Source organism: Anopheles merus, chromosome 2R (genome assembly GCF_017562075.2).
Source record: "Anopheles merus strain MAF chromosome 2R, AmerM5.1, whole genome shotgun sequence".
Classification (NCBI taxonomy): Eukaryota; Metazoa; Arthropoda; class Insecta; order Diptera; family Culicidae; genus Anopheles; species Anopheles merus.
The window spans coordinates 10,933,291-11,064,049 of record NC_054082.1 but is presented as its reverse complement, the minus strand read 5'-3'; the positions used below and the strand labels follow the sequence as shown (position 1 = coordinate 11,064,049).

At 47.2% G+C, this 130,759-nt stretch overlaps 9 protein-coding genes and 1 long non-coding RNA gene across 12 annotated transcripts in view; 6 read left to right on the top strand and 4 right to left on the bottom strand.

Moving 5' to 3' along the window:
- Positions 1–18,420, bottom strand: part of LOC121601014 (C-1-tetrahydrofolate synthase, cytoplasmic) — a 56,041-nt gene extending 37,621 nt beyond the window's left edge. Inside the window, exons 1-5 of one of the 2 annotated variants that reach the window (XM_041929826.1) lie at positions 16,611–18,420; positions 7,339–7,505; positions 5,651–5,777; positions 5,037–5,160; positions 564–745 (exon numbers count right to left, since the gene is read on the bottom strand). In XM_041929826.1, coding sequence (XP_041785760.1) covers positions 564–745; positions 5,037–5,160; positions 5,651–5,777; positions 7,339–7,505; positions 16,611–16,707 — 697 coding nt within the window. In that variant the 5' untranslated portion in view covers positions 16,708–18,420. The remainder of the gene's footprint in view (positions 1–563; positions 746–5,036; positions 5,161–5,650; positions 5,778–7,338; positions 7,506–16,610) is intronic. The other variant, XM_041929803.1, reaches the window with a different exon arrangement.
- A 37,413-nt stretch (positions 18,421–55,833) lies between these two features.
- Positions 55,834–61,796, top strand: LOC121601061 (alpha-tocopherol transfer protein-like). Its single transcript, XM_041929865.1, has 8 exons — positions 55,834–56,018; positions 60,160–60,269; positions 60,365–60,524; positions 60,608–60,689; positions 60,774–60,953; positions 61,056–61,166; positions 61,254–61,387; positions 61,458–61,796. The coding sequence occupies exons 2-8, from the start codon at positions 60,179–60,181 to the stop codon at positions 61,555–61,557; spliced, it is 858 nt and encodes a 285-aa protein (XP_041785799.1). The 5' UTR covers positions 55,834–56,018; positions 60,160–60,178; the 3' UTR covers positions 61,558–61,796.
- Positions 61,797–62,244: 448 nt separating this feature from the next.
- LOC121601008 (endoribonuclease Dcr-1) lies at positions 62,245–70,140 on the top strand. Its single transcript, XM_041929795.1, has 8 exons — positions 62,245–63,132; positions 63,215–64,715; positions 64,785–65,102; positions 65,171–65,410; positions 65,473–68,271; positions 68,339–69,535; positions 69,603–69,709; positions 69,795–70,140. Exons 1-8 carry the CDS (start codon positions 62,444–62,446, stop codon positions 69,967–69,969), a joined length of 7,026 nt encoding a protein of 2,341 aa, XP_041785729.1. The 5' UTR covers positions 62,245–62,443; the 3' UTR covers positions 69,970–70,140.
- Positions 70,141–70,255: 115 nt separating this feature from the next.
- Positions 70,256–70,838, top strand: LOC121601085. The gene has a single exon (XM_041929900.1). The coding sequence runs from the start codon at positions 70,554–70,556 to the stop codon at positions 70,731–70,733; it is 180 nt and encodes a 59-aa protein (XP_041785834.1). The 5' UTR covers positions 70,256–70,553; the 3' UTR covers positions 70,734–70,838.
- On the top strand, positions 70,836–79,664 carry LOC121589921 (the record flags this gene model as incomplete). The annotated part of the gene is given in 7 exon segments (XM_041909179.1): positions 70,836–70,901; positions 70,954–71,138; positions 72,463–72,566; positions 72,752–73,828; positions 74,397–74,429; positions 74,739–76,269; positions 77,929–79,664. Coding segments are annotated over 7 exon segments (4,254 nt in total), but the record flags the coding sequence as incomplete, so codon positions are not given.
- Positions 79,665–79,756: 92 nt separating this feature from the next.
- LOC121601054 (diphthine methyltransferase) lies at positions 79,757–81,395 on the top strand. The gene is made up of 3 exons (XM_041929856.1): positions 79,757–79,988; positions 80,148–80,780; positions 80,855–81,395. Exons 2-3 carry the CDS (start codon positions 80,198–80,200, stop codon positions 81,328–81,330), a joined length of 1,059 nt encoding a protein of 352 aa, XP_041785790.1. The 5' UTR covers positions 79,757–79,988; positions 80,148–80,197; the 3' UTR covers positions 81,331–81,395.
- A 226-nt stretch (positions 81,396–81,621) lies between these two features.
- LOC121591037 (zinc finger MYND domain-containing protein 11) lies at positions 81,622–85,247 on the top strand. Its single transcript, XM_041911370.1, has 7 exons — positions 81,622–82,054; positions 82,140–83,002; positions 83,080–83,305; positions 83,381–83,993; positions 84,074–84,368; positions 84,443–84,598; positions 84,670–85,247. Exons 1-7 carry the CDS (start codon positions 81,919–81,921, stop codon positions 84,805–84,807), a joined length of 2,427 nt encoding a protein of 808 aa, XP_041767304.1. The 5' UTR covers positions 81,622–81,918; the 3' UTR covers positions 84,808–85,247.
- LOC121591039 (pyridoxal phosphate phosphatase PHOSPHO2-like) lies at positions 85,236–87,246 on the bottom strand. The gene is made up of 3 exons (XM_041911372.1): positions 87,066–87,246; positions 85,550–86,985; positions 85,236–85,453 (listed from the first exon to the last, which is right to left on the bottom strand). The coding sequence occupies exon 2, from the start codon at positions 86,710–86,712 to the stop codon at positions 85,960–85,962; it is 753 nt and encodes a 250-aa protein (XP_041767306.1). The 5' UTR covers positions 86,713–86,985; positions 87,066–87,246; the 3' UTR covers positions 85,236–85,453; positions 85,550–85,959.
- Positions 87,247–89,592: 2,346 nt separating this feature from the next.
- Positions 89,593–93,446, bottom strand: LOC121591038 (serine protease snake-like). The gene is made up of 2 exons (XM_041911371.1): positions 92,339–93,446; positions 89,593–91,290 (listed from the first exon to the last, which is right to left on the bottom strand). Exons 1-2 carry the CDS (start codon positions 92,832–92,834, stop codon positions 90,938–90,940), a joined length of 849 nt encoding a protein of 282 aa, XP_041767305.1. The 5' UTR covers positions 92,835–93,446; the 3' UTR covers positions 89,593–90,937.
- A 21,701-nt stretch (positions 93,447–115,147) lies between these two features.
- Positions 115,148–127,705, bottom strand: LOC121591040. 2 transcript variants are annotated; one of them, XR_006004510.1, is made up of 3 exons: positions 126,507–127,705; positions 120,948–121,049; positions 115,148–115,979 (listed from the first exon to the last, which is right to left on the bottom strand). It is a non-coding gene; the product is annotated as an uncharacterized LOC121591040 (long non-coding RNA). The 2 variants fall into 2 exon arrangements; XR_006004509.1 differs by lacking the exon at positions 115,148–115,979 and having other exon boundaries at positions 120,826–121,049.
- Between the last annotated feature and the right edge of the window lie 3,054 nt (positions 127,706–130,759).

Here is a 130,759-nt window from a genome sequence, read left to right as displayed (position 1 = left end):
CTTACAATTTGAAAGCGAGAAGCAATCCTACCGAGCAACAACAACAGCAAAAAACTGGAACAGTGAACCCCAAAACGATACGCAGGTATTCAATGTATTTAAATTTATTCAACAATTACGATCCGTGGGTGGCCTTTTAAGAGCAGACATTTCACGCTCGCACCAACGTTGCCCGTTTTACCGTGCCGATGCGCGGGTGACAAACGTACCAGTGCGACCGAAACGAGGACTGGTCGTACCGAACCGGTAGTCTACGACCAGGCCTGCCCAGGCAGGGGGCCCGGTACGCATACCTTCGTTTGGGTCAATTTTAATTGTGCACCGCGGGAGATGCTGAAGCTGAATTGCTGAAGCGCGAGAGCGAGCGCACGCCGCGTAAGGTTGCAAATTGGAGCAGCTTAATTGGATGCCACACGCACAAAACCAACACCACCACCAACCACGGATGGAGGTCGCGCAGGGGAGGTCGCTGAGTTATGGCGCTGAGAGACGGGCGAAGAAATATGTTGTGTGAAGGATTGGAGGCAAGAGGCGTTACGGTTGTAACGTGTTTCGTAACGTACCTTCGCGCAGCGTTACAAAGTAGTACGACTCCTTGGACGGTGGGCTGTGGCCGAGCTTGTTGACGGCAATCACCCGGAAGCTGTAGACGGTGAACGGTTGCAGCCCTGTCACCTGGTGGGCCGCCTGGCTGCTTTTCGTGTGTATCGGTGGCTCCTGCTCCCAGTCACCATTTTCACCGATGCTGGAAAGAAACAAAGCGGTGGAAATTGATGGAAAAGGGAATCACGTGGATTTGTTATAAGAACAAAACTGAAAAAAGAGCATGACGAGTGGTGCGGAAGTCGAACAAAATAAAACCATCCCTAGAATTGAGCCATAATCTCTGCATTGTAAAGCTTCTGTGTATTTAATGAATACACACTATCATTCAGGAAAATGATAACTGATTTCGTTGCAGGATTTATTATTATTTCCTTATTAATCCGATTAAATCATTCAATAGAACTGGAGCTTTGGGGCGGTCCCGTGGTACAGTCGTCAACTCGAACGACTCAATACATTTCCGTCATATGGGTTCAAGCCCAGAATGGGCCGTTCCCTCGTAGCAAGGACTGACTATCCGGCTGCTTTGTACTGAATATAGTCTTGCAAACGTAGGACGTTTACACTAAACAGAAGAAGAACTGGAGCCAGCAAGATCGAATGTTAATAAATGTGTACAACGAAAATTAATAAATGTTGTAACGAATAAAAAAAATTAATTAAAACAATAACATTTAATCCTTCTTGAGTGTAGTGAGAAAATTGAGTGTAATAAAATCGGTCTTGCATAGGTCTGTCTACATTCTATTCGTGGTAGGGAAAAGGTTAGTTAGGATTGTCTTGCACCGTTATTCTTTTCTTATCAATATTATTTCCTCCTTAGATAGCACATCCACGGGGTTTTGCGCCTAATGTAATAGCTTTTCCCAGCTCTTCCCACACAGCGTTCAAAAAAGCATTAACAAAATTCGTTTTGTTTTCCCTTACGAAAGTACCTGCCACCATTTTTTTTTTTTGACATGAACAACTCCTCCTGCTCGCACAAAACAAACCCAATCGTCTGCGGTGCGTGCTCGAGAGCAAACGATTGCGGTTCAGCGACGCGGGAGGTGTGGCAAAAGTCATAAATTTCCACTCATCGGAGGAGTTTTAGCAGAAACAAAAATAGCTACCCTAACCAAAGCCCTCGCCACGTGCCCTCCCGGTGGGTTTAATTTGCTGCTGCAAGTTCTTTTCCAAGTTCTGGGCATTTTTGTTATTGTTGATCTCCGGTCGCTTTGATCTGTTTTCACTATCTTTGCAGATGTATCTTCGGTGCGTTTACAACCGTACTAGACCGCAAAGCCGCGTCGTTCTACTTAAAAGTTGTGCTCTGAATCGAAAGGGGAAATGAAGGGTGAACAAAGAAACAGAAAAAAGGACAGCTTCTGCTACTCGTTTAACCATGGACGTAAGCAAACATACGTCAAACAAACATGGTGGAGCAGCGTAACAGCAACAAAAAATGCTTGCGCCCCTCAAACACAATCACGCACGCAAAAAAAAAAAAGAAAGGCAAAAACATATTTCGTTGCCGCACCGGGGAAGCTGAGGTATTATGCGAAGATTAAAAATTTCACCTACCACCCGCAAACACACACACACACACACGCTCTCACCAACCACCGCAGCCTGGCGCAACCGCTGCATGTTTGCTGCGGTTTCCACGAGGGCTGCCTCAATTTTCCACTTTCTCCAGTGCGATAGAGATAACTTTTGTTACGACACCGGTTCTAACCGGTAGCGAAAGAAAGTGTACTTTGAGGTTTTCCGCCTCCCCCGCGCGGGAAAGCGTGCCAAAGAGACGGAGAGAAAAATGTTTGCTAATCCTCCCGGTTTTAAGACGAGCAGGGGAACATGTGTTCTCTGTCCCTGCGCGGGACAAAAACACCAGTGTATGCGGTGCGTATTGTGCGTGTGTTCTAGGCGGATCACATTTCGCAAAATTTGTGTTTGTCTTTTCCTTCCCTCGTTGAGCCAGGTGGAAAATAATAACGAAAGCTTCGGACAAAGTTTCCCTTCCCGCGCACCGACCGGGTGGGATGGTGCGAAAAACTTTCGCCCACCGCTCATATTCGCACGGCATGCAGATTTGCAGGAGCTTAGGAACAATCGGGTTTGCTATATTTATGTCTCGAGCAGGCGGGCTTATTGCTTTCTTTTTACAGTTTATCCGTACGCTCGCCGAATGCGAGTGAGACGAAGGACGCTTGCCAGGAGATTTGCGAAGAAATTTGTCTCGAAACTCACAACCACATCCAAAGTGCCATAATTTAAGCGGGAGTACTTTGTAATGCGCGTTTAACATTGCACTAATGGTAACGAGAATACATGAATTGTTCACTTTTAGTGTGAAGCAATTTGCCGGACTTGCGAGATTGTGTAATTTGTGCACGTTAAGCTTCATCCTGCTCACATGCAAAAAAAGATAATTTGATTGAAAAATTTAACAGAGCATTTTCAGTGGGATTTCCCATTCGGTCTCATGGTAGTAATTATGAGATTCGGCGAAGGCAACTCATACAATGTTTGCCCTCTTTTTCGATGAATCATATTTCGTTTTGCAAAGTTCGTGTGAAATATACACTCATCAATAGCGCTATACGCTGTTTATTTTGCCCAACAGCAGATGCCGAATTCGATTATACTTCAATAATGATATTGCAGTGAAATTAATAAGCATTGAAAGGTGAATCCTCACAACATGTGTGTCCGTACCTACTACTTGGTTTGTTTGATTTCCGATTACCATATCGTTTTGTGCGGAAATAATAAACGATGCTTTTTTACCATTATTACTTAAATTGAATAAATAATATTTGAATTGAACGATGTGCTTATGCGCATTATAATCATGACCATTCTCATTGATATTTTTGATGAATACTAGTTAAAAATATAATATCTTGATTAATATGCTCAACCATGCGTGACACTTATTTATTTAAGTAGCCAGACAAAGATTGTTGAATTTCTTTTAAGAACGGCCTGATTGACCGTATCATTTAACTAAAAAAATGAAAATAGTTTCATTTTAGAAAATATTTTATTCAGTTCAGTTTTAACAGCCTGGTTACTATTAAGACCCATTGCTATTCTAGATATCGTCTGTTCCAATTTTCAATATCCGTTAATATCAATATCAGTTCTGGTGTTGATCACCAACCCATACCGGTCCTGGGACTAATTCAGAACCCTTACCAGTCCTGAAACAGATCCTGTTCCCATACCGGTCCTAGAGCTGATCGTATAACGATTTCTGTATTGGTACTTATATGGAGCCCTGGGGCTCCAGAATAAGAACCTATCTCGATAGAACCGACACTGAACCCATCTCGATCCTGGGACTCGTCTCTACATTTTTAATTCAATAATTGTAACTGGATCAGTCTAAGTCAAGGAATCAATCTCAAGCCTGTCCCGGTGCAGTAGCCAGTTCTTTTCATATTTCGATCCAGTAAATGACTCCGCTGTTGTTTACCTTTACGTAGTAAAACTTAAATATGCTGCCTTTGACATGCATTCAAGGTAATATACGACAAGACTGACGTATCCAGAGCTATCTTTACTCTATATTACAACCTACTCTAGTAGTACAACTGGTCCCGAAAACATTTAGGTAGACCAACAAGTACATGGTTCGTATTAGACGCGGAAATCGTTAAACAAGCAATTGCCCGGAATCTCCAGCACACCGGATTATCGACAATCTACAGTAATAATTGCTTTCTGTTCCCCGTAATTCGCACACAACTCATGTACACATAAACTCAAGCAAACAAAATAAAATCTTCATTTATTGCAAAATGACTTGTCACACGATCGCAGTCCTCGTACACAGCATTGCTACTGCCAGCAATAGCTATCCATTTCAGTCCCATTTCCCCGTCAAGTGTTTACCTTTGGTTATTGATCTGGCCTCCCCCAAAAAACCCCAACCCATCCTTCTAACCGCAACGCCAAAGACAACTCTTTCTTCCGGCACCAGTGGGGCACTGTTGGGCAACCGGTACTTCAAATCTGCCGTACCCTTTTTCAACCCCTCGCCCCGCCCCGCGTTCGTCCGATCCAAAAGCCGCCTAAATCAATACCGAAAAGAAATTTATAGCCTTACCGGGGGCATCCTGGCGCCGGGAAAAAAAAAAATACCACAGACCGTCGCACCGAAGTTGCAACAGCGGAATCAATTTATCTTACACTTAACTCGTTGTTTGCGAAGGTATGTGCGGCAGCCGGTGGTTTTAGTGCCGGTGTTTTAAGAGGAAAAGGTTGTAAAATAAATATTCTAGCAGCAACCCCCACCCCGGAAGTGCTACCACGGGGTTTCCCGACGATGGTCTTGGTCTTGGCGGAAGGATGGGGCCAGGGAACCGGGGGCGAAAGTCGGTGTAAATCTAAACATAATGTCGGTGAAATCGAGGAAGGGCTTTCCTTTGGCCCGCTGTCCTTACCGTGTTTCGATGATGAAATTTGTAACCGGTGCATTTCGGGGGTCCTGCGAGTGGGCCCAGGATAAATCGACGGAACGTGACGTGAAGCTTACGACCAGCGGACGTCCGGGCGGGTCTGGCACATCTGGAGAGAGAGAGAGAGAGAGAGAAGCGTGACAGAAGGAAGGAAACATGTAGTAACCGAAGAACAAGAAACAGATCTTATGGACGTTGAGAAAACAGAGCTGCCCAGGTAGCTGCCGTTAACTGCTGCTGTTGTGGATGTTGCTGCCACACGACACAACGACAGATCCGCTTAGCTTTTGCAAGACCAGCTTGCAGGAAAATGATACATTCTCTTGTCAACCAGTGTGGCCAGAAGAATGCCAACAATCTCGTATCGCCCACCCATGCGAGCAGGTCGCGTGCCTGGGAGGAATGTTGAAGGGAATTTACTGCAGCAGCTTCCTTACAGCCGTACGTACAGCCCATTAGTGTTGGGTGAGAGGTGATTCGGTGGTGCACAACCACAACTCATGCACGGCACCCCCAAACCACGCGTAAGGTGTACATCCCATATTGTAACTCCACCAACCCTGCCCTCACCCCCCCCCCCACTCTATAAATGTGCTTACCTTGTACCAGCAAATCAACGATGGCTTCCGGGCTGTGCCGGTCGTTCAGCAGGCAGCTGTACTCGGCCGTATCGGACGCGATGGCAGGGTTAAGAATCAGGCTAAAATTATCACCCAGCAGTGTGAGCTGAAACGAGCGAAAGGGTAATAACAGAGAAGTCGTTGTAGTAATTAGTGCGCTGCGCAATGGGACTCGACCGCTTTGCGATGGGAACGGCTGTAACGCAGGTGACAAAAAAAGGAGCTCGTCAAAAAAGGGAACACCCTCGATGAGGGCGTGCAAGTGTGAGCTGAAAGGTGTCGATAAAGCTGACGATAATTACACTCACAACAGCATCATTACACACCCAGCACAGCATACACACAAACGAGGTAAGAGAGCAGTAGCTGTTATTTCTCGAAGAAAGTGCCGGATTGGAAAGGGAATACCAGGGAGCTGGGGGGTTAATGTGAAGCAAAATGATGAGTTACATCATTATTTCACCCGAAAGCGGATGTGTCGGCGGAGACTGTACGATCCCTCTTTTTCTATGTTGTTGCTTTCTTGCCGTAGCTCTTGCCGGGTTTTGCTGGGCGTAAATTGAGACAGAGGTCAGCAAACATGTCTGCCCATCGGGTCAGGATAGATGAGGATAGAAATTTCGCACCAGCACAGCTTAGACCTGCACGATGAATGAGGATGGTTGGTGACCTAAACGGACAGCTTATGGTTTGGAACGTTCGTAGCTATTAAAGCAGCACTAAGCTGTGGCGAATGAAGTGTATAGTGAAGGTGCCAGACCTGCGATCTGGACGCGGTTTGACCGTGTGTACACTGGTTTGGAGTGTAGACGATTGGACTAATTCTATTCATTAGGATATTTGCACGGCCAGTGACGCTGACGCACTAATTAATCTAATACGCACCATGCTGTACAGGGGAAAGTAAGATAGTACCGGCATGAATGAGCGCCACTGCTTCATCGCATTATGAGGCTGTGCTAAACAAAAGGTGATAAAAGAAGATTACCGTTGAATAGACCTCAATATAGAAACTCAGTGGATGAATATTGAGTGCTGCGTTGCTATGAAATGGTTGAATATTATTATAAGGCTGCGTTGTGAGATGAAGTAGATGCCCTGCCGTCTTGCTCCATTCTTGTTCTCTGTATTGCATTCTCTATACAAGTTGTGTTGTGCAAGTTGAGGAAAAGCCATGGAGGCGCCTAGTGCCTTTTAAAAAATGGAGACGCCTGGTACTGTTGGTGATCAGGTATGCTTTTTATGTTGCCAATAGTTTGTTTATTGTTTTATATTGCTTGTTGTTGCTGTTAATTATTTTATTTTTTTAAGCAAAAATTAATATAAGAATCCTAAAGAGCTGTTTAAAAAAATGTTTTGCACAAAGGATTAATTAATGAATGTATAAATTTTATTCAATAAAATGGAGAATAAATATTCTTTCGACAATCGTATTAGTCATTAACTTAAAAGCATTGATGTTACTACTCATATTTAAAAGAATCCCGATTCCAATCCGCCTTTACCGTCTCTCCATAATCAGCTTAAGGTGAGATGATCCATTTGATTTCAATTCCAATTCCTGCTGCATCGTTACACTTTAATCTACAGCTCATGCGTTCCGGCCACCGGCCATAGCCGAGCACTACCGACATAATAAACACGGTAAGCAGCTCCCGCACACTTACCCGCTGGTTGCTGACCAACGGCAAACCGTTGACGTACTCGGCGATGGTATGGGACGTGCGCCAAACCAGCGTCTCCACCAGCGAACGCTCGTTAACGCCCGGACAGTCAAGGGTAATGTTTTTGCCAGCGACCGCTACGTACTTGACCACGGGAATGTTTTCAATATCTGGAACGATAAGGGACAGAAATAGGGGCACGAAGAGTTATCCACTGTTTGCTTGCGCGTGTTTTACCGCGCCACAATAGCGGTACATGTGAGAAGGGGCGAAGGATCGGCACGACACAAAGCACGGAGATGAAAATGATGAAAAATGATGATGTCCATTACAGAAGCGTGGCACAGCGTTTGGCGAATCGTTTCTTTTTTTTGTTGTTGTTTCGTTTGCTGCTTCCCTGTATTTGCGCTTTGGCTGGTTTGCCTCTTACCCCGGCGTATGATTAATGGCCGTCCGGGTAAAGGCGTGTTGCACTTGACCTGTGGGATTTCTCTTTTTCATGTTTTCGTGACATCAAACATGCGTAAATTTAAAGCCGTGGCTTTCCACCGAACATCATTTAACGGTTCGAGCCGGACAGGGGAGAGCGGCAGAATGAAACGGCACAACGCACAGCAAGCGATGGTTCATCCCGGTACACGGATAACGGTGGGCCGGTCGCCGTGTGGGTTAGGATTTATTGGTTTCGAACAATTTATTTACAATTTAATAGGCCTTCAATGAACGTGGGGTACGCGTGGCAAGGATAAATGGAACAGGTTCAAAGTGGAATCACATTTTCAACAATATTTATTGGCAGCAGTTTTGTCGTGGCATTCAACGAAACCATTAACTGGACGTCCTGCTCGCCGTGAGCAATAGTTTTATCAAAAACGATCAGCCATCCACACGCATCATCCACGCGGCATATGGTTTTAATAACGCAAACTAACGGGAGAACAAACCTGCCTTCACTCAGCGCTATTTACATTCTACAGCTACATCCACAATATGTTGGGTTGGAATCGATTAAAAAGAACACCTCCTCGTCAGTAGCACCCGCTGGTGAATGGGTACCGTGCCGGAATGGGAATACCGCCGACGGGTTTCCTAAACAATATGTTACCCTTTTCCGAGAAGTTCGGATTCCATTCCACACGTCTGCCCCATCCCCATCCAGCAACTATTATTGTCGGCGAAACCGAACACATTCAGTAGAATCGCACCCATCCCAAGCGCACGACAGATGCGCTTACCGGAATCGTTTCCCAAAAGGAACCTTCCTTAATTTTGTAACACACTGTAAACATGTATCGGACCGAGACAAAGAAGGGAAGCATGTTTATCGGTGATATTAGTTTGTCGAGAAGTTTCTTTTTACGCCCAGCCCGCCCGCCCGTGTTTCCTTTGCCCTGGCGACCGGGAAACGTCGTCCAGAAACGCACCAGAAGATTGTGGATGGATCAAATCTGTCCCACTCAACCATAATCGGTCGGCTGACGATCCAACACAGCCCCGCGCAAAGACTGCCCCGGAAGTGGTGCAAAGTTTTGGTTTTCGGTTCTGCCACTCCTAGCCTCGGGCTGGGGTTTGTGGTAGGGCAGCGCCATGTACGGACGGCAGGAATCAGTAGCTTAATGACTGATAACTTTGGGGATTAATTGAAATAGTTTTTCTAACGGAAAGGCTATTCGAAGCTTACATGAGTTTGTGAGGGCTGTCGAGAAAGTTGGCCCAATATCGTGAATCGATTGATAAAGCTTCCAGCTTGACAGGTGGGAACAATGGCACCATGGTGTTGGCAGGACTTATGTATCAGCACTAAACGTAAGCAGAACGTTGCATATCATGTTGCAGCAAGCATGGGAATAGTTGCAAAAGTGAGCAAACATTCCTTCACACCCCTGTATGAAGGTAGCTCTGGAAGTAAGACAAAATTCAACAGAACAACAATACTGAAGATGGGATTACATTTCAACTTTAGATGAAAGCACATTCCTCGAAATCCATATCATATTGTCAGTGTTTGTCGCTACTGTGGCAGACATACAGACAACTCAACGAACTGTACACTTTTGCTGGCATCAAACACGTACAGGGTTTTGGATCGTTTGGAAAGAGGGTTCATGTTTACCTTCAAAATTGTACATGAAATCAAATCAACTTTTCCCACTGAGGGTGTCTATCAATGGGAAAACCCCTTTCATCTACCCATTGTGTGTGTGTGTTGGAATAAAACTTTACCTTTGATTTATCGATAGTATTATAATCGAAATTGAACGAATCAAATCAATGTCACAGGCAGACTGATCTGAGAATTTCCGAAATGATTGGAAAAAGTCTGATGGAAAAGATGCAAGGAAATGAATAATGGGTGTGTTAGGTCGAAATTGAGCTTAAAATTTAATGTTAAAGAAACATACCTACAAGAAGATGTGCAATTTTATATATTTTCCATCAAGAAGAAGGATAATATAGAGATGGCGGATTATTCAAATTAGTATTTTCTGTATAAAATACTAATAACTAACAATAATGGGACAATCATGCAATAACTTTTTTGGTACGACAAGTACAACTTGGGCATATGTAATCTCCACATCAAATGAGAAATTATAGCCCAATTTTACATCCTAAGCACCATCATAATGAATAGTACATTAATATTTTTCCCCTAACCTTATCCCTAAACACGCGGCATGATTTTAGCAATCCCTTCACGTACCCAATCACTCTAAGTACGAATTATCGTCTCGCCGGGAGCACCACCTACTTGTCGGTTCAACAGTGTCAAAAAACAAAATACGAAGAAAAAAACACGAAATCCCAACACTAAATCAGTGCAAACGTACGACCAAAGTTTGAACACACTCCGCACTACGATTAGGAAGTGGATCAGATAATTGTTTGATAAAACGAACCTCAACAGATCGACCTTTCCCCCTTGCGCTTCACTTTTCTTTTACTTTACCCAACGCACACGCACGCACACACATACAGAGATACAAGCACACCAAAACTTTGCCAGCGTCACAACCAAACAACCGCAACGGGAGCGAACTCTCGCGGGGGCTTGCTGGACGGGCCGCAAAACGCAGGACAAGTTTCGGGATAAGCTTCAATAACACAAACCCACTGGAGCGCGCGTACACACGCACACACACACACGCAGCAGTACCGTACGCGCGAATGCTTAGTCATTCGAAAACAGCGTTTTTGTGCCACAGCTGACTACACAAGATCCTCCCTACCCGGCACCCCTTCCAGCACCGAACAGGGCCGCACATTCGCGAAGCGTAAAAGCAAAAAGCGCGCGATGCTGCTGCTGCCTTTTCGGCTCGGTTGCGTCTGAAGTGGAAAGGTTTCGTTTAACCGGTTGATTGAGTTGCTCGCAAAACTTGTTTGAAGTGAAACTTATCTTTTCTGATCTCCCATCGGAACTCTTCTCTTACCTTCCCCCCTCCACCCCTTTCCGATTTTACCGGGTAACTTGCCCCGATCCCCCAGTCTCCTTTCTGCAGGTAGAGAAGTCTTTGTCCGTGGCTCGTAAGCCGCCGATGCTGCGGTACCGGTGTCCTTTTCTCGCGCTGGCCGCGTGCACGCGAAAATGCGAACACGCTGCACAGATTTCTTCCTCTGATCAGCAAGTCGCCCGGACGAGACCCGCGAGAGTGCTGCGCAGATCGGGTTGATGTTTTGTGTATTTTTCTTCTTCCTTTCCTCCTTCGCTCGTATACTTTTGAAGCGAACAAAACTTTCTCCTTTCGCCGTAGCGGGCCAGTTTTTATCAGTTTTTACGAATCATCTCACTGTGTGTGTGTATGTGTGTGTGTATGTGAAAAAAGAAAATGCAGACAGGCAGACACTTCGGGACGCTACCATTCGAGTGTTTGCCAGGGCAGGGCTAGGCAACTAAGACGTTCGATCTTAAGCGCAGTAGCTCAGAGCGCGCGTCTGGAACAGACAGCTGCCGCTGTCGTAGTTTGGCTTTCTTCGTACGCCTTACACGGGGCGAGCCAAAATCGGACGGTCGGATTGATTGGAGTGGGCCGGCAGTCGCGTGATCCCCAAGCGCCCCGCAGAGCCACGACCTGTCGAATGCAGAGCATCCACCGGCAAAACCGGCTGTGGCACATTTTATCACAAAATTGGAATGACACACGCGACGACAGCGAGCAAACCGAGCTGTGTGTGAAGGGGAGAAAGATAGACGGGGAACAAAACGGCTACTGCTGCAAGTGGAAATCTGTGCACAGCTCGTACGAACACCGTTACGTCAGTCTCCTTTCGGTATCAATCGGTTGTAGGATTATAAATGTATTTCTTCCACCCCGTTTCGGATGCTGGAGATGACGCTTGGGGCAAGCTGGTACCAGTTTTGTAAACGCTGTTCGCCTCTCCAAAAGAATGGGGGAGCTCAATGACGCTCAAATGAGTTGGGAAGGAACGTTAATAAAAAAACCCCTCAATGCTAGAAGTAGAGAGGAGTGACCGTGCCCAGACGTTCTTGATGCCGTCTGCTGCTGCTGATGCTGCTGATGCTGCTGCGTTCGCCTTGCTACTTCACCGTACGAATCGAACGAAACGATTTTGTAGAATCAAATTAACAAATCATAAGCAGAGCACGGCTGATAGCGGTGGATGGTCGGCGGCAAGTGCAAGGGTCGTTTCGGTTTAAGGATAATCTTGTTTGCCGAAAGGACCTCGGGCCAAATTAATTGGATTATTAAGAAGGTGCAAATGAGCGTCCTTGCTTTCCCGGAGTCGTAAGCCATTTGTCAATTACGTTGAGTCGGGTGGCGAAAGCCGCCGACCGAACACACGCCGAGCATTGACGTTGAGCGAAAACAGTTTCCCAGGGCAAATGGTGCCGTTGTGTTTGCTTGTTCGGGTATAAAGATCATTCTCCTCTTTTGTGCAGTAATGAAGCGTGCACAATGGTACAGTTTGGTGATGCTTTTTTTTGTTTGTTTTGCCTTCCCCGTGTCAGTGTCACACAAGTAAGCAAAATAATGAGTTGGTGAGCGTACGATATGTGTGTAGGTGTTTCTGTGTGTGGATATTGAATAATACTGATGCTGATTTGATTCTATGAATAAACATAGTTGATAGATAAGCGTGTAGGTTTTTCGCAACAACTGATCATTTCCTCGCGATGACATATGCAAGGGCAGTTCAATAATGCGTCTCATAAATAGATTAAGTTTTATTAAATAAAAAATAGTAAACAACTTATAAACAATGTTATAAAAGTAAACTAACAGCAAAAGTAACATATAAACGATACAATAATATAATAATTCAATAAAGTACAACATCAATATCCAGCCCTAGTCCTAGCGTACTATTTTAATTCTAGTTCAATTATTTAAAAAAGCATTTTGCTCAAAATGAACAGATTTATTAACTGCTGATGAGATGTTTTTCAAAAGCAATGATATATTTAAATTCCATCACAATAATTTTCAATAACTTATTTGCATGATCCGCATGATTTTTTACATGCCAAATAACAAATAATCAATTAATTTTACATCCTCTTTGATTCCTTTTGTAGACATTACCAATTATTTTTTAAATGTTTTGATTTTTATTTAACGATTTATTGACTGGTTCCCTAAATTTGTTGACTCTTTTAGTTTAAAATTCAGTATTGGAATGATGCCAAAAATGTCTGACACTATGTGTCTAATAAATTTGGAAAACGATCAATAAGTCATGTAACTGGTTTAAATAAATAGTACGGAACAGTCCATACATCGTTGCAAAAATATTCAAAAAACCTACAAAAATCGAATTAACAAAACCTAAAAAGCATCAAAAAGTGCAACAATTTTTTTTTAGTTTTTAATATCATGTGAAAGCAGAAATCGAACTATTTTTCGAGCAGGACGAAACTTAAAAACATTCTTAACAAATTCTTAAGAACATCCAGATATGTGTACACACGATCATGCAAACCAATAAAAGAGGTTTTCATGTTAACTCAAAACATTATAAAACATGGAATGTTGTGTTAACTGAATTTGTTTTTTTATTGTTGTGCGTAGAAAGTAATCGTCTGTCAAACTCATCAAAATAAAGCGCCCAACGCCCAACTGACATCGTCCACAACATCCCTCCTGAATGTTGGTTTTCATATTGGGAAGTAAAAGAAACATCATTGCAGCCTTTTCATCGCACAATTGCACTGTTCCCTTTAAATATCACAAACAAAAAGGGTACATTAATTATGGTCCCAAGCAAAGACAAAAACACCATGCTTTCCAACCACCTTTCAGCCACCGTTCACGACTGTGCGTCCTTTGCGGGATGCTGTGAATGAAACAATTGTCAGAAGACGCTCATTTCAACCTCAAAACGGTGGACGAACCCCAAACCGACAAACCGTTGTCGAGGTGCGCGCTCACACAAACACACACACCCGAAATTGTGTACCATAATTCAACCAAATACTTCACCATTCATCCTAATTCAGTTGTGATTTGTTTGCCCTGGGGGCCCTCGGCCCACTCCCCGCCGGCCGTCTGCTGGGAGAAAAGCGATTCCTACCCTTGCGGCGGCTGTCGCTTCCCGCCCGCAAGAAAGCGCGCACGAAGCGAACGGCATCAAAATGGGGCTTTTTCCGGCTCGATTGCGTGGGCATGGCCAACTACTCCACTCCCCGCCCCCGCCATTGAAGCCCACACTCAAACCGTTTCCATCGTACCGAAAAAACACGGTCCTTGTCGTCCCTGCCCGAAATCAATCATTTGTAATGTATCGTCGAATAAATTGTCGAAACACTTCACCGCGACCAGGGCAGAGAGTTCGGCGAGCGGGCGGTGTTGCTCGCCGTGTTTGCCGCGCCTGCCGAATCGGAACGGAACGGTTGCGAAGCTCGTTTAAATGTCCGGAATAAACTTCTCGCCCCGTGGTTACAGTGGATGGGAGGGCCGGAGCGGGAGCCAGGGGGGAAACTTAGGGGTCGTACGGTCGAGATGGTCGAAAAAAGGGGTTGTATTGAATTTTTCTACTTCTTCTTGTATTGCTGCTGTGTTGTATTTTTAGTACACGAAAAGTGGCCCGTAAAAGTCCCACGTGGGATCGGGGTGGCTGGATATCGCGCTCGTGCTACGATGTTGGCTCTCTGCTCGGGAGGTGGAACCGATGGGAGGCAAGCGGTGCAGATGGGACAGATGGGCAATCGGACTGAGGGGGAAGGGGGGGGGGGGAGGTTGGGATCGAAACGTTCGAGGCAATGTGTATTTAAATTGCTAATATTGACAAGGATGTATCGTTCCTCCCATCGGGACGGAAAATGGTGCCGGCGTGTGCTGGTGGTCGTGCCGTTGCCTGCCCGCCAACCGTCTGGTGTGCTGTTGCAAAATTTGATGATGTGTTTCATCTTTTGCGTAAACTCGTTTTGTGTGTGTGTGTGTGTGGCGGGGGTTTTGTTATTCTCCGGCGCGGCAACGGCCCGCCGTTGCGCAGACGGACGGTTTAGCTTGCAATTGATTTTGCGTTCTCGAAACCTCGCGAGTCAATCGATTATATTTGACTACTATTGAAATATTAAACACGACGGAAAGCCATCCTCAGCTTGCCACCGCCGTGCAGGGAGAGTCCGCGGGGAGGGGGGGGGGGGCAAAAAAGCGTTCGATTGACGTTTGTCGAATGGATTAACCTTTGTTGAAGGCACAATGTGGTTTCCACTCGCGTTTCGCCTTTCTTTTCATTTGATTATATTGTCACGAAGCTGTACAAACAAAGCACTGTTACATTCTACAACATTCGTCATACTCCCTTCTACACTTCGGTTTGTAGGATAGGAAGTATTTATTTTGCTATTGTATGGCTATTGAAAAGCCTGCCACGAGAATTTTGTTACTATTTACGTTAAGGGTTGTGCCAAATACTTTAAACTTAAAATATCTTTCAATGGTAGTGATGTAGCCAATGGTTCATAGCATTATTTTACTATTTTAAAACGCTCCATAAGCAAAGTACTTAAGTATTAAACGATGGAAGCTGAATGTGTTTAAAAGCAAACCCAACAAACTATTTGCCTGTATGCGACAAATAGGCAAATAAATTAGCAAACACAAAACGAATCATTTTGCCTACTTTCAGGGCGCCCCAGCGAAATAAATTATGATTTGCAGCACAATGTTCTGCCCACCATTACCGCCTTTTACACAAAATCAATTTCACTATAACATCAATCTTAAAATGACTCATGCGACCCCATTAACGCGCCACTGTACTGTTCGCTGGCACTGGCTGCTTCGTCCTCACGGACCCACAGATCGATAGGCCATCAGGGGTACGATCGATACAGCTGATAAAAGCCAAGCTCTGGGATGCTGGGATAATACACCTCTGTTATGCTTCACCGACCGTAAGGATACTACTGCCAACTAGCAGCACAATCAGCTCGTTATCCACCCAACACACTTAGTTACACTGCGACCTGCGTGTTGAGGGGGGGGGGGGGGGGTAAAGGTTCCGTCGGGAGGAGGAGGATGGGGAATACATATCTTGCGTATCAGATTGTAGGTAGGAAGGTTTCCTGCCGCGTGCACGAAGCAGGGAAGGACGCCCCAGAGCTCAACGGATGAGCTATCATAGCCCGCAGCCCACAGCACATGCTTATCCCTTTCAAGATGATGCACGTAATAACGTTTAGAAAGATGCTTCAAAGTTTAAGTAGAGAGCGTTTAATAAAAATCCAATAAAGACGCAACGGGGTCGATAGGAAATGGGGGCGTATGGAGCGGAGGAAAGGGCACGGGGAAAGGGTACCGCGTACCAACGCAACCTGAAGTGCTTCTCAGCACAGGTCTGCAGGGATGTGTTCGTGTTAGCAGCAGCAGTTTTTTTTTTGTTTTGCTTTTTCTCCTCACTTTTCCTCTCGAGCATTCCCTGCGGAGGAGTGTGTTTTATCGCAGCGGGGAATTGTTGTAGCATTTTATTCCTGCTTTTTCCGCAAACAAACACACACACACACGCACGCTTTTGCAGCTGAAACTGTGCTTTAATGCTGTGTCTTAACTGTTCGCACCACTTTCCAGCAGCACTCGGTTCGCTCCAATTGCAACGCAACGAACAACAAGCAGAGTGTGAAAAGTGTAGCATTTTAACCAGCAGCATGGTTCGTCATTTTTACTCCGCAAGCACTTTATTAAGTGCTTCCCAGCTCGTGCGTCGTGCCTGTGTGCCACTTTGCCGCTTTGCAGTCGGCTGCCGAGACAGATTCCTTCGCCATCCACGCAGAACGTCTAGTGCGCAGCGAGTGCAATTTAAGAAGCTCTTACCGAAAATTCGACTCGTACCGGAACCGGTAATGCAGGATGCTGCCAAAATTAATCCACAGACGATAAAGTTCCACTGCGCAGCGATGGAATACCTCATGGTTACGGAACCCGGCTGGCCGTGCGTTGCAGTTGGACCGGGTCACGGCATTCAGTGGCAAGAAATCGCTCTCCTCCGGGGACCACTTACCAAAACCACTGCCCTATCCATACACACACACACGCACACACACTGCACTATTCGCGGTGGAAGGCGCCGAGGGAGTCGATTTCCGTGCGAAACTCTCCACCAACGGATCAGCCAGCCAACATTTGCGGTAATGTGGGGCCAATATATTTCATAAAACGCCAAAAAAAAAAAACACCTCTTTTTCGGAATGAATTGCCGTTTCGCTTTACCAATGCCGCCACCACCGAAGCAGTTGAATTATTATGCTAATTCGAGCCTCGCACTGATCCGCACTACTGACCCACCGGGAACGGCCTGAGATTGGTGGTGGTGAAGGCTGCCGAGCGAAAGAAGCTACACCACTGTACTTCACAGTCGTGGAACGTTTCGGTGGGTCCCGAACTGCACGGCACACGGGTTTCGCACGTGACAAAAGGATGACTCTCTCTCTGCACTCTATGGCACACTCGAGAAAAAGTGGCACCCAGTGTAATTAGATGCGATGGGTTTGAAATATTTTTAAAGTGCACTCCACACCCGCGTACACTTTTCGCCGAGCTTTTCATTGGTTCCGCATGCCACTCACTGCACTGCACGCAACAAACTTGCTTCAAGATGTTCACCGCCACTCTTGACTTTTCACTTCGCTCTCGTTGGCATCTGCTGTGCAAGTATCTGCCAAGGTACCACTTTACGTTTGGTTATTTCTATGACTTTGGGGCCACAAGCGACACACTTTGCTGGCCAGCAGAATCACACCGCCAACCGTGTGCTGAAATCACCACATCACCACGGGGGCACGCTGATTTTTCCGTCACTCGCCCGCAAACACTCTACTTAACTGACACCACGCACAAAACAAACGCGCCTACCCCTGCACGGAAGCGCCTGTGTTTACACAACGGATCTTGACACTTTGTTTTGCCACCCGAACTGCCCCCTCGACACGACAAAACACGGCCGGGGCGGCGGCGGCAGCGGCAGTGGTTGCAAACGGACGATAAGCCTGACCAGCTGTAGTACCACCGCGGTGGGCTGCCCAGCGCGTCGTCGATTTGTCTGGCCACTGGGGCGGCCGGTGACACGCGTCGTTGCCACTGACTGTTGACATTGCGCTACGGTTGCTACGTTTTGTTTCTGATGGCATCAGCGAAAGTGTGAGCTGTCACATTTTATTGCAACATAACCATTTTTTTTTGGTTGGTTGTTTTCTTCTTATACACACCACACGACACACACGGCGACGCGCTGCTGCTTATCAACAAGGCGCATTACGGAGCACGATTTTGGGAAGCAAACATGTTCACATACACACCGAGCCCCCGGTGCGTCACACGTGATCGTTATGAGAGAACGAAACACACACACACACCCTCACACACCCACACAATCTCGCAGCAAATTGGGTGCGATACGGTTTGATGGTTTTTCCCGTCGTACTATCCAATATGACACCACCAGCACTGTGAATGGGATGGCCGGGCCCGTACGAGCCGCGAGACGAACGCTTTTACTCCCTCTGCCCGAACGCGGTCAAGGATAACGCGATACTAAACGGAACATCAGGCCAGCATCGCCACCGGAAGCGTGTACAATGTGTGTGTGTGTATGTACGGTGCGCTCTCCTCCATCGCAGATAGCACTCCGACGCCAACTCCTTCCTTTGCACTGTGACCGGAGAGCGAGAGTGCTGCTAAGAGTGTAACTGACATTCGGAGAAAAGTAGCGTGAGCGAAGAGCAATAGTGGTACACGGGGGCGAGCGAAACGCCATCACGCTCTGCCATACTGCTCGAACCCAGACGCGGGCCAACTGCTGTTTACTACAGCTGCTCGACTGCGTGCGCCCCACTCGTGCCCCGTTTTGTTGCCCGTCGTTGCTGAGCAACGTTTTTCATTGGGAGCGGAGCGGAGAGTGGCGTGTTTCGAATGGTTTTCCGGTGCGTGCTGGAAAATGGGATGGGACGTAGCAAGTGGTAGGCAGAGGTATAGGCAGCAATGAGCGACAGCGGTTACTTTTCGGCTTATAGCTAGGGATTAGGTGGGCTTCCTTTTTTTTCGGAGCTTTCTTCTCGGTAGCTGGAGCCAAATCAAAGATACAGGGGCAGAAACGAACCCATCCGTTCCTTTTTGAACAACTTCTCCCACAATTCGCCACCACTTCATGCGGCAAAAGGTGCTCATTAAAGTGCGGGGGGACCCATTAAAGAGCGATGATTTTCACTTAATTATTTCTTTTTCTCAGTACAGTACGTCTTGCCTAATTTGCCACTGGCGCTAGCTGAAGATGGCTTATCGCTGAGCGGGAATGGCTAGAGTTTGACAAGGGCTGGGCTTCAGCAGCGCACACTCGAGAACCCATTATAACAAAATCGTTTCCCTGTTCGAGCGAAATGATAATGGAGAGGTGTGATGGGACGTGTTAGCTTTCCACCGGGAAGGAAGGAAGAAAAAAGCAAACGTTCCGAGCCCTCGTGCGAGGTGCGGAAATCTGTGCCCATGTTTTGCTTATTAAAATCATGCTCCAAGCACACCGTGAATGTGTACACAAATTCCGATGCTAATTATTGTACACCGGGCCCACCATGGACATACAACCCTGACAGCTCGGTCTGGTAAAGTTTTCTCCACTTTCAATTACGTCCAATCAGCCGTAAACACACGGGTACACGGGTGAGAAGCGCCCGAGCCCCGGACCCGGTGAAACCTTTGCAATGCGCTGTACCGCACAGCCCATTCCTACACCGCACACACACACACACACACACACACACACACACACACACACACACACACACACACACACACACACACACCAATTGCAAATGGAATCCGTTTCCCAAGGAACACCGCACAACAATAACAACAACGCCCGTGGCAGCACATCGGTACCACATTCGAGGACGAGTGTTACCGTGTAAAGCCGCCGTACCTTTTGCTGTGTTGTATGCTCCCGAGAAAACACCGAACGCCATGTTCAGCATCCGATGTGGGTGTGGGAGTAGTCCGCTGTCCGCTGGGTCGCTCCATCCGGTCCAGCGTTTCGTATGGCGATGCGACCACTTCATACTGTGGTACTGGTGGTGGCAACATGTTGCTAACAGGAAGCAAATATTTAGCGTAATATACGCATTAGGCACGAATCTGAAGCCGCCGGCCGGTTTGTTTCGATTCGAGCGAGCAAATACCGTAAATATCCTAAATTTTACATCGAGCCCATGCGAAGATCCGGCGTGGCGGTTTGTTCGTGTTTGTTATTCTTTTAATCAACGTCTCACTCCCTCTATTGACTCACCCCCGCCAGGACCCCGTCCAGTTCCGTTACGCTCTAATTTACGTCGATGGTCAACACGCTGGTCCAGGATTTTCGCAGCGACTGCAGGGTACGGCGGATGGCCAGTAACGGATAGTCTGGAAAATGATCTATTTGATTAAATATTCAACAGCGAACAGCACCAGCAGGGTATTGCATGATGGTTGGTGGTGGGGTGGATTCTGTATGTAGTGCTCCCGTCACCACCAGCGCACGGCTTACGCTGTCGCTGTCCATCAGTATCATCGTCCCGAGTTGCTTTTCCTTTCCGGGTGCTGCGCTGTAGGCTGACTCTCCGTTTCAAGCAGCAGCAGCAGCAGCAGCTCGCAGATAAGCTTAAGTGTGGTGACTCGGGATCCATTTCGCGCCTTCGTACACCTTCAACTACAACTATCCAGAGCGTAAAGGGCAAGAGGGACAACAATTTCGTGTCCTGGATAGTTCGGGTCAGATAACATTGGCCACGGTTTACCGCAACTGGCAAACCACAACCACCGAAAGGTATGGCACGGTCAGCGCTGCCTGTGTATGTGTGTGTTTGTGCGGTTGAAGGACAACGTACACATTTCTTCCCGCTGCCCAGCTGACCCTTACGACCTACGGCTACACGGACTGCTCATTGTCATCATCGCAGGCGAAGTAACAATGTTTATCTTGTTGCAGAATAGCTAATTGTTGTTAAGCATAAACATCCACCGGCCCTTTGTGCCTGTATGCAGTGCGCAACATTCCATCGCAAAGGGAAAATTTCCGATCCACCTGACTTTTCCCCAAACTCTTGCCTTACCAGGCTCACCACCGTTGCGCGGGCAGAGTGATTAATCTTGAAAACGTGATTTCCTGTGCCTGTCCTTCCTTTTTCTCATCCTTCCGTTAGGACGTTGGTCAACGCTGGAACTGGACTGGTGGTAATTACGGTGAAAGACTGCGAATTCACCTGCGAAAGCAGCACAATGGCCTCGGGAGTGTGGTCGGGTGGTTAAGGGGTAGCACAATTGATTGCTTGCCACCGTAATTACTACCCACTTGATGTTGGTGCAGGCTGGTTGATCGGCACTGAGCTTGTGATCTAGCTGGTTGCTGAGTGGCAGTTGTCTTTGAAATTACAACGTGTGGAGCTGCAGAGCTGCAATGAAAATCTGCCCGTAGATGAAGCGCTACTCTCGAATTACAAAGTAAACTCAAATGAAAAAAATAATTAAAAATAGTTAATAAATATAAAAAGAGACGATATATATATATACATACCAAACATACCAAAGCAACTGTCCGCCATTAACCTGAAATAGAATCAATTTGTTGCTTAGCAGCTGTGTTTGCACGCCACAACCAATCTGTTAGCTCTAACGAATCTATTCATCTACCGTAAATACTATTTCAAAACTGTTTCTTTTATGCATTGATTTGTACCGTTCTAATTCACTTCATGCTTTGCTTGTACAATGAATTTCAAATCACTACCATCATACCCGTAAGGAACATTGTTCCAATAACTCATCCTCAAATTAAGCAATTAACCGTCTATAGCACACAGTTCACTATAGCTGCCCTCGGGCAGAGCTGCGCCTACTCCATTGTGGCCGTGTTCATCTGCCCTCAGCCTTCCCATGCAAAACCGATCGACATCGACGTATCAAGCCTCACAAACGGAGCGCACCCGCGTAAGTGTAGCCTGTTATCGTTATCAATATAAATTTTCATAAAAGCCTATGTGTTGAACGCAAACGGTATAGTGCCATCGAACAGCGTAGCTCACGCGAGTCCAGCCCAGTTTCGGTGCCTCCTTGCTGCTCGAACGCAACACGACATAAATTTCGCGGCACCAGCGTGCCGGCCTGGAAGCACACCTTCGCTCAGTTTCGAACGTGGTTCGTACGCCCCGGAATAGCACTCGATTAGACGCTTACAGACGCAGACAGTGCTTCCCAGCACGGGGCCATAGCGGGCGAGTAGTTAACGCAATTTTCATCTAATTTATGATTAATTAGTTGTTATAGACTTCGCATTAAATCAAGATCGTAAATGGCTCCGGCTTACCGATGGCCGCTCGCTGGTAGTATGGGTTCTAGTGCGGAGCCAAAGTTCTGGACCGGTGGGCTGGCTTACGAGCTCAAGACCTAGGCGACTTTAATAAGCTAGCTGATGTGGCCAGGGAAGACGTTTTAACGACACACGCGTTTGCAATCGGGCCATCGTTTGCGCCAAGGTTTCTTAAATCCGCAGTGTGTCCGTTATTAGGCTTCCCGGAAAATGGTTACACAGCGTTCGAACGTGGGCAAAAATAATTATGTTTTGCTTTCTACCTCGAAACATTCAGCGCAAAACAGGACGAGCCAAAAAAAAAAAGAAAGCAAAAGCAGTACGCTAACGACGATTTCCCAGTTTCTATTCCATTTTCAATGGAATTGCTCGCCCTTCGCGGCCTTCTGATGATGTAATCTGAGGGAGGGACTTGGATTTTTTTCTTCTTCTTGTCCGCCTTCCCTCATTATCACGACTGAAACACTCGCACTGTTGCGTGGTGGAATAAGTAGCTTAGCTTTGTAAATATTTTTGAAAGCTAACAGCTATCTCTTGTGCCACGTGGGAAGTGCTATGGGTGTTTTTTTTTTGGTTTTTGTTCCACGGCGGCCATTTTTGCATACCTGGAAAACGATTACAAAATCCCTAACACCAGAAAAATCCTAGCGGCAAATATAGACCAAAGCTTAAGCTCGCCCTTTTCCGTCTGGCCTGATCCGCCCTTTCAAAAAGGGATACGGATACGGGAATGTTTGCACTTTCTTTTATTCTGCCTTTTCTTCTCCGCCGTGCTGACTGGTTTTGCGATCCCAAGCGGTTTTCGGTTTTTCGGTGGAGAATAATTTCAGTAATTTATTCATCCCCTTTTGCTATCGATGCGTTGGCCCCGCTCTATTCCACAAAAGTCAGTCCCGGCGCCAGGACACAGGAAGCTGCTGCCACTGCTCCGTTCAAGAATAAACTCCTCCGCAATGGTGCGTTTCTTTTTTATGTTTGTCTTTTGTTAGGGACACACAGCAACGTCTCCGGACCGGCCTTTCCATCTGTGTAGCACGAAACACTGCTAGAATTTGAAGCAACAGCAGCAGGAATGAAACAAAAAATAGACATGCATACACATACAAGAACCTCAAGCAAAATATGAAGGCGGGTGGAGGTCTTCCCCGGCCTACGGCGGAGGCCTACTACAGCCTTAAAATATTTCTATTTACTTCCGATGGGAACGAAAGGTGTACATTATTAATGGCCCGAATGTGATGAACCGACCCTGGCGGTTTGGTACCGGGGATATGGGTTGTTCGCTTGCCATACCCGGCACTTACAAACAGCGGCACGGCGCCGGCACGGTACAAGTTTCTTCCTTGCCCACCTTCTCCTTCCCACCGCCCGTAAATCCAGGACCCGCTCGGTCACCACCGACCGGTTGCATATTTTTGCTAGATGCTGATGCTAAAATATTTAAAACATCATATGGGTTACGGTGTGGCTTCCCTGTTTCTTTCAAAACAGGACCCTCACCTCCTACACCTGGCCACGCAAGATGAAGCAGCAAACAACATACAGATACCGGGGTCTCTTGTGCCGTGAAATCTAGACATCACTTTGCAACAGATTTCGCCGACATGGGGCGGGCTTTTGGGGGCGTAAACAAAATGTAAATTTAAGCACTAAATGTGATCTTAAGCGCAGCGCGACAGCTCCACATCGTATACTAATGAATATTTGCTGAGCCCAAACCCCCCCCCCCCACCCCACGGGCGGTGGCGGGTGGTACTGTCAAAATGTACAAGCGTTTTGTAACATGCTTCACACAACTTTCGCACAACACACGGAACTGTGGTACAACAAGCAGGGCGGAAATTAAAGCGCAAGCTTTGAGAATAATTTGCCAACAATTAACTTAAGTAATATATCTTTTTCGGACTAGTTTTACCCGGGCCAGGCAAACTTTTCCCACCCGGCCAGTCCGGATGGGTGGCGGGCGCTGAAGTTTCATTTCCATTACCAACCAAACATTCAGCCGAAACCGTCGATGGCTTGGTCGGTCTTGGGTGATGAAGTTTTGACTGTTGGCCAACGCCAACGGGAATATCCCCACAACTCACCAGAGGTCGGGCCCGGCCAGTGGGCAATTTATTCAAATTTATTCCATAATTAAAGCGATAGAGAACGAGAAAGTGAAAGATGACTTTGTTTCGAGCGGTGCGAATCCTGCTGACCATTTTCCGGGCCACAACGCGTGCAATTCGCGCGTACACACGGGAGACTACGGCAAGCCCAGCACCGTGCCCGGAAGAGGGTTTTGCGTTTTAGAGCAAATTATTCAAATGTTGCCGTCCAGCGTCCAGATCGATGTAACTTGTTGAGCAAGTAAAAATCCGGATAATCTTTTCATCGGCATGCACCTGAACTGCCTGAATTCGCGTGGTGTAAAAGCGGGCAGAATTAATGAGCCTGTGATTAAGTGAAAAGCGTAATGCGAGCGCAATGCGATAAGTGAGTTACAAGCCAAATTGGATGTCGGATGATTGCTCTTGCTTTATGTTACATGGAATGATGCCGAAAATCTAGAGACTGGAGCATACAATTTAATTTAAATGCATTAATAATAACTCTTCTTTGACAAAGGAATGAAGTAAATAATTATACCAATTTTTTGACTATTTTTTGAAACATATTGCGCTGCGAATGGGTGAAAACGATTGTCACGTACTGTCGAGAAATAATGCATATACATTTTTTTATGAAATATGCTAAATTTTTCCACACACGTGGTAGCAAAGCACGCAGTGACAGTTAAAAACACATGCTCATCGTAACACGTTCACACGTTTTACGCGTTTTGTGTTCGATTCGTATTAAATTCGATTCGAGCACAAACGGGGTGAACATTGAAATCACTTGCACCGGGAGTGTAATAGCAAATAGCTGAACCGCACTCATCACAAACGATGCATATTAATTGCTTGAATAAATAACGAGTGGTGCACCGGGCAGGTCACACTTAATTAGAGAGCGTTATGAGCACCGGTACGTGTCCCTCTGGTACGAACGGAAGTAAACTCAACTGCCGCTTGTTTTTCTTTAAACTTTGCCCCTTTTTCCGATTACAGTTCAAACAAACGGGCACAACCTCAAACTGTAACTGTAGCTCTGCTACAGCCCCAAACTGTAAGTAGCTTTGCTTTTGTCCACGTGCACGTTCCTTCCTCCCGTTTACGCTAGAGTTCATTTCAATGAAATACAGGACGCTTCGCTTCACCGTTGGAGGTACGCATGGAAAACGATTTTTCCACAATGTGTGACGGACGCACAGTGCACGCCAAAGCAGGTTAGGCAATTGCTTTGATCTTTGCAAAACCCCTTACTTTTCCGGCAAGGGGAACATGCTGAAGAACAACGGCCATGGAAAGAGGCTGCTCGCTGCTGCTGATGGTGATAAAGTTTTATAGAAGTTTGCGTATTAAATATGCTCTTTCAAAGCGGGTTTAAAGAGATTAATTTTATGTAAGCCAGCATATGTTCTGCATTAGATAGGCTCAATAGAAAGGGCCTAGGTGATCTTCATGCGCAAATTGATAAAGGGTTGTATAGATAATTTTTGTGTTTTTATACAAACTATTTTTGTTTTCTTTCCAACAACTACCTTATGACATAACAATTTTCATACTTGATTTGTTACTTTTAGCATAGCATCTGGACACCTTGTAACGTTATGACATAATCTGTCCAATCATAAACTATGTAGGAACGTATTATTTAGTCTCATACAGGGTCCAAAAAGTATGCAAGCTTAATCAGATTGTGTGAAACCCCCTGTAAGTACCACGCACCCGGGTAGTCCAGTCCCTTGAGGAAATTTTAATTTATATTCCGCTAATATTGTCAAACAGTTTATATTCATATATTTATATATTTATATATAGAGGCATATAGGGGCCAATCTTGTGGTACATTCTTCAACTCGTACGACTTAACAACATGCCCGTCGTATGTTCAAGCCCCGAATGAACCGTGCCCACATACGTAAGACTGACTATCCTGCTATGGGTAATCAATGAGTCATTGAAAGCCAAAACCCATTAGTGGTACAGGCAGGTCTTGATCGACAACGGGTGTTGTGCCAAAAAGAAAAAGAAAAAGAAGAAAAAGTAAATATAAATAATTTTTAAATGAGTCCGGTTGCTTCCCCAACTCGAAATTGTGTCGCAATTAACGATTTTCTTCAAAAGCTTGTGTATGCATTACATTTGATTTGAATGATTATGTTCTCTTCCTAACCTTTAGCCTTCACATTTTTGTTTTCTTTTATCTGCATTCAGTAACTGACTACCGATTCAACACTGATACAGCATTAAATTAATTAAAGCAATCACTTTGAGCGTGTGTGCGCGCGCCCTTGGGCACCAAAAACCTTCTAGCATTAGGCTACGGCAAACGTACCGTAACGAGCTCGTTTGGGTTCGCTAAATTAAACGATTCCAAACAAAACTGTAAAGGTAGCGCGCACCGCCCATCGCACGAAAAAGTTCTCCACGCTCACACAACAGCAAGCGAACGCGCGATCGAAGGCACAAGATAAAAACATCTAGGAAAAATAGCATGCTTTGAAAACTTTCACGACCAAGTACGCGCCATGTAAGGGGCGTGATGAAGTGGGACGTATGGGGCAGTCTGGACGGCCACGAGCGGCGGGCCGGATGTTTCTTTTGAAAATTAAACCACCGAGCGAGCGGGCGCGGCACGGCTCACCGATTGAGAGATGGGTTTTGCGTCCGCGATTCGTCGCGCGAATCAGGAGGAGAAACTTTTCCTAATTTAATTGACGCGAAAACTCAAAACAAGATAATCCTTGCACACGAGTGACGGGAGGGAAACTTTAGCCCAGCTTCTTTAATTAAAGTGTGGTGTCAATACCGCCGACGCCGGTGCGATGGGGCTGTTGTCACTGGTCACTGGAGACGGGAAGGGTTAGCTCGCTTCTCTTTTCATTATTTATTCGCGCGATGCCGCATACCGTCCACCACGCTCACGCGTTTGCCGGCTCATTTTCTGCTGGCCTTCGGTCAAAGGTACGCCACCGGTGTGTTGCTGGTTGCTGGAGAGGACTGGATCCCAGCGAACACTAGTCGCTTGCCTAGTCGTTGAATGTAAAGTGCACGAAGCGAGTGCTTTCAATAGGAGAAGGAGTGGAAAAGTTAAAGTATAAAAGCTACTGCCGGAGGAGGGAAAGTTTTGCCAACTAACACAGCGCTGGTGCTCGATAGTCGAGGCACAAACTAGTACATCGAATGCATTGGTTCAGAAAATCAGAACCATGTAACGTTTTCTCCTACAAGAGGAAGAGTGCAATGAAGGCAGCACTCTAACACACACACACACACACACACACACACACACACACACACACACACACACACACACACACACACACACACACACACACACACACACACACAACACACACACACACACACACACACACACACACACACACACACACACACACACACACACACACACACACCACACACACACACACACACACACCACACACACACACACACACACACACACACACACACACACTATCGTTACTTTATTCCTATCGCAATCCGATGCAATCTAATTTTAAGATTTGTGGCAAAGTTTTTCTCCCACCCAGCGACTTTGCCTAACACTCAATTTAGCTAACACAGCGTGTGACCAGAAACGAAAATGAGCAACTCCGATACGATCGGACTAGGAGCGAGAGACTGATTTCTTCCCGCCTGATAACCCACCCACCCCAATGGCCAATGTGCGACCCTACCTACCACCACTAGTCACGTACGACACCATACTTTGTAGCTGGTACGCTATCTTCCTGTATGTAACACTTCAGTGTTCCGGGCAATGCGAAGAAGAACATGTGAAGGAGCCCCAAGGAAGGAGCGGTTGATTGTGGACCAACCCTTACCTCGACCAAGGCGCTGGAGCGGTGCCTTTTGAGCAAACTTATTTTTACACAAATTTTTCACCTATTTGATCTCACGTTTTTAAGCGTTTCCGGATGTGCTGTAAGCGAGCAGCTTCAGCAGTTGCCAACTTCACACCGCCCCGCGGCACGTGTCGACGCTGACAGGACAATCGCAATGCATCACGCTGCGAAGGTCGTGATCTGCATAATATTCTAGGTGGTGTGTATGCTATGGTATGTGTGTGTGTGTAGGTGTGATTCTCTGTGTCGCTCAATTTATGTATGCATTTATTCGGTATTATCGGGAATTTAAATTTCGCCAGATAACGATTTGTCTACAAGCGTGTGCAAGCTGAGAGACATGATTGAGGACGGAACATCTGAACGTTGCTCGAAGGGACCGACACTAAAAACTACAATTACTGCCGAAATCTATAAAACTGTACAAATAAGGAAACAAAAAACCATCTCGAAATCTCCGTATTGTGATCTTTCTCATTCCTAAACAATAAATTCCATGATAATCTCGTTTTGGGGCAGAACTCCTCACCGGCCGTTTGGTCCCAAAAGCTTGCTCCCTTGCTGAAGCAACGTCTCATTTCTCAGAACAATACTATTTTATACTAAGCTTCACTAAATATTGTACCATGCTGAAACCAACTCGAACGAATCCACCAGCTGGCGCTCTTCGTATAAGCATAAAAGCACTGCTACTAATCCGACTTTGCCCGGTGTCCTAAATCAAGCTCAACTGTTTACCACCTTTTCGCACCTTTGCGTTTTATCGGCACAGCAGCTTTTGGTGAGCTGACTCTGGAAATACTATTTCGAGCAAGCGAGAAACCAACAAAGTAACGCTTCACTCCAATCTTCACACGAAAAGTGCTGCCTTTGATGATAAATTTTACAACTTTGCCGACAACACAGTTACAGCTTACGGGGGCAAACAACAACCGCACCGCTCGCACCCACGAGTTGTACATTGCACAGCAACAACAACAACAACAACAACAATAGGGGCACGGTTCGTTCAGCGTTGACCGTTTTCAAACAATTATCTGATCGCAAACTAATCTGCTGTATCAACACCGGGTAACGCTCTGCCACCGAAGTTGTTGGCCGGCTGTCTGTTTTGCAGTTGTTGCCCCTGTCTAGTGTTATGTGTGTGTGTGTGCTTTCTAAGATTATCAAAGTTTGGCTGTTGTTTTACACAGTGCCATTCCTTGAAGCTGGTACGAAAAATTAGATCGTACAAAAAGCGGCAAGCAAATGTAAATAACATCCTTCCTTTCGGTTCAACGAGTCTGCTGGTACGGGGAGTGGTGCAGTTGTTGAGCTTACACTCACAAAAGGACCTTAAAATAGTTTACCGCTTATTTACTGCTCGGTCCAGCAGAGTAGATACGTTATGCATCTAGAGCGAAATATTGAAACTTTACCACACACACACACACACAGACACCCTTGCGCAAAGGATGCACACCTTGCGTCCATCTGAGGTACCAATGTCTGCTTCAGACATCAAGCATAGAGTATACGCCAAGCGCCCACGCGTCGCTCACTTCCCATTTCGGAGGAGGCGCTGCGCTCAACAGGTTCAACCGTCGAACCTAACTGCATGTTAACGTGTGTCAAAATTGTTAGTAGCTGCATCGGAACTTGCACACCAGCTCCATGTGACACACTCTCTTAGACCGGATGGCTGCCCCTGGGTGGTGGTGGTGGAAAACCTTGGCATGGTTATAGTTTGAAGACGCCCGGAAAGTTGAGTCAATAAATTTGCGCTCAAAGTTTTAGCCACGCGTTGGCGGAGGGACGAGAAGGAACAAGATGATGTCAGTAAAACTGTGGCCGGTGAAGCGACGAACATAATTTTTGACTGCGACGACGGCGACATCGTTTTACATTGCCGCAGGTGCTGTGGAAGATGGCGATGCATCATCGATCGAACGTGTTAACCGAACCAATTCCAGCTTATACATGTATGCAGCGAATGCAATAATCGGCGTAATGATGTGACATTAAACACATTTATTTTTCTAGTTCTATATACGATAATAAGCTATAAATATTCTTTTAAAAATCAGTTTACTTTTATACATACAAGACCTTATCGCTCAATATCCCTTCATACATCGCACAATTACTAATTTAAATTGCTACCAACGCACCAGCACCGGCAGCAGCACGTTAAATTAATGCAATGAAAATTATGCATCCCCGGTACCGGGCGTTTGTCTCATGGGCGAATTGTGCAAGCTGGATAAATTCTCAGCTTCCTCAAGCGTTAGCATGCATGCGCAAAGCTCCTTCCTTTTCCCGTTGATTCATGGCTCGCCTGCATTCATAACGCATGCATTTTTGCCTGCATATCTCATATGTATGCACGGATGCGTGAAAGAAATGCTATTGAAAATATTCATCCTTTTTGTGACACAGGCGCAGCCATACACACATGTACACCAGCACACGCACATCCCACACACACATGCACACACACACACACACAGTTTGCCCCCATTAGCTAATTCCTTTGTTCTGATGCCTTGGTTATTGAAACTTATCATGTGCAGGCAGCGGCGAGGCAAGATCGAGACCAGCCATTTCGTGCTCTTTTTGCACACACAGTCGCGTGCACACACGCACATACACACAAATCCCACCGGCGGGAATACACGAGGTAAAATGGAGAGTTTCGAAACACAATACCGATGATACATGCCGGGCAAATGGCATAACACCCACCTTCCAGCTCGAACCGTTGTGACACCATCACCGTTGTACGGAAAGCCTGTGAATGTACTGTTATTATTATCCAGCAACACTTGCACTGGCGGTGCAACGTGGGGAAAGGGAGCAAAAGGACACTTGCCATCGCTCACATTCGTTTTTATACGAGAGCTTAAAAGTGTACAACACAGGCACATTAATATTGTTATTCGTTTGTCTCGGACAACCAGGGTGGGTCGCATGGGTGGCGGTGTGTCGTTGCGTTCGGTGTTGAGTAGGTGTTGACAGGCTCGGTGGGGAGCGCGGTTGGCGTGCGTTTTTCTTTGCTATTGTTGAACAATTTAATTTTAAATATTTTAAATACATCAACATGAATGGAGTGAAAGCAATGATTAATAAGTAAGAGAAAAAGCGTCCTGCGAGTCAAACCGTAGAAGTTAAATTGATGATGAAATGGAACAGCGCATTGTTGAAACAAATGAAAATGCACGTATTTGCATAAGGCTAGCATGTTTTTCATCTATACAGCACACATTTCACTTGATTAATAGAAAGTTTTGCTCAAATTTGCAAGAATCAATGTATAGGACAGGATGCAATATTTGAAAATTGCAGTATTGTTGATTTTTTTCCAATCTTTGTTCATTTCACGTTCAGTATTGGAGTGCCCACAAAAAATATTGAAGAATGAAAAACTCAATACAAATAATGATTCAATCGATATTAAAACAAATATTTACAATATTTCAAACATACATCCAATTTTCTGATGCAAACTCATTGCGGTAAATCTTTTTTCAGGTGAATTAAGAAGAAAAATGGCTTAACCGTTCCTTACCAGCATGATTTGCCATCCTAAAAGTCACGTAGACAGTGGTACGATGCCGACCGAAATGCCATATCAATAGGGTTAGCAGCATCGATTGCCCGGGAGGGATACTTAATTTGCGCATTACCCATACATGTTTGCGGTCGTCGTATTTGCGCCCTCTCACACCGGAAACTAATGCAACGAGCAGCAGCATGTCGTCGGCATGTTGTTTCTGCACATTGTTGCACGGGTCAGCCATACGCCGGCCAAGAGTCTTCGATTGAATAATTGCATGGAAAGGGCGGATTGTTTAACTGACCGGATACAGAACAGAAGGTACGGTCCCAATTGGCCGGCTCTAGGGCCGATCACGGAAAAATATGCAACACATACCCACACTTTGTATGCACACCAGTCACAATCAACCAACGAGCGGGATGGGTGGGTACTGGCGCTTTCGACGGATGCAAACGTTTCGAATGTTGCATCCTACTTTGGCCCGGCGTCGATATGGATTATCGCACCCGTACTAACCAACTTATGCGACGCGCTTTCATCTGGGACTGGACCGAACTGGCCCAGGCGCTGAGCAGTAGTAGTTAGCGGCAGCCGGGTCACTTGGTTTGAGCGACAAGAAGCTATACTTCATCATTTATTGAAACAGAATGTGAGCGGGTTGGTGAAACAAGCAAGCGCGCCGGACGGCAAACCGGACCTCTTTTCCGGGCAAACTTTTCCACAGTCGAGAGTCGTTTTTCGCCGGAACCGCTGCGCTAGAATAAGGGACCAGTGTGGTGTGGTGGATCCGGGCGGTAAATGGATTTGCATAGAGGTGAATGCGTCGCTATTATCCTGCTCCTTCCCGTACGGGCGTTCAATCTCCGTATCTCTCCGCTTCTCGCTGCACACAATCGTAGGCAAGGTTCACTTGGCGGGGCCGTTTTAAGTTTGCATATCGTTTCTCGCAATTTGTGGCGTAACGTACGTGTTTCGCGTGCAAATGTACTACGCGGTGCCGTTGAGAGCAACCGCTCCGTTCGCGATGGCTTTGGATTCGGTAGCGATTGTGTACTGGGGGGAGGGTTTGCAATATTTTGCGCACTTTGCATTGCACTCGATAATGAATGTAGCTCATTTCAAATGTGTCAAACTGTGGCAGTAAGGTGAACGGCTAAGGCGAGACAGAAATAGCGCAAGTTGAATGCACACTCTACTCTGTTGCTGCATTCTTCAAGCTTAGATTAACAGAGAAGCTTCTTCAATTGACCGGTTCAGCCACATCGGCTGGCGATTGGTATGAGATTACTTCTGCAAATTGCTCCTAAATGCATAAGATTAGAGTAAACTTCATACGTAATGCTTACACTCCCTACTACACCCCGTATTGTAATGCGATCTTATCTTGCTCCACTCATATCATGAGCGATTATCTTCGTTGGCTGATATCCAACCGGGTAGGCACACGTCGTTGGAATAATCTAACCATGCTTGAAATCATCCGTATGAATTTGCAATGGATACGGAAGCCTCGTAACCACATCCTCCAGCTGTACCTGCAGCTGGATATGCTATCAGTATCTACTGTCTGCTCGATCAACAGCTTCCCGGTGGTGAGTTGTATCATCGCCAGGGCCATTGGTACCAGCGTGTATTTGAAGCTCCTATTCGAAACACCACACGGAGAAAGTTCATTACCACTCAACGACACCTCGAACGATGGTGGATTTGCGGACGAGCGGCACCAGAGCTTGGCTATTTGTGTGGAAAATAGAGAAAACAATCACACAGGCAACTCAACACACTACCAGCACAGTTCAGCCGTAAGTGCATTGGGTTGCTGTCCTAGTGCAGTCTCCTATTCCCACGGGTTTCCCTCCGTAGGGCGAACGCATGGTACAATGCCAACATTGGCACGAACGCTTCAGCTCATGCTCACTCCTCAATTGTCTCACCGTCTGCTGCACGCTACCATCTCTTGACGCTCGAGAATGCAACAACCGCTGTCTGAGCAGGCAAATTGAAATAGTTTTACAAACAGAATTGCACCACATACCATCACCCCCGGTTCTGCTTCCGTTCTGCGTGGCATCGTCATCGGGAAGGTGGACAACATCCCGCAAAACCATCAACGGAACACCGTCCAAAGGGGAATGAAAATGCGTGCCACCCTCGTGCTGTTAGTGGCAAAACGACCCGGGAATATAGCTCAACAAAGAGAAACATTCGATTACTATCGTAGCACCTAGAAAATCGCACGGTACACAACCATTTCTCGGCGAAACGGTACCCCCTCCCAGTAACTGCCCTTTCGCTTGACTGCGGAGCAACAGTGGCAATGCGCGGAGATCACAGATGTCGCCGAGGATAGTTTTGAATAATAAGATACTTAATGGTGCTCTATTGTCGTACGGTTATAGCTTCGGTGAGGCCACTGCTGGCACACACACACACACAACAATAGATACCGCTAACAGCAACGTAATTGCAACGCGTTCGCTGCTGTTAAACCAGTTTAGATTGCCTAGCGTGTTGGTAAGACAGGCAGTGAGTCTTCACAGTGCAATAGGACGATGAAATGTTATGCGATGTTTTATAGCAGCATTCTATTTATCATTTGTAGATTGAAGCTGTGGTGATCGAGCGTTAAATGACCGACACAGGTGATGAATTACAATCATAGAAAGCGAATGTCATTGTCAAAAACTATCAAGCAGACCGAAATTCTATTCTATTTCTTTCTTTTCCTCAAATTAACCTCAACGTGTGTTTGGTTGAGGTACAAATGGTACATCAAAACGATACTAGTAGCCCGATGACACGGTGATACGATCGCCCACGAGCATCGCGTTAAGGTTACTATCATTTCACATTTGAATAGGGATTCGATTTCGCAATTTGGATTCCATTGCACTTCCGCTAATTATTAAAACAGCCTTTCCCTCAATCTACAGATTACTCCTGGTCCTGTTCTTTTTTATTGCTTCACCCAATCCACCTATCAATGGCCAATATATTTAGCATGTATGTTAATTACGCACAAAATCAATGCGCGAGCTTATTGAAGCCCGCCAAAGGCTCTCTATTTTCAACAGCTTAGTTTTCATTAATATCATTTACATCGTCCATTGCGCTGCTAAGCTCTCCGCCACGGTATGCACACCCACGGAGAGCGAATTCTGTGTATCCTGGTAGGTGAACAATGCATGATGTAGGCTTTGATCAAAGTTTCGGGTGTGCAGGCAGCTGCTTTTTGACAGGTGTAGAGTACAATAGTCTGCAATAGAGTCAACACCGTTCCGCTTCGCACATGGGTTGTTGAGTAAGATAGAGGGAAGCCAAAACGATCGACAGCATGGCATGGATACGCAAGGGGAAATGTTATTTTATAGCGCAGCACAAAGTCCGTCCGATAATCCCTTGCAAAAACAGCACAAGCCTCCCCAGGCTCTCGTTTGCATCGCATTAAGCACTATCGTTTTAATTGTGTCGAGAGCTGTGAGAGTAATCATCGTTATCAGGGCGTACGGCTTTATTGCAGTCCGGGGTAGCAGAGCTCGATCATTTTGTTCATTATTCCCTTACTGCATCACTGTTCCTGTGATGCAAATATTGCACACTACAATAGAAGGTACGCAATAATCGTGCTAGTGCTATGGTTACATGTACAGTAAACCATAGGTACAGATTTATTTGAACAGAACAAAACTGTAGCGAAATGAAATTCAGCCGAATACGAATAGCAAACAACAATTCACTACATCATAATACCTAATTTGAATATGCCACAACAACCAAACAGCTTACCTGCACCCCCATTCACGAGCTATTTATTTTGCACTAATAAAACAGGCACTTCCATTTTGCACGCTGTAAGAAGCACTTGTTGCCACGGGGCTGCCTGTCTGTCCACCAAAATAAAACACGCATCACTACCTTTCGAGGTCAAACGTGTGTCGAACGGCGCACTGTGTGTCCGCATAACGGGCTACATTCCATCATAGATAAAACCACTGCAGCAGACCGATCGAACTGCGTGGACTGCGGCAAACACTAGCCCCAAAGCCCTACCCACGATTTGTGCGATAAAATCTGGATCAATACGGTATATTTGTTTACGTAGCTCGGGCACATTAAATTATTGCGAATGAATGGGAGATCCCTTTTTTGCATCTATCTAATTTATCGACCCGTGCCGGACGTTCGGCCACGGCAGCGGATGCTCTACCTTAGCGCCCATTTTGAGCCCATCAGCCTTTCTCCCTTCCTCGATACACCGGTCGTTCTGACCGGTGGGTGGCGGTGGCGGTGGTGGTGGTGGTGTAGGTGGCCCTATCCTTCCCTTACCGGCCGCGCTACTCACGCTTGCCATTTGCCACCCCGAGAGCAGTCAATCCATATTGCCACTGAAATCGAATTGTGCCGACAAAATGAATCCCTCGATTCGGAAAGGCGGTTCAAAGCGAGCGGGCAACAGTAACTTCCCACTGTAGCATGCGGTGCCGTCGAACCGGGACAGTGCCGGGGAACGTTTCCAAAACGAATCAATGCAAATGATCTCCATCAATCTCTCGTCGCAGGATCGAATCTTCGCATTCGATGGTTCAACCTCGGCCGCTAAGCTCAAGCCCCAGATTCTTGCGCGATTTGCTTCCGAGGTTCGGATTGAGACAATAAATTCAACTGACATCGACGATATATAATGGCCCCTTTCGAACGAAACTACTCGTATGCAAACGCTAGGTCAATGGTTGTGAGAGCGAGAGACATTTTACAAACAACATGGGTAAGCTTTTCTTCGACTCATCTTATGGTAAGAGAGGGAACAACATAGCGCGTGAGAGAGAGAGAGAATGCAAAACAAATGACAGAAGGAATACTATCCCCATAAAAGAAATTTCTGTAATGAGAAGCATTTCCCTACAAAAAGCATGCCGTGCAGACCGCACCTACCCCTAGAGGATAACCATTACGGTTGCAAAACTAATCAAGTTAATCCAATGATATGAAACGAGAGGTTTATAAACAATGACATAGGTGCAAACGAAGTTTTAACGCGTTTAACGTGTTATAATTGTCTCGTTTTTGTGAATTATATTTGTCATGCTACGCAATAAATCCTTTAAATTCGATTTACTCTAGCTCAGATTCTAACAGACAGCACTTGTAATTTGTATGGCGATTGTGGCTTTTGACACTGGTGTTCATACCGAAGTCACAAAGACTGCTCCAAGCTACTCCTTTTGACAGAGTTCCAACTCACTCAACTGCAATAACGATAAGAAGAAGTTTATCGAATCAGAATTGCTAACGATAAACCACGCACAGATCGATCCGGAGCATACAATAGAGCAAATCCCATATCCATGTCCTTGTGCATCCAAGCCGATTGATGTAGTTCTGGTCCTTTAAAATATCCCCCCAGGCAGAGCCAGCACAGGTACGGTGCCCCAGTGATTCCGAACGCACCATGATTCTTATGGTTATAAGCATCAGTTTGCTTGATAGAAGTTGAGAGCTACTTCTAATTGGACTGGCCCTCCCCCTTCCCAGGCTGTCCCATGGTGGTTGTGGCTTGCTTTCGAGTAAGCTAAATGAGCTTTTATCATTCGATTCCACGAACTGCCGCCGGCCAGATTGCACTACCAATTGACCTTTTGAAGTATTGCACACTACAATTACACAGATACCATTTTACATGTGCAGCCGGTTTTACAGCACATAAATTCATGTTTTTACCACAAGTATAGGCTTACTAAATGAGTGGTGCACGTTGCCATATTTTCTTTGTTCTTGGTAGGTACAAGCTATGGTATGTTCATAAATTATTGTCTCTTTTTCCCTACTTCGTGAACTACACTAGCTTAACTGATGCGATGAGCAGATTTTCATTTAATCTTTTACCGATTATTTAACATTACATTACAGTGCAATGGACACAGTTCACATGCTTGTTGAAAAAGATAGCTCTCACACAAACATACACCCACACACGCACGGTTGCAGCAGCAAACTTCACCAATTAGTAAGGCAATTTTCAGGACGAAGGACATCTTTTCACCTGTCCCAGATTAATCACCCGATTATCGGATGCGGCCGGCTACGGGCAGTGGTGGCTTTCAATGGCTTACCCCCAGGTGCATGGCGTTTGCATGCCCGCCTTGCTGCCCATCAATTACGGACCCTTCGGCCACTCTTCCGCCATACGCGTTGTGTCTCCTGGTACACCACTGGCTGGATCCCTGCCAATCACGAAATGTATTCCACGTTGCCCCCTCCGGTGTATCCTACAGCGAGCGACAGTACGCAACCCATTCCTTCCCTCTTTTTGTAGCCCATTAGAGGAGCGACAGACGTTCAAATAAATCCTGTGTGTATGTGCGTGTGTGCATCGGCAAAGATTCATTCTTCTGCTACCGGAGGTGGTAGCCATCCGCCCGGTGAACCGAAGCATCCATCTTCCGGTAACGAACGTGGGCTATCGGGTCAGCCGCATGCAGCTTGTTGAATATTTAATCAAACAGATCATTTTTCTCTGTCTCTAGACTGGCGGAATGGAGGAAGCGCGGAAGGACCCTCACAGACAGTAGCAGTAGCACCACCAAGGATATGGCTGCCCCGGGCGCCTGACAACTTGGCATGTTTGGCGGCTACGGCCGAGGAGTAATTGTAATTCAACATGCTGATGGAAAGTGGAAAGCACTTTCGGTGAGATATCTCCCCGACAGACAAAGCGCTCTTTCTACTCGGTTCGCCTCGGCCTCGGCCACCCAGGGGTGAAACGAAGCTGGTAGAGCGAGGGTGCTAACCACACTGATGGTTGTTACACAGGCGTGTATATTGATGTAAATTATTATTGCGTTACTTCACTTACCCTGCCGGCGTCCGGGCAGCAACACCTTCACCGAGCGAGTGAAACGGCAGAATGAAGATTCCTCACCCACGAGAGCAACAGGGTTGTGTCGGTGTGTGTGTGTGTGTGTGTGTGTGTGTGTGTGTGTGTGTGTGTGTGTGTGTGTGTGTGTGTGTGTCTTTGCTGAAAGAGCTACCATTTGAAGATATTTAAAACAAAAGAGGCCGAGCTGCTCCGTTGCTATATGAGAGTACATTACGGTGAGGCTGTTTTTTTTTTTTGTGCAATTTCATTTCGTATATCAAAACACACAAACGAACAACCGTAACGACTGTTTGTAATTGAAAAATTGTTGTTCCGTTTCAACCCCTTGGGGAATACCTTTGGCTATGCCGGCTCGGCCAACATTCCAGCCCGGGTCAGACCAACAAAAACAAACAACAAGGAAAGGGAGAAAAGTTTATTGAGCTGTTTTACAAGCTGCACGTGCTGAGCTGCCCCGGCTGAAGCAGATGGAGCCGTTTTAGGGCGGCTGAAGCGAGAGAACAAGAGAGTTCAGTTAATTAATTTGGGGATTTTCATTTGAGCATTCGGTCGGACAGATCCCCAGGTGCTGATCTGTAAATGGTTTGAATTGCAACCCTGGGTCCGGGGTGCGATGTTGATGTAGCCACGAATTGACCGGTTAATCGGACCCGGTGCCCCATAACTGCTCCCACCACCCTGTCGATCGTAGTCGATAAAAAGTTATGCAATGATCATAACATAAAACAAAACGGTTCACACCTGGAAAGTCGTCGCTTGACGCGCAAACATTTTTACAACGTTGTTTATTAATTACCGCCCAGCTGGAAGGTTGCTTGATTGATGCTGGCCAATTTACGTACCCGTGATCAGATTTATAGGGAGGAGTGGGTGGGAGATGTGACGGGAGAGTTAAGCCTAGGCTTTAGCGGCATACATACATCGCGATTGTTTGTGCGACCGTTAGCTCGACAGTTTTCGAGCAGTTGAGAGAGCGCTTGAGGATCCCTGCCACTCTTGAGCGGAAAACTCTCTCTCACGCTTTCTTTCTCTTTCTCTCCCTCTCTCTTTGGCGATGGAAATCGAGTTGCTCACACCTATCTCGTTGCTTTTCTCATGCTCACCGCTTCGGCCGTTTGGAGCAGCGCTTGGCTCGGTGTGCCAAATTTTCCACACTCTCTGTTTTCTTTTGCTCAGCGTCGCCCAATCCTTCCATCCGAGGCGAGCCACGGGATTGTATGGCACAACAAATGGCTGGTTGGACGTGTCGCCCTCGCATTACCACCAACCGAACCCTCTTGCTCCCACCGCCACCCTTGTGTCGCGCAGCTCGGAACGGGCCGCGTTCAGGGCGCTTTGTTTTTCTTGAGCATTCGAGCGTCGGACGGTTTTGTTATGATAGGCGAAAGCGCGTTCCCTTTCCAGTGCGCCTTAAAAAGAGCACACAGATAGTTCAAAAACGTAACCGCATTCGTCGTGGGTTCCACCGCGTGTGTCTCAGTATAATTGTTAAGGCTGGGGACTTAGGTAGTTGGTACGGCTGGCTTTGGGTTTTTTCCGTCATATTGATATAATAAACTGCAAAATGTATCAGCACATCCTTTTTCAATATGTTCAAATAGTGTATAGTTCAACGGAAAAAAGATGCAATCGAAATTGATTCCAAAGTAATTAGTTAACGAATAGTAAAAATCGTAACTTTCCAAAATAAAATCAAAGTTCTGTATTCTTTTAACATTGTTCAACCCATCAATGTTACATATTGCCAACAATTGAATAATGTAGAAATTCGATATTTTGACAGTTGTGCTAGCTTTTCATATCAAACTGGCTTCAAAATCTAGTTCCATTTCAATCATATTTAGTTTTTTTTATGTTTTCTTGGTGAACCATCACTATAGGAACTCGACACAGCACCAGGAACAATACCGCCGTTATGGGTGGAGAAATGTACTCATATTTTTCTTCGTAAATGTGTTGTGTTGTGAGAAACAAACAAAAATATTTCATCAAACCTGTTGAAATATATGTACATTGAAGCTTCGCTTCGGGCACATATCAATCACGAAGGAAAAAAAAACCACCCATCATTGAACCCCTTCCCTACTTGTGAATCATCATTTTCCATTATTATTTTTATTTATCTTTGGTTTTCCACCAGAAAATTATGTACATGTCGAAATCAATCACGTGTCGAAAAATATGTGAAACTTAAAACTCCATTGTGAAAGTTCTGACCAAAAACTGGGAGGAAAAAAAATAGTTTGTTCTTCAAGTCTCAAACAGAGTGGAACGTCACCGGGCACGTCTCAACCCCCGACTGCCATTACAAATCCCATTCATCACTCTGCAACAGGTAAGTCGGCACAATCCATCATTTAGCTCAGACAAATGGGATTCCATCGACGGGTAGTGATTGGAGAAGAATAAAATAGAATGCAATGCACAAGCGTGCAGCAGTGGTACAGGCCAGCCAGGGCGGAAATGGTACAGTAATTCAATACTTAATACAATTCACCGTACGGTGCTTTCAATGCGGCTAATTCCGGTGAATGCTTCAAGAACAGGAGCTACTCAACCCGGCTAGATAGATTGTTGTGAAACAATGTCTGCACAAAACCTTTTATCATGCGATGAAATTCGGACCGATATTCTTTACCATTTGCTTTCACATTGTGTATCGGGGCTTTCTACGTACCATTTTAAACTTATACGTTAAATGCACGTAAATGATTCAATTAAGGTACAGAAAAGCTGCACTCTATTCCAACAGTACAAGTCTAGAAGTGCTTCAAGGAAAGTGAGACAAAATCTCATTAAAACGACCTAATCATAGATGTTATCTAGCCCCAATTCCATTGTAAGCCCACAACATCCCTCAAGCACAATGTATTGGTAGAGCTCTTTACACGTAGAACACTTCAAAGGTAATTATCTTTGAATTACCCACCGCTAATGCAGGAAGATAGTAGATCAGTATCGTTGCAATTACGCCGTAATGGATAAATACCGTGCGATAACACACACAAGGCAGAATGAGCACTGACGCTGTGGTTAGCGCCATACTGGTGGCTAAAACGAGACTAACCGATAAAACAACGCACACGTTAGGGTGACTACATTTCCGGGCAGTTGATGTACATTGGATCAAATTTTAATACTACCAAACATACACTGCCGGATGAATGGGCTCTTTTGTGTTGAAATGTGCTGCTTTAGCGTCCATATTTTTCAGTTTGTTTAAAGAAGAGCTTAGGCGGTTTACTCCTAATTTTTTCTCCCATCACAAGCCAAAAAACAAGAATCAGTAAACACGAAACCTTTCCACTCAACTTATCGCAACGTGACAACTTCTTGCTCCCGCAGAAACAAAAGCAAACCCCATAAAAAAAAGCTGCCACTTCTCGCGTGGCTTACCTGTTTCACAAATGCATGATGAGGTTTGCTACTACTACCACTACTACTACTGCCGTCTGCAACTTTCATTGCTCTGCATGGGGAAAGCGAGGATGGCGGCGGGAGCTTGAAAAGTTTTAAAACACTTTAGCACCATCCATCTTTCATGATGTGCTCCTTCTTTTCCTGTTGTGCCGACTGCCCGCCAGCGATGCAGGTTCTCTAATTTCATGGCTGGCCCCAGCCAACCCAGCGCCACCCCTGTGGCCGCGTGCCAGACGAACCGTATAAGCGAAAATAAATCCAATAAAATATTCAAAATTGTTCGCCATGATGAAGCTCGGGCACTGGTTTTCCGACTCGGTTTTTTGGGTTTTCCCGCCAAACCGGTTACTCGTCTACCTCGCATTCGCTTCTTCCCTCCAAGCATGGCCGGCTCAAACCGCTGAACCGAATGCACTCGGTGACCGTTGCCGGCTCCAGCGTCGGGAATGACTAAATAAAATAGCAACAAAAAAAAATGTAACAAACACTCACACGCGACTGCAACGCAACAGCCTTTGTTCGGTGGATGGACTGAAAGTGGAATGATGGTGCCATTTTTTTTTCTTCTTTTTTTGTTGGCCCTGCCAGATTGTCCCCAGCGTGGTCCCCGTGGAGAGTTCATGGGGTGTGTTTATTTGCAAATGCATCCTCCTTTCCCCGATTCCTGTTTTCCCCCATCATGCCATGCATCCTCTCATGCTGCATGTGGTGGTGGTGGTGGTTTTAGTCGTGCTGCTGCTGTTCCCCTCCACGCCCATGCTTGTGTGCCTCTCCTCGTGTGCCGGGGTTATTTCCCTTCTTATCTCATTTTCACGCTCTGACTGTTCGCTGTGACATTTTACTTTTTGTTTATTTTTCATTTGTTCTTCCCTGCCATCGTTGTTCTACCCATTTGCCAGATGGCCGGGTGCCGGTGCGTCTGCACAACCCCGGCTACCGTGGAATGCCACATTGACCCTATGGGCCAAATATTGTTTTGCAAATGGCAGTAACCTTCAATGTATGAAGCTGTATGCTGTATGTTGTGTTTCCCTTATTTTATTGTATTCATTTTCAAACACCTTTTGTCAAACCGGCAGTACATATTGCGTTTGATCGACCGGGTTTGCGCTCTGAATAATCATATTCATAACACGCCTGCCCCCCAGCCGCATGGCACCCATCATTGCACCAAACTGAAACCATAAAACCGAAGCTAGGCAAATATAATATAACGAGAATGAGTATAGCAACAACAGCAACAAACAAAAAAAAGAATCACAAATAAACAAATAACAAACGAACCGCCGGTACGCATATAGGATATACGGTCTATACAGGTTAGCTGCTGTCGGAATGAGTTTGTTGCCGGCACAATGGCGGTTAAACCTGCCCCACACACACACACACACACACACACACACACACACACACACACACAAACACACACACACACACACACACACACACACACACACACACACACACACACACACACACACACACACACACAACACACACACACACACACACACACACACACACACACACACACACACACACACACACACCTGGGGTGGGTACGGGTTGCTGGGGTTTCTCTACATTTGTCCAACCCGTTCAATTGTCTCGTCAGTTGGAGCGTCCATTAAAAAAGGCGACAGCCGGGGCTTACCGAACGTGTTTCATATCACTGGCCCCGGATCGATAGAGTGTGATTGAAGATACCGGGGTACGTAATTGAATCGTAGTGAATCAATCTTGATTGGAGTTGAATATTGATTTGCTTTGTTGCGTGTATCGTTTGGTAGGATTTTTCCACCATGAAGAGAGGGAACGAGGAGAGAGTGACAAAATATTGCCAGCATCAATCAATGAGCAGTTAAATTAGTAGCTACTCTTAGCTAAGAACTTCAGGCGTTGCGTTGTATAGTGTTGCGTAGTGTAAGAAGACTCATCCAGCTTCGTTGAGGTACTTTAATATGTATTGTTAGGACAAGAATGTTTCGTAATTAAGGTATTGTTTAATTTTATTGTACAACTCCAAGCTTTTAACACGATTCCTATCGTGATGCATATGCCTTAATCTCGAAACCCGTAACGAAAATGTAATAACTCAACCACATTTCTCCTCACGGTGGTTATGATTATTACACCGATGCATAAATTTTGCTCACAGATAAATACAACACACACACTCAGACACAGCTGGTTGGTTGGGTTGCTCATTTCCCGGTTTGCTGAGTGCAATCGTGCTACCGAAAGCATCTGGCTCCTACCGAAACTCGGCACCACACGATATCTCTACGGTTGCATAACACTTTGTCTAAAAATCAAAATTGCCAGCCCAAACCGTTCATGTGCAAGCACGAAACTATACTCCAAACCAAAGCGAGCGAGCGAGCGAGCAACCGTAGCAAGATATAAGTTTCATCTTTCCACCGCAATCACAGTGCGACACCAGGCGGCTCCACCGACCGGGCGAAAGGAAATGGAGATCATCGTTCTTGTCGATTCTTATGAAAGCGCTTTCGATTTTCTCACTCCAATAATTTTCAACACTTTACCAAACATCTCCCGCCGGAATCCCTTTGCGGCTTCCATTGCCTATTCCGGGGCCAAATGCACACACACACACACACAAGCGGCGAAATTTGAATTCTGTTCCGGGCGAACCAGTTCAAATGGAAAACGCAAAATGGCAAATGAATTTGTTGAATTTCCATGCATTAATTCATATTTATGGCGAAAAGTTTAATAGGATTTCCTTGCGCCTATATCTTCGTGCACTTGCCGGCTTCGTGTTCTGCTTCACCGCCTGAGCGCCCCCCCCCCCCCCCCCGTGCACCCCGAGCCCACCAGGGAATTGTGATCATGTCTAAGGTGGCAAATGAATTATGGGCTGTTTGGCTTCAAGCAGTGCACGACAGGCGGTTGGCCCAAAAATATGCACTCGGAAAAAGCGCAACCCCTGGCTGCAGTTCGAGTGTTTGAGCTGGAGTATCGGCAAGCGTTACGTTGCGTTGCGTTTGTGGGCAACGTGTAAAAACCAGCTGGCCGCTCCCGGGTTTTCTTGAACTGTAACTTCCGCAAATATTAACAGCGATTTGTGCAAGCGTGAATGAATGAAGAACGTGAATTGAAAGATCTCAATGGTTTCATAGAAACGTGTTTTTTTTATGCAGAAATTTAATGCACCCAGCACAAGCTTAAAGTGTGCATTTATATGTGTTTTTTTTCTTGTTTGGTTTGGAAATAAATCCACAACCAAGAGAGTCCCACCGCACCCAAAATGCACAAAACGAGGATGAAAAAGGTAGCGCAAAAGGATGAAAATAAACGATTACATCGCAAGGGGAATTAAATGCACTTCCCGTGCATGCGAACCCACCGGAGGAGGATTCGGGAAAGCTGTCAGGAATTACCGCCACGTTCGCCAGCTGGCACTTGCTTTGCGTAATAAAGCGATTATTAACAACCATCAACAGCACCGGCAGTAGAGCTAGCGGTCGTAATTTACAGCGACCGGTCAGGCGTCAGGCGCGCAACGTTTTCCACTAATTGAATCGATTCGTGATGGTTTGACGGTTGTGTGTGTGTGTGTGTGTGTGTGTGTGTGTGTGTGTGTGTGTGTGTGTGTGTGTGTGTGTGTGTGTGTGTGTGTGTGTGTGTGTTAGTGCACTGTTTGGCTTCATTGCTGCTGCTGCTGCTGCTGCTGCTGCTATGATTCTGCCCACCCATCCCCAACGGAGCGGTGAAAGTTTAATGTAATTAAATCAACGATCGTTTCATTAAATTATGTTTAAAAAAAAAGGCGCACATGATGAACTATTCAGTGGATTTGCGCGGTTTTCCCTCCGGAGCCAGTGATAAACCAGTGGGATGTATTGCTGTGATAAGTTAACGTTAACTAGCGTAGTTTTGATTTGATTTTGCGCTTGGTTTTCGTGTTACCAGTCAATGTGCTGATTATGAGTGCCGCGGCTGAATTTATGCTACATCAATAAAATAAGGTTAATTTAAAAAAATCCGTTACGCGCTGTAAATTGAAAATATTTCACGCGAACGGCATTTGTACTAATTTTCACACCATCGATTATTAACACCTTCAAACTACTATTTCCATAAAACGGTGGCGGTTTATTTACTTAGTTTGATGGTCTACGGAATAGCGGTAATGGCAGAATGATTCTAGGAGAATGTGCAATCGACTGAAATGGGCTCAAATAAGCAAGCTTTCATGAAAGGTTTAACTACTATAATCAATGTTAAAAATATACCTTTTACTTTACGTTCTAGTCCAGGTTATTAAGGTTATTCATGGATTATATAGGATACGTTCACTAACAGCTGGGCAACCAGCAATTGCACGTGAAAAGAATGGAAAAAGGCAATGCTTCGTTAATCCTTCCTTGCCACTCGAGTCGATCGATTTTGGCGCTCGAAAATGAGACCGCTTTCGCTTCATACCCATGATCGGGAAAGGATTTGTAAGATAAACAATAAAGCACCTTCCCAACCTGCGGTCTCCTTCCCACCTTGGGAGCAATCAAACTAAAGAAACACGCCAAGTAGGGCAGACCGAGTGGGTAAGACTCTCCGCAAAACGATACAAATGTAAATAAAAACCGTAATCTTCTATTTCGAGCCACACTTTTGGGCTGGCCCTTGAAAACCTCTGCTCGTCCGCAGCTAGAACTCGATGCCATTCACCCATCGTCAAGCCGGTGGGCCGCGGAAAGCCACTTAACCACCTGGGGGAAGGAAGAGGATGGGGAGCAAAATTGCCGCTTTAACTATTTGCATTTGGCCGAAACGGAAAACGAAAGTGCCTACAAAAAGCACCGGAGCTGCGAGGGTGGTGCCGAATGTTTGAAAGGGATAAGAAAATACAAACGTCCGCTTTCACTATAGCCTCTCGGCGAGCGAAATCAATATGCTGATTTTCGTGGGCACGGTAAAGCGGACAGGGTGGTTGGACAAGGCAGAAAACAAGTTTTCCATCAAACCAGTTCAGAACAGTTTAACCTTCTTCTTTGTTTCTTCTTCCCCCCTGCCCACTTTGCCACATCCACTCAGGAAGAGTTTGCTCGTGGCTTTCAAAGGCGCACAAACTTATGCAGCAGCAGATTTGCTTCAAATGGACCGCGCTTTTATCGATGCTAATTATTGACTAATGACTTTTTCCCCCTTTTTCCTCCCCGTTTATTGATCTTGAGTGAGGCGAGCCTCTTGGTTCTTTCTCTTTCTGTTTTTCTCTATTTTTATCTTTCGTTCTTTTCTGTGCCGTGTGGGGCTGGCAAACCATATCGACATCGTCCTGTGCCAACTTCAACCATTACCTTCTCCTCAGGGGCTCGCCAGATTGGCCATGAATAATGAATTTAGACGTGAAGAGCCCGCCGTTTTCGACACCACCAGCCGTAATTCTAACTCGGTAAAATTGCTCTGGTATGACTGTAGTCGAGGTCGCGTCACCAGGTTATAGAAGCGAGGTTCACCAGTTCATTTGACTTTTGTTCGGTGGGATTTTATCCCAGGTCGTTTGATCGTCTGGCAAATAATTTCCCACTCAGAGAGAGAGAGACAGAGAGAGAGAGAGAGAGACAGAGAGAGAGAGAGGTATAGAGTTCTGAAGGTAGGTTGTCTTATCTGCGTTAATACGCGGTAAGTGAAAAGGTTTTAAAAAAAAAAAAGCGTATTTGATTAAATTGTGCGTGCAATTAAATGATATCATGATAGTGGTTCATTAATGAAAACCGGCCATGTGCACGTTATTATGGGTTTTACGTTTGGTAAAAATTTACTCGTTCTCGTTTTACCAATCGCACCACTATTCTACCACCAACAGCGTGTACGTACAATAAATCAGTGGCCAATTACAATGCTGCAACCACAAGCCGGGTGCACAGCGGCAGCCGTCGTGATCCGCACCCGCCTTCGGGGTTTAATTAAAGTCCGTGTGTGCGCTTGCTCGCTGTGGCATTTCCTGTTCTACTTCAATAGAGCTGCTGGCATAGCAATGTAGGAGCTACGCAGCAAATGCACAAATTCGCTCCCCGGTTTTCAGAAGCGTGGCTCTCGCTTGCTAAAACCCACAATCGATCGAGCGACTTCCGAACCGATGTTAATCCGATCGATGGCGATCTCATCAAACGCTCATTATTGGCACTATCGACCGCAACCGGTTTAATTGCCTATTCTTACCCATTACTGTCCTGACAGATAATTACTATGGCCATAAATTAGCTTACCGTTTTGACCGGGCACGTATGTGTGTGTGTTTGGTGTCCCACGTATCTCCGGCGCTACATTTCCCCATAAGCGCTGCTCCGAACGCAGCCAAAGAACCGAGCGCTTTAATCCTCCCGTTTTACCCACACACAAACGCGCACACATTCGATGCGTATCGAAGAGCTACGCGGACGAAAGGTGTTTTGGTGGCACGGTGTGCGCAAATTAGCAGTGTCTAATACACCCACCCCCCCTGGCTAGAGCGCATCGGGAAAGTTCAAATCTGACCGGCAGCTCGGACGGCGCGCTGCCGGCCATGTCACCGACACCAAACTCGCCCCGCCGGACGCACGGCCGTACGAAAGCCGTTAATTGAAACAGTTAATTTACAAAACAGACACAGCCAGACAGGCGCTTCCGGTGTGAGGCGTTGTTGGGGGCCGTTTTTTCCCAGACGCCTCGCAGACTGGTCAGACAACACAAAAAGGGAAGACCACCACCATGCCGGCAGAGCCACAAATAACGTGTTTTTTTTTTTCAACTTTTGCACTTTTCATTTGCATTGTTGGTGTGTTTGAATTCCACGAACAGGGGGGGGGGGGGGGGAGTTAGTATCCGCTCCCCTCTATTCCACTACCCTGTTTAACGGGCAGGCGACTGGACGCCAAATCACAGATGCTAAATAATGGTGCCGGTCCCGTGCCCGAGAGCGCACGAAGGTGAAACATATAAATTACTCTAGCGTAATCTGTATCACTGCACCATTCCAAGTGGCCCACACGGGTGACTGTTTCTCTCTCTCTCTCTCTCCCTTTGTATCTCTTTGTATCTTTCTCTCTGTTTCCCTCTCGGTGGTTTTGACTTCTTTTCACACTCCGATACGATTTTGTGCGGTACTGTGTTTTAAGAAATGTTTTACATTTTTCGGCCTGTTTTGCTGTACCCGCGGAGCAAGCGTTCGCGGACACGGTTGGCGCAAAAGTTTCGGTCGGTTAAATGCGGTCCACCGTTAGCTGGCCCGGTGTAAGTGGAAACCTGGCTGAAGTGGGAGCATAATTTATGGTTTCTTTTCACACCGGCAGGAAGGATATTCAGTGGGTGTGGATGGGAAGGGGAACATCGGCTCAGCTTCCCGGCGGACCGACCGTGTGACCATCACCGGGCGACCACACACACACACACACTCGTACACCATTTAAAACAAAAAAGGAAAAAAAGCTAAAACTCGCGCCATGCCGCCCGCTGCAGGTGTGGGAAAAGTTTTCCTTCCTGCACTTTTCCTTTGTTTGCTGGCAAAAAATCAACCATCCGTTCGCAAACAGCAGCCGCACATTGCACTCGGAAGCCGGACCTGTGGGCGGTATGCATTTGGTTGGTTTTTATTTTACTTCTTCTTTTTTTTCACCCTGTCTCCTGCCATAACAACAGTCTCGCCAATTGTGCATTACCTTTTGATGGAAATTTATTCCGTTTGTTTTACATTCCCACGCACACCGGGACTTTCTGGTAGCATTCTTTTTTTTTCCTACTGATTCTTTGTTCTGTCCCGTACAGGTGTAGTGGGGGATTTTTTTTAATGTTTCCTGTTGTACTTTAGTGTTTGAAAATCCAAAAAAGTTTCTTAATAAAAGATCCCAAATTCAACAGTACAACAGCACCACAAAGCTTAATAAGACGAAATACAAGACGGGATGCTTATTTTGTTCGACAGCAGGATAATGATAACGTACACTCATCTCTGCCAATTGCCATGTGTACTACTGCCCCAGTGTGTCAGCAAACTCAATCAGCTTAAGCGTGAGACAATACTCAGGATGCCAGGCAGTAAGAGCTTGGCACCGACAGATATCCGGTTAGAAGTTGCAACGGAGCGAAATGAACCTCCTTCGGACAACTCGCCACAGCAAGCAGGCAAGCAAGCAAGGCTCCACGAGCTACCGAATGGAGGTGCGGCAAGTATAAAAGGCGAATAAACTACTGACCACCGACCACCGACAGATGTGTTCGACTTCATTTGCAGACCCACTACCAATTCGTTTCAGCGTTGCGTCCCGCCTTTTCCGCTCAACATACTGCGCTCTTCGGTGCACTCCAGTTTAGCAGTTTAGCACCAAACAAATTCCGATATTACCGGACACAGCTCGTGTGTATGCTTGTTCGGTGCGATGGAAGCGATAGTAAAACGAGCTGAAAAGTAAACTCGAAAGCGGACCCGGAAGCGGGGAATGCAGGAGAGCGGGAATGCACACTTTCTTTAGTGGCAACCTGGCTACCCTCTTCGGAAGGGGTCGTTCGGTGTGCGAACGTGAACGACTACAGTTTGCTTGTTTTTATTGCATATCGTACGTTATTTGTGGCGAGTTCTTTTCCCTTTAAGTTATCTCTGCGAGCGTGTGTGTGTGTGCGGTACCATCTCATGGATGTTTGTTCCGCCATCATCTATGTACATTAAATTAGTATCCGATAACGGGCGCACGGTGGGTGAATCGGTTCGCCCGAACACGTTGTCCATGCATTTAAAGAGATACAGGCAATCGGCAATTTCCATCGAGCGAAGAAACGCCACACCTCGGAACGATCACGATGATATCGCACAATCGATTGTGTGCCACCCTGCAAAACACTCGCACGGGTCGTCAACTATCCTTAATTAAGTTTATCATGCATAACCGAATAAATGTGCATAATCAATGGTTGTGGATTGGTGTGCGGTTTGATGATTACGGCACTTTTGCTCTAAAACCGATCAATATCGCATTCGCACGCACGGAACATTATCCCTGCGTTCTTCCTCCTCTTATTCCTCCCCTCCCTTCGCTTCTTCTTCGCACCCAACAATTGGAATCAGCTTAAAGATCTTTAGTACGATTGGTTGCCGCCAGAAGTACACCACGGGCTATAAATCGTGCGATTGTGTAGAAATTTAGAGCAGCAATCGATAAACTCCATCAATCATGGTTGGGCAAATGGCTGCGGTTGGTGGATGATAGCACGTGTGTATGTGGGTGTATGTGTGTGTACTACGAGTAAATGGTGAATTGCTTTGTTCCTTAGACAAATATGAATTCCACCGAACCTCACCAATTGGTTGGGTTGGTTTAACAGGCAAGCGAAGAACAGACATCTTCTTGAGATCAGCGGGCAGCATTCCGTGGAACGTGTAATGTGTACCTTCATCTGATGTTTGGCTCTTGCCGGAGCCGGTGCACTCGGATAACATCAATCATTTGCGCTTGGGGTGGCCGATAAGCAACGTGTGGGATACAATTATTCCGCGTCGATAGGATGCAAGAATGCACGGCATGATCAGAGCAATGTTACATGCATTGCGATATCGATCTGTTGAATCTACAGAAGCGATTACAGATATGGAGAATAGAGAATGATCCTAATTACACACGGACGTGAATGTTTACTCTAACTTCAATAAGTGTAAATAAATTCAATGTTCACATTCAATATAACTGGGACTTTTAATTTACTTACAAACTATTTAAACTGCCCGTTATGGTTAGCGAACATTAGAACAAGCAGATAAATAATTTAATTTTCGTCTTCTTATTTTGCACAAGGCCTGACTTAGCCAGTACTGAGCTTGGCTATCTGTAACTTGTTGGTATACTCATAGCAGGATAATCAGTTCTGAGTATGAGGGGCACGATCCTTACGGGACTTGAACCCATGACGGGCATGTTGTTATGTTTTTGAAGACTGTATTAAGGAACATACCAAATAATCTGAAATGTATAGAAAATGTTGTAAACCTGCATTTTGTTATCAATTATGGATTTAAAAAGCTTCATTAGTAACCATTTCATCTTGATAACTATATGACTATATAATTAGTTTAAGAATGATTGTTTTATTCAGAATTATTCATTCATCTATGCATTGAACCCATTTACGTTTGCGTTACTTCAATTTTGTAGTGTTTTACTCCTAATAACGGGATTTTCGCATAACGAGCCAACCTATTAAATGCACAACAAATACCTCTCCTAATGAGTAAAATTTCGCATAACGAGCAATCTCATTTTTCTTCCTGATTCGTTTTTTGATGCCGATGTGAAATCAAAATCACGAACATTAAGAAATACTATAATTTTGCTTGTTACAAAACTAGGAAAAAATATCGTATAAATTTATGATGCAAAAGTTTGTGGTATGATATATGGAACAGTTAGTTTGTGCTCAAGAATATTTACAACAAGACTCCAAGAACTGTTTCTAGACTTCTTCTTCTTCTTCTTTGGCTCAACAACCGATGCCGGTCAAGGCCTGCCAACCCACTTGTGGGGTTGGCTTTTAGTGACTTATTGATTTTCCCCCCATAGCAGGATAGTCAGTCCTACGTATGGCGGCACGGTCTATTTGGGGCTTGAACCCATGACGGTTTGGGCTTCTAGACACAAACCGGTAAAAGATCGTTTAACTTTTCTATTATGCAATGCAAGCAGTGGCTTGAAACTGTGTCCCGCATAACAAGTGAAGCACTGCAACGGATTACACTCGTTTTGAGGAATTCCACAGTATATGCAAGGTATCCATTCCCTTACCCAAATGTACTAACTCTAGCTGTTTGATTCACATTGTTACAACATTCTAAAATTTAAAAAATAAATAATGTATCGTGGATGAAAACATTTTGACCTAGCGAATCGTGACCGTTGGACCTACCACTATGATTACGCACACTGGGTAAAATGAATAACTTTGACTTTAAACTATCTAGCTATTATCGAATAGTATCTCTAAACACATTTGTGATAAACGAATATTTAAAGCAACATAGCTTTTAAGTAAAATTGCATATTAATTTACAATTTAAAGTGAGTAATTAAAAAAAATTTTACGTCGAATTATTTCGTATGAACTACAGTTATATTAAATCAGTTACCCTAATTTATAAATCACAAGTTTTTTTTTTATACAAAGCTTATATTATAAGTATCACCAAAAAACAACGTAAAGTTTTATCTACATTTGTAGTTCAAGTTGCAAATTGGAAGTAAGTTAAAACAAGTTAAACTAAGCTAATATTTCAAGATTATAGTACAGTATGTTTCTGACTTGCAGATTCGGAGATACGTGGTTTTCTGAATTTCACAGATCATGTGTTAAATCAGTACAATTTGCTCCAAGAATTGTCTAATGTTAAATAACTTGTGTTTAGGTAAAATTTTGTAAATCGTTTAAAAGATAAAAAACCATACATTTTAAATATAATAAGCGTTTTGCCACAAAAATTTATATTCGAGTCCTGCTTATGGCGGCACGGTCATTGAGCAAGATGTCCAGTATACCACGAGACCGGTCTTGGGAACGCATAAACTATGTAATTCGGGAACAAACTGTAGTTAGTAATAAAATATATATCACATTTCTTGTTTATGTTCATGTCATATAACAGTAACAATCAATTCAATACATACAATAAACATAAAATATTACTTCTGCATACATACACAGCAGCTTCCAATAGTTCTTTTATTGCAGGTGCATTATAATTCATGACATTTAATTATTAAACAACATAATCTATATAAATTGTACATCGTGCTTCGAATGCACCGGATGTACTTCAACGATGACACAACCCTCGAATGCACGTGTTGCCGATAAAATGCGCTCCCTTCGCCTTGGCATACGTGAAGTGACCCGCAAAGGGCATCCAATTGTCTACACTCCTTCTCCCTACAGCGGCAAACAGCGGCAAAAAGCTTTCTTAATTATCTGCTTATTCAATCATTTCTATCCCAATCGCCGCGCGTTGGTGTGTGGGATGGTGTCAGAAATCGTTTCACACTGTTAGCAAACATGCTAAAATTGATTGTCCCTTAGCCGAAGACATTGCGTCTCACCAAAGCTGTTAAACTGCTAGGAGTGTGTTGCGTTTGTAGGCGCGTTTTTAGCTGCGAAATTGAGACCCGCTCAAAAAATGTAGGCCAAACCATTAATCTCTCAGCTGATCGATAGCGAGACGGCAGTTCAATAGTGGATCAGCGTGGCAGAGCAAAAAAAAACAGTGTTTTGGTAAACGTGTATCAAAAATGTGTCTGGTGTCGTATCAAATGATAGCAATTTATCATTGCCTTTAGATAGGTCAAATTTGCAGAAAAATTACCCAATCCATGATAAGATTATCCATTCCAGCACACCATAACCACCGGTCTATAACCGTACATATGAAATAAATGTAAGCCGGAAGCAACCGTGACTGTTCTCACACGATCTACAATCGCTCTGCGATCAATCTCGGAAATCTACCACCGACTGCTACCGGCTTGTGTAATGAGATGGAATTAGTTGGCGTATAATGGAATTCAAATCCATTCCCGAGCAACTGCAAGCCCAACTACACGGCAAGCACGACCGTGCGGTCGTTCAAATGATTCACTGAGCTACCGGTTTATTTCTTCTAATCAATATGTACACCTTGTCGCCGGATGGACTGAAGTTCACCGACAATGTACACGGCCAAAGGTGAATGTGCTGGGGGATTTTTGCCAAACAAATCCATTCCACAACATCCACAACAGAGCCGTTATGGTTTCAGATGAGTTATTGTCTCCGGTTGCGAATAGCGGTTGTGCCATTGAGCATTACTACTGTACACAATGCATTTAAAGATATTTTCTTACAGCAGATTGTGCAGTAGTTTTATTTCGGACTAGCCTAACCAACATGTTTGGATAGCTGTCAGATGATTCGATGGGATATCGTGTGAACTAACGCTTGTAAAGATCATGGCTCACAAATCAATTAACATTGATTGAGTACACCCTTGATCAGAAGAAGTACATGCGAGAATCAAGGACATGGTCACGAGGCTGCCGCAGTACGGAAAGCTTCTGAAGAAAGCTTACAATCTTTGCGGTGAAGTGTCCACCACTTCTGGATGGTTACTTTAGCTGTTAGCGATCGTCGTCTTATGTTCCACTGTAAGCACGTTCTGAAGAAGTATTTACTGCTTGTTTTTTATCGTAAAGCAAACGCGTCGTCACGCAAGATGGTTTTTTTTGTTCGTTGTTGTTTCAAAGTCACAACAAACAGTCATGGCAAGGTTGCAGTATTTTCGTTCCTTTCTTCCATTTATTTACCAAGCCAAGACAAGAAGCTTTCAGCTTGTGTTTATCTTTATACCACCGAGTGAACCAGTTGCATAATGGGAGAGAAACAAAGACTCCATCGCTCAAATAAATCGTTTTCGGACAACGCGAACAACGCACACCACACCGATCTTCCACCCACCCGATCACTTGGTTGGTCGGTGTGTTTATCAACCCGTCCTTCCCTTCCTCGCTTGCTGATCTTTCTTTTGTATCTACCGCCACCCTTTAACCTCACTTTCCCGAGAAATGTCGCACGAGAAACCGGCTGCCGCCTGCCGCCATTACCACCATTGTTTATGCTGACCTTCCGCCGATAAACCAACGACAAACGACGGTTTGCCTCACGGTCGATGCCACGCGAAGCTCATTAATGCGACGGGTTTTTTACTCTCTCTCTCTCTCCTTCTCTCAAGCGGTCAAAGCATTACACCTTATCACAGGAAACACGCCCGCGAGCAGCAGAAACGGCGATATGCTATGGAGAGCCGAAAGAGACCCAGCGAAGCAAGCGCGAAAAGCACCCAACCGAATCTGGTGGTTGAGCTGCTCTGGCTCTGGCCTCAAGTGGCGAGGCGCTGAAAATCTTCCTCTCACAATCCGTTCGGACGTGATCACAGTCGGACACGGTTTGGCAGAGCGTTTGGCCGCGTGTTACTCTTACATTTGTTCTTCCCCGGGGTGTTGTGTGTTTTCTTTTAAAAGCTGTTTAACTTTACCAGTGTGGCTTGGCTTTTCGTTTAGTTCGATTGTTAGCAACCGTTGTACAGTGTAAGTAAAGCTGGCCGAGCAAAAAACAAGCAACAGTTGAGAAGGTTTAGTGGTTCGTAGTGTCTTAAACGGTTCCAATAGAACCGTATTTTTATATGTTTAATGTTATACAAAATTAGCTGTGCACCCAACCGGAAGCGTACATTGTGTGATAATTGCGGCGTAGTGTGACGGTCAGCATACACTATTACTAAAGGCTTCAAGACCACTGTCGCGATGAACGTTTGTCTTTCGTTTCGTAAAAGTGCATAAGGAAGCGGACAAGCTGCTGTGCGAGTTGTTTTCATTTTTTTTTTTGTACCAAAAGCAGGAAGTGTCGCGATATTCGCTTAAGCCTTCAGAGCTGAACACATAACCTGTTTTTTACGCATACTTCATCAAAACTGCATTCCCTTTTTTTAATTTCCTGTTCCCTCCCTTTCGCTGAAACAGTGCAGCAGTGAGAGTGAGAGAATGGCAGATCGCTGCATCCACCTGCACATCGGTGGAATTGAGAAGAAGGTTTATCTCGCTGCACAAAACAAAACCTACACAACATCCCCGATTTGCAGACAAAGCTCTGTAGTAGTTGGTATTTCTCTGTTCCAGCCGAAACGAAAGACTTGAACAAAGAAGAACGAAATGAAAAAAATGCTAAAAATGCATCATAAAACCACAACAAAACTATGCAAAGCTAGATTTCTCTTAAGCCCGTGCCCGGTTTAAACATGCTCGCCATCGGTTGATGGCGAAGCGGTCGTCGTTAGCTGGTCGGGCCGACCGAACACACCACCGCTGGTACAAACAACACCCGCCCGTAAGCGACGAACCCTTCCCTTTGGGTTGCTGTCGGCCTCCGAAACGTGGCGGGCTTTTGCTTTAGTGGTTGCAACTAAACAGTAACTAACAAACCACCCCTTTTAAAGTGGGAGCGTTGTGCGGACAGGTGTGAGTAAAAAAGTGGCAACAGATTGGGAGTGAGAAAAGAAAGCCGCGCGTCTTGAGGGCGATTACATCTTTGGCCGCTTTTCATGCAAACTCTTTCGGCCATGAAGACCTTTTTTAATCTGTTTCACGGTTTGGGCCGCTGAAAACGAGAGTAAGTGTGAAATAGCGCACTATCTTGTGAAGTTGATAATGGAATGATTCTACACACCGGGACTGGAGCGGGACTGCTTAACGAGGGGTTGCTCGTTATTTCTGACGACAGAAATTGGCAGAAACTGAAAAATTGGCTTCTGAACCGGCATCGAGTATGCTTACACCACACATGTCACACCGGATTTCATCATTACATTTTGCTCTGTTTCTTCACCAACTGCACGGATGCATTACCTAATGCAGTATACGTCTCTCCTGCCACAATATCGTTGTAGGTGGTTGCAAAAAAGACGGAATAAGAAAAAATAAACTCCGCGATAACTATAAACGCAATTCCACACACACACACACGCCCTCCCTTTGGGCAGTGGCAATGTTAGCCTCCTGCTAGCGTTGAGTGAAAAAATACGTTTTTCATGCGTAACTCCTTAATGATGTCTGCAGATGCCATCACTTCACTGCGCATAGTTTATCTTTGGCGGAGGCTTGTCGCTTTGCTAGGCCCGGTGAGATGCTAACGTCGTCGCTTTATGTCATCGTTAGCATTCATTTTTAGCAGCCAGCCCTGTTGGCATAAAACATAAACCCCTCGCACAGATACCCTGCCCCTGCTATCCTGGAGCTACTTTTCGTGGGATTTCAATTATTTTTAATTGCTAACCGAAACGCATTAAACCAAAATAAAGGTGGCAATGTTGCAACCGATCCACAGCACTTCCATCACAGGTTAGTGAGTGTGAGATGGATTTGATATTTGAATTTAGATATTATATTCATCTCCGTAGCTGGAAGTGAGGTTCACACGAGAAAACAATTAGCTTCACAGTTTGGCAACCTCTGCTGCACTCTAATTCGGGTGTCAAATCATTTAGACATGGTACGGACAGGCAACAGCTATTGAGGAGAGCGAGCACCAACACAATGCAGCTGTCGCCAAGGTTAGTACCAGGCTCCGGCGATTAAAGTTTCAAATCACCTGCCCCGATCCGATTGACCCGCAAGGTCGAGGTGATACTAAGCATCGTGGTGCCGCTCGATAGTTAATCACCACCGCTCGCTTCGCACGAGCTGTGTGTAAGGCTGTTGTTTAGTTAGTCGGTTTAACATTTCTCGCTGTTTTGTGTGTCTGTGTGTGTGTGTGTGTGTGTGTGTGTGTGTGTGTGTGTGTGTGTGTGTGTGTGTGTGTGTGTGTGTGTGTGTGTGTGTGTGTGTGTGTGTGTATCTGTGTGTTATTTTTTCTGACCCCTCTGACGGCAGTCGAAGCTGTTGCAATCCGAAGGAACAGCACGCTTTGATTGGATCGGATTTCGAACGATCGTTTCGATTAGCCCATGATCAGCGGTGAGCTTGGAACACCTTCCATCGCTCAGATATTGCACCAAACGTTGACTTTTTCTTCGTATTTCGGTTGCCGTTTCATGCGCCACCGTTTTCTTCTCTCTTCGATAACCCCCAGATAGACCGTGACGAACGACGAAATGGTGAAATGGTCGTGGTTGGCTCAATTTATCATTTCGGCTGGTTCCGATTTTAGTGCCGTTTTGATATGTGTGTATCGATGTTTTCGGGTCGTGTTTTCGATCACATATAAAGTTACACACACAAACGAGATAGAAAACGAGCAGAATAGAGGACATTACGTTTGCGAAAATATTGCATGTTGTGGGTGTCGTGAAAGCTTCACTGATTTGGTGTAACGCGCATTCCAAGCTTTCGTATGACCTTCGCCCAATCGGTTTAGACGATGCTGCCTTAAAAGCGAACACGATACAAGACAGCAATCTTAAGGTCAGTAAAACATAGGCAGAGCTTGCAGTTAAACAGTTGCTTAGAAATACGATTCTTCTTCTGCTGGGCCCTCAACCACGTACACGATCGTCACACAATATGTCACCATGTGGCGGGATAGCACGCGCTTGTTTCGAACGAACTAACGCACCACCACCTCCTCTCGCGGAGCCTGTCCAACAATGGATGTCAAACCCAACACGCAAACGATCTGCGCGCGAGTTGCTAAACCGTTTGCGGCAGAAGGTTAAAGATGATATTAATTTTCTGACCCTTGCCAGTTGCGGCACGATGGGAACACTATTTGCTCCGCTCTCCCGTGCCCGTATAACCGTTACCAGTGCGCACCGGTTGAGTGGCTGGACGGTGTTAGTCTTTATGAGCTTTTGCTTTGGCGTACTTTATATAAAGCACCGTCTTCCCTGCTCGCATGTGGTATGGCCGACGAAAAACAGCATTGCAAAACACCATTTGGTTGGTCGAAATGGACGAGTTTAGCAAACTGATCGATTCAACGCAAACATCCATAAGCAAATGTTTGCTCGAGCAGCGAGACTCTTCCGCAAAGTTCGGCTAAGCTGCACGAGAATTTTGTACCACGTTCTGGAGATACGGCTTTATGGCACACCATCTGGTGCCTGGCGCAGTGCGGCGCTTCTTTATTGTGGTATGATTTGTTTGCGTTTTTCACCCATTCCCGGAACCGGTCGATGAGGGAGAATTTTTAGTTCTTAAACGAGTCCAGTGGTAGCAATAAAAAGAGTAAAAATCAAACTCCGATACAAAACTCCTCACAAACCGGTACGCGCGAGTGAATCAATGCAAAACAGGTCCGCCAGCCAACATTAACCTTGGCCGCGCCAGTGATTTATCTGACAGTGAGAAGCGCTGATTTCAGTGTCGCACCTCTGGGTTAATGCTGTGCTGTGGTTTTTTTTTGTATCTTTTCTTTTCTGTACAAATGGGCTTCTTTTCTTTGTTTTGGAAATGGGCAATTTGTGGTCTGGGCCACTGCGATGCGTGTGACGTATCGCCGTAAAGATTGTAACGCATATTTAAGCCGCGACTGAAATGAAGGGTTACGTTTAAACGTTACGCTAAAATAATAAATTAGGGTTTTGTTGATAATCGTCAGTTTAGAAATAAAAGCAAAATAAACACACAGTCATTCTGCATAAAAGATACATTGAGTAAACTTTGCAATTAAGCACGGTTAAGCTTCCAGATAAACGCCTAAATTAACTATCGAACGCATTTCTTTTTCGGCTTATAGACCCGGCACCATTTATACGATGGGCATCGAAAAGGAGTTTAATCTAGAGGAGGGAGCGGAACGGCTGAAGGACTGGATTACAACACAGCCCCATCTGCCCCAGAATATACGTAAGTTGATAACGCACTCCCTTGCGGCTGGTGAAATAGCGATATGCTGTTTTTTTTAAACAATTAACATTTAATGTTTACTTTCAAATATGTAGATCCAACATTACTGCAGCGGTATATACACTCGACCCGTGGTGATCTCGAGTATGCGAAGAAAATTTTCATTCTCGGCTACACCCTCCGGCAGAACAATCCGACGATCTTCGATAACCGCGATCCGCTCAACAGCAATGTGATGAATATTTTAAAAGCAATGTACGTTCGATTGCTTGCGCTCGATCTCTCCCCCAAAAGCTTGTGTAATCATATTTAAAAATGGTTATTCAACTCAATTTTAGTGACATGGTGCCCCTACCGTCGGTGGAAGGTTGTGAGGACAAGTTTATTTACTATCGTTTGGTAGATTGTGATCCCGATAAGGTGAGAGAGTTGGACGCTAAGCAATGATTTGTATCTTTATGGTTTTTTACCACCTGTTCATCTTTTTTTCTCCCTCTCTTGCAGTTTGATTTTAACGATGTCATTAAGACGTTTTTCATTATTGCCGATCTACGCATGATCCAACCGGATGTCCCGATGAACGACGGTGGAGACGTGCCGATCTTCGACATGAATGGCTTCACGCTTCGCCACATGACCAAGGTCGTACTGTCGACATTGCGCGTCTACATGCGCTACACTCAGGTAAGGGTGGCCGAAATTTGGCCACGATTTTGGGAAGGTTTTTGATTTAGGGTTGTTTTGTTAATTAATGCTACTTTCTATCGCTCCTCCGGTACACCACAGGAAGCACACCCGGTGCGTCTGAAGGCCATCCATGTGATCAACTGTACGCCTTTTCTGGATCGCGTTATGTGCCTGGTGAAACCGTTCATGAAGAAACGTGTGGCCGAAATGGTATGCATGGAGAACTTCATGTTCTGTGTTTATATTTTCTTTTCGTAACGTAAATAATTGATAATTAACTTCTATTTAAAAAAAAAGCTACACTTCCATCTCCCCAATTCGGAAACGATTTATGCGCACCTGCCCAAGGCCGCCCTACCCGACGAGTACGGTGGTGAGCAGTCAATCATTAAGCATAAAGAGGATTGGTTCAACAGAATTAAATTGCAACGGTAAGCGAAACCGAAAGTAAAGCACACTTCTATCAAGAAAAAAATGCTAACATTTGCTCTCATATCATAGCGATTACATTACCGATAGTACGCGCTGGAAGATCGATGAGTCGCGACGAAGCAATGGCAATGATCTCTCTGGCACGCTACGAAAACTGGAAATTGATTAAACCGCAATGCCCTGCATTGTTGCATTTTATTTACAATGTGTTATTTGTATTGTATATGTACATTAACTTAGTTTTATACCAGAAACCTTTTACAAAGAAGGGTGATATACTATATGAGTGCATTAAAACGGGGGAAAGTAAGGGACTATAATTAAATAAATTGAGTTTTTTGTAAAATTTGTTCTGCGTTTTGTTATAGATGTTGAATGTTATGTAATGGTTTTTAATAAAATGTTGATCCTATTTTTAAAATATGAAAAATTCGTGTTTTTTCTTTTTCATTGACACACACTGATGGTTTAATATTTATTTTATGACAGCGCGGTTACACCAAAAAAATAGAAAAAATATTTCCCAACAGGAATCGATAAAATTCTGTTCTAGTAGGATTTTTTATTAATTCTCAAAAATCAATCTCAAAAAAGATGTTTGTGGTGGTAACAACAACAACATGGTAGTAACAACAAACAAAACTGTAAAATCAATAAAGAAGACGTGCGTGTTTGTTGCAATAATCAGTGAATCAATGAGAAAAAAAACTTTTTGCGTAAGTACACAAATTGTGCAAGTGCAACCGTCGATTCAAATATGTTATTGAAGAAAAAAAATCATGAAACGTCAACCGACACAGTGACGACGGCTCGCCCACTGTGCCCGGCTTGAAACCAAACAAATCACAACAAACACACAATCAACAACAAAAAAGACGCTTCTTCTTCGTGCAAAGTGTTTCAGCATGTGCGCTCTTGCCAGGGTGCCGAATATTTGCATACCAGGGCTTCCAGCCGCATCGCAGCATGTATTATAAACTATCGGTTCCAAGAGCAGTGCAATAGACGTAGTGTAGTTTAAAACAAACCGCCCCGTTTCCTCGCACGCAATCACCATGTCGTTGTTCCACTGGACGGATGGCAACATCCACACCACAGCCCTCACGCCTCGGGACTATCAGACCGAGCTGCTGGCCACGGCGAGGGAAGAAAATCTTATCGTCTGTATAGCGCACAATTCCGCCAAAGAGTTCCTGGCCGTAAAGTTGATCCAGTCGATGCGCACCAATCGCTGGAGCAGTCGTCCTGAAGCACCGGGAAAAGCCATCTACCTCACGCGAATGGATCGAAGCTTGCTGTCGTCGATGGTTTCGAATTTGACCGACCTACAGGTCGCCAACGTCGATGATGTGGAGGACAGTGAAGGGTCACACGAACCGGACGGTGCTTCAGACACGCCAGTGACGGATGTTGCTTCGGCCGATGTGCTGTTCTTCGGCAGTGAAACAACGTTGCTGCAGCACATCGAGCAAGGTACGGTACGGGTGCAAGACATAAGCCTGCTGATTGTGGACGAGTGCCACAAAAACTATGGTCGACAGGAACTGTGGGAGATCTGTGCTCGACTGACGCATCAGGCACCGTCGTCCGATAGGCCCGCTCAACGGACGAGAATTCTAGGGCTTGCTGGTCCATTGCACGGTGCGGGCTGTACACCGGAACGGTTGTGCTGGGAGCTGCATTACCTTGAACGATGCTTGCGTGCACGTATCGAAACTGCGAGCGACATCACAAGCGTTCTCAGGTGAGGTGCTTTCACTTGTACACCATATTGCTTGCTGTTTGTGAGTAACTTTCATTTAACCGCCGTTTGCTTTATGTTTTAGATTCAGCACAAAACCCACGGAACTAATCCTGGAATGCATCCCACCCAAGCCATCCAATTTGACGCAACTTCTTAGGATGTTAATACAGCGTCAGATCGCTTTCCTGAAGCAGCATCGCTACGAACCGCTAGCCGTGTACGGACTGGACGGTAACGATAGCGCAAGTGATAAGCCGGACACAGACGGGGAACCGGAGAAGGATGAGGAAAACGATGATCTGCGCCGTGAGCTAAGATCCATCCCCGATCCCACGGTCGGTCCGTTGAGCTACCTAAAGCAGTATCTTGAGCTGCTGGACGAGTTCGGACCCTGGGGCGCAGATCGCGGTGCACTCGAACTTCTAACGACCATCGATCAGGAGAAGGTGAAAGTGCCTTACGATCGGCACTTTCTTCTGTTCTGCATGGTGTACACCACGCTGCTGCAGGCAAGAGCGACGGTGGCGTCCGTCTTCGCACAGCACGACACCGAACTGGAGCGCATCAAGCGCTACTCGACGCCCAAGGTTCGCCGTCTGCTCGAGGTGCTGGCGTGGTTCGGCGAGCAACGCAACCGGCCGAAAGATCGCAACCAGCCGGCCACACTGCACCATCATCAGCAGGTGCACAATCAGCAGCGCATATTGTACTGCTTCTGCCGCAACGTGGAGTGTAAAGAGCTGGAGAAAAGCTATCACACTTTCGGCGCCCAAATAGCGGACGTTGATGAGCGGATCAAGCAGCTGGACGGTTTGCTAGCGTCCGTGCGCAAGCGAACCGAACGGTTGAACCTAAAGCACAAAGCCGTCGACAATGCGGCCGCCGAGGGTGGTGGTACGCTTGGGGTGCAGTCACCCCGCCATGGGCACGAGGGCCGAGCAAACAATTTCCGCCGCAAGCGATTCGCGGGCGGGGGACATTCGCACCACCGATCAAACGATACGACCGATGCGCTGTGCGGGTTAATTTTCTGCAACAACCGGGCGATGGCCCGCATCCTTTACGTGCTGCTGTACGAGGTGTCCCGTTCGCAGCGCGAATTTGAGTTCATCAGCCCACAGTACACGGTGGACAAGGTGGCCACCAATCCGCAAAACTGCCTCAAGCAGACCGCCATCGAGCATCGCAAGCAGGAGGAGGTGCTGAAACGCTTCCGGATGCACGAATGCAACCTGTTGATTGGGACGTCCGTGTTGGAGGAAGGCATCGAGCTGCCAAAGTGTAACCTAGTTATTCGCTGGAACACTCCCGCCAACTATCGGTCCTATGCGCAGTGCAAGGGTCGGGCGAAAGCGCCCGGTGCGTACCATGTGTTATTTGTCACGCCGGAAAATGCTGCCTCGCGCAACGAACAACAGGAGGATATGGAATCGATCGAGGACGTTTCACTTGATGGCATGATTCCGGAAGGTCCGGAAGACGACAATACGCGCGAAACGATCGATGATCAGGACCGAAGAATGATCGAAACAGCAACAGATGCGATGATCGAGCAAGTTGCCATCTACCGTGAAGTTGAAAAGGTTTGGTTATTTGAAAATAGGATTTGAATTTGTTAGTTTACCAATCAACTTATTGTTTTCTCTCCACAGCTTTTACTTGCCAAGTGCCGCAATGGAGAGCCGCCCGATTGGGAGCTGAAGCATGCCGACTGCTTCAACCACTGCCTAGAAGTGTATCGTCCGGGTAGTGGTGGTGCTGTGGCACTCCAATCCAACGGAACGTGCGCCTCACTGTGGCTGGGAAATGCCATCCAAACACTCAATAAGTACTGTGCCAAGCTGCCGAGCGATACGTTCACTAAGCTTACTCCTATTTGGCGCTGTGCCACTACCGTCCGGAAGGGGCGCAAGCTGTACCAATACACCATTCGTCTGCCCATAAACTCGCCCTGGAAAGAAGACATATTGGTAAGCAACAATAAAGACATCATTCGCTCGTAAGTTCCTGATCAACATTTAACCGTGTCGTTTTGAAGGGATTGCCGATGCCTACGGAAACGCTAGCACGCAGGCTAGCTGCCTATATGACCTGCCGGATGCTGCATGCAGCTGGGGAGCTTGACAATTCCTTTCAACCGTTCGGCAAGGAAGCCTTTCGTGCGTTCGAAGCGGACTGGGAAAACTTTGAGCTGGAGGAATCGGACGCAAAAATACTGTCCGAAAACAGCGACCCCAGGCCGGGAACAACAAAACGGCGGCAATATTACTACAAAAGGGTACGTACACTGACTTCGGGCGTTATTTAGAATTATTTTCTTAAACATACATTTCCATCCAGATCGCTTCCGTGTTCAACGAGTGCCGACCGGACGCTGAAACCGTCGCCTATCTCTACCACATACGCATGGAGCTGATCTGTCCCATCCCCGAGGAGCAGAATACGCGCGGGCGCAAAATATACGCACCGGAAGAATCCGCACAAGGATTTGGCATTCTGACCACGAAGCTGATACCAAAGATAAGCTCCTTTCCCATATTCACCCGGTCCGGCGAGGTGAAAGTGTCGCTCGATCTGTGCCCGCAGCGCGTTAAACTGTCCGCCCACCAGCTGGAGATGGTAAACTGTTTCGTGAAGTACACGTTCACCAAAGTGTTGCGCTTGCAGAAGAGCTTGATGCTGTACGATGCGAACGCAACGGAGAACTGTTTCTTCATCGTTCCGACGGTCAAGCAAGCTGTTGCGGGTACGGCTGGTAAAGACGAACCACCGCTCCAATCGGACGACGTGATGGTGGACTGGCAGTTTGTGGAAAAGATTGCCACGAACGTGCATCGCAGCGGACCAACCTTCATACCGGACGAGGCGCGCAAGGGCTACACGTTCGATGTGGGCAAATTTCGGGACGCCGTTGTAATGCCGTGGTATCGGAACCGCGACCAGCCGCAGTACTTTTACGTGGCGGAAATATGCAACCATCTGTCGCCGAAGAGCACCTTTCCCGGGTCGAACTACGCGACGTTCGAGGAGTATTACCATCGCAAGTACAAAATCCACATTCAGAACCAACGCCAGCCGCTGCTGGACGTTGACCATACCAGTGCGCGGCTAAACTTCCTGACGCCCCGGTACGTTAACCGGAAGGGTGTAGCATTGCCGACCAGCTCGGAGGAGACGAAGCGGGCCAAGCGTGAAAACTTGGAGCAGAAACAGATCCTCGTTCCGGAGCTGTGCACGATACATCCGTTCCCTGCCTCGCTGTGGCGTGCGGCCGTCTGCCTGCCGTGCGTACTGTACCGCATCAACGCGCTGCTGCTGGCGGATGAGATACGGCGCCAGGTGGCACGCGACCTGCGGCTGGGATGGGAAAATGTGGACGAGCTGCAGGAGGGCCAGTTTCAGTGGCCGATGCTAAGCTTTGGCTGGAATCTGGCCGATGTGCTGCGCAAAACGAAGGAGCAGAAAATTGCGCAAGCGCAGGAAGCGATCGATTCCACTGCGCCGGAAGTGCAGGATGAAGTGGAGCTAGACAAGGAGGCGCCGAACAAGCGTGATGCTGTGGAGGTTGATGAGGAAGATGGGCTAAAAATGGAAAACGGTGTAATTGCTGAGGTTGAAAAGAGTCAGGTGGACGGAGAGGATGCTACTGGCGATAAAAAGACTGACAGCGATGGAACGCTGCTTGAAATTGGTACATGGTCGAACGAAATGGCGGTGGGCGTTGGAACCGATAACGATATGGGTGAAGAAGGTAGGAGAGGCGCATCGTCACCCTCGTTCCTGCGGTACGATTCCGACTGTTCCAGCAACAGCAGTGCCAATTTCTACTCTTCGGACGAGTACGACGAAGAGGACGATTACTACCTGTACGATGGTTCGGAAAAGCCGAAAAATGCAATAGAACCGAGCCAGGAGGCAGTATCGGGCACGGACAATGCGAACGACTCGGGCGATAAGCCGGGCAGTAGGAACCGGACCATCACGCAGTCACATGATACGGTGGTGAATCTGGGTGGGCGGCTGAAGATCGAGTTCAAGTCGGAAACCGATGCCGAAGCGATCGACTCCGAGTGTGATCTGCAGCGGCAGCGAACGCAGCAGAGCATCATTGAGCGGTCACGCCAGAACGATATGCTCTATCAGAGCTCGAAAAACGCGGTGGATGGGTTCTGCTACTCGCCGAGCGATCGGCAGTGCGCCGAGGAGCGGGAGCAAGCGGAGCAACGGTTTGAGCGGCAGAAAAATCACACCAAAGACACCATCCGCCAGCAGGGCAGTTTGGTGCGATGGAACGAACCGCTGTCCGTAAGCCACTGGCGATCGAAGCTGGACGAGTCGGAAGCGGCCACCCTTGGCGCACTGATGGACGATTTGGGCGGACAACCGTTCACGGAGCTCGTACCGTACGTCGAGCCGGAGCAGCTGTTCGAGCTGCTTGTGCGGAACGGTAGCAGCGGGGAACGATGGCTCCGATTGCACGATCTGTACTGCTTGAATCGACCGTTCTTCCCGGAACGGTACACCATCTTCCGGGGCGGTTCACAGTTTGATAACTTTCTGGACGAAAGCAGCCAGGAAGGCGAGGGTGCTAGCTCGCCACCGAAAGTGATCGAGCTGACTATTTGCGATCCTTTTCCGGCGATAGCCGCCGGGCAGACGGCTTGCAACTACAAACCGAAACAACATTCCATGCGGAGCGACGAAGCGAACAAGAACGGCCACGACAGTGCGGGTGTGCTCAGTACGACCGATGAGGCCGGGGGTGTTGAATACTTCAGTTTCGATTATCAGCCAGATTTGAGCCAACATCCCGGTCCCAGTCCGGCTATTATCTTACAAGCGCTAACCATGTCGAACGCCAACGATGGCATCAACTTGGAGCGATTGGAAACGATTGGCGATTCTTTTCTGAAGTACGCCATCACCACCTACCTCTACTGCCGGTACGACAATGTGCACGAGGGCAAGCTAAGCCACCTGCGGTCGAAGCAGGTGTCCAATCTGAACCTTTACCGGTTGGGTCGCAGGAAGCGGTTGGGCGACTGCATGATTGCGGCCAAATTTGAACCACACGACAACTGGCTGCCGCCCTGCTACTACGTGCCGAAGGAGCTAGAACAAACGTTGATTGATGCAAAGGTATGCAAGGTGCGAGGATCAGAGTATTATGCAGGGAAAATAATTGATTTTTTATTACTATTTGCAGATTCCTGCTTGTCATTGGAATCTGGCCGATCTTCCAGACATCAAGCGTCTGTCGTGCGCTGAAATTTGTCAACTAGTTAAGGAACGTGCACGGGCTAAACGCAGAGAGGATGTCGACCGGTTCGACCTACAACATGCAGACAGGAACGGTGGTGAGGACGGAAATGAAGACGACGATGACGACGACGACGACGACGACGACGACGACGATGAAGACGATACAACCACTGGCGAAGGGAACGAGCACGAAGCGGACAATGGGTCCTGCTACATCCCGTACAATTTGGTAACGCAGCACAGCATCCCCGACAAATCGGTGGCTGACTGTGTGGAAGCCCTGATCGGTGCCTACCTCATCGAATGTGGCCCCCGCGGAGCACTGCTCTTTATGGCATGGCTTGGCATACGGGTGCTCCCCATCCGTGAGCCGCCGGTGAAGCTTAATTCAAACACCGAGACGGCGCTTACTCCTTACAAAGCTACTGGTCAGAATGATGGTCCGCTGTCCATTGGCGTAACGATTGCTGAGTATGGTCACTGGGTTGCACCGCCCTCGCCCATGGTGCGGGCCAACATTACGTTCGGTGGCATCGAAACCGGTGCCGTGGCAACGTCCCGCGAGCTGGCCCGGCTGTTGCAAGGGTTCGAAGAGTTCGAGCAGGCGCTTGGCTACCGGTTCCGGGACCGTTCCTACCTGCTGCAAGCCATGACGCACGCCTCGTACAGCCCGAACCGGCTGACGGATTGCTACCAGCGGCTAGAGTTTCTGGGCGATGCTATCCTCGACTACCTCATCACGCGCCATCTGTACGAGGACCGCCGGCAGCATTCACCGGGCGCGCTTACCGACTTGCGGTCGGCGCTGGTGAACAATACCATCTTTGCTTCGCTCGCCGTACGCCACGGATTTCATAAGTACTTCCTGCACCTGTCGCCCGGGCTGCAGGAGGTGATTGATCGATTCGTTCGCATCCAGCAAGAGAACGGGCATCGCATCACGGAGGAGGAATACTACCTGCCGGACGAAGATGACGAGCTGGGCGAGTACGGTGCGATGGGGGAGGACGGTCCCGGCGAGGGCCGCGGTGTGGGGGAGGCGGAAGATGTGGAGGTGCCGAAAGCGTTGGGCGACGTGTTCGAATCGATTGCCGGTGCCATTTTCCTCGATTCCGACATGTCGCTCGATACGGTGTGGAAGGTAAGCGAGGGTTGCAGTGGACACGCCAGTGTGTAGCAAGCGTTAATTACTACTTTCTTCGCCACAGGTGTATCGGAAAATGATGGGACCGGAGATAGAGAAATTTAGCAGCTCGGTCCCGAAATCACCGATACGCGAACTGCTCGAGATGGAACCGGAGACGGCCAAATTTGGGTACTGTATTTGGGTTGTCCCTCATTTCACAAGCCGTTACACATTACGTTTCACTAACATCTGCGCTTGTAAATCCGCTTTGCAGCAAACCGGAGAAGCTGACGGACGGACGACGCGTGCGGGTAACGGTGGAAGTGTTCGGCAAAGGTACATTCCGTGGCATTGGAAGGAACTATCGCATCGCCAAGTGTACGGCGGCAAAGTGTGCCCTTCGCCAGCTCAAGAAGCTCGGCTATGCCAACCATCACAAGCGCCGATAGAGAGATAATGTAGCGCAAATGCATAATTGCTAATTGGTTCCTTATAACGGTGCTTGATTGCACACTCATTTATTGTACTACTGTATGTTAGTGAAATAGAATCCTTGGGAGGAGAAGAACGGGCTACGTATAAGCTAGATGGTAATAAAATCCGTGTCTGTGTCCGTGTAACCGAAACGGCTATTTATTTGAATTTGATTTGAGCCACACGTGCTTAAACGAATATTGTTTTTTTAGAACAAAACGAAGCAAGTGTCACTTGAATCGTTAAGTTGTTGAGGTATTTTAATTCCATTTAAATCTACCCTTCGAAAGAACCTGCAACCCATACGTGATATGCTGGAAGCAGGAGCAACTCCATCGTCTATACACAGTAGAATGCATCCTACAGTAGGCGCCGTATGACAGTTACGCATAGCATAGTTTTTTTTTTATTGCGTCCCTATGCATTTATCTGTCAATTGACGATTGTTTAGTTTTCTTCCGCACGGTCATCTGCGCTATCACTGTGCCTGTCCGGATCCGGATTGTGTTATTTATTTGTCCGTGCAGCAGCAAAAAGTTGTCCAACCCATCACTTTACAATGGATTACGTCGATATACAGGCCGTGGAATCGAAGCTTACCGACGTGACGGTCACACCGATACCGATGATAAAGAATGCCCACACTAACCACAGCACCGGCGGGCGGCAGCAGCAGCAGCAACTATGGAGCCAATCACACGGCCAACATCACCATTACCCCGCAGGTAAATCATCGTAACAGCCACAACAACAGCAACCACCACCACCACAGTAGTGTGTCCGGTGCGGTCAACGATGGTTCCTCGGGAGCGCTAGCATTAACCGTTGGATCGAACCATAGCAACAACAACAACAACAACGCCAACAGCAGCAGCAGCAGCAGCAGCAGCAACAACAACAACAATAGCAACAATAGCAGTGCTGCGAATCTGGTAGCCCCGGTGACCACGTTCAATCAGTTCCCCAACAATGCCGGACTGTCCAAGTACGCGCAGCTGTTGATGGTGATCGAGGAGATGGGACGCGATCTGCGCCCGACGTACTCGGGCAGTCGCAACTCGGCCGAACGTTTGAAGCGGCTGATCGTGCACGCACGCATTCTCGTCCGGGAGTGCTTGGTCGAAACGGAACGATCCGCCAGACAGTAGTTGGTCCGAGCTGCCTTTGGGCAATGGGGGGGAGAGTCACCACTATCTCTCCGTCATTCATTCACGTCTATCTCATTCTTCAAGTGCATTCGTTTAGCGCTCCATTGGCGTTTAGGTCGGGGGACACAGTGGCTACGCTGCTGTTCCAGCGGTTCATGATGGAGCGACGTTTAATATATAATCCATAGTACAAACAAGCGATGAGCGCTAATGTTTCGATGATAGCGGAAGCAGGGCACAACCAGGATGTTTAGTAGGAGCGCGCGCGCGTGTGTGTGTGTAATCAGTTAACGATAGAGAAGGAGAGAATGCTGGAGAGCAAGGGAGATGAGAGCAGCCTTAGCAAATAAGATTATAGACTGTGTATTTACGATGCGCTCGAAACGCCAGTTTTTGATGTAGCGAACAAAATGTATACCAAATCCTTCATTCACCTTCGGACGACAAAACAGCATGCAGCATGTATACAGATTGTATGTAGCGAGAGCAAAACGATCAGTGTCGTACGGTGGGAGATCTGATGGAAAATGCTCTCTTTTTTTTCTACAAGACATAAACAAGCGTAATAAAAGACGATACAAATGGTGTAGCCTTTAACTATATACAATGGATTGTAGCCGTAACCAGAGGATAGGTTCGAAAGAGCATAAATAAACGCGTATTTTAATTTAAACCCTGTTAATTGTGACTTGTGTTTAGATGATTTCCCGGGGTGTTTCTTTTTTGTGGGCGTCACTGTACCGTAAACGGAAGCAGGCGAAGCAACGAACCAGGGCACTGTAAACACTTTACTGTTGACAAACAATTAAGCCATTCGTTCTCGATTATCCGTGCAGAATAGTTTTTCGTTCAACAAGCGCAGCGAAATCTTTGGCGTAAGCTTCGTGCAAACAAGTTTTATGCCTTCGGAAAATCAATTAACAAATCTTTTCGGCGCTTGCATTTTGTTTCCCTGAAGTGTATGTGTTTTGGCCGTACCGTGTTACGAACACTGCAGTTTGGTGAAGTAAGCGGAAGAATTCTCCCATGTAGCTGGGTGGCGTGTGTTGTGCGTGTGCATATGTGCACACGGATGCGTTCGCCTGACGTTTGGTTGTCCGCAAGTTGCTAACAAAAAGTCTATCAATTTGTGTTGTTTTCGTGCAAACTAGCTGGTAGCGAGAGCGGAGGAGTTTAAGGAAATACTGAATCAAAACATTATTCGTCCGGTGGTGCTAGCGTTTCACGCGTTAAGATGCGACAGTGGTCGAGAGGTCCGGTATAGGTGGTGGCGTGTCTCTGTCGCAGCTCACTCAAACGATGCTACTCTTCCACACACAGGTTAATGCAGTGCGTGCACACGATGCACACGGCCGCAAAGAAGCAGCGTAAACAAATACGCAATAGGAGCACAATTCTGCGCGTGTGGGCTCACCCGGTGCAAGGTGATTGAAGAGGGCTCGAAGCTTTACCGACGCGACGCTACGGTGTGCCGCCGTACGTAATGGTACATGCTTGACGGAGGAAGGGGGTTCACAGCACCACCAGCAGATTCGCGCGTGACCCGCAGCAACCTGTCCCGGTCGGAAAGGTGACAGCCGACGCACTTACGACTGCTACGATTTCTAAACAATGAACGCGCCATATCCGACACCGAACGCATGCTACACGGACATCAAGCAGGGCATCCTTTCCTACACGCTACCCCTGCGCACCGATCTGAGCGATATTCCGGGACCGCCCATTAGCTTGCTGCCAACCCCGCCCCACAGCCTGCTACCAACCGTCGCACAGGACAAATCATCGTCCTCCTCCGGGCAGAAGAAGAAGCGCCGCGCGTACGTGAACGAAAGCGAGGAGGCCCGAGCACGCCGCCTAGCGCGCAACGCAGAAAGGATGCGGCAGAAGCGCGCCAACGAGACGGAGGAAGAGTACCGGCTGCGGCTGGCCAAGAATGCGGAAAGCAATCGACGGAAGCGGCAAAACGAGACTGATCTAGAGCGCACCATCCGCCATGCCCGCAGTGCGGCACGCGAACGCTTGCGGCGCGCGATGGAAACGCCCGAGCAGCGGGCGGTGCGGTTGGCCAAGCTGGCCGAACGGATGCGTATCGCCCGTGCGAACGAAACGCCCGACCAGCGGGCCATGCGGCTGGCCAAGAACGCGGCCAAAGCGAAGGAGCGCCTGATGAAGGAGTCGCCCGAGCAGTGGATCGAGCGGAAGCGAAAGAAGGCGGAATACGCCCGGCGCAAACGGAGCGGCAACCCGAACAGCTCTGCCGGCAGCAGCAGCAGCAACGATGCGGCCATACACAGTACGCTCGCTTCGCCCGAGCTTTCCTACGGCCATAGCTACGTCCCCGACCTTGGCCACGGGGTGCCGCCGGACGTGAAGGACATCAAGCTGATAGCCTCGCCGAAGCAGCACGGCGGCAGCGGCGCACAGCAACCGGAACAGATCTACAGCACACCGCACCTGCCCTTCATGGGGCACGAGGTGAAGGCGGCCGATTTTCTCCCGGGTGCGGTAGTGCAACATCCGGGCGCGACCGCCCTACACCACCACGACCTGTCCAACCCGAACAACGTGCTAAAGTTTCACGTGCTACCCTACTCGCTGCCGCCTGGTGCAGCGCCACCGGCGGTACCGGCTGGCCCCGGTATGCCGCCACATCCCGGACATACGGTGTACAAACACAGCAAACATTGAGCGGACAAAATGGGTGGAATTTATTGTAAGAATCGACAACCTCCCCCTTCCCCCTCACGAAAACGATGGCTAACGTTTCCGTACGCAAGTGAAGCGTACAGGGGTTGAAATTACGCACAGCAAAATTCACATTTGAACTTTGTGTGCAAACAAAACTAGGCAATACATATATACAAACCTATCCATTACTGACACGATAAGCTTAAGCGAGGCAAGGTGAAGCGATTGTAATTTTTCTAGTAGTGCGCGTTAAGGAGTTTCCCTTTTTGTTTTTGTTTTTATGTTTTAACATCAAGAATAATAGTGGCGAAAATTACGCACGAGAAGAAGTATGCTGTAATCGACGAAACATAAAGATGGATTGCTTCCTGTCCTTTTGGTAGTTTGTAAACACACACAAATTGTAAAATAAAAGAATTTAGAATATCACTGCAATTAAACAATACTTTACTCGGCTCATCACAAACTGGAAAGTCTGTGCAACCATAAGCGATGCGTTGAGGTTTGCGCGAAAATTTGCCATTTTGCAACAACGTTTCGCATACGGCGTGGAACGCACTGTACAGCAAACGTGACGACTGGGCATTGGACAGTGCGAAGTACTGAACACGCGACTGTACACGCGCGTGTCTTTGTCAAATTTTTGATGAATGTTTGAGAAGGATCATTTTCCATACCAGAGGGAGAAGAGAAAAGCGACCCGAAAGAAGAAGAAAAAAAGCTGCAAGTTCGCCCAAAAGGGTGTTATTGATCCAAGCCAAGAGGAAAATTGACAGTAGAATTGTGCAGGCGTGCGAATTATTGGTAGTTTTGTTTTGAAAACATCTCGACCCTTGGCTTACGGTTCCGCTTCAATCGCAGTGCGTCTGGGTGTGTGCGCGTGTATGTGTGCATTCGGTATGTGTGAGGACAATTGGCACGAAATATGAATGGATTTTTCCAAATCAACACATATTACAATGAGTTTAAGCAAGAGGTTGACGCTGCTTACGCCGCTGCACCGATTCCACCGCAAGCAGTCCAGCAGCACCACCAGCAGCAGCAGCCACAACGGCAGCAACAACAACAACGCCAGCAGCAGCCGCAACAACGCCAGCAGCAGCCGCAACAACGCCAGCAGCAGCCGCAACAACGCCAGCAGCAGCCGCAACAACGCCAGCAGCAGCAGCAGCAACGCCAGCAGCAGCAGCAACAACCACAACCACAACCACGGCAGCAAGTAGCTGTAAGCGAGAGCAGTGTCACGTCCACCCAGCACACGCTGACCCTGAGCAGTAGTAGCAAGCAGCAGCCGGATCTGAGCAAAAACCAGCGCCGTTTTGTGCACGAAACCGAGGAAGCGCGGGAGAAGCGGCTGTCGCGGAACGCGGAGCGTATGCGCCAGAAGCGGGCGATGGAAACGGAGGAGCAGAGCCGGAAGCGTATGGCCGAAAACGCGGAGCGCATGCGACGGAAACGGGCGGCCGAGACGGAGGAAGCTTACCGTATGCGAATGGATCGCAACGCCGCCTTCAAGATGACGGACGAGTATCGGCGCCGGCTGAACGAAAATGCTGAACGTAATCGGCGAAGGCGCCAGAACGAAACCGAACTGGAGCGCAGTATCCGGCGGGCACGGAGCGCCGCCCGGGAACGGTTGCGCCGGGCGATGGAGTCGCCCGAGCAGCGGGCCGTCCGATTGGCAAAGCTAGCCGAACGGATGCGCATGACGCGGGAACGGCTGTGGACGACCATGGAGACACCGGAGCAGCGGGCAGAACGGTTGGCACGGCTCGCCGAGCGGATGCGCATTGCTCGGGCGAACGAAACACCCGAACAGCGTGCCCTTCGGCTGGCCAAGAATGCTGCCCGGGCGCGGCAACGCTTCCTGAACGAGTCGCCCGAACAGTGGATCGATCGAAAGCGGAAAAAGGCAGAGTATGCCCGGCAGAAGCGGGCGGCCGCAGCCCTCGGTCTTGAGGGCACCATCATCACGTCAACCAGCACCGCGAGCGCACCCCCCGGTCCTAGTCATGCAAGCCATGGCTTACAGCACGCATCCGGGCCCTCGGTTGGCTTTCCGGGCCATGCGCCATCCACCCTGCCCGAAACGATACTGCATGCGACCGGCGGGGCACAACAGCCGACGGGTAGTAGTAGCAGTGGCAGCAGCAGTACCGCCGGGGGCTCATCCAGCAGCAAACAGAAGCATTCTTCCGCGGCGGGACAACTACACTCGGAGCACATTTACCCCACGCCGCAAGTCATATTCAGCGGTGGCGACTTCAAGCCGCACGAGCTGCTGAACGTAAACGGACAACACTTGGTCATGCAGGCCGACCCGAACTGTCCCAACAATCTCTACAAGCTGCACATTCTACCGTACCCCTTCCCGTCTGCGGCGGCATCGGGCAGTGGCTCCGCTCCGCACGCCGACCAGCCGAGTGCATACAAAACCAAGTAAAAGAGTCATCATCATTTACGTGCGCCAAACCAACGTGGCCATATGGTGCAGGAGATCAGGAAGCTGCTGCTGCACACGGTTAGGACGGAGCAGGAGCAGAGAACTATAATAATTTACGCAAGTAGGCGGCACTATAGCCATTTATGGTGCGTGCGTACCGCCATTTACAGGGCTAATCCGGCAGAAGACGGCAGCAGAAAGAGAGAAAAAAAACACAAAAACATTTTTAATTATCTTAAGCATTGATTGAAAGTTGCAATTACGCAAAAGTGTGGTGTTATGTGGTATTTTAGGTTTAGTCTTTCTCGGTAAATTTGAGCTTCGGGTATGAAAGAACGATATCATCGACAAAACGATGGTCGATGGTACGTACGCATCAATCACCCCGGAAAGGGAACGTTTTTTTCTATTCTTCACGCAATTTTGTTTTATTTCTACGCTTTATAAAACAATATGCGAAAGTTTGAAACGAGTTACATAGGTTTGCATCTTCCCTGAATTAGAATTCTTTCCACGTAGTGTGTACATGAAGTAGAAACTTACATCCGCTGGTCGCAATGCGATAACCAATATAATCTAATTGTCGAAAAATAAACTCTCAGTGATTATAATTAGTTGTTTGGCCTGTGGGTTCAGTAGATGGTTTATCAACATATCCTCGTCGTAACGAAGCACGCGGTCATGGCTGCCTTCATATCACGTCCTGTCTGATCGCTTCGACAAACACATCGAAGGTTCAATTATCACCTGGACTTTGTGCCCATCCCAACACCCAACATCATTCGAATCAATTCTATTGCCAACATTTAACTTACAATAATATGTGTTTTAACGTACGTTTCCCGAAGGAAAAACATATTGTATTTGTTATTCTTGTTCTCTCCAACATTAAAAAAAATGCATTTAAAATCCTACCCTAACCGTACAACTACTGCCACCACTGTACGCAAACGAGTATGCTGCGAATCCTTCCACACACGCAGGTAAACGTGGCCCGCAGGCTAAAAACCGATTTTTGTGAGCTCGCCACGCTCCAAATCGGAGCGATTATCCCTCGCTGGCGATGCTTTTTGCAAGTAGTTGCGACGGTTTCTGATGCTTCGAGCGAGGGTTTTTGATGGTCCAAGATGGCTGCCAAAAAGCTCGCGCTGATGTGCGATTGTGTTGGTGGGCAAAATTAAATGGCAAAAAAAATAAATACACTGCACCACCTCCCGTTCTCATTGACCCCGCGGGGTCCTACATTTCATGTGTGTGCCATATTAGCATCTGTGCTCGGCCGTCTCACTTGCTCATACATGTTCCGCTATTGCATCGGTTGATCCGGTAGTGGCCTTTTATGAACAGAAGCTCACTCCGAAACGAGCGCTGTAAGCGAGTATAGGACGGCTAGAGAAAATGAGCGAGATGCAGCTATTTTTGAACGTCAAAAACCCTCGCCTTGCTCAACGGGTGTCCGCATCCACCGCTGCAGAGCTGCACCTGAAGTTGTTTTGTATATTGGCTTTGCGAAAAAGAAAAGTTGTGTTTTGAACAGAGAGTTCTTTTTTTGTACCACACTTGCGCTTCCAGATCCTTTCTGACAAACGAGCGCGGTGGGAACAGTTGCGAGAGGGATCTGCTGGCACCCCGCACCCGTGCGCGCTTCCATAAAGGCAAGCATGTAAACACACCAACCAGCAACTAAATATGAATGGATTCTTTCAGCTCAATCCATACTATAATGACATTAAGCAAGAGATCGTGGTCCCATACGCAGCAGCACCTGTCGTGGCGACCACCTTGCCGCAAACAATACAGAGCAGCGTCCCGCAACAACTACAGCAGCAGCAGCAGCAGCCAGGAACCATTAGTGCCGGTGACGATCGTTCCTTAAGCGTACCGCACCACCTGTCGCCCCTGTCGAAAAGCCAGCGACGGTTTCTGCACGAAAGCCCCGAAGCCCGGGCCAAGCGGTTGGCGCGGAACGCGGAGCGTATGCGCCAGAAGCGGGCCGCCGAATCGGAGGACGAGTACCGCAAGCGGATGGCCCAGAACGCGGAAAGGATGCGGAAGCGGCGGGCGGCCGAATCGGAGGAGGAGTACCGGAATCGGATGCACCGCAACGCGGAAAGCAAGTGCAGCGAGGAGTACCAGATACGGCTGGCGAAAAACGCCGAGCGGAACCGTCTGCGGCGGCAAAATGAGACTGACCTCGAGCGGAGCATACGGCGGGCCCGTAGTGCGGCACGCGAACGCTTACGGCGCGCGATGGAAACGCCCGAGCAGCGGGCGGTACGGTTGGCCAAGCTGGCGGAGCGGATGCGCATTTCCCGCGCGAACGAAACGCCCGAACAGCGGGCGTTGCGGCTGGCCAAGAACGCAGCCAAAGCGAAGGAGCGGCTGCTAAACGAAACGCCCGAACAGTGGATCGAGCGGAAGCGAAAAAAGGCCGAGTATGCGCGGCAAAAGCGCAGTGCGGCGGCCGCCGCCGGCAAACTGGGCCTCTCGACCACCTGCAACTCCTCCAGTAGCAATGCCAGCGCACCGTCCGCGGTGGGCGGCAGCGAAACGGCGAGCTTTAGCCACGCGCCGACCGCAACCAGCACGTACAATCTCGAACCCACTCACTCCCTCGTGTCGCTGTCGACGACGGACCTGAAGGACATCAAGCTAATATCAGCACAAAAGCCCGGCCAAATGTTGCAGCTGCCGGAGCAACTGTACGCTACGCCGCACATCCCGTTCAACGGGACCGACCTGAAGCCGCCGGAGTTTTTAACCAGCAGCGGGCAAGCGGCGACGAGCGGCCAGGGCGGCCCACCCCACCACATCATGCAGCCCGAGCTGTACAAGTTCCACATACTGCCCTACACCTTCTCCCCCACGGCCGGTGCAGTGCATCCGACGCAGGCGGACTACAAGGGCAAATAGGAAGCTTGCACCTCCATAGCTATAAGCTATATTGGATCGTTTTGTCATTTAAAGCTTATTTGCGCTTAAAGTAAGGAAAGAGCCTGTGCTAACCTCGCACGGTAACCTTTCTGTTCTTCTTCTTCTTCTTCTCAGCAACGGCCGCGGTCCCTTTGTGTTGAAGGAAGCGAATGCCAGGATAGAGTTAGGTTTCCCCCTCGTTCATTGCAACAATCGCTAGAACACGTGGAGCACACGTGCGTGGGTCAGATTAGCATCATACAATGTAGCGATCCCCTTTTATGGAGTGAATTAGCATAAGTTAGCCAGTCGGTCGATGAACAAATAGTGGTACTTGTAACAAGTTTAGTTCGAATGGTGTAGAGAGGTTCATTATCACAAGCGAACAAGGGTGTAAAACGTTGTGTTTGAGGTAAACCTAATTATCCTAGTCACTTTCAGCATAAGAAAAAGGTTGAATAAAATGGTATTAGCATTACTACATTGCCGGTTGGGTTTCTCACTCCAACATCCAACATCACGAACCAGATGCCAGCAAACATTAAAAGTTATCAGGGGAGCGCATGATTATGTTGAGAGTTTGGTTAAACATGATTTATGTTGAGCACGCGTTACTTAGCGAAGCTACTAGAAGAGGATGTAAAGCATTGAAACCACAGATATAGATGCAACATAAAAATATGTAAATAATACCATGACAACACAGTCCAACATCTGTTATGTTCCTCTGTTCTATCGTCACGGTTCGGAGTGAACAGAAAAGCGATCGTTTCGCCGCTGCCTATTACACTGTTCAGATCTGGTAAGTGATCTTGCAAAAGTCTAATGGGCAATCAGCTAATGAATGGCACCATCCGGTGATGAGCCGGCACAATTACACATCCTAGCAAAAAGAACTGTAAAACACGTGTTCCGTGTTGGTTTTCTGCATTAAGTCAAATGAACAATCGCTTCGTTTTAGGTCCATACCGGTGCACCAACTGCAAAGCCCCATATTAGTAGACCCTACCAATGGGTAAATTAAATATCGAAACTATAACCTCACACGACACCGAACAACCGGCCGATTCGATCGAATGGTGTCCGCACGACGGCTGGCAGGACGTATTCGTATGCGGCACCTACCAGCACGAGCGCGATGAAGAACCATCCTCCGCAAATCGAGTAGGACGAATACTATTGTACCGGTTCGGTGGTGGACCTACGGATGATACGCTCTCGCTCCTACAAACGATTGACAGGTCGGCCGTTTTAGATCAAAAATGGAACCCACGGACAAACCATCAACTGGCGGTGGCCGGTGCCGATGGAACGCTAGCACTCTACGCCCTGTCCGACACGTCCGGGCAGCTTCAGCTCGAACCACAGACAACGGCAACGCTTGCGGGCGATGAAACCGAGGAGCGTAATCTGTTAGCGTTGGCGCTTGATTGGTCGCCCGATGGAAAGCGGATCGCTGTTAGCGATTCGCACGGTTGCCTCGAGCTGTTGAACGTTGAGGATGGGCTCCAGCACGTGCACAGCTGGAAGGTGCACGGGTTTGAAGCGTGGACGTGTGCGTTTAGTCGGCATAACGAAAATATCATCTTCAGTGGTAAGTGAAAGGAATTGCTTGCCGACGGTTCCCTCGCCTTCACATTACTCACACAGATGGGATCCATTTTGCAGGGGGCGACGATTGCTTTCTGTGTGCGCACGACGTACGCTGTCCGGGCGAACCGATCATGAAGGGTAAAAATAAAACCCACTCGGCGGGAGTCACCTCTCTACTGTCCTTTGCTGCGCGGGATCACATTCTACTCACCGGAAGCTACGATGAAAACGTACGTCTGTTTGACGAACGGCAGCTGAAGTGTAGCGTTTCCGAACTGCCGCTGCACGGTGGCGTCTGGCGCTTGCGGTCGAATCCACTCCGCGAGCCGGATGCAATTCTGTGTGCCTGCATGTATCATAACTTTAGCGTGGTTCGGCTTAATGCAGACGATTCGTTCGAGCTGGTTGGAGTGTACGGGGAACATGAGAGCATCTGTTACGGTTGTGATTGGCAACAGGTAGGGAAAGGCTACCGTTCCGGTAGAAACGTGATAGCGACTTGCTCGTTTTACGATCATAAACTATGCGTATCGGAGGTAACTGTAGCTTAGCTAGGTGAATAAATAAACGAAACGCTTACCATTCTTGGAAGTGTTTTCTACAACTTGTGAAAGTAGTCGGATGTACGTGAATCTTCAATCTTCAAGAAAGCTGTATCGATACTGAAACCCACGGCCGTGTTACCGTTTTCGAGGAAATTTTCAAAGCATACCTAGTTGGCAAAATGGCATAAAACATTCGATTTGACAGTTATGACAGTTCTGTGACAGTTGGTACAGGGAACGAGCATTGATATCGCTCATGCGGCGCCAGATGGCTTCTTGCAAATTACGTACAACGTTGATTAGAAAACAGTTGCAAATAAGACACAAAGCTTCCAGCGTTTGCTTAACTGAGGAGTGCATAAGTGAAAAACAAATGAGTCAAAATACACAATGCAGCAGATTCTCACAAAAGCATTTGACAACATCCCATTCGACGGAGCTGTGACCGCTACCTAACAGCTGTCAAACGTTTGGAACAAACATCTGTGAAAGAAGAAGACTAAGAAGCATCATCAACATAAACACTTTGGCTGTGCGGGAAATACATATTTCCTACGATCCGATGAAAATTTGACGAACTTTGCGCGTTGCAACATGGCTAGCCTAGTACAGCAGGAAACGCCGTGTGGTGTAATATCCGCCATCTGGAATATAATTACCAGTGCCCAGGGAGAAGAAATCGAACAGACGAAGTTAGTTGAGCAGCTCGCCGATGTGCTCGAAGATACGGGTAAGCATCACGACAAGAAGCATCCTCTTTTAGTCGGGCTACATTGAAAAGTCCTTTATTTTCCCAAACTCCCGTCAAAATCCAGAACTGGCGGAACGGCACGTCCAGGCGGCCATTTCCGACGAGCTGATAGTGGAGTGCGCCCGACCAAAGCACCGCGGAAGACAGAGACTAACTCCCACGTACACAGTGCCGGCAAACTGGCAAACGTACGCCATCCCGGACGGACAGCCGGACAAATATTGCTACGAGTGCCACCATGTTGGCAGTGTGGTGAAATGTGCCGGCTGCGTCCGAAGCTTGCACGAGGGCTGCCTTAAAACGGGCGACGAGCGGCAGCTCGAGCTGGAGCAGTACATGTCGAAGCAGAAGCGCATTACGGTGTCGGCAGTCAAGGCGCGGACGGCGCGGGGCAGGCAAAGGCGGTCCTCGGCCGCATCGCTTGCGGTCACGGAAGAGAGCACCGTCTCGTCGATGGACCTGTCGGCGGCTCAAGGCTCCGTCGAACTCGCTGACAGTACGGGGCTCGGACAGCACGGTTCGGCAGACGATTCGGTGGACGTGATGGTGAGCGAATCGCTTGCCGACCGGATAAAGCACGAATCCGACGACGCGTGCAGCAGCATCAAGCGGGAAGAGAACGTGAAAGAGGAAGGCTTGCCGACCGTCGACGACGCAATGTTTGTGGGTATGGTGCGACCGCCCAACCGGCGCCTGGAGAGAAGCCTCAACACACCGACGGTCAAGCCGGAAGTGTCGGAGAGGGAAGGTAGTGCGGGCAGGGATGGCAGTGATAATAGCAGTCAAGCGGCTAGTGACACGATCGCGCCCCGTTACTGCTACGCCTGTGAACTGCTGCGGTATAGCTCCAATCAGGCACCTTCAAGCATTGAAAAGAGCGAGCTGAATTACCTTTTAAAGTTTGTAGTCGAACAATACAAATCTTGGGTAAGTGTGGGCGAAAGCTAAGCTAAGCTAAGCTAAAGGTTTCAGTCACGCACGCGCTCGTTTTGTTTAACTTTCAGATTCCAAAGGATACATTTTCAACCTCCAAGTTCTTGAGGGATACCGCTCGCCATACGCCCGTGGTGACGCGCAAGACCATTGATATTTGCCGCAAGATGCTGCTGCGCATTCCCACATCATTCGCGGACGTACGGGAAAAGATCGCAAGCAAGCAGTACGCTCGGTTGGAAGAGTTTCACGTCGATTTGCTGGACATTGTGCATAACGTTGCCATCATCCATGGAGGTAGTGCGCGTTTACTGCCTGCAAACACGGTCTCAAATAGCTTCTAATTCCTCTGCTCGTGTCCCCTGTCTGTAGATACTTCGATGGCCTACAGTGCTGCGATGTACTTCCTAGCGGATTGCGTGTACGATCTGCGTGAAATACGCCACTGTTCGGACTGCTATCGCCACTCGGCCGAGAAAGCCGAACCGGATTGGTTCGCTCGACCGTGTCGCACCCGGCACGAGCTGGTGTTTGCCAAGCAGTCACGCTTCCAGTACTGGCCGGCGAAGGTCGTGCGGGTGGTGAATAACCTGTACGATGTGCGGTTCTTCGGCGGTAACCATCCGCGAGCGCTAATAGATGCGGGCTGGGTTAAGCCCATCGATACCGAGCTGGGCACGCTCGGTGTGAAGGATAAGCATGGAGGCTTTCAGCTAGCGATGAAGGAAATGTTGAAATATCAATCACTCGCGGAAGGATTCAGAGATCATTTTGCCTTTACGTCCGTCACGGAGCAGATGCAGGCAGCGGTGGTTGCCAGAACGGTGGAAAGTGTTTTGCCGCCAGAGTTGCGCGAGGGCGCTGGTAGACAGAGTACATCCTTGGGCTTTGAATTCTCAGCGCGGACCACGAAGAAGAGACAACGGAACCAGAGAAACAAGCAGCCCAGTGTGGTGCATCAGTCTGTACCGCTTGGTGCAGTGAGGTGAGCAGTTGTACCCCTAAAGTTAAACGTGATCTGCTTTATTTTATTTATTTTCTTTATTTATTCATTTTGCTTCCCAGCCCACCACCGACTGTTGCCAGCACAAATGGCAGTACTATATCGACGCGGTCAAAACGTCGGGAAACGGTCTCCCATCAGCATACACCAGCCAAAAAGACACGCTCCAGCACTCAAGCAGTCGCCCAATCGCCCGAGCAGGATTCGGTCGAGCATCCTCTACAGCAGTTGGACTGCGCGCTCGATGGCAATCATAACGGGTACGATGGTGAGGTAGGCGCTTCCAGCTCTACACGAGTAGCTCGCACGAAGCAGAATGAAATTCTACGGTTCCCGGAAAAATACGACACATTTCGGGTACGCAAGCGTTTAACCCTCGGCAGGTAGTTTTGTGTGAAACTAATACTCTTTTCTTATTCGAAAACACTCAGCTAAAGCAACTGTTTCAACAAGTAACCGATCTGGAGGAAACGAAACAGGTCGCTCTTAAGCTGCTGCAGAACAAAGAGCAGCACTTTGCCCGCAAACTGGAATGGTTGAAGGAAACGCACCAGCACCAAATAAGTGAAATTAAGAAAAGACAATGGGTAAGTAGCGCTGGCGCACGTTTGCTGATGTACTTAAGCTGTTCACGCACTTTTACAACCTATCTTTGCAGTGCGTGGTGTGTGAAAAGGAAGCCCGAATTCCGTGCTGCTGGAATACGTCCTACTGTACGACCGACTGCCGCGAACGGCATTGGCCAGGGCACCAGCGGCAACACCCGATCGAGAGCCACAGTAATCGTTTTTCCTAGTCACACGAACGACAGCGTATACTTTGCGAGAGGTCTCTCACGATCTTCCCGTGGGACTATCTCTACAGCGCACCGAATGACGTGTAGTATAATCCGGCATGTGTTTCTTGAGTTATTCTGCTTTTCTTTGCAATGGCTAAATTGCATTTTATTTCTCTGTGTTTAACACGGCCGCTAGTAGCTAGAATTGAATGAATTGTGATGCTATTGAATTTCAAGTTTAGGTTCTGCACGTTTGTGCAAAACAAATTCATTAAGATTGAAAGTGAAGCCGCCGGTGAATCACGCTCCCGGATTTCATTTTATCGTTCCACGTTGTAGACCTTTGTTTCCTTTTTTTGCAGCCGTGTTCAGTTTTGATAGATTGATTTTCTATAGTTGAAATAAAATGAATTATATTACGATTTGAATTCTACTAAGAAGAAATGTAAAAAAAGAAATGGACTACACTTTTATTGCTATACTATCATCCGTCCACCCCGAAGAAACTCTGTCCTGTACAATTCAACTCTGCAGCTGCGATCCGGCACGACTCGTGGCCGTCGGTCCTTCAACGGGGACGATATCATTTCCTGCACCAGTTGCGGATAGATGCTTCAGCCGTTGCCGTTCCACATCTCGTCGTACTCCTTCGTGCAACCGTTCACTAGAGCCGGGCGGAAAGAAAGGTACAGACAACAGGCGCTTTCGTATTAATGCCGTTCGTCGGCAAACAACCAACACCCCCTTTGCCTAAACTTACCGGTCGGCCGCTTGACTGTAGTGGACGTAAGCGATTAAACTGCCACTCGCGATACAGGCGGAAAGGAAAGTTAATTTGGCCACTGTCGACATAATTGTGCGCGTTCGCTTCCCGCAACGATGAGGTAAACCAGTGCAATCGCAGCCCGTTTGACGTTTGTAGTGCAGAATGTAAACAAACCCCACCACCCCCTTTTGAAACTTCTGCCTCATGCTCCTTACCCTGCGTACAATGTCAAGCGTTTTCGTTTGCAACGTTATTTTATTAGGAAAAAATGTAACAAAATGTAATAAATTCTCCATCATTATGGAGTCTTTAAAAAATGCCAACTACAGCACACCGGCACACATGCAATAGCATTTCGGCAACCGGTGTGCCGAGCAGGGTGAAAACAGTGCGCGCTGTAAAGATCAGTCCTCCAGTTCAGTCCATATAAGGTCGTTCAGCTCGTGCCCATCCGTCCACTGCAGCACCTTGGCCGCGTACGGGTGCTCCAGCTTCCCGATCGCACCCTGCAGCGCATCGTGGCAGGAGTAGCCACGTCTGGCACAGGCGTACCCATTGCTGCCGAGCCGCAACATCGGACACACGTCGTTTTTGCCGTCCCCGGCGTAGAACACCTTCTCGTAATCGACCTGCCGCTCGTCGTGCTGCCGGCGCAGGAACTCTTCCATTATTTTACCCTTGCAAAGGTTCTTCGAGCTGAGCGAGCACTCCGTCTGGTAGTGGTACGGGCGCAGCTCCAGCAGCCCGCTGCCATCGAACCGGGCCGGATTGGTGAACACGGTGTGTATGTACGAGCCGATGTCGTTGAAATCGTTCCACAGCCGTATGAACTCTGAGTTGGAATCGCTTATGATGATCACGTCGAACCCGTGCCGCACCAGGTTGCCGATGCACGACTTCATCCCGGGCACCTCCGGTATGCCGCGTATCGCCGACGCAATGTCCATCGGCTGGAAGCCGCCCTGGTGCAGCAGCCGGAAGACGCGCTGCATGTACGGGATCCAGCCGCAGGAGCGCAGTATGCTTTGCACGTCCGGCGGTACCCCGCCCGGCCCGAGCAGATCGCGCACCACTACGTCCGTGTTGTGTTCGCAGACGGTGTGATCGAAATCCAGCACGGCCAGCCGCTTCAGCAGCCGTCCACTGCTGGAGAACATCCTTACGCGGCTGCCGCGTTGCTTGCTGTCACTGTTTGCCGTGTTTGTGTGTTTGCTGCCACGGAACCACTGAAAAGAAACACTCACTCCCCAAGCGAGTACAGGTCACGACGAGCTGCTGGTGGTGGCACTTCAGCCCGAAACTGCATTCATGAATGGTAAAGTTGGACCGACGGACGCGTTGACGATGCTGCAGAACATCTCCTTCGGTAATCCCGTGTGTGGCCCGCGGCTGCGACGGAGAATTCTCGATGTCGTCTTGTGGATGTGGATCTATTTTAAATGAGAAAGTTCAATATCAACCTAGTGTGTGCCGATAGCGGAAAGTGTTTGTGCAGGTGAAAGGGACACACCGCCGGCAATCAGGGTCGGGCGGAAGAAGATGGATTCGGTTGGTCCACTTTTCGTCAACAACAATTACAACAAGCACGGCACTGCGACGGCAGGACACGCCACAAACCAACACACACACCCACCCAGCCGACCGACCGACAGCGTCTTGCGCAGCAGATGACAACAAAACAAAACAAACATTTACAACGCGCGCGCTACGGAAACGACAAAGAAGGCGCGCGTGCGTGTATGAGTATGTGTGTGTGTGTGTGAGTGCGCACGGAGGACGAGAGGGCGCGCGCACATGATGCAGCTCGCGAATGCGCTAGGAGTGCGCGGATGCAAAGGGCATTGGAAGCAGGTCATTTATTTTGTTTCTATTTTGTCGTGCCAGGAGCCAACAAAATGGGTGAGTATCGTTTTACTCGGTTTCGGTTTGTGAGGTCGATGCAAAAGTATGGTGCGTTCACAATTGCAATTGCACGCAGCGGTGCAGCGTCACCGTGGAATTTCACATCGAATAGGGAATAATTATCAAAACGTATTGGAACTCATTTTGAAAGTTACATAATACCCCTTTTTACCGGAAAGGTGTATGTATTTTCAATCGCGGAACTACATAACCTGGATCGTAGAAAATATGGCGCAAATCGCTAGCGTTTTTTTGTGCAACTTAGCACATGTTCGGCAAGCGAGCGGCGCACGGGATATGGGGCCAAACACACAGACACAACAGAGTCGATTGATTTGCTTTGGCATGATCATGCATGCAATAGATTTGCTTTTATTTTTATCCACAGGCTCTTCTCTTGTTTTCGTGTACGTTTCTTTGTAGAAATTAATTACTCTTATTTTATGTACTTTTAATTATTTCTTTCGACGGGACTACAAATCCTGTCCTGTTTCGTACAGATGCATTTGATTTTGTGGTAGAGCGTTGTCGTGTTTGCACTTTTTTTAGATTATTAGAATTTTTTATGTTTACGTGTTGACTTTCTGTGGATTTTTGTAGCCATATCGTGTGAAAGATTACACAGCTTCCCATCGGAGAACAGCCCGGAAGAGCCACCATTATGTGAACGCCCTGGCTGGAAGTACAAACCATTGCGCATTTTCCTCTGAAACGAGCATAGTTTTCTCTTTATCGATGTTTGGCCTGGTTTCCAACGTCAGAAAGAAACAAACCCCGTCTCTTGCTTTTGAAATAAAATGAAAGAGTAAATTAGAATCGTCATCTGCCAGCATCTGCTGCATGTGTGAATAAAGATGTAATGAATTTTCAGTTTGAAACCGCAAATATTGACGTTTTTGTACAGCGGCACAGATTTTTTTTGCAGCGGCACAATGTCTACTACATAAAAGCTAAGAGGAAATTCAACATAAGAGGACATCATGTGGTTAACACGTTCAGCGCGGCACTGATTTTTATCAAATTTTCGTTCCGCCGGCATCTAGAACGCAAGCAGTGGATTTTCGCTATAATTTCAACTCTACTGAACGCGGCTGAACGTGTCAACTATCAGTTGAATTATTTACAATCCCGTAAGAATGTAGTATTGATACTGATATCGATATTGCATTGAGTTTTCCTTTTTATAAAATTATACAATGAGATCAGGATAAGCGGATAGGAAGAAAATATTTACTGCACTAGAAATCGATATCAATCACTTATGTTTCCATACTTGATTTCGTCGTTTCGTCAGTAAACGTGAGTATTCTTCCATTTGGCGTAAAGTCCTACGCGGATATGGTGGTTCATATAGGCTTTCGAGACTTATTCAGTATCATGCAGATGGACAATCGTCCTTACTACGGGGCGACGGTCAATTCTAGGCCATTCACGGAACCCCTCAAAATTATTAATTTACTGTAAGCTAGCATATTTGGCTGTGATCTTCACAATTTTAAAATCTTCAACGGCTTGGCGAGCTTCATATACGCGTGATTGATTACCCTGCCATGGGCGCACCAATTAGTTATGAATTGACTATACTAAGCCAAACAATATATTAAAAACACATAAATTAAAAGCAGATTGTATGCTACAAACTAGTACAAGCTGGTGTATGAACTGGTGGTGAAAATGCATATCCAGGAATCAGCCATGCTGATCGTACACATAGACAGCCTTATTTTATAAAATCATCAAAGCTTTGGAGTCAAACATTAGCTTTGCAATCAAACGGCGAGTATAATTCACACATTTCTCTATCATTCAGAGCCTTCTAATTTTAATGGTTGGAGCCTTTTATTCTCCTAAATCATATTCTCTTCATCATCTAGGGTAGACTGTTGTTGACAATTTATGCAATTGCGATTAATTGGTATGTAAACATGGAGTTTATTTATCAATTGTGATTGTTTATTTATTTTTTATTTTAATTAAATTAAATTATCTACCAAATATAAACTGTTTTCTAGGATTTGCTTATAGCTAATAGCTATTGGCTGGTATTGTTGAATCCGCCCGTAGCGGGAACGTATGGCGCTAACTTGGGATCCTAAAGATGGCAACACATTTCATGTGCCCGATCCTGCAACACCTCGGTTATTAGCGGCTATAGTTATTCGCAACCATCTAGTACGTCAGAAAAATGAGTTACAAGTTACTTGCTAAGATTTACAAACTACAACTTTTTACTATTCATAAATTATCTTTAAAGAATGAAGGTTCGGTACTTTTAAAATTCTATTCTAGATTTTAGGTAAATATTCTAATATAGTACGAAACATCATAACGCTTCAATTCTTATCACTTTGTGATAAGAACTAAGTGGAAATATGCTGCACAACTGGAGATGCAACTGAAAACAAAATCGAATTTCCAGTTTCTAAACGGCGATTGGACGGTAAACCGGTATAAATCGTAACCATTGTCAATATATTTAATTCAAATGCAATTTTAGGAGCCTTGTCTCGCGTCAGTCTTTCCCTTACCATGACTCATCATTTGCCTATGTTAGGCCTATTTCACGATATCTCAGAAAAAATCTTTGCAATAATAGTATGTTTATTTCAATAGTACATGCAAACGGCGTTGGGAACACGCTTATAATTTGTGAGTAAATGCTACTGTATGTTATCATAGTGGCATAGTTTTCATATCTTCATAGTGACTTGGTTATATAGAATTGTATTGTTTAACAGAGCTATGCGATCGGTTCAACATGCAATATAGAACCGTTTTGTGTTCGTTTTTTTTGCAGAATATATATATTTTTTATATGTCGCTGAAAAGGTCAGGCTGTATGGCTAGAATATATCTCAGAAACATAAAAAAAAACACACACACTCCTCCAATTCATGTCTTGTATAATGTCATGCAATGCTTCTTTGTAAATTTTTTGTATAATGCGTGGTAGAATATTACGCAGTTTTCATCGAAAATGAGAGAATTGTTCCAAATAAATAATTTCAAATGCAATATTTTGCCTTAGTATCACAACTGACAAGTCGTTCGTTTGTATCAAGTTTGCCTTCGTAGTGGTGAGTGGTCAATGAATCATACTACAAACCAAACAATGCTGAAAGAATAACTTTCTAACTCAAGTTCCATCCAGCAGCATAAATATTCCTGATTTTCGACCTTTTCTTGGTAAATTTCCACCACATACATTTTTTTTCTTCTTGCATTTTGCTCAGAAACTGTCCTGGGAAATTGATCATTAGTGATAGCGCGCTACATTGAGTCGAGAAACAATTCCCTCATTGTTCGATGGCAGTCAATCGGTTTTACGCAGACAGTGCTTTTGCTAGGAACACACATGTAAGGCAGCACATAAGGGAGGCAAGAAGCAAATGGCATATTTTGGCAAGGTAATTCTCGTTGTTGCAATCTTTGGCACTGGGCGGTGTGGTGGTCCGTAGGGATGGAGCGCAGTTCCGAGCGCTAGTCCGGTGTGATCTGCTCCAGCACCTGGTCGATCCACCCGACGTAGGACGAAACGCGCGTGTACAGCCCGGGCCGGTTGACCGTACCGCAGATGCCACCGTTCGACGTGATGCCGACGACGTAGTAGCGATAAGCTTGTCCGATCGGTCTGGCCGACGGAAGCTTCAGCTGTAGCGGACCGCCCGAATCACCTTCGCACGTATCCTTGCCACCGTTCGGGTCGCCGGCGCACAGTTGAGTTGGCAGCACGCCATGGCGCAGGCGCCGGCTGCGATACAGCAACTGGTTGCACTGGCTGTTCGGTACGATCGGTATCTGTACGCGCTGCAGTATCATGGACGGGTCCTCAACTGGAACAGGGGAATGGAATGAAAAAACAAAAAAACAAAACAAAACAAAACAAAATTACTATGGTTGTAAAAATGAGAATTTTCAATTCTACAATAAAATCAAACTGAAGAAAGAACCTAAAAAAGGTGATAAAAACTCATTCGCCAGCAAAAGCACATACCACTTTTTGACGGAATGTATGTGTTTCACAATTTAGAAAAATGGGAACCTAATCTCAAACCAGTTGCGTGATAATGCCATGCGTGAGATCGAGCCATATGTTCCTTGGCCTACAAAAAAAAAAAAACACCGTTTCTCACTCGCTCTTCTCACTTCTCACAAACTTTCCAGATCGCTATCAAAATTAGCAGAAAAAGGAGTTTTTTTTTCATGGTAAAATATAAGATACACACTCAAATTCCACGCACAATCTGAAACAGGTTTTCAATATGCCACTCAACAGTTTGCTAAGAAAATGTGTGATTTTATGGTTTTTCTTTTTATTTATTGTTCTCTTTTCCCAACCCCATCGTGCGCGTCAAGGCACGATATAAAGAGAATTTGCTCTAGTTTTTCACACAAAATTACAACATTTAAGATAAGGGACTATGAAACCAGTTCACGGAACTACGTATTTATACAAGAAAAAGCGCTCATCACGAGTGTTGATGTGCCATGGTGGCCGAAACTGTTCACAATCATAGTTGATGTTTCGGGGTTGGAACTGGTTTGCGAGAAAATGACTGCTAACGTTAGTTTTACGTTTGTCACGTCACCCTTAAAGCAAGTTCACTTCATTAAAAATGTCCAGAAAATGTCAAAAACTGGTGGCCTCATTTGCCTTGTTTTGCAGGCACAATTGGTGTTTATTACATTATTTCACAAATTATCCATCACGATCAAAGGTGGTGAGCAAATTTACAAAAAAGAAAACAACTGCAACAATACCGTATCACAAATGGTTATCTCACACACTCATACACACAACCACACACACACACACACATAATTGACTGATTACAGCAACGATACCGTGCCACAAAGGTTCGACGCGTCACAATAACTTACAATGGCCAAGTTTGCCCCACCCGGTAGCGATCAATGGCACGTTCTCGGGGATCGTTTCGCTTCGCCAGAGCAGCGCCGGCTGGATGCTGGATGCCACCGGTGACTCTAGCCGTAACAGCGCAATATCGTTGTACGCAAGCACACCGCCATATCCCGGATGCAGCACAACGTCCCGCACGCCAACGTACAGCGCGGGCCGGCGCAGATCATGCGCACCGAGCTGCACCACCGTCGGGGGATGGGACATGCCCGCGTGGGCACAGTGTGCCGCCGTCAGGACGAAGCGGTCCGAGATCAGCGTACCGCCGCAGAACCATTCGTACCCGTCGACACAATCGCCCCCATCGGCTTGCAGGCAGGACCGTCCCAGCACGGCCATATGGGGGAACTCGTCGGCGGTCGCACTGTCACCACCCACTATAGCACCGACCACTGTCACTAGGTGGAAGCATCCGCCGAGCCACAGAAGCGCCTCTGCCAGCAATGGTAACTTCATCTTGTCTCGTCGTCTAACGTCTTCACGCGCAGCTCATGGGCAGGCCAGGTTTATTCTACGGTTTAGTGAAAAGGTCCTTTTGCGCTGCGAAACGTTCACTGCTGCACTTGCACAACTACACGGCACGATTGCAATGTTCACACGCTTAGTTTGCACTCTTTCTAATCAATTCGTCCAACAACGCACAAACTGGAACTGGTCACATCCTGGACAAGGATATACTGCGCAACAGTACGCTCGCGGCACACACGACCGTTGCGTTCTTCCAGCCGACGCGGAATGAGCGCAGCATCGATGACCGTGCGCGATTCGAGCGACCGCTGCTGACCGAAGTGTACTGCTCTCGCGCTCGATACGTCATCGTTTCAGCGTACCACTAGCGCGCGGACGGGACGCGCGAAGATCAAGAATCTACACGAACCGCCGTGATGGAGCGGCTGCTGCTGTCTTGGGTGGCCGAACACGCACACAGCATTGCTGGCGTTTCGGGCGCTAAGGAGCTTTGAAGGTTGCGTACGCTGTGCAGGGCCGACCGTAGCGGGTAGGTGCGATCCATCAGGTTCATGACGTCACAGCAAGAAGTGAGCGGGTAAGTCGTTGAAGTATGATCACAAGCGTGGAAAGAAAGAAGGGATGCTACAGAGGGAAGACCGGCGAGGATTGGGAGGCAAGATGCTCGCCGGCATCGTGTGTGAAGCGAAGGCGTGCGAACGGACAAAACGGTTCCGATAGGGTTGTCACTAACTTTAATGACCTTCGAGCGTCACACCAGAAGGTTTTAGGCTCATTTTCATAAACCATTCGCACGCTTAGCGTAGCACATGGTTCCTCCGAAACAGAAACTGGATTTATCTCCGTTATCAGTTCTATTCGGCCACACGTGCCGCAATGTGCTAGTGCGTGGATTGTGGAAAGCCTGTTCTTCTGGTTGGTTTATTTTTAATCCACCCGGTTTTTAGTGTATAATTTTGTTTTATTGTGTAGCTTCCACTCATTAATTTCGGCCATTGCAGCCACTGTCGCTAGCAGTCAAAATTAAGTTGAAATTGAAATGTAAATGTATCGTTACTTCCTTTGCTTTATCACCTGTTGCCGTACATACGTTGAAGTAGTTAAAGATATTACAACGGGTCAGTATGCTGTGAAACATTGTACATGCAAATGCTGTGGCACAATGTTAAGGCACGAGACATTTGTTTACTAATTTCACTAAAACCTAATGCAAATAGTTCGGGATATTCCAAAGCGTGACGCACCCCCGAGTGATTGCGAAAGAATCAATTGCAGCGGGAAACAGACCGTCTCATCTATTATTTAAATGAGTCAAACACATTGCTGAATATTGAACGTTAGCTAATTAGGTGCCGAAAAGTTTACTTTTTAATTTAGAATGAGACAAAGAGGGAGGTAGAAAGGGATGGAGAGGAAGGAAAGGAAAAAAGAGAGAGAAATAGTCCTTTTAAAAGTGTATTTATTTACGCAAAATCCAAAATGTTTAGTTTAACGGTTCTGTTCTTATCGAGAGTTTGTAGCGCAGCTTTGTATTGGATAATATGGACTTTTTCAGGGTTTTCCTGCGGGACCCAGCTCTGGCATGGAATATATTTCATTCCATTTAAAGTATTATGACACATCTAACCCAATGCCCAATGATCAAGCGTCCTCAGCAAGCAAATCGGTGAATAAAAATGTGTGTACATCTTCAATCGAAGAGTTAAGTGGTGTATTCAGCAGCAGGATGCTAAGGTCGGCACAACGCACTCTATCTGTTAAGCACTTTGGTCAAGATAAGCTTTTCAGTATTAGTTACTCTTAAGGGGGACATTTTATTCTTTTTTTCTTTTGTGAATTACTCAAGGATTGGGACTATATAGGATTGGGAATTGGACTTTACGGCACCCTTCTTGGACAGGCTCATTGGAAATTCCTATTGGATTTGTCCTAAAAAAAAAAGAATGCTATAGGGTGCCAATGTCTCATCATATTAAGTTAATTTCCAGTAAGTAAGAACCAATAAAGGGGAACCACAACTATGAGAACCTCTGAAAAATGTTGTAGCTTTTATTAAATGTATTTATTCTTTAAAAACCATTGACAGATCAAGCAATTGCTACAGCTCTCATAAGCTAAATTATCCTGTGACAATTGGGAAGAGGAAAGTTTCATAGGAAATCTTATAATCATTTCATAGATATGGGACACGCTTTTATGACCAAACACCTGTGGCGTGTTTCGCCCATAGTACCACACTGCTGCACTTGTAGTGTCCATGGCAAGATGAATCATGCTCGCCACACCGGTGGACAGCATTTAATCATGCACGCACGGGACATACACACGTTGTTTGATTTTGGTGGGGTGGTGCTGAATTGAAGCTGGCCGGTTGGGAGGGAGAAAGCTTTATGCTGCAGTTGCTTCACCGGAAAGATGCCGGATTGCTCAGCCGTGCGCCCGGTGCGCTGGAATTGGATCATAATAGTACAGTGCTGCTTACCTTTCGGCACCCGTTTCGTTACCGCTATGTGTTGTTGTTGCTGTTGTCCTTAAGTGCCCACCATGACGTGGCAGCGTGTGAACAGCGCTCCGTACGCGAAGGTGGAGGCTTGGCTGCGGTGCCCACATTGCGTTCCTCGCATCGTTTACCTTTCCACCGGAAACGGTTCGGAAGCCACCGGAGTAGTGGCTATCCTTTCCAGACGCAGCGCCAAAGGGGCTCCAAAGATCGTCGCCTAGTTTCGGGGTCGGTAAGGATGCTGCAGACGAACAAGGTCGTGCAGTGGCGAAGCAGTGGTGAGAGGGATTCCGGACTCGGGCGGCATTTGGGGCGTGCGGATGATTCATCGGCGTTCGTTGAAGGACGGTAATTGTAAATCAAGCGAGGGGAGCGAATGTTGGGTGAAGCTTTTAGAAAATCGGTATTCTGCATTGCGTTGCGTGTGTGCGTGGATTTACTCTTAACGGAATGGAATTATTTATCTGTCTTTCTCAACAAATGTTATATTATTACAAGAAAAGTGTTTTCCACTGAATTATTGAATAATATATTATCATTTAAATCTTAATTTTCCTTTGTTTGGCTACGCACAATTTTGGTAGAAAGAAAAACTTTATTTATTTTAATAATTATTGTAAATATGCAATATGCTGATGTAACAACGTTCAATTAGCTATATGTTTGAGCTGTATTGAGATTATTACTCAGCTTTATTATTTATTTCATGCAAAAGTACATGTAAAATTAAATGCAATGTAGATTTTGTACAGATATTCTCAAACTAAATAAAAACTCAAGGCAAAGATTATTTATTTTTATCTTTTCTACTTGTTATGCTCTATTATAGACCTATTGGTAGAAAATCTAGTAATTGGTTACCCTAATAAGCTACGGATTGTTTTAATATGCAGTTTCAATAGTACAATTGTAATAGTTAACTATTGAGCTTTTACTTAAATTCCAGCTAGAACGTTGAACGCAAATGAAATAAAAACTAAAATTTGAATAATTGAACCAAATGGGGCTACCTTATGATTTGGATTAAATTTAGCAGTATAACGAATATTTTTTAAACTTTTTCATACAATTAGAAATAATCTATATCGCACACTAATCTAACGCACACTAAACTAACCCAACACAGGGTTTCGCACACTTTATTAGTTATTTCCCATAATTTTTTGGGCTCGTCTCACGATTTATTCAACGCATCCCATGGATTTTTGATTCGATCCAACGATTTATTTGCATCGTCCGAATGGACATCAATAAAATTGAAACAAAATATTCTGGAAACATTACAATTGAATCGCCCAAACCAGCCAGGTCGGCAAACTTTACGACCGAAAGAGCCAAATTCCACAATAATGTTTGTAGAGTTTTCACGTCAAGAGCCAAATTGCTAAACCAAACAACAACAAATGTGTATGAAAATTCTATGAAATATATATACTGTTAAGAGCGATCATCTCGATATCTACGAGCCGCACTATGCCGATCGCTGACCTAAACAATCGTGGAAACACACAAAAAAAGTAACCAAAAAATCGTGAGAAACCCTGTAAATCTCGAACCGACAAAAGAAAAGAAATAATAACGGCTAAATCGTCTCGCAATCGGCAAGCTTTAAAAGTAAGCAAAGTAAGCAATTGCGGGTGCCCCGTCGATGAGTTCGTCCGTTTAACAATTGATAGAGTATGGCACAGTATTAGCAAAGATGATCCGGTGCTCGACGTACCCTGAGCACCATCACCTACCACCCCCTCCCCTCCGCGGCGGTCATCAGCTACAAAATGGAAGCGGAACTGTTTCATTATCCAAGACGGGTGCCGGATATCCTTCCAACAGTCAGTTCCAAACCCAGTATTGTCAACAAGTGCGAAACGCAGCGATTTTTTTTTGGCACACATTTAGATTAATAAATCGTTTCGCACGATGCGCATGTCTTAGAGCAGACGCGAGCACTTTTTTGCCATTGTTGACAGGCACAGGCTCTAAGCGGTCATCCACCCTCATTGTTGCAATACATACTGTATACAATACAATACATTGTATTGCCACAATTCCAGACATCGGCGGACGTCCGGTTGAAACTACCCTAATTGACACCGTTCCGTTCTACTCCGTCAGAAGCGATGAAGGTACGCTGCTGAACATTATTCTACTTGGCGCGTAACGGTCAACGCGGAGAAGCCGGTCTTCTGTACAGAGTCTTGGGAGAGTTATTCAGTACCACGCAGCCGAATAAATAGTCAGTCTTTGCTACAAGGGGACGGTCTATTCTAGACTTGAACCCACGACGGGCATGTTGTTAAGTAGTGCGCGTTGCGATCCTGGAACCAAGCCGCACACCGGACCGTTCGGACGCGGACGAGTTGAACCCTACTAGGCTGGCGCTAGCATTCAATCTTAGATATGTAAAATATGCCACGGACATGGTAGCGCATCGCTGACGTGACTCATCCATGGGGAGGTTGCTTCTTGTGAATGAAATGTTTTGGGGGCCAATGTGGCAAAAATTACTCATAACAATGGCATTGACCACGCCAAACTACCTTATCGCTTAAAAGTGTCTAGGGAATTTAAAACAAAAAAGATATGTTTCACTAATGATTACTCAACCCGCACCCAACGCCGCCAGTCAAAATGTCTGGCAAAGTACAGACGGCATCCAAAACAATTGCCTTTCTTGTATTTGATTAATTGTTCTAGATTTAAAATCATTTTGAATTTTGTTTTTGCTTTCGAAGCAGCAGCCACTAACCGCCGATTCAGTTACGCGGAACACAGCTGAAGGCGTTATTTTGTTACGCGCTTAATGTTATTATTTTCGCGCAAGGGTTACGCACCGAGTACAGCTGACCTTCTCACTACTTTCCATGTGCACACCACATCATCGAATACGTGCCGAATAGTGTATCAATGGGGTGCCGCCTCAGCGAGGGATTATGAAATGTAGTGACGTCGGCGCGGAACATAATTGTGCGGCGTGGGGCAGCGAGAAATGCATGCCGACACCCAAACCGCAAATGACGCAAGCCACAAACACGCGGACATACGTGACGATGGCTGTGGCCCTCGTCGTCATCGATTTCGGAGCTTTACCTTCACGCCGTCACCGTCCGGTGGGTTGGATAGATCCGGTCCCATTCATGAAAACCAGCACGACCGAGCAAAAGCGTTTTGTGTGGGGTGGAATAAAAGAGAGAAGATGTCTAGAGCATGTGAAAGAAAAGCAAACTGCAAGTCATTGGCGGTCAACGGCAATGTTAAAGCTGGACAGCAGCCTTCGGGTGGAGCGTTTGAAGCGTAATTCGATTGAAGCTACCTTTTGAGAATTTGGGTTTTTTTTTTCTTTAGTCCCGAAAAGGTTGCAGAAGCTTTGAAGTAAATATCAGCTAGTCCAGTGTGTTATACATTGTTTAATTATCAATTGATTTTAATTGCGTGAAATTTCGATTGTAAAATTGCAACACACTGTTCGAAAAATTTCACCATAAGGATAGCAACTACGTATAACAACACACAATGGCTCACATTGACGATGCTGGAGGATGAGTCATCGCTCCCGTGCAACAGTACAATCAATACAATATTTGAATTTAATCTTACCATCCATTGCCACGTGTCTATTTCTTCCACTATCTGAAAGAATACGCATGGTGGGCTGATGCTGCGCGATGTCATCATAAACGTTTCTCGACTGGGGTCAAGCCTAGAATGCAGCGTCCCTTCGTAGTAAGGATTTGATTATCTATCCGGTTGCGTGGTAATGAAAATAAAGTGTCGAAAGCCTATATAGATCGGCGACATGTCCGCTTAGGAAGTAAGTAAGCAGCAGCAGCACGGAATGACAGGAACAAAACAAACGCCAAACATATGCAGCTCACGTTTACGATGCGTGAGCCAGTTTTCGGCGGTTTGGCTGTAAACAAACCCACCACACGCCGTTCTGCGCAGAAGCAAGGGCCAGCAACATCTGATATATTGCGAAGCGGTACGGTTTGTTGTGCTAAAGGTGACACACGAGCACGGCTAATGGGTATGGTAGGAGTAACATCAAATGAAGCAAACAAAGCAAAATAAAATCGGATTGGGCGTTGCGTTGTTTGTTTTGCTAATATTTTTGAAAGGAAGGTGCACGGCGGAAAACGGGAATAATGATAGTGGAGCTATGGGGTGGGGTGGGCTGAGAAGCACGAGCTAAAGAGATATTGATATGTAAAACGAAATGGTAAACAACAGATGGTTGGGCGGATTATGCAAGGGGATGCAGCAAGGAGGCGTGTGATATTTTTAGTACGGCGCAATTTCTTTACGGTTTGGCAAACTTAAGTCGTGTCGGTAAGAAGATTTATGAACATTTTTTTTTGTAATTTGATAATTATGCATTTGGTGGAATACAATGTTCTGAGTATCTTTATTGGAAAGAATCAATCGGGCGGTAACAAACACTAAAAAATCACCTATCACTAAAACATATGGTGTTCCAACAATATTGGTCACTTCGTTCGGGCAGCACTGAAGAAATCTACTACTCAGAGAAACCCACAAAAAGTCACAATAATCACTCGCTTTTTTGTAATATTTATTATCTTACTGTACCATCGGCACTGCTCATTTTTAGTACTCGATCGCACCCTTCAAATTTAAACGCTCATTCTAACACTGGTTCACACTGCCCATACGCCTGCTGGCACGCTACTACGCACGCACGCTCGCACGCATTTTCAGAGCACACTTTTAGGCGCGTAGCACTGTCACGGCACGCTTCGTTCGTTCGTTCGTTCGTCCGCTTCGAATGCTTGGGCATTAGCGCGACGGCAGGGCGGATAGTGGCTGTGAAGATGGGAAAACCACACAACCAGCTAACCACACTGCCAGAGCGTATATTGCCTCCTCTCCCTCGGAGCAGGGTAGAGGGAACGGAACGAATTTGCCTCGACGATGGAGCTCCCTGGAGAAAGTGCCACCTACCGGTGGGACGGTTGCCGCTGTACTGATCCTTGCCACAGCCGTACCGTACCGGTGGCCGGTGATGTCGTCCCCGCGCAAGGACTTTGCTGTCTGCTGCCTACTGATCCCAGTCCCCAGCCTCCTACGCTGGCGGGAGCTCGAGTGGGCTGAGAATAGAGATTTCCACCTCATCGAGCGTCCTCACGTTACGTTCTACGTTCTAAATTCTACATTCTACATGCGCGTGGCGACATTCAAATGTCTCTCCCGTTGCGGTTGCCCTTGGCAGTCAGGGCGGCACCGGTGCACCGACCGAAGGTACATGTTTTTTTTTGTTTTGTTTTTGCTCAAAACGTTCTGGATGGTTCCTCCGCGATGGATGATGAAATCAACCCCGCTCGCCAGTCTATTTCACCATTCGATTGGGAAACTGCATGTCGCCCTCAGCTTTCTTCGGTGTGGTTCGGAGATTCGGCTGTTTGCACGGTTTTCCTTGGCAGTTGCCGCCTGCGCATCGGGTGCACGATTGCGCACGCTGAGCGCATGTGTCGGGGTAGCGCAGCGCGTCGAAAGGTCGGTCAACAAACCGCGGCCGCTATACTGCAGCAGATGCAACCCGATCGTTCCCATGTGCGGCGATGGCCCCGGCGATGGGGCTATAAATAATCCTGACCGCTTGCCGCTTTAGGCCGCCACCTGTAATTTGCAATCGCACGGGGGGGACGTAGCGCTGCATCCCGTTGGAGGAGTGTACGCTAGGCGAGGAAGCTGTGTGCAGCTTGTGTGTTTTGTGGGTGATTTTCTTGGGTCCACTACCTGGCCCGAGCGAATGTCAGCCACCCAGATAGATTAGTTTGCTCTTTCTTTCTAGCAAAAAAAACTATCCCCTCTCCCTCCTCCTCCACCTGGGGCTACCATCATACCAACCTATGGAGAATGCTTTTAAAAATAGACTTTGCTCTACAGCCGATGCGCTCGGCGGTGGCCGTTGCAAACCTTTGGCTCGTTTAGCGTTTCGGATAGTTTCTTGATCAGTTTGTGTTGAATGTGGAGCAAGAATTAAGAAGGAGGAAGAATAGCAAGACGAAGAAAAATACCAAGCCAATCTATGGGGGGAGTGGAGGGGTGATATTTATTCCGCTTCTTTACAAACAACCAGGCAAACACAGTTTTGCGTAGGGTGAAGGGATTGCGCGTGAGCGTTGCTGTGCGTTGTTTTATTATTGTTATAATTGCTTTCAGATTCACATGACGAAATGCGTGCCCGATTTGTGATGGATGTACGCAGCCGTTTTGGCTGAATAGAAGCAACGTTTTATTTAGATAGACAACGGCACAGACAACACACTGCTAGCGAAGATGGTGACTATTACTGTCCAACTGCTGCTGCTACTGCTGCTGCTGTTGCTACTGCTGCTGCTGCTGCTACTGCTGTTGATGGCCACGCGTAAATGGAAATGTTCACCGATATTAACCTACACACCTACAGTGCAGGATGCAATCAGACGGCCGTCCATTGCATCCAGCCCGCGCGTTTGATGAATCAACGCGCAAGATCGTGCGCGCTTCACGCGTAAGTACGCTGCTGCACTCCCCCTTGCAGTCGGCTAGTGCTGACTCTGTTTCAGCGTGCATCGTTCTCGCTTTCTCCCGTTTCTCGCTCGTCGATTATCGATTCTGGAATGTCGTACCAGATAGTGCATTTACAAATACCTCAACTGGAATAGTTCGATGTAAATGCACCTCTGACACGTACCCCAAAACTCAGGAAGAATGGAGAAAGGCATATATAAGATTATAAATAAAAAGGGATCGCTGTTTTTTTCCTAGCATCATTAACCTCACCGTCAGCATCTTCGATGTAATGGTCAGAAACAACAAACAAACTTGAGTTTACCTATTTCATTTCTCGTTTCTATAAGGACTTTTAACCTGCTCGTTTTGATATCCATTCCCACCGGTTTCCCGTTGCCTGTTAATAAGTCAGTCCGATGCTCGGATGGCATTTGTTCTGGTTTTTTAAGATACCACCGACACCAACACACCACCGTTGCGTTGCGTAAAATTGCAACACCAAACGTATCGGTACGGTATTGTGCAACGGAAATTGCAACCACCGACCCTGAGTGAAGGTGTTTGCTCTTCGGAATGACGCGCATTTGCGCCCGCGCACTCGCGGTTCGGTTGGGGGACGGCGCACTATACACTCAAGCCACGTCACCTCCCGTAGCCAGTGATGGCGAAGCAGTGGCAGGCCAGAGAAGGGCAATTGATTTGTCAAAACGATCTTCCTGATTGTGCGAATAATGAAGCCGTCAAGTTCAAGTATCCGCACTCTGCCTTCCACACGCCTTTGTGCTCTGTGCTCCGTGTCAAGTGGTTTGCACTGCATTGTGCATTATGCAACCGAGAGACGTTGCAGCGGAAGTGCATAGTAGTAAAAAATAGTAAACTAATAGTTTTAATACACAAACTATAAAATGTATCTAAGAAACGAAGTGATCTTCGGTTTTCGAGGTAGTAGTGGCAACAAAACGTTGTTGCAATAAAAAAACAAGACGCAACCGATCGCTTCGCTTTGTCGACTGGTTGTTGGATCGTGCTGGGTTGATGCGTGTTCCTTCTTGAGCAAGCTGTTATTCGTTAAGCGCAAAGTGCTACTGCTTTAGGAAACTCGTCACAAACACCATAAAAAAGTCTATTATCACCTTTATTTAAGCGCTACCATCATCATATTGGGCCTTTAAAACGAGGAACTTGTGATGAAACCGTCTCTGCTTACGAGGGACAGAATGGAAACAACAAAGAAGATCTCTGGCTGCAATTAAACCATTGCACTGCCTTTTTGGAAATGCAACAACGTATCTTTATCGCCCTCTTCGATCGATTGTTTGGCAGCGCAAGGTCGTAATGCGTAATCCTTTCCCGACAAAAGTGCATCACGCAGCAGCTCACGACTACACCTGCAACGCTACCAGGAGCATTGTCGTACGAACCGAACGTCTTTGCGAGTGGAACAGTGGAGGAGGTGGTGTACGGTTGCGCGTTTCGTCCGATAAAGGCAACCGTATTGAGTTATCAACAGTTCAAGCAGCAGCAATAGCTGAAACTTGCATCTCTTTCCTCGCTTGTTGGGCTGCCTTAGTACCACCCGCCAGCGGTCCGTTATCGAAGAACTATTATTGGGTTATATATTGGAGTGTGTAAGCCACTACCACACACACACACACACACAAACGGACACACATGAAACTACACGCTCGCAAGACCACTCGCACATGGCGTGGCTAGCATTCACCCGGGCACCCCAAGCGGCAATATGATTAGCGGTACCTCCGCATCGTAGTGTTTCTGTTTCTAGTTGGATGAGCCCACATTTCCACCCACCCTGTTCGAAAAGCAGGCAACATACCGAACCAACCCACCCCGCACGTAAGTGTGCGGTGGCGATCTAAACCCCGATGGATCATAATATGATAATTATGTGTTTTGGAATTACGCACCAAGCGATCGCCCGAGCGAGCTCCTCAAGAACAAGCACAGGAGCGGGCTAATTTCTCACCACGGAAGAAACAATAGCTCATAATGGACCTTCCTCAAGAGGAACGAACCGTACCGAGGCGAAACAGCTGACGCGCTGCTGCTGCTGCTGCTGCTGCTGCTGCAGAAACCACCGCTAAAGCTTGCGGTAAGCTACAGTTACGCCACAATTATCCGCTTCCGCTTCCACCTTCCCAAACCACCGGCCCGAGGGAATGGGAAAAATTTGGGCCGGCCAGTTTGGAAGTGGGATTTACACGGTCACGGTGACTCACGGTCGCTTATCAAACGAACGGCACCACGAACGGCCGGCGTAAAATGGGGCTGGTGGTCCAAAATCAATGCCCGGCCGTTCTGCTTTGGCGCACTTTCTACCGAAACCCTGGTAACGCCGATGATGAGCTCACGCATTCGGAATCGAAATGGAGAGGTTTTGCTTTGCAGAACCAACGAAGCAACGGTGTCTGGTAGCTTTTTCGCGTACGGTGCCTTCAGGGTGGGGCCTATTTCACCTACATTCAACACCGGTGTACCCGACCAGACGGGGATGTAACGGGAGTGTGCTGCACACAAATCCCCACTCTCTCTCGGTGTGTGTGTGTGTCTGTGTGTGTGGCAAGTCTGTCTGTGTGAACTTGTCACACGGTTAACTGGTGATGATTAGAATGTGCGGCACAATGTGTGTTGCCATCGCGCCACGCGTCCATGTTCCATTGTATTTACCCCGCTTCAGACACACTCACCCAGACAGGAGGGATGGTATTGCGATAAGGGCTTACAGCTATCTCTCTCTCTCTCTCTCTCTCTGTCGTGCACTGGAAAACAAAGCCATCGGTACACATCGGCCCCACATCTACCATAATAGACTGTATTATTTAATGTACCGCTGATAACCTTTTATTCGGACGGCACAGTGGCCGTGAGTCTTAGGGGCCGGGTGGAGATGCTTTGGCTTCGCGCCACACGGCCAGATCAATCCGGATGTGCGGTCCGGTTTTGGGGGCCTTTTCGGGAGGGCGAGTTAACTATCTTATCTCGCTCGTGACGCAGGCAGGGACACACGCACACACACGGTTTGGTTTATCTAGCTTTTGAAGTGTGTTGCATTGTTGCGAATTTTCGTGCTATGGATGGACCGCGTAAATGATCGGGTTTGCGGTGGATGCCGCGATAAAATCTAGGTGACGACCTTTGTAGCCTAACCGCCGGTCCGGGGCCTGGGGTTGTAGGGGGTGCTATAAAGGCCCTGTTTTTGATAAGACAACCAATTCCTAGAAATTGAGAGCAATGGTTTGATACAAATGGAACGCAACTCTATCCGTTGTAGCGTCTAACAAGAAGCTTTGCTTTCGAAACGATCACCGGCAATTAAAGATCCGTTTCGAGGCGTGGCGAGGTGGCCGCTCTTGGCATACTAACGTCCCGTGCCGAAGGACTGACATCTTCTGCCAACTATCGAATTTGAGCCAAGTTTTACATAACGAGCGAACGCCAAAAGAGAGCTCGTATTGCCATGGACATCTCCCTCACAGATGCGGATATATCTACGTTCCTTCGCCTGCCAGCAAACACTGAAGGGCTTTCAGGTGACGAAATGTCACGAACAGTCTCGATTGTCGCAAAAAGGACAACAAAGGCGTCCGCAGCCGATATCGAATGGAAGGAAGGATGTTCTGGGCGGTGGTCGGACGACTGCCAAGATTTTAAAAGTGACTCCGTTTCTCTCCTTTTATTTCTTCTTCTTTTTCTTCTTAAATCCTCATCAGCAGAATTAGGATCGTGCATTGCTAAATAAAACCGAATTGTGTGTCCACGGGGGATGGGCTGCAAAAATAAAACAAAACATGCTTTCACCTTGCATAACGCTTATGCACTTTGAAGAGGAAGAACAACAAAATTAGATACAAGAACTCCGTCCGTTCGAATATGTGTGTGTGTGTGTGTGTGTTCCGGACTGCCCCAGTTGCACCGCTTTTTTTTTTTGGCCACACAAATGGTGGGAGAAGAGTGCAGAGGAGTACGACATGCCACCGATCGCACACTGCTGTGTGGCGTCGTTGCCTGTCATCGTGTTGTTTGTAGGTGTTCCCACCCGGTACCCCTTCCCTTTTCCGCCTGCCTGCATTTCGACATCTAGGACGACTTTGTGCAAGGTTGTGCCATTCCCGTTGACCTCCCACACGGCCCACTTGAGCCCCCCCCCCCCCGGGTTTGGTGTGGTACGTGATGACGGCTTCCGACATCGCTTCGACATGCCCTATCCCCCTGCGCTTTTTCAACACACGTGGGATACTGCTGGCGCAAGTTGGTGATGGTGGTCCGAGCGGAATAGGCAGCCCCCTCACAAAGCCCCCCTTCTCAAATCGATCGTACAATACGAAAAGGGTGGCACGGCCCTCCAAGCTGGTGGTGGGGACACATTCGCAGCAAATGGTGCAGGTAAAATAGCACACAAACCCAACACACACACTTTTTGTTTTGTTTGGCGTGTTTTGCGAGCGCACCGCTCGAGGCCTTGCGGGCGAGCCCTGGAACGCTGGAAGGTCTTGTGCAATGCATTTCCGATCGGGCACATTATTGGCTGGTCGCTTACAATACACATGGCTCTGCTTGTCCCCCAGCATACACACACACACGCGGCAATGAGTACCGGCTATCAGAACGCTGTGAGCTCTGTACAACCGTCCTCTGCCGTCATCGCGGTGCTGAATGCTGAATATTAGCTCCATTTTTTTTTTTTGCTGCCGTTGGTGAGTTGTGGTTTTGTTTTACCCTATTTAGTACACACTCACACAGCCGCACTCCCAGAATAAACCGAATGCCAGCGGATGCCATATCTCGGCTGACAGAGACAGAGGTGTGCAGCTTTGCCAGTGTGTAAGTGGCAGGTGACGGCAGGGCACCACTGCAAAACTGCAACATACTGACCTTCATTCGCGATTGCACAATTTTTGCACCGGCGGGTGCGCGCTGCCAGTGGAAGGGTGGAATTATTAGTGTGCAGTCTTCCCATCGCGCACTCCTACATCCCTACCCCCCCCCCGTGCGCATTGCCCACTCTTCCGTTTTTATGTCCCGCACCGCCAACGTTCTAAGGCGGGTGGGAGGCGCGCGCGAGCGTACGTGTGTCGAAAGATGGGGGCTTTATTTTAGCAAAAGACTCCACACTCGACACACATACACGCACAAAAATACGCGGATACGCTAACGCACCCCATCGCAAACCTTGAGGCAGCGTCTGATGTAACGCGAACCACGTTGTGAGCGTTCGCTTTTCCCGTTTGCTCGACGACGGTTGGAAAAGAAATTCGTCGGCTAGGAGGAGCGAAACACGACTAGCTTCGCTCAACTGCTAGCCAACAGCTCAAGCAAGCAAATCATGCGTACAAACACAAACGCACACACACACACACGGTTGCGTGTTTATGCAACGGCTCACGCGCGCGCCTTCCGTCCGGAGAGAATCCGGACGGAAAAACCTTTTCGCGAAGCGATCTTACCGATGTTCTTGGGATCGCGAGCTTAATTAGAGTAGCGGCGCTAACTAGGCGCGTTGGCTGTTTGTTTGAGCACACACAAATGCACGCACACGCACGCACACGCGTAGCCTTGTAGGGGGGCCGAATGACTCCAACGATTGCAACACGCCAAGAAACCACCGCTACGATCAAGCGGGACAGTGGGCACGTGGAAGCATCTCCTCCAGCAAGCTCCTACCCAACAGTTGACACGGTTAGGGGGGGGGGGGGGAGGAACAAAAAATAAACAGCCCCAAGGCCCGGAGGGCTGTGGGATTCCGTGGGATGTCTCACGTGTGCCGCTACCCGGAATATTGGCTGCGGCTTTGGTACGGTTGGTCAAACATGGCCACCTTCCACTGTGTCCTCGATCGAGCTGCTGGTGTGTGCAACGAATGACGAATCTCGCAGGCCCGCCCGTGTCCCCATCATCTACCCCTCTTCCCCCCCAAAATAAAGCACTAGTGCTGTCGATCGTCAGTAAGAGATCGGAAAAAAGCGGCGAACAAAATAAAACCACCGTAAAACCGAATCGTTCCGTACCGAAATACACCACAAACACCGACACACACACGCGCGCGCACAAACGCACATACTTTTCACCGACCTAATTTCTCTCCTCCACCGTGTCCCCCTCCCTACCCTTGGGGCGTTCTTTACCGTCGTGGGGAGGGTGGGAAGTAGCGCGTAGTGAAAATGAACGCCAATTGTCTACGGGCGGCGCACGGGGTCCGTCTTTCTCTTTCCTTCCCTCTTCCTACCTTCCTTCCACCGCGGCCTCAACCCTCTCTCATCGCCGTTCCTTTCCTTTCGCCACCAGTACCATTTTTGCCATCGAGTTGATGAATTTCCTTTTAAAATTTGTAGCTCAATCCGACTTTCCAATGCATCCAATGTGGTAGTCGGCAGAAGTTACACGCGCGCAACAAAAATGCCCCCCCCCCCTCTCCTCTCTGTCTCTCTTTCTCTTGCTCTCTCGCTAGCTGAAACCTCCGTTATCGCACACAGATGCAGGGGATGCAGCCGCAGCGTGTATGTGATGCACACAGGTCAGTGGTGCAGGATGCAACAGCAAAAACGACAATCACCAGTTGACACGTCGGACAACCGAAATCGTCTAAGGGGGAGGGGGGTGGGACAATCCCCCCCCACCCTCCCTCCCCGAAGGTGTTGTTCGGTGGCTGTGACAGTGTGTGGCGGAGAAAGCGATAAGGCACAGATCCCCACACACAGAGAAACGGTCACGGTGCGATTGTAACATCGGTTGAGCAGTGGCCGAGAGTGGCTGAGTAGTGTTTTTTCCTGTTTTTTTCTAGTCCACGTTGCCGAGTGGACAGGCGACACAGGCGGATCCGTGTTATATCATCAGCTAGCCACACACACACACACACATACACACAGAAATACACATAGAAACACACACACACACAGACAGAGAAAAGAGATGTGCCTGTCACACTAGAAACTACTGTCGACGGCTCTAGTACGCATGAGCGCGAAGATCAAGATCAGAAGGGGGGATGGTGCAAGGGGATGGGTGCAAGGGGGTGTGTCGCTAATGCTTATGTTGATGCTGTCGCCCCTGACCAAAACTATCGACGACTGCTGACGTATGAAGTCTGACGCTATCGCGTTTGAGTGTCTCAAAACCCTTTCGCGTCCCTTTTGCCGAGTAATTGTGAATTGTGCGCGGGGAAGGGAAGCATCCAGCACGTCAGCGCAATGGGTAGCAAACGCGCTCCAACAGTGGCTGCTATCCGCTTCCCGCTGTACTGTCTGTCACATCTGCGGCCCCCACTTTTTTCTCTCGTTTTTGCCAGACGGGAAACCCCCCCGGGAAGATGAAACATTGTCCAAGATCCCCCTTTTGACCACACACTCACACAGAGCTGCTTTCTAGCATTACAAAACACTAGCTCTCCCACACGCACACCCAAATCGTACACACACACAAACACACTGTGCGCATTTTGATCGTAAAGACGTACGAACAAAACAAAAAAAATAATCCCATAGTGCCGCCATAGTGACATCAACAACACGCTCGGTTGTGAAATTGCGGCACGGTTTCCGTTTTTTTGTTTGTGGAATAGTTTCTCGCGGCTGTCCCTAGTCACACACGCAAATTGCACAGGCGCGCACACACACAAACACACTTGCACTACGTCTCTAAACGGTGGCGGTGGAATAGATACGGTTCTCGCAAATTGCACTCCGGGGGGATGCAGCAGTAGTAGTAGTAGCAGCAGCAGCAGCACGTCGATCGTTTCCGTTGTAAATTGAAGTTCCGCTCGCTGAACTGAAGGGGTTGTTCCGGCAGCAACTGGGTCGTTTTGGATGCGACCACGTGTCGCGCAAGCTTGCCGTCTCGCCGCACAGTGGGCAAAGGCTGGCTCGATCCAAACTCCAAACGCCAACAAACGTTGGCCCAGGTCAGGGCGTTACGAAGTGTCGGTCCAACCCGGGTGCAGCACCGCCACTGTTGCGCTGCCGGTCGGGCACTCCCGGTGGTCTGGTGAAGCGCTGGCAACCGGATAGGCGGCCGCATCCCAGCAGAGATCGCGGCCAACTGACGGATGGAAACGCGCGCACACAACAGCTGAGCCCCAACCGCTCCGAGCGCACTCTACAGGTGCCCGTGCCTTGCGCCTGCTTCTTCTTGCCCCCCCGTATTTCGTTGGTGTTTGCATGTGTGTGTGTACGTGTCTGTGTGTGTTTGCGCAGGCGAACGTGCGTGCGGGGTGGGAGCGCTGGCGGGCGAATGCAATCGGGAAGGGGGGCGCACAGCTTTCTGTCCGGTGTGGGGAGAGCACAGGGCGTACGGGCCTTGCTTGCACACACCTTGCCGGGGTGCCAAGTGGAAAAGCACTGAAATGGCCTGGCCGCGCACTAACGGGTAAATAGCTTTCAAGTGCGCGCATACATGCGTACTAAATAGCCACCGCCACAGTTCCCTCTCTCTCTTTCTTTGCATTTCGTACTCAGCGGACACTCACACAAACGCGCGCGGGTAAGATGTGCCCTTCTCTCTCACTCTTTCTCTCTCTCTTTTTATTTGTTCGCGGAACAACGGATTTATCTCCATCCATTGATACGCTCGTGGTACCGCGAATGTTGGTGCCGCCCAGGGAAAGGGCAAGCTAGCGGGGATGGTCTCGGTGGTGCGAGCGAAAAGGCAGACCTCCCCACCACCCGATCGCCCCTATTCACGTAGGGCCCCGCGGGAACGTCACGATCACACTGAGCGCCGCGCGGCCAACATCCGACACACAGCGAAAACGGGACGAAATGGAATCGGCTCACTCTCTCTTTCTCTTTCTCTCTTTCACGTGTGCGGTTTTGGTCGCGCGCGCGATAGTCACTCAATTCGTGGTGGTCAGAACTTTTTCGCCTGCCGAATCTCTCCCCTGCCGCTGATCTATTCACTCCTACCCCGATTGCTGTCATCCACGTGATCGTGACTAGTTGGTGATCGTGGCTCGGTACAAGCGCAAACTCTTCTCGCTGCTATCGTTATTGCGCGGTGCAATGTTTTCCAAAAAAAAAAACCTAATAGTGGTTGGGGTTTTTTGTGGTTTCTTCGTGGTCGCATCACACGACGACACAACGACGACGACAACTGTCGTGCCCTGGGCCAAAGAAAGGCCGCACCACACGCGCCCGAAAACACTGCCCGAGCGTTGCGACTAAAACGCGACTAAAAATAATACAAAACACCATGCACCCTCTCATGGTGTGTGTGTGTGTGGGAACGGGGATACGGTACGGAAAGGTTTCTGTTTCGGTTCGGAAAATTCTTACCCGCAATCGCAACTCAACCTACTCCCCCCCACTACATGGAAACTCTCACTCATCCGTGCCATCGTTTTCCCATTTCGACAGCGCTGCGAGGGCGAGGGGGCTCTGTTTTCTCTCGACACTCACAGCGGCCACCGGTGAAAAGTGCTGTGGCCCGAATGCCCGTACTGTTGTGAGTACAGAACCCTTCCCCTCCCTTCACTCCACTCTGCCGTCATCCCTCTCCTGTCCGGGTGAAAGCCATCGAAAGGCGGGAAAACGGGCAGAAATGGTGAGTGTGATTTGGCTTTGCCGTGTCACCATGCACCATGGTTTGCGAGTGCAGTTTTCCTCCCGCCTTCCTTCCCTATGCTTTCCAACAACAACAAAAAAAAACCAAGAGAGCCGAACGAATTTTCTTTTGCGAGAATTCGGCCTAGAGAGGGAAAAAAACAAACGGAGGGCCCGATCACTTTATGCCTTTTCGTTTCACGCCACAAAAGGCGCTGTGTGTGGCGCGTGTGTGGACTGGCAAATGTTGTGTTGGCCGTAGGGAAAATGGTGTGCCTTGGACTGTGTGTGTTTTCTTCTTCTTCTTCTTCTTGCTATTTTTCGTGTTTTTTTTCTGCATACCGCCCAGCCAATCGTTCGGAGATTGCTGCTGTTGTGCATATAGTGTGATGTGCGCATAGTGCGGTGCCAAACACGAGGGCGTTCGGAATTTTCACTGTTCGATTTTCCGACACAATTTGTAACGCTTCGCTGGGCTGCACTTTCGGCGGTGGGATATTAAATAGATCAAACGCGTACGATGGTTCGGTATGGCGATCTGTGCTCACGACACCTGGTAGGGGCCTGCACATTCTAGCACGTTCGGTGGGGATTTGGAATGGAAATGGGTGACCAAGCGTTCTGAAAATCAAAACAGCCCCAATCGAGCAGTTTGGGACGGTATTACAACAATTGCTGTCGATTAGACTTTCTCAAGAGGGTGGAAAAAAACATGATAAGACGGGTTTGCTCTATACAGCTGTGGCGCATTTGTGGCAATTGTGTTCATTAAACTGCATCCGTACAAATCAAAACATCCCTTGGCTTTGACATTGCACGGACGCAACAGAATGCACTGTCTGGATGCTCCTGAGAGCAGAGATAGTGTAATATAGAGAGAGAGATAGATAGATAGAGAGAGAGAGAGAGAGAGGAGAGAGAGAGAGAGAGAGCTAGCGAATGATCGAATCGATCTTTTAGTTCTAACGACGGCTCTATTGCATGAAAAAAGCCGATCCTGATCCGTGTCGAATGGAAATGCAATACAGAAACAGATCGATCATTACCGAAAATTAAGTCCCTCAGTGATAAAGCAACAGAATAGATCATCTGTGCAAGATTGCAACCGTACGTACGCGGATAGCGCACTAATGAAGCATAATTGTACGGAACGGTACGGTGAGATCCAGTAGCTCCAACGGTTCATTAGTCAAGCTGATGATATCCCGCAAAATATGCCCGAACGTAAATCTGACTTCCCTGTCTCTCGCAACAATCTCCCCCGCACCTCTCCACACACGTCGGCCCCCATGGCTTGTGCCGGTGTAACTGGAACATTAATTTCGGTAGAATAGCTTCCAGCTACGGAGGGGGCAGGGGAGTACAGAAGTGGAAGAGCAGAGAGTTGTTTAAATGCAATTATTAACATATTTTACCCAATCCCGCTCATTTGCACCTTTGCCAGTTGCCCGTTGTGTTACCGCTTGTTGCCTTTGTTTTGCCTCCCGGTGCGCAGTTAGAAACGTAACAGTATCAGAGCTCCCATAGCTCTCCCTCTCTCTCTCTCTCTCACTTCAGTTTGGGGAGCTTTTCAATCGGTAGACTTTTGTTTCGCTACTTCCACCTCCCAGCTTCGGTAATGTTCCGTTTTTTTTTGTGTAATCCGCTAGCTGCAAAAGTTACACACACAAACACAGCCCAGTTACAAACACCACGGGTTGGTGCGTAACGTGCCTGTTGCATTCTATGTTGTGGAGTGAAGAATGGATTACTGCATGACAGATAGTTGCATAGCCCCAAACCCCTGCAACCTGTTCTTGCGTCTTGCATCCCGTTGCTGTGTTCTGTTCCCGTTCTGTTTTGTTTTCCTTTTCCTAAATACCTACCCCGTCCCTCGTCTCGTCAACCAATCAACCAATGCAATGAAAGGGGTTTGAGTTTGAGGTTTTTAGAGCACCTGCATTCCCACGTCTGCGCACACCCACCTTTCGGGAAGGGTACCGTTTGGTGGTGCGTTCGGTCGCGGCAAACAACACTGTCGCCAGAGCAAGAACGACGATCGCGACCAATAACTGATTATCTAATGTGCACGGCTCACGAGCGACACGAGCACACTAGCGCTGGGGCGAACGGCGAAAAACCAAATACAGCACACACACACACATACACTAGGGAGCAAATCGGACGGGTCTGCGTGTTGTGCTGCACTTTTACGCAACTCAAGCAGGGGGACATCATGTGCGTCGATCAAGTTTGGAAATGATGATGCACTGTGGACAACAGAGCTTGTTTGGTTGTTCTAAAAGTTTTCCTTTGTTTAATCTGTTTTGATGGGGTTCAATTAGGTAACAATTGGTAGAGAAGGTAAAGAGAAGATTGTTAAAGAGAATGCGATTTTTCATGAAGCACCAAAGATACAGTGTATGCATAAACTATACAGAGCTGTAACTGCTGATCGATCATAGGTATCTCTCCATTTCTATTCGAATTTTAGATGGTATGGTAATCAAAGATTGTGTTAAAAAAAGACGAAAAATCGAAATATTCACCAGTCTCGAAATCTTATTTTAAATTCATTGTTTAATACATGTTGTCCTAGTGTTTCTGTTTCGTCCTAGTGTAACATGATACTGGTTTTAATTGGTTGTCTTCGGTGGAGTCTCGCTCCATGGTCTAATCGCGTAGTCGTATACACGGCTTAACCCCATGTACCCATGTCATGGGTTCAAATCTGGAATTGTGATCCTCTAATTTCAAATATTATGAAGGAAAAGGAAGGATCTTCACACAACTATATTATATCTTTACACCATTTCTTCTATGTTCGTCTAGGCTTGATTAGCCTTTCGAATACTCCCCTTCACCTTCTCCCCGTCATTTACAGTGAAAAACGGTGAAAGAGAAAAAAACGGTACAGGTCGTTGGTATGTTGTATAGAACGGTTCAAAACAATCGCGCGCCGCTTTAAGCTTGGGGGGCGCCATTTTCTACACCATACTTTCACAGTTACTATTTTTGCACCCTTACCGCTCCCGCCCTTCCCTCTGGTGAGCAAGGTTTGCGTTGCACCCAATAAGAGAACACCGCCTCCCACCCACCACCGTCGGCTTAGTGAGTGCGTTTGCGCCTGCCGTTGAAAACAACGACAAAAAAAAAGTGCATGCGCTCACTCCGTGTTTCCAATGGGCGATGGAGTGAATCAAACGGAACACGGCAGCGCGCATTACTATTTTCGCGCCCTCCCGTAATGCCCCTGCAGCCAAGAAGCCGATAGCCAGTGAGTGGAGGGAGCGGATTGTGGGAGAGCTTAAGGAAAATTCCCGCAAGTGCACCAGACATCATACACTGCATCGGTGCCTTTCCAACCACACCCGGGCTTGGGCTAAATTCACCCACAAGTGCACAAGTAGTGCAGTAAACTTGTAACATTCGTTACACAAAAGACGAGGTGTGGTAACGGGGAGAATACCAGGAGGAAAGGGGGGGCGGCCGGTGTGGAAAATGCTCGCTTTGTCAGACCTTCCTCTCCGATGTCTCCATCCCACGTTTTGTCCGCTACAAGCGACCAGTTCAATGCCATCACACGAACAAACAATCAGATGTGTTCTGATGGCAAGTCTTTGTCGCGGGCATAAGTGATACCCACAAACACACACACACACACACACACACACACACACACACACACACACACACACACACACACACACACACACACACACACACACACACACACACACACCACACACACACACACACACACACACACACACACACACACACATACACACACACACACACACACACACACACACAAGTGCGGCCGCTTGTCTAGTCTCACGCCCGTTTTTGTCGTCACTGCTCGCAACGGAGGACGCATTAGCATTAGGAACACTTTCTCCGGCGTAGTGCATGCGGTACAAATGGCACCAAAGCGAAGTATGCTGAATCAATCTGATCGTATCTGATCGGTTGTAGTATGTTTGCAAAATGCTTAAAGAGCTGCGTTTAGTGTCGGCTTTCAGCGATAGTTTTAGCAACAGGCACGTTCCAATCATGTAGTAAATGGGATTGAAATATCTCACAGATCATCTTAAAATTGCTCTTTTTTTAAGCCAAGATCGGTTGTTCTGTTCGTCACGTCAACTTCTTGAAAATAATTTGAATAATGTTTCGATTAATGCTTTAAAACATGAAATAATAAACAGAACTAATAACTATTCGTCTTAGAGTACCAGCAGCAGTAGTAGTAGCAGCAGCAGTAGCAACAGCTACAGTAGCTGTAACAGGCATCGTAAAAACGTTCAATTGGAAGTTATTTGCAAATATAAAATTTTAAATTGAAAGCACATTCAACACAATCTGATCAAAAAACTACCCGTGAAAAACGGCACGATGATGAATGTAATTAAAAAGGCTCCCTTCAATCCATATCGATTTGGAATCATATTTAGTGTGCAATTATTAGAGCATGTACTTACCCTGCACGACGTTGCATGTGCTGGTGCGGTCTGCTCCGTTGCTGGCTGCCTGTTTGCTAATTATCTGCCAAAGATGACTTTCCTTTCTGCCATTTCTAAGCACTGATATCTACAGGGAAAACAGAAATAAAACACAGTATACCTTTCCATCTTCTATCTCACGCCACGGTGTGCTTAAGCAGTCATAAATGCGTGTCCTTTTCGCGGCGGTTAGCTGGTGGCGGCAGCATTGGCGCGCCGTTGCAAACGTTCCATATGGCTGTGACCGTGAAACAATACGCATTTTTACCTCGAAATGCGATAACTCTCCGCCCCACGCGCACACCGCAACAATGCCTGCAAAGTGTAGAAACAAAACATCGGTCGGAATGCAACGATGTGGTCTGTGGAGTGCAGTGAAGGAGGCAGTGCAGTCACTAACCGACGGCCGTGTGTGCATCGATATACACGGTTTCCCTTGTATCGAAACACACAACTTCTTTCGTAAGACAACACACCGAAGGTATGCTTGTTGCTCGCTGAACAAAAAAAAAAACACCAGCAAGGCTACTAAAACTACCCTTCGATTGTGCATAAATCATCGTACTGTAAAACATCTACCACCCGCCCACCAACCACTGCCATGGTTAGTGGTCCCGCCGCCGTTCGATGCACTTTATCTGGTGCATAGAGAAATTCGCTCCGAAGTAGCAAAGCGTGCACTACTAATCGGCGCTGCAGGGTGGTGCGAGTAGCGAAACCGTTTTGCTTAGTAGTGCAGCGTGCGTCCACGGTCCATAAATTGGAGCTGTGCAAACGGGCGGGAGAAAGCGACGATCGTGTGCGCGGTTGTCGATCGCGATGTACAGGGGGGGAGGGATAGAGTGAATAATTTCCGTTAGCGAACACTTAACCGAAAAGTGCATTGCAATGCATCGAAACGGTAGGTTTTGTGTGTTACTAGAAATTGGCGAATTATTTGGTACGATTTGGTACGACACTTTGGGAGCTGTGAACTTTGGAAAGTTGCCCAAATAGGCAACCAAACTTAGTAATGATGGATCGCCTAACGGTTCTACATTGGTGCATAGGGAAGAAGAATATTATGCCTAAACGTTACTAATTTTACTAAGCACCCACCTCACTCATGTTCGATATTTTTAGGCATACTCTCCTTTCCTCAATGATAGTTTGAACTGCTGCTTTGCTGCTATCCCTCTCATCCTTGCTTGTACGACGATAGATGAATGTCTTCATCTCAACGAATAAATATGTAAGTCAGGGCAGCAGCCTACTTAATGCTACCAAGGCAGGGGGGTTCAATGTAACTTGTCTAGCTTTGCATTTGGAAGCTTTTCAACCCCACGCGTACCTGCCGATACGAAGTGTAAACTAATCAAAATTACTTTGTAGCATCAAAATGTCCCCTTCAATTCCGGTGAATAATAATTATCGATATTCCAATATTTATATCCACCGGCAGAACACCACACAAGCGATCCCGCCAAGTGTAGCCAGTAAACCAAGTGAGACCTTTCGTCGGCGTCCGAAAACATCCTGGCACGCCCAGAGCGAGGGAAACGGGTCCAATCGCAACCGTGGGTAAGTAAGTGGTGGTGCATCGGATACGAAAATAAGATCGTCCTCGGCATCGGTGATAGGTCGAAAGTGTCACGATGAACATTTGGCACAAACATGCCATTTACGTGCCCACTGGTCCGCGTGCGCATTCACTCGCGCTGCATCCACTGCAACGTGCAAACCACTTGCGTCTAATGCATTAAATCCTTTGCGCGCGCTCCCCGTCTGCCCTCGTCTGGCTCATCGGGTTGGGGTTATTTTGACCGGGTTTTCAAGCACGTCTCCCCCACATCCCACAACAGTTGCAAAGCCGTAAGGACCATAGCTGCAGATACATCACCGATCACCGTTTCTACCACTGGTCGCGCATACGCAAGGGTGGTGTGTTTGCGTTGATAAAAATAAACTGTAATTACATAAAATAATTGCACTTGCCAAGAGCCGCGCCTGGTTTGTTAGTCGCGTTTTGGGAGTTTCATTGAGGATGGGCAGTTTGGGCTTGATGGGAAGGCGGTGAAGGGCTGGCGGTATAGTTAAATTAATTATTCATCACCACGTATGTGATTTGCTGCCTGCTGCCAGTTGCATTTGCCTTGATAGCGAGCCTGCATCCCTAGCGTGTTAACCTTTCCTCAAAGGTGTTGCCGTTTTCTGTTGTTGATGATCGATGTTCAAATTTCGTTCAGCATGCTGGATGAGTTATCGTTCGGTCAAACACCAACTCTAGCTAAGTTAGGCTGGGTTGGAAATGAGTAAGCTATGCAAAAATAATTCATTATAACCAATATTTCAATGATATTACTAAAAGTAGAGTAATCCGTGACAAAATTATTCAAATTTACTCTTATTATTTCAAATGATGTCTCTGTTTGGCGCATTCAAAGCTCAATTACTCATCGCGCCGGGAAGCAAATCAAATTGAGCGTCGCGTCATGCGGGTTGCATACTTCTGGGCTGATTTGCTCAACAGCTCAAACTTGAGCTACTTTTCAAACGAATATAATGGTTCATATTACAAAATGCTAAATGTGCGTTTTTATTGATAACAATCACATCCAATAAGCTGAAATCCAATAAGCCAATAAAAATCCAATAAACCCAATAAGCTTCAAATTGTATGCAACGTTGCACCACCGTTGGTTCACACCAACAACGGTCGACAAGATTGAAAGCAGCCGCGTTGAGCTAGTTCAAACCACCCCAGACTGATGAAGCTTTTCTCATAAAGCTTTTGTAGTTTTTTCGAGTTCCACCCGTTGGGCACTCATTTTCTCACACCAACACTACATTGCGCAGAACTGAAGAGGAAGGCATTCAGCGTTCGGTTAGCTAACCCGGTAACGGTGTGTAGAGCGCTGGGGGGTAAAATGGGTGCATACTGGCCGCCGCTCGTTTCTTGCATTTCGCGCTGCAGTGATGGATCTCATCCCGGCCACTGAGATACCACCAGATGTGTTCACTAGTTTGAATCGATATGCACAGCGAGCACAAGGAGTATCCCAGTGGCAGAGACGTTATTGCAGTTTTCGTTCGGTAGCGCACTAAACCTAAACAGAACATGGGTGAACCTAAAAATAAATATTGAGTGATAAATACTATTGAAATGATACGAAATGAGACAAGAAATAGAGTTAAATTTTCTCCCTAAATGAAGCTTGAAATGTAGGTCAACAAATTATTTAAAAAAATCCATAATGAAAAGACTGCCCCAGGCAGGTTGGTTACAAAGGCGCAACCACACACTTGCTCCATCCATTGGAATGATCTCCGGGGCCGCGGTTTTGCATATTGAATATCAAAAGCTTGCGTTTCGTAACCGCCCGCGCGACGAGCGGCCCTTTGTGATGAAACCGGAATGAAGACGAATCCTGCCCTTTGTGGTGTTGTTCTCTCTATTGCGCTGATAGGCACCCAGCCCAAGGGACGCAGGACGGCCGGGAAATGGGCCATCGGAAGGGAGAGAATGTGCACTCACGTTTTGCGCAATCGCTTCCCACATGACGCCAATGCACGGGTGCCATTAGTACTGGGTAGCCGATGTTGCCGTGTGACTCACGAGTCACGTTTCACGCCGGGCCGTTACACGTGCACGGTTCTTAATTGGCACAGCGGCTTTGTGTTGGTCAATTTTTCGAGCGACGGCCATCGCGCGCTAGGGGGGGTGTAGGTGGAACCGATCTGAGCGGTTAATTAAGATTTAAAAATGTTTTACAACGACCGGCTAATGAAGCGATAATTGTGCTTCAAGCGAAATAACTCCGTAAAATTGCAACAAAACCATCTATTCTTAGCGGTTGAGTTGAGAATTTTGCCCCGAAAAAAAGTTAGAAGCTATATTCCATTTCCAGCACCATTCAACGGTGTGTGATGTAACCTGGACGGGCACTCACGGTGGCCAGCAACGTTGCATTGGACGAAGGGTGCGAAGAACCGCGGCGAAATGAATCATCCCCTCACGTACCAATCCAAATACGTTTCGAACCGGGGGCCAGGGGTGCCATGTTCGTTCGTGTCGGTTTCGGGGAGACAAGTGATTGCACTGCTCTGGTGTGCGTGAGCCGCCATATCCGACCTGCGTTGTGTGTCAGCGAGATCGTGGAGAGCACTACGCGGGGATGGGAGGGCGATCGCCGCGAGCTGCTCAGTGGGAATGGAGCCGCCCGAAGCACACCAATACCAACGCAGCCGTACACATCGATTGCTGCTATCGGGTCGCTGTGTGCTGTGCGCATGTTGGTGTCATGCCAACCGAGCGGGGCCTTTTTCACGTTCAAGTTCAAGTTTAACAACTGTGGCCCATTATCTGGGTTTCCCCCCTATTTCTTTTCTTTTTAGTTTCAACCCCCGTTGCGACGGGTGTCGTTTGTATGGGGTGGATCGGGCAGAGTGTAGCAGCTGTTACTGCCCCGGCCTTCAGTCTTGTGGTCTCTACTTGCGCTTAGGCACCCAGAAATCCCGCCATCTGTGCGAAACCAGCCGACTCGCTCGCTCCCTCGCCGGAACGCGTACAGGGTTATGCTTTCGCGAATGTCTTTCGCTTTCATCGCTAGGGGTAGCGTGAGATGTCAGTGTTTGGGGCGATGTTCACTGGGCAGAGCTCCGCTCCACCCCAACTGGTGCTGCCATCTCTTCAGCGTGCACCATTGATCGGTCGCTTCCGTTACAAGTTCAAGGTATTTGCAATTTGCTGCCCAGTATGTGTGTCTGTGTGTATTATTACCACATACTGTCTCTCTCTATCTCTCCAGGGGCGATTTGCCTTTCGGAGATTGGATGCTCTCCCTCAGCGAGCACTGTCAGGATGGTATTCGCTTTATGTCGGACTTCTTCGCGGTGGCCTACTTCTATGGATGTTTTTTTGTTTTTGTTTTTTTTCCAATGCTTGCCACTCTTTGCGTCCCCATTGCCCGTGCTCGCAGTGTTGGTGGTGCGCTGTGCTAACCAACGTGTAAACGTTGGCACATGGGATTTGCAAGTGTTTGTGTGTGGTGCAATTGTTTCGTTGGCTCATTTTCACCTTTAGCGCCGCGGGAAGAGTGCCAAAATGATTTTATGATGTTAGCGAAATGTATTCGCCTCCATCCTGTCTCTGCTCGTTTGGTTGTGTTTTGTACAATCACTGAAACGATAGATGAAAGAAGAAAATAAATATAATTAGCGTTAAATTTGGGACTTAAGGTATTTACTTAGGCGAACTAGATACGGGCCAATTGGATAGCTTTTTTTCGACTTCAAGGAAGATCACTGTGAGATTATTTCGATTTCAGACATTTGCATTTCAAGTATTTCATAAATTTGGCAAATACTTTAAACCATTGCTTCTATGTTCTTCACACTATTTCCAGACACAAATATTATTTAAAATGGGTTTCCCTTTCAATTGTCACTTCCAATAAATATTTTATTAAAAAAATAAAACTTCTTAAACCCATCGACACACGATAGCACCACCTGCTCCCGATCGCAAACCGCATATCTAGGCATTGAATACATAACTGGTGTACTGGGTTCATGGTTGTTCTGCAAGAACAAGCTAGCTCCCTGTTAGATAGATGACACTAAAACGAAACGTACCAAACGAGTTTTGCAAGTTCCCTTCAGCAGCCACCCCGCTGCGCCAGTAGCGAGCTGCTGTTCTGCAAACCACCTGGTCGAATGGGCACAGTGGAACTCGCTAGAAAAGAAATCGCGAATCTTGGTGGAACAGCCCCGTAACCTGTGTACAGTACAACACTTGTAAGCACACACACACACACACACACACACACAAATTACATGTGGTAGCTCTGTAGCACAGAGAAAGACGAGGAAAGAGGGAAAGAAACCGGGCAGAACCAGGAGTACCTTCCCTTGTATGCGTGTACGAAGAAGTCGAAAAGGCAACGAGCGAAAATAAAAGTCAAGATCGTACCGAAGATCTTGGCTTCAAGTTCAAAGTCAACCTGTGCGAAACGTGCCGTTGCGAAGATCGCATCCGAACGTAGTGAAACAGGAAAAGAAGGAATGAATGGGACAGAGGAGAAACAAATAATAATAAAAAACGAAAGGAATGAATAATTCGCACACGGAAAGGTGCAAGTGAAACGGAGAAGTTAAGAAGACAAGATTTATATAGTGGAAGATCCAGCATAGGTATAGAAACGTTGATTTAAACGAAGAAGAAGAAAAAAAACAGATAACAACACAAAATAACTGGGAGCAATGGGATGGAAATAACAGTGAGACAACATGAAACCAAAAGGAAGTATAGGTTTACAAAATGGGTTGGAAGATTCGTTTCGCTGAAAGAAACGTATTACTAAGGTGAAATGAAGATAATGAACAGTGTGAAAGAAACAGCCAAAAATGAGGGAAGAAATATGAACACAAAATGAAAAACAAAAGTCTTACATAATACTGCCCCAAATGAAGGGTTTGACCTATAAGAATAGCAGCGCTACAGAAGCAAGTTGTTTCGAAGAAAAAGAAATGTAATCGAGATTAACTTTTTGTGCAGAATAATAATATTTGTTGCTGTATTGGCACAGTGTGGTTCTCGTATTCGTAAACGTGTACGTGTTTCAAGCATAGAAATATAATATGGTTTGTACGATATTATCGAAAATCCAAACAACAAGAAGCTAAAAAGATCAGCAAAAAAAAACCCCCACTCAACCCAATGTATGCCATAACTGATGATGGCGCAACACGAGAAGGTGTAGTTTGTGTAAACCGGTTTTTTGGGACAAACGTTGCGTTCCTTTTCGGGGTTTCTTGCTAGAATTAATCGCCAACATTCGCACACTCGCACAGAGCGGCGCGATGTTATGCAACATGGATGTGTTTGAGACAAACCAGTTTCACCCCTTCTTCCGAAACAGGGGGTTAACTTTAAGATTCTAAGACGGGACGTTGCGTGTTGGGGGGGGGGGGGGGGGGGGGGGTACGACACGCAAACTGTGGCTGAAAAAAAAAAACTGGGGGAAAACACCACAGAACAGTCCGTCGTTCTGGGACGCACATTTGTTGAAACGAATCGTGTTTAACATCGGAAGGTATGTTTGTGCGGCCGTGCGTGCAGTTTTAAGCCCCTTTCTGAAACGGAAGACTATTGTTCATCACAAAGCGTGGGTTGTGTGAAGAGCAAAGAGTGCTTTTTTGTTTGGATTGTTATCATTATTTTAAAGTTTTGCTGTACGACAATGACAATTTTGGAACGAGACTCACGTCAGAGCGGTGTGGCGTAATTATGGAAATCTAAATGAATGTCATTCGGTTATCACGCAAGAACGTTTGCAGGAAATGGTTAGCGTGCTCACATGTTTTGTTCCGTACCAGGTATTAAATAAGAAGAACAAATACTAAAGATGTATAAACAAAACAAAACGAAGAGACAAAGGTTTGTTGCAAAGGTGCTTTCCACGAATTAAGCATCTGTTGGAAGACTTTGAAATGGCAGTGAGTTATTGGCTTGAGTTTAAATTCTTATTTTTGATTTATATTTTTTGTAGTCTACATTATAGATCACGTTGAGTTTGTGAAATATTGCATTGGTTTACATTGGATTCTGATTGGTGTATCATTCATATTTGAATTAAATTGAATTAAAAATAAGAAACGCATTTGCTGTTCCAGTGGTCCCTTCAGGTAAAACGATGAAAAATCAGCTGTATGTGTGTGAGTTATCGGTCCAGAATTGTTGGCATTTACTGGGATAATTAGATCGTACGCGTGGGACGGTCGACAACGGGAGGAGTTGCCTTTGTGTTGTTGATGTTGTTGTTATATGGTCGATCGATTGCACACCACTGACTGTACAGTTGCATGTACTGTTGTGCAAGGGACAACTAGAACCACTACAGCTACTGTCACTACAGCTAGTACTACTACTACTACTACTACTACTACCTCCTACTAACACCACTAGTGTCACAAACACTAATACTCATGAACACCAAAAACAAAATGGAACCCATCACCATCATCATCATTATCGTCATTGTCATCATCAGCGTCATCACCAGCAGCTTGCATTACCTTTATCAGAGGCATCATTTCTTCGTAAATTGGAGCGTTCGGTGTGAAACGAGTGTACCTGTTTCTTGCGCTGGTAATATTTCTCTTTCGCACAACACAACTGTTCGGCTCATGCCAGCTCTGTCACACATTTCAGCGTATATCTTTCACACTCTAGCATCTTCCTTTCGATGCAAAGTGTCTTTCTCGATCGATTTTTGCAGCAAACTGCAAGCGACACTTAAAATTGCATCACTCAATCTTACGATGATGAAAAAGCTATTTGTTTTCAATTTGGTTTAATTTTGCAATCTCTTATTCATTTCAAGATTCAAGGCTTTTATGGCAAACGACTAATTAGTATTATTGTTTTGAAAAATGTCTATTTTCATTGTGTGCTGCAAGCTCATGCGCTTACGTACAAGCTGTGGACGCATACCGACACATTACACCGCAAACACAGCCGTGTCACCAACGGACGGATCTGGAATATGCGCATTTGGCGCGGCGGTACCGCTGATAAATATAGTGGGCGGCATGGCTTCCGTACGTCATCATTCCCTCGTATCGCACAGTACGTCTTGTGAAGAAAGCATTTATCGCGGTGATGGGTAGTTTGTAAATCATCCGTAAAGTTATGACCTGATAATGTAAGTCATCGCAACAAAATCGGTTAAATCGATTACACTGCTAGCGGGCAATGGTTTGTTCAGTGCTGATTTATTCTGTGCAACGTTCCACTGCCGCCGTTTGATATTTTCGTGTTTGTTTTTGTATCGCGAATGTTTGAGAAAATAAACCTCAGAACCATTTTCGCCCGTCAGATGACGCTGGCTAAGTGCGAAGGGACGCCATCTTGTTGGAAACATTGTTATATGAACGCAATGGCATTGGCGCTGCAGTTGGGATGCCGCCGTAGGTACGCTGTCGTTAAGGGATAGAAACATCCGATAGTGGATAAGTAGGGAGACATGGTGGTACTTTTCCTTTGGTAGCGCTCAATGCACTTGCACTTCCAGCTGCAGCTGTTCCTCACCGTCGTACACTGACCGAATAGGGATAATAAAACAGGTGCGAACGGGAAGACCGATAGTGCGCTCTATGCCCTTACAGTGAGCGAGAGCTATCGATAGGAAGTGAGTGAGAGAGCGCAATAAAAGGGATAGAAAAAGAGAGAGAAAGAGAGAGAGAAAGAGAGAGAGAAAGAGAGAAAGAGAGAGAGAGAGAGAGAGAGAGAGATCGAATGAACTATAAACTAGATTACTGCTGTGAGACTATGCTGTGTTCCTTCAGAAGGGCACTTAAAATATACCACGAGGGGCACGTTTTTTGCAGTTTCTTTGTTATATTGCAAACACTTTTATTTGCCAAGAATGCAAATATTGACACAAAAATGTTTAAGAAACAAAATGCTATAACTTTTTTTAAATTAAATATCATCATCCACGTGGGAATAGTGATGGAGCCGCCTGGTCAACTGTTCAGTAGTTGCAACGTTTCCATATTTAATCGATAGTTTGCCTCTGTTGTGCGACCTTACACAAGTAGGTTAGTTCGATGTGATGATTTAATATTAACTGAACTACAACCTCAACTAACGTGTCATCTAAATTAACTAACAATTGAACTTACTTGGGCTTTGCATGGAAAACTGTACAACAAGCATTCATTTGTATTTTTAATTAAAATTTCACTTTAGATTAAAACACGAAAAAGTACAAAAAAATAAAACCACACAGCAACACAAAACACCGTCAAGCTCACTAAGATATACACGTAAACTTATCTAAACACCATAAAAAGGGGGCAAAAAACAAATAAAACATCTTCACCCTTGTTCGGCACGCACAAAAACCCAGCAGAGGGAAATTGTTGGGGAATTACGAATATTTGTAAAAATAAACACAATTCCATCGACAGGAAAGCACAGTACACACGCCTGCACTGCAAACCAGCTCCAGCTGGTGTCGGACAGGGACGGCCCCAAAGATATCCGTGCCGCGTTTGAATGAACCGGAGGGAAAAAACACAATGAACTTGAACTTGGAAAACGGTTCTAGCTCGGACGGCCGTGTCCCGTGTGCGCAATTCGCGTTTCGTTCGCAAACCCACACATACATACAAATGGTAAGGTTGATGTATTGGGTGTGTGTGTGTGTGTATGTGTGGTTGCGCTACTACCACATGCATCATTGCATAACACACGCGTTTTTATACACGAACATATGCACAGAGAGAGAGAGAGAGAGAGAGAGAGAGAGAGAGAGAGAGAGAGAGAGAGAGAGAGAGAGAGAGAGAGAGAGAAAGAGAGATACATAAACGAATGCAAATTCTCCCCTAAAAGGGGGTTCACCGTTTCCAGCAGGGAGAAAAAGGTTGTGTTACAAAACTGCAAGGTTTTAAGAAACCATTTAAATCACTCCCAAAAAAGGTTCAAAATAAATCAATAGCAATAAAAGGTCAAGAGCGGTTTTTGTTGTTTGATTCTAAAAAAAAAGGAAGAACCAGAAAAAAAAACATGCAGCACACGAGCAAGAAATGTAAGAGCAGGATAACCGCTAACCCTATTTGGAGCACTTACCTCTCGCTCACACTCGTCGCTCTATGCCATCAGTAACGCCAGAGCGAGCAGCAACAACGGCAACGGAGCTTTCCCTTTTTTCCAATGCGCAGCTGAACCAGCGAGAAGTGCAGTGTGCAGGCCAGGGGTGGGGTGGTGCATTTTTGTGCATCCTCTCGCACACCGTGTGAAGGACCGGGATCAGGTGATACGAAATCGATCGAAACCGTCCTTTACCTATGCGCACTGCTGCTGGCTTTCGATTTCAATCGAGCGATGGAATTGTGTTCCTTTCCTTTGTTGCACATTGAAACGCACACGGCAAACGTTACATGGGGAGAGGTGCAGTTTTATAACACTATCACACCACGCTACACCTCATTTCACAGCATTCTAATGGGCGTATGAGTATTTTGCACTTTTTTGCACCACATTTTTGCTTTGTTTAAATTCGCCTGTTTTTTAGAGGGCATTTTTCTCCTTTTAAAGCACACTGGCACATCACATACACAAACACACATGTGGGCAGCGATAGGGGAGTTCCATCGATAAAGCAGCTCAAAATAACGTCACACACGAAGCCTTTTTTTAATTTAACAAAGCACAGAAACAAAGTAAAAATACACTGCACACACTCGGTTAATCGCTTGGAAGCTAATGTTTGGTTCCAGTGTAGCCACGCACGTCCGGTGTACGTCGGTCGACTAATTGGCGTGTTCGCTCAGCAGCAGCAGCCAACACCACACGGCAACCGCGCACAGGTGAACCCGGCAGGCGAGCGACAACCCTTTGCTGCTGCTGCTACTAGGGCCACGGCGCTTCTGCTCCATTCGGCTGACGATGGTTGAGTGCGGGAACAAAACAAACAACATCCAATCCCTACTCCAAGCCCGGGTCCAACACGGATAACGAACGCGCATACAGACACAAGCACACACGCACACGAAGAACCGTCCCATTTCATCACCAACACATCGACAGCATCATTCTGTGTGATCATCGCACACAGCCCCACCCGCGTGTACCGGCATATAACACACTCTGCCTAACGCGCCACCCCTTCTCCCCCGCTTTCCTTCTCCTCCTACCGCCCCACAGTTCCCGAGGTTCCCGAGGGAATTTGCACACATTTCGTACAACGCAATTTCTTGACATTCCCGTCAGCGACGACGTTTGCTGGCACACGACGCGCGCACTGCCGTGCACACTACGATGCTAGAGGGTGGAGGGGAAGGGGGGGGGGGGAGAAGAGGATGCTGTGTGTGTGTGTTTTTGTGTTTATTTTTTTCGCGTTTCTCCCTCACAAGCGCTGCCATCGATTGCGCTTTTCATCAACGTTATCGAAGTAGGCGCTGATGAAGAAAAATGCCCCTTTTTTGCTGTTGTTGTCTAATGTGATTCAGAATTTGCTACAAACGTCACAACACTCACACACACACATGCGTACACTCACAGACACTAATTAGCGTTCGCTTTTTCGTTCGATTGTTGTGTGTGCATTGTTTTGTCTTTTTTTTGAAATGCAATTAAACACACACACACACACACACACACACTCAATGTGCTTGCTATGGGGGTGGGGCCGTGCGTTCGGTCTAACAACTGTGGAAAATTCCAGACCATTCCCGGTCGCGCTTTGTCGCTCAACGCGTTGCTGCTACTGGAACGAACCCTTTCGGTGGTTTCCTTCCACCGGAAAAGTGGCTGCCGTTTGCGTGTTGTGCCTTTCGCTCGCTCGCTACCACACCGTTCGGCAGCCACGACGATAATGAAGATGGCTGCATAGCACTGCCACCGAGGACGCGCACGGGCTTCCGCAAAAATTGATTTCCAATTTGCGTTCTAATGCGTCGCAACGGCACGGGCCCACACACAAACACGCGCGTACGCACAAATACATACGGAACTGGGGGGGATGGGTGGCTCACCCACCTCTGACACACACACACACGCACGCACACACGTACGTCACGCACGCGGTTGTTTGTTGTTGTTTTGTTGTTGGCTCTCGGTTGACGAATTGCCAGCCCGAATTGGGTTCCGTTTTTGTGTGGTTGTGGTGCTGACGGGCTGGAAGGAGCCCTTTTCCTATGGTAGAAAGAGAGAATGAGATGCCAAATGGAGCCAGCCTGCTTGGATGTGTGTGTGTGTGTGTGTGTGTGTGTGTGTGTGTGTGTGTGTGTGTGTGTGTGTGTATGTGTGTGTGTGTGTGTGTGTTTTATCATTCCCGAAAAGAAGGAATTGATGAAACACAAGAAACGTTTTCGCTCCTACAGTGTTTCTTAAGTTGTGTGGGATGTATACTTTTTTCATTCAAAAAATATGCTCTGTTTTTTCTGTGTTTCAGTTCCATTCCACTAACCCGTATAAAGTAAATTATTTCTACAGAAATATTCCTAACCAAACTCAATGCATTCGACTAATAGCAACTACCCTGCAGCCCTCAGCACCAGTTCGTTCCGGGTGCGCCCGCCCCGCCGGTTCCGATGGGCCAATATTTAGCCATAAAGCAACGCGTCCGACGCCATCGTGTGCGCGTGAACCGACACGCGCGATGATGTCATCCCCCCCCCTTGGCGTTCGGTTGCATTCAAGATGTGGCCTGCGGCCTGTGCAAAACGCGTCCCGCCGCGCATTTCCGCGCATTTCCGTACCGCAGTTTGACAGCTGGTTCCGATTTCCCTACCCATGACCTATGCTAACTCCGGCATCAGCAGGCTATCACCGGGGAAGAACGCAAGCGGAAGCGGCAACAGCAGCAGGAGCAGAGCAGACAAAGCCGGGGTAGAGGACGGATGCGGAAAAAATGCGCCCATAAAACTGCATCCATCATACTGATGTTGTGTAAACATTCGCGGTTCGCCGTTTGGTGGACGAACACCGACGGACCCCCGCGGAGTTCCTACTCGGGGGTTTGGTTCGTTGGTGGAGCCGTTCACAGGGGGTAGGGAAGGTAGAGGGACAATTTATATCTTTTTATCTCCCAACGCTACGATTATATAAATATACATCTGCCCTAATTAGTTTCAAACTCACCCTTCTACTGGCGATAAGTTAGGAAGGGTGGAGCGAAGGGGACGCGTAGGTGTGCCATCTTGGGCGGCAATCAATGTGAACGGCAGCAAATGGTGGATTCGGGCGTTATTCGCACGTCTATAGAGCGTTCCTAGAATTTTGCCCATAATTGGAAGTGTGCCGGGGGCATCCGTTCGCATGTGTGATCGTGCCAGAGAATTGCACAAGCCGCTAGACACACACACACACACACACACACACGGGCACGATATAAACGGGGTGCGTCATGATCGAGTAGATCGATTCCAAGATGTCTTCCCATTCCCACAGGACGGGCACACGCGTTGCTGCGGCTCTGATGTTTGTTATATTGTATCGCTCTCCTTCTCGCTCTCTTTCGCTCTATTTCGCTCTTTGCCCGTTCTCATTCCTTCTCTCATTGAGTTTGACGCAACCTGCGGTTTGCGTACCGCGGCGCGCTTGCCAGCGCTTGCCAGCGATTTCCGCTCCAAGATACCAGGGGTCTTTTTTTTTTTGGTTTTTGCATTTAAGTTTCTTATTTCTTTTTTGGCACCCGCCTGTGGTACTTTCCGTTCGATGTGATTGTTGTACGTCGATGTGTGTGCCCCTTGTGCCGGTGGTGGTGGTGGTGGTGTGCGTTTCATCCATATATTCCATCGTACTTTCCTTCCCTGCATGCCCGAATTCCCCGCGTACACCCCGCGCTCCACCCTGATGTTACCCGTTTGGGGTGGGGTTCGTCCCACCGCTACGTTTCGCCCGTTTCGCGCGCTCCTGCAATGCGATGTTCCGAGAGCGCGGCTGGGCGCGCCTGCGTATCGCGCACGACCTTGACAGTGAACTTGAATTTTCCCTCTGTCATATTTATTAGCGACCCACTTCCACACTTGCTGCTGCTGCTGCTGCTGCTGCTGCTGCTGCTGCTGCTGCTGCTGCTGCTGCTGCTCGCACACTGTATAACGCTCTCTCCCGCCCGTTCGGTCCCTGGTTCAATTCTGGTTTCGCTCGATGGTGGTGCACTTTGGGGCACACACTGTCTTCGAGCGAGCGAGTTGTTTCGGCACTCTGTGTGTGTGTGTGTGTGTGTGGCATTTGTGTTGTTTTTTCTTCCTCTAGGGGGTTCGTTATCGTTGGCGCTGTTGCGGAGTGCGATTTTTGGTTTTATATGTTCTGTTCTTGTAGTTATTATTGCACACTCAATCTATTGCCGAGCGAGAACAGGAGAACACGATGATGGT

Bases quoted from the DNA above. Each gene is read 5' to 3' on its own strand.
- LOC121591038 (XM_041911371.1), bottom strand. From the start codon at position 92,834: ATGAAGTTACCATTGCTGGCAGAGGCGCTTCTGTGGCTCGGCGGATGC. The intron at 91,291-92,338 runs GTAAGTTATTGT...CCCCTGTTCCAG, and splicing joins GTGGGGCAAACTTGGCCATT to TTGAGGACCCGTCCATGATA.
- LOC121601085 (XM_041929900.1), top strand. From the start codon at position 70,554: ATGGATTACGTCGATATACAGGCCGTGGAATCGAAGCTTACCGACGTG.
- LOC121601061 (XM_041929865.1), top strand. From the start codon at position 60,179: ATGGGCATCGAAAAGGAGTTTAATCTAGAGGAGGGAGCGGAACGGCTG. The intron at 60,690-60,773 runs GTGAGAGAGTTG...CCTCTCTTGCAG, and splicing joins TAGATTGTGATCCCGATAAG to TTTGATTTTAACGATGTCAT. The intron at 61,167-61,253 runs GTATGCATGGAG...TTAAAAAAAAAG, and splicing joins AGAAACGTGTGGCCGAAATG to CTACACTTCCATCTCCCCAA.
- LOC121591037 (XM_041911370.1), top strand. From the start codon at position 81,919: ATGGCTAGCCTAGTACAGCAGGAAACGCCGTGTGGTGTAATATCCGCC. The intron at 83,994-84,073 runs GTGAGCAGTTGT...TTTGCTTCCCAG, and splicing joins GTACCGCTTGGTGCAGTGAG to CCCACCACCGACTGTTGCCA. The intron at 84,599-84,669 runs GTAAGTAGCGCT...CTATCTTTGCAG, and splicing joins AAATTAAGAAAAGACAATGG to TGCGTGGTGTGTGAAAAGGA.
- LOC121601054 (XM_041929856.1), top strand. From the start codon at position 80,198: ATGGGTAAATTAAATATCGAAACTATAACCTCACACGACACCGAACAA. The intron at 80,781-80,854 runs GTAAGTGAAAGG...TCCATTTTGCAG, and splicing joins CGAAAATATCATCTTCAGTG to GGGGCGACGATTGCTTTCTG.
- LOC121591039 (XM_041911372.1), bottom strand. From the start codon at position 86,712: ATGTTCTCCAGCAGTGGACGGCTGCTGAAGCGGCTGGCCGTGCTGGAT.
- LOC121601008 (XM_041929795.1), top strand. From the start codon at position 62,444: ATGTCGTTGTTCCACTGGACGGATGGCAACATCCACACCACAGCCCTC. The intron at 65,411-65,472 runs GTACGTACACTG...ATTTCCATCCAG, and splicing joins GGCAATATTACTACAAAAGG to ATCGCTTCCGTGTTCAACGA. The intron at 69,536-69,602 runs GTAAGCGAGGGT...TCTTCGCCACAG, and splicing joins CGCTCGATACGGTGTGGAAG to GTGTATCGGAAAATGATGGG.